Source organism: Pan troglodytes, chromosome 7, assembly GCF_028858775.2.
Source record: "Pan troglodytes isolate AG18354 chromosome 7, NHGRI_mPanTro3-v2.0_pri, whole genome shotgun sequence".
Lineage (NCBI taxonomy): Eukaryota > Metazoa > Chordata > Mammalia > Primates > Hominidae > Pan > Pan troglodytes.
In genome coordinates, this window is record NC_072405.2 from 103,829,972 (window position 1) to 103,962,097 (window position 132,126).

General features: G+C 39.7%; 2 protein-coding genes and 3 long non-coding RNA genes across 24 annotated transcripts; 3 read left to right on the forward strand and 2 right to left on the reverse strand.

Moving 5' to 3' along the window:
• Window positions 1–34,693: 34,693 nt before the first annotated feature.
• Window positions 34,694–37,809, forward strand: LOC104007701 (uncharacterized). Its single transcript, XR_001720309.4, has 2 exons — window positions 34,694–35,777; window positions 37,438–37,809. It is a non-coding gene; the product is annotated as an uncharacterized LOC104007701 (long non-coding RNA).
• Window positions 37,810–48,396: 10,587 nt separating this feature from the next.
• On the reverse strand, window positions 48,397–78,041 carry LOC134810894 (uncharacterized). The gene is made up of 4 exons (XR_010159632.1): window positions 77,958–78,041; window positions 52,854–52,956; window positions 48,936–49,088; window positions 48,397–48,684 (listed from the first exon to the last, which is right to left on the reverse strand). It is a non-coding gene; the product is annotated as an uncharacterized LOC134810894 (long non-coding RNA).
• On the forward strand, window positions 77,732–106,459 carry CIBAR1 (CBY1 interacting BAR domain containing 1). 10 transcript variants are annotated; one of them, XM_054656887.2, is made up of 9 exons: window positions 78,542–78,695; window positions 79,243–79,477; window positions 81,703–81,771; window positions 82,989–83,090; window positions 85,592–85,597; window positions 87,860–87,964; window positions 96,782–96,895; window positions 104,528–104,647; window positions 106,323–106,459. In XM_054656887.2, the coding sequence occupies exons 1-9, from the start codon at window positions 78,670–78,672 to the stop codon at window positions 106,413–106,415; spliced, it is 870 nt and encodes a 289-aa protein (XP_054512862.1). In that variant the 5' UTR covers window positions 78,542–78,669; the 3' UTR covers window positions 106,416–106,459. The 10 variants fall into 10 exon arrangements, 7 of the variants coding, with proteins under 7 accessions (XP_054512862.1, XP_054512857.1, XP_054512863.1 ...); XR_010159628.1 differs by lacking the exons at window positions 78,542–78,695; window positions 82,989–83,090; window positions 85,592–85,597 and adding exons at window positions 79,036–79,125; window positions 80,603–80,626; window positions 105,258–105,374; XR_010159629.1 differs by lacking the exons at window positions 78,542–78,695; window positions 82,989–83,090; window positions 85,592–85,597 and adding exons at window positions 79,036–79,125; window positions 80,603–80,626; window positions 105,261–105,374.
• Window positions 106,460–109,598: 3,139 nt separating this feature from the next.
• On the reverse strand, window positions 109,599–119,200 carry RBM12B (RNA binding motif protein 12B). Of its 11 annotated transcripts, XM_054656879.2 has the most exons (5): window positions 118,979–119,160; window positions 118,727–118,794; window positions 116,923–116,984; window positions 115,408–115,456; window positions 109,599–114,533 (listed from the first exon to the last, which is right to left on the reverse strand). In XM_054656879.2, the coding sequence occupies exon 5, from the start codon at window positions 114,503–114,505 to the stop codon at window positions 111,500–111,502; it is 3,006 nt and encodes a 1,001-aa protein (XP_054512854.2). In that variant the 5' UTR covers window positions 114,506–114,533; window positions 115,408–115,456; window positions 116,923–116,984; window positions 118,727–118,794; window positions 118,979–119,160; the 3' UTR covers window positions 109,599–111,499. The 11 variants fall into 11 exon arrangements, with proteins under 11 accessions (XP_054512854.2, XP_009453925.2, XP_003339206.2 ...); XM_009455650.5 differs by lacking the exon at window positions 118,727–118,794 and having other exon boundaries at window positions 118,979–119,186; XM_003339158.6 differs by lacking the exon at window positions 116,923–116,984 and having other exon boundaries at window positions 118,979–119,124.
• On the forward strand, window positions 119,181–122,626 carry LOC134810893 (uncharacterized). The gene is made up of 2 exons (XR_010159631.1): window positions 119,181–119,821; window positions 122,364–122,626. It is a non-coding gene; the product is annotated as an uncharacterized LOC134810893 (long non-coding RNA).
• Window positions 122,627–132,126: the final 9,500 nt, after the last annotated feature.

The window sequence follows — 132,126 nt, forward strand, 5'->3', positions numbered from 1 at the left end:
AGGAGAAATACCTAATGTAGATGATGGATTGATGGGTGCAGCAAACCACCATGGCACGCATATACCTATGTAACAAACCTGCACATTCTGCACATGTACTCCAGAACTTAAAGTATAATAAAAAATAAAAATAAAGAAATAGGTATTTTACCCATTATGTCCTCTAATCTGATTCTGTCTTTTTATAGCTTGCAGGACACAGAGCAATGATTTAGCTAAAAGCAAGGGTTATGTGAATTTGCAGCTTCAGCAACTAGCAGTTCTGGAAGATGCTTCCAGCAGGTGCACCCTCGTCCTGAGAAGATTTAGTCAAGGCATGGTTGCCTAGATTGTTGACACCTGGTGTTTATTACAGCAAATTTTCAACTAAGATTAATGCCAAAAGAGAAGACTGGGTTTAGGCAGATGCATTACACTGTGGGCATGCGTAGACCCCACATTTTCCAGCTGCACTGCACATATTCAAGTACTACCCACACTACTGCAACTCCGTCCAGTCCTCAGGGGGCATATAAGTTCAAGATGCTCTGAACTTATATGCCCCCCAAGAGACCTGTTGTGTTGAGAAACTAAAAGGAAGTAAAAAGGGAGATTTAAAATATCAAATGCCTTACTACTTGTTGTGTTACTGTTTATCGGATGTAATTTAAAATGAAAATCCAAGGACTTTTCTCTTCACTATGACAGGCTCTGGGGAAATTCTTAAATAGAAAACATGAAGCAAACCCAAGTAAAGAGCCTAAGAGAAAAAAGATATAAAGAAAACACCAAACAGAAGTTCAGTGAAAGAAGAGAAACTATAAGGAAACAACAGTGAGATTTTATAGAATGGCTGTAATTGAGAGAAGAAAGGCAATTTGAAAAACCTTGGTTATTTCTTCATAAAACAAACATTTATTAAACATGTACTATGTGTCAAGCACTATGCTAGGAATCCTGAAAGAGCTCACCTAGTGGAGGAGACAGAAAACAGGCAATTATAAAACAGAAAGGGAAATTTTGTAACATGGATAAGTAAAAACAGGATGATGTGGAAAGGGTCAGGGGTGGAGGAACACTGTCAAACCCATTTTGTATTGCTATAATAGAATGACACAGACTGGGTAATTGATAATGAACAGAAATGTATTGACTCACAGTTCTGGAGGCTGTGAAGTCCAAGATCAAGGGGCCGGCATCTGGTGGGGGCCTTCTGTTGCATCATCCCATGGCAGAAGGCAAAAGGGGAAGAGAGAGCAAGAGATCAAACTGCCAGCCTCAAGCCCTTTTATAATCAGCATTAATTCATTCCTGAAGGCAGGGCCCTCATGGCCTAAACACCTCCCATTAGACCCCACATCCCAACAGTGTTGCATTCGGGATTCAGTTTTCAGCACATGCTTTTGGGAGCACACATTCAAACAATGGCAGGCACCTAGCTCTGTGGACTTATGGAAGCAAGAAGATTAACTCAAAAAAGCAAATGATGGTAAATGGAAAAGGGAGATAGATAGAGCTGTGCCTTCTAGACCAGGTGCAGCCATTCCTTGCTGCTGGGACCTGGAATAAGTCACTCCTCTTACTTCTCCCATACTTCAAAGAAGGTTCTTCGGCTATGTGATTAGCCTGGGAACTCTATGAACCCTATGAGCAGACAGTCATCCTTGACTCCTCTCATTCTTCATACTTCACATTTAATCTGTCAGAAATACCTATTGGTGCTACGTTCAAAATATATATCCAGGATCTGTCCTCTATCCCTTTCTCCATCCATCACTATCACCATGGTGCGGCCTGAGCCAACATCACATCTCATGTGGATCCATGCAATGGCCTCCTAACAAGTCTGCTTCTGCACTCCACTATCAAGAGCAGCTAGAACAAGCCTATTCTCTTGAGCATGGTGTTGATCTGTTCAGAATACTACAATGGCTCCCCATTGCACTTGAGCTAAACGACCCATGCATGATCTCTCTCCCATCCTCACCTCATCTTCTTTTCTTCTTCTTTTTTTTGAGACAGAGTCTTGCTCTGTCACCCAGGCTGGAGTGCAGTGGTGTGATCTTAGCTCACTGCAACCTCTGCCTCCCTGGTTCAAGCAACTCTCCCTCCTCAGCCTCCTGAGTAGCTGGGATTACAGGCACATGTCACCATGCCTGGCTAATTTTTGTATTTTTTTAGTAGAGATGGAGTTTCACCATGTTGGCCAAGCTTGATCTTGAACTCCTGACCTTGTGATTCACCCGCCTCGGCCTTCCAAAGTGCTGCGATTATAGGCATGAGCCACCAGGCCCAGCCCCTCACCTCATCTTCTGCTCCACATGTACACACTCCTCTCTGCTCTCTAGCACACTGGGGAATTAGAATAAGAAAGCAACCAGATCATGGGATCTGCTGAAAGGACTCCTCAACACTCCCTCTTCCACCCAGCTCACTCACTGTACAACTTGAAAAACAAGAGGGGAAAAGGCCAAGGCCCTAGCAAAGCCAGCACATCAGACAGCATGGTAGAATGGAGACAGTACTCCATAGGACGTCTGAAGCAGGATTCCCGTGTTGATTTTGCCACTATTATGTGACCTAAGCCTCAGTTGTCTTATTTATAAGAGGAATGGTTAGGTTAGACCAAGAGGCAAACCTCTGCACTCAGATCAAATCCCTACCACTTCCTGGTTTTGCAAATAAAGTTTTGTTAGAACACAATCATGCCCACTCATTTCCATATTGTTTACAGCTGCTTAAGTGCCACAACAGCAGAGTTGGGTAGTGATGATAGAGCCCCCTATGGTTCACAAAGCCTAAAATATTTACCATCTGGCCCTTTACAGAAAAAATTTGCCAACCTCTGGGCTAGACCACAGAACTATAAGAGCCAAAAAAATAGAGACTGTGTTTTGTTCACCACCATGTCCCCCGCACTTTGAACTGTGCCTGTCACATAGTAGGTATTCAATAAATATTTGAATAATTCAGAGGTTTTCAAGCTGCTTCACTGAGTCCTTAAGTAGGTCAAATAATAATAGCAGTAGCTGATAGAAAGTACCAAATGCAAAACATTATTCTAAGCTTAACTTACATTAAGTCCTTCCTTTAATGCTTAGCAAAACCCTATGAGGTAGCTTCTATTATATCATCCCCACCATAAGATGGATAAACTGAGGCACAAAGAGGTTAAATGACTTGCCTACTTCCATAAGGAGGAAAAACTTGGGACCCAAACCCAAGCAGTCTGACACCACAATTTATTCTTTTAACCACCGCATCACACTGCCTCTCAACTGCCCAGAGAGACTAAAGTGGCTACTATTTTATCTGTTTCATCTGTTGGCTTCTACATACACGTTTCTGTAAAGAAGGGATATGTGGATTTTTTAAAATATGAAAACTACTGAACTCAATCTAATTAAGTCACTTTCCACCTTTACATTCTAAAATCTCCTTCTAACAAGAGCTACTCTAAAGAAAAAATTTAATGAAATTACAACCCACATCCCTGATCTTCCCTCTTCTCTTCACATCCCAAAAGACAACCTTGCAAGGGTCCACTACAGGAGACTCACCCCCAACTGCAGAAAAGGAGAAGGCTAATTGCTTCTGAAAGAAAGAGTAGCTCAAAAAAATCAATTGCAACTTTTATGTCCATTGTGCTTTCCAAAAAAATATAGAAAGAAACAGAATCAAAGGGATTCAAAATCTAATCTAACTTTTAATTGCTTCACTTTTTGCAAAAGCTTAGAGGATGAGCTGGAAAGGTGACGACACATGCAGAATCCCAAAGATCAGCTCTGCAATTCCAAGGCTGCTGCTCTCAGCCCTGAACTGCTCTTACCCTTCAGCATGTGAGCACATGTTTTCCAACACAGAGACATCAATAAGTCAAGCCAAGGATAATCCCTAGGTCATTAATTAAACCCTGTGTACAGGCATGCACACGATATCATCATACATAGCATACGGAGCCATAAACACTATGTGGAACCAGCAACTATAAATTATGAGTGTATAATTCCCTTGAGCTTCATAAACCACAAAAATGAAGCTCAAGTGGTTTGTGTAGTCATTTGAATCCCAGAAGGAAATACAGCACCGTGATTCAAAAGTTGCTTATTGTTTATTTTTTTATAATGGATGGATCCTACTTCTCAATTCACGTGTGCCCTCCTCCCACTGGAGCCATCCATCCGCACACTGACTTGCCCTGTCAGCCATCCCCTCCCAGCCTGACTCCCTGCAAAGCTCTCCCCTCTGAACAGAAAAGGTCCCTCCATGGCAGGACAGAAACAGCAGCCTGGTGGGAGTTTTGGTCTGCTTGTCATCTCATTAGCAAATTTTAATAATTCACAAGAGCAATGTAATTCTTGTGAATAATCAATAGCTTTTTGCACAGAATGCAGCATATTTAACATGCCATGTATTATGACACACAGACTTGGGAAAACAATGAGAATTCAGCACTGATTTCTTTGTTAAAGTATTATTTTAAATAATTTCTTTCCATTCCCCTGTCCTCAAAGTCCTCAAGTCTCCATTCGGAACTATTCTATCCTTTCCCTGAACTCTATACATTTATCCACTTATTAACCTAACTATGAGAAATCAAATATTTAATGATCATTGGCTATGTGCTGAGAAATGTGCAGAATCAGAAGGAAGTTTTCTTCTCTCAAGAGTGTGTGATCCAGTAGAAGAAATAAAATGAAATAAAGATACTCGGCAGGGGAAAGAGCATGGGAACTGGAGTCAGGTGAAGCAAGGGTGCATTTGATTTCTGCTGTTTCTGAACTGTGTGGTATCAGATATGCCACTTGGTTTCTCTGATAGTGATTTTCTCATCTGAATACATGAAAACGGTAACATTTGTCTTTCTGGGTTGCCGTGAGAGTTGATGAAACGTGCCCCTTCCTAGCTATGTGTCCTTGGGAACATTGCGCAACTGCCCAGTGTCTCCATTTTCTCCTCTGGGGATAATAAGTGTTCATCTCATGACGTTAGTCTCAGGATTAGATGTGTTACTACATGTAAAGCCTTGAGAACAGTGCCTAGGTTCATGGTAAGTGCTCAGTCAGTGTTAGTGGCTATGGCTGCTGCTGTACATGAAGTGCCTATTCCATAACACTTAGTAGGTGTTCAATAGCATTATAAAATAATATCAGCAATAAATGAAACAATTAATGATTTCATACCAAATTCTTAGCAGAGACGAGGTCTCGCTTTGTTGCCCAGGCTGGTCTCAAACTCCTGGGCTCAAGCGATCCTTCTGCCTTGCCCTCCCAAAGTCCTGGGATTACAGATGTAAGCCATCACTTCTGGCCTGAAAAATCTTTCAAAAGTTTAAAAACACCCCCAAAAAAGTGAAGGCAGAGACCCAAACAGGTGTGTGTACACCCATGTTCACAGATGAATGGATAAATAAAAGGTGGTACGTACAATGGAAAATTATTCAGTCTTGAAAAGGAAGGGAATTCTGCAACATAGATGAAACTTGCTAAGCTATTAACACAGGTGAACCTTGAAGACATTATGCTAAGTGAAAGAAGCCAGTCACAAAATGGCAAATATTATATGTTTCCACTCATATGAGGTACCTAGAGCAGTCATAGAGACAGAAAGTAGAACAGTGGTTGCCAAGGGCTGGGAGAAGGGGGAAACAGAAAGTTCTCATTTAATGGGTACAGAGCTTCAATTGCGGAAGATAAAAAAGTGTTTGATATGGACAATGGTCAAGGTTGTACAACATTGTGGCTGTACTTGATGCCACTGAACTGTACACCTGAAAATGATTACAATAATACCTTTTATCTTATGTAAATTTTATTATCCAAAACAAATTTTAGAAACAGAAGTACTGTAAAGAGGACCATAGACATCTAGGCAAGCTGTTTCAAGCAGGTGGCTTAAGAATCACACCTTAAAAGATAGGAAGATCTGGGAAAATGGCACATTCCTACTGAGGGAAACCTGAGTGAGGGCCCAGGCGCCAGAAGGAGCAAAATGGCAGGAGGTGGGCCTGGTGGGAGCTGAGGTCCTCTGCTGGGAAGATAAGAACCATGGTTGGCCCAACCAGGCTCCAGCCACCCCTCTTTCCCACCCTTCTCACTTGCAGCCCCTCCTATTCATCCTGAGCTAACCTGTAAAATCATGGCAGCTCTGTATTTGGTGGCCTTTTATCTCTCTTCACACACTTCCTTCTTCTTGGAAAAATCCCCTTTATCTGATAAATTCCACTCCCTCAAGACCAGATTCTAAGGGCACCTCCTTTGCAAAGCCTTCCCTGACACTGGAACTTCCTCCCTTATTAATATCTCTTTTCTCAACAAGAATCGATGCTCATCAAAAGTGAGGCTTGTAGCCGGGCACGGTGGCGCATGCCTGTTATCCCAGCACTTTGGAAGGCTAAGGCGGGGGGGATCACCTGAGGCCAGGAGTTAGAAACCAACCTGGGCAACTTGGTGAAACCCTGTCTCTACCAAAATTACAAAAATTAGCCGGGCATGGTGGTATGTGCCTGTAGTCCCAGCTACTTTGGCAGCTGAGGCAGGAGGATCACTTGAGCCTGTGAGGTCAAGGCTGCAAATGAGCTGTGATCACGCTACTGCACTCCAGCCTGCACAACATAGCAAGACCCCCTTTCAAAAAAAAATTAAAAAGAAAGAAAGAAAGTAAAAAAAGTGAGGTTTTTTTGTTTGTTTGTTTGTTTGTTTTTTTAATACAGAGTCTCGCTCTGTCACCCAGGTTGGAGTGCAGTGTCATGACCTCGGCTCACTGCAACCTCCACCTCCTGGGTTCAAGCAATTCTCCTGCCTCAGCCTCCTGAGTAGCTGGGATTACAGGTGCCCACCACCACACCCAGCCAGTTTTTGTCTTTTACTAGAGATGGAGTTTCATCATGTTGGCCAGGCTGGTCTCAAACTCCTGAGGTCAGATGATCCACCCGCCTCAGCCTCCCAAAGTACTGGGATTACAGGTGTGAGCCACCGCACCCAGCCGAAACTTGTATCCTATATCCAGGTCCTAGCACCATGCCCGATGCATTGTTGATTCTCAGTAAGTGCATGTGGAGGACACGCATCATGGAGAAGCCAAGTATTAGAGTTGAGACTTGACGCACTGGATACCAGTTAATTTAGGGAAGATGATGATATGATGGGGGTGGAGAAAAGATAAATCCAAAAACAAATACATTGAGTGAACTGGAAGGGAAAGAGACTGAGGTTGGGGAAGCAAACTAGGAGGATCATGCCTGAGTCCAGTCAAGAAGTTATGAGGACCTAGATTACGTAATTATGATGAGAATGGAGATAAATATTTGGAAAGAAGGCTCCTACACTTAGTAAATGATTGTGAAAAGTTGATAGCAGGGATAGATTTTTTAATGGATTAAAATGTGTGCTGTGGGCAGCTTAAATTAGATGGTCTCATCATTTAAGGCCTAGGGATTTGCAGGATAAAAATTGTTAAGAGTTCTAGTTTGAGTGAAACTGGGCTTTTGTTTCTAGGAGAAGGAAGTATACAACACAAGAGGAGAGGTTGGAGGTCTTGGCTGAACAAACACACATCATTTTCTAGGCTGCCACTCTCTCAATCTATTACATGCCCCTTTTCTTTGTTTTCCCATCTTTGAAGGGTCCTGTCTTCACCAAACAAAGAGGCTATTTTTCAAAGCTAATCCATTACCAAGACAAAACTTTAAAAAAAAAAAAAGACAATATGCTTAATTATATACAACATTCAATTGGAGGAAAGTAGAATGAAATTTCCACTTAATGAACTTAACATCCTTCTTTGAGGGAAAGAGTAACCTAGTATAAACATCAGAAGGATGACTTTTAAGCCCCCTGTGTGACTTTAAACAAAGGGAGACATGTCTCTTACCTAACTTCTCCCCACTGCACCGTGCCTATGGGTCAAAACTAACTTTGGCCTTTTGCCTACCAAAACGGACTGACCAGAAGAAGTCCAGGGCCCAAAGGACTAACGTATGCTAACAGCAATATTCCAAGGTGATTTCTAGTTTCTCTTAAGGAACATGTATTATTATACCACTATACAACTATGACTTTGCAGAAGAAATTCTGGCTTCAGCTAATGGGAAACTCCTACAGTAAATATACATTGGTAGGGAACTCAGTAACGTCAGAGAATCCTGATGGGGCAGAAGAAGGCTCTTATCCATGCCGCCAGGAGAAAACTGCCTGGTTGTTATCATCCTTCCAGATACAAGGGAGAAAACTGAGCCCCATCCAGCAGGCTTTCACACTCAAGTGTAGCCTGATTCACACAGACGTACTACTAGTTCAATGTTATTGAGTGCCCTCAGAACACAGAAAGGCTACCTACCCATGGTCACAAAGCTATGGGAAAATAAGCAGAATGGTTTAACAATTAAATCAGTGCTGTGTCAATGTTAGTCTTCCTTGGGGAAAAATTATTTCTCAGACAATCAACATATAATTTTAGATGGGTGGGCTACCCGCCGACCGATAATAGAGATTTTCACAAAATTCAAGTCATAAAACTCCAGGAAATGAAATAAAAAGGCAAGGTAAATCACTATCAGTTTATTTATGTTATTCATACCATTCTAATTGTAAAACTCGATCTAAAGATGATAATCCCAGCAGGGTTACAAAGGTTCCATCTCAGTGCTCCCCACTGTGTCCAAAGACACATGTGCTCATACACGCATTCCCTCCGCAAACAATGAGAAGCTCAGCTAGTCTCCCTAGAAGACAACAAACACAGAGTGCTTCTTCCCCTCCCCACCCTGGATTAACAACAGCCTAGACATTAGCCTCAGGATTTTACACAAGCCTAGGAGAGCATTGCCCAATTGCTCTCTCCCAGAAAATACAAACAAGACTCATAGAATGTAATTCTGGAAAAGACTCATTGGTTTCCAAATGCCAGTCCTAGGACCCATGACCATATAAAATAACTCTTTTTATCAGCCCAAGAAAAAGCAAGAAAAATAAGGACAATGTGATGAGTTTTCCAGAAGGTAAACTTTGAATTCAAAGGACTGTCTTTTTTCTGATAATATATGCTTCTCATATTTTATGTATTTGAATGTCATTTTATGTATAAAATGAAGGTAATACACTAGATTGTTTATGTCCTTACTAAATACAATTTGTCAATTCTCAAACATCACTCTTGCGTGTGACTAGTTGGTGAGATTTAAAAGATTGGGAACCACTTGTTTTGTCCAGCTCTCTTTTTTTGTTTCTTCATTTTTTAAAAAATTTTGGGCCCAGCCAGGGCAACACAGTGAGACTCCACCTCTACAAATAAATAAATAAATAAATTAGCTGGCATGGTGGTGCACGTCTGCAGTGCTGAGGTGGGAGGATCACTTGAGCCCAGAAGGTTGAGGCTGCAGTGACCCATGATCACACCACTGCACTCCAGCCCGGGTCAAAGATGGAGACCCTTTCTCAAAAAAAGGGGGGGCGGGGCCTGAGTAAAGAGAGTTGAGCTAGTAACACTCCTGGGCCCACAGCACTCTGTTGTCATAAGTGAACACAGTGCTCCCTCTCCTATATTATATTTCCCCTTCATCTCTGATCCACACTCATAAGTAACCACTTCATAGTGATGAATGGAAATGATATGCAACAGTCTATGTACATTGAAAGCATATTTACATGCAAAAAGCATAATGTATTTTTATGTATTCATACAAATCTAAGCACCTATGTCAGCATTCTCATTTTAAGAATGAAGCAACTGAGGATCAGGGAAGTCAACTGACTTGCCCATGGCCACAAGGTCAGGTCAAAGCTGAGCTAAAACCTAAGCCATCTTGTACTCTCTGTTTTTCAATAAGATCTTTGGCTATTTCTCTAAATAAAAACACAAACATACACTCTTTTTAAAAAGATGGAAAAAAAATGAAATTAATCACAAACATTCATGAAAATATCCGTAAAATCCCAAAGCAAAAACTATGAGTCTAGCTATTTCTAAAAGGTTCTGACAGTCACTTGAAAGGTCTTATGGACTTCATCAATCTAGGATATTGTGAGTTAGAAGACAATTTATTAGGCATATTTTTAAGAACCCTCCCCATGTTATTTACATAAATCCCTTATAGGTAGGTCTTTAGAGGTGTTTTTGAAAAAAAAAAGTGAGGGGCATATTAATCACAACAATCTAGAAACTTGTCTAGGATGATGTTCTGAGCTCACCTTGGCACTTCCAAGCCTGGCATCTCCTTTCCAGATCCCAAAAGGAAAGCAATTTTCTCAAGTCCCTGGTGGGGGGATTGGCATGCAAAATTGCCTCCTTCATTTACATCAGTGTCTGTCAGAATCTATTGAGACTCTGCCATGGGTATATCCTGCAGAAGCTATAGGCTGAGGCATTGAATAATCTTTTTGCACACTCATATTAGAATTAATGAAGTGACTGATTCTATTATATGCTCCTAAAACATTTTCTTTGTCACTTCCAAGTATACATTGTAGGGTAATTTTATTGAACTGTTCAAAAAATTACTATAAAATAGCATCCAGTTTCCACAAGCCCTTCATCCACAAGAAACAATGCATTCATTGATGGGCTCCCTGCCTCTGTAGGCTCTGGCAAAGGAAATCACTGGAGACTTATTTATTTTATAGTGAACAGTGAGGAGGGGACACCACTTTTAATTTGGAGATTCCAAATTTAAATGGAATGCCCTCCAAAAACTAGTAACCAATTCTATTACCTAACAGAGTCCCACAATATATCACCGTAAGTCTGTAAAGCCAACAGCATCCTTAAACAGCCACATTATCTCAAGAGCTTTAGTACTCTTTGGTTGAGAAGTGTCCCAAGAATTAGGTTCTCCAGTCACCAACCTGAGACTAACACTGTACAGTTTATTTCAGCATAAGTGATGATAGTTACGCAGCAAAGCTGGCTTTCAGTACCATATGAAATAACTTCCTTGTTTATACTATTTACATCTAGCATTAATTGTAGCATCTGATATGGTTAGGCTCCCTGTGTTCCCACCCAAATATCTTGAATTGTAATCCCCATAATCCCTATAATGTCCACGTGTCAAGGGAGAGACCAGGTGGAGGTAATTGAATCATGGGGATCATTTCCCACATGCTGTTCTCATGACAGTGAGTAAGTTCTCATGAGATCTGATGGTTTTATAAGGGGCTCTTCCCACTTCACTCTGCTCTTCTCCTTCCTTCCGCCTTATGAAGAAGGTGCCTTGCTTCCCCTTCACCTTCCACCATGATTATGAGTTTCCTGAGGCCTTCCCAGCCATGGGGAACTGTGGGTCAATTAAACCTCTTTCCTTTATAAATTACCCAGTCTCAGTCAGTTCTTTATAGCAATATGAAAGCAGACTAATAAACTATCCTACTCCTTTCTGTGAACCACTCTGATCTTGGTGGGACTATACATCTATTAAAATGCTTTTTGCTTTGATTCACCCTTCTTACCCTAATGAAGTGTGCTTTAGTCTCTTATACATTGCTTCCACTGTATTTGTATAAGACAAAACTTCAGATACAGTATTCTACCTTTTAAAAGACAAAATGTCTACAAAAATTTTTTAAAAATACAAATAGTCTTCAAAGTGAACATATTTCAAAACTTTCTCATACAACTTGATTAGTTTACTATAACCACATAATCACTAATCTGGCCTCTATACCATTTAAGAAAGAATGTCTCAGTGCCTGTCTACTTTTACCCTTTATTGGAAGGAAGGAAAGAAGGGAGGGAGGGAAGGAGGAACCTGCTGGAATAAATTTATTTTCCCAAGACAAAAATATGTCACAAAACAGAAAAGGCAAACTTAGACAATAGAAAAAAAAAACTACTGCATTGAGTTAAAAGTTATTCTGTAGATAGAATTAAATATATCAATCAGAATTAATGAGGAGTTTCTTTCCATCTAGTTTATCACAAATAACAGTACACAAAATATGTATATATGTATATGTATGTATGTGTGCAGATGTGCATGTATACACACATTCCAGTTTTCTCTATACTATAGGCACAGTCCAAACCAAAGCACTGGAGTTATCCTTCATATTTCATATCTACTAAGATCTACCAGTTCTGTGACCTTGAGTAAGTTACTTGTGACCTTGACAGTAACTTAGGATCTCTGAACTTCAGTTTCCTTATCTATTAAAAAAAATTATCCTGGCATAGTAGTACATGTCTGTAGTCCCAGCTATTCAGAAGGCCAAGGTGGGAGGATTGCTTGAGCCCAGGATTTCAAGATTACAGTGAGCTGTGATCATGCCACTATACTCCAGCCTGGGTGACAGAGCAAGATTCTGCCTCTTTAAAACAACAAAAACAAAAACAACAACAACAAAAAAAAAATTACAGTTATTCCTAGCTCATGAGTCACTGTGAGGATCATATGAGATAATGCTGGCCCAGTGCTGGCATGTAGTTAAGATTGTAAGTGCTAGCCATCATCATCATCATCGCTATTACTGTTATCACCATCATTGTCATCATCATCAGACTACAGTTAGAACCTAGACTACCAAAGAGACTGGTGTGTTTGAGAAAAATGCTCCAGGGAAATTCTTCTCCATGCCTTCCTGCTCTCAGCTACCCTGTCTTGAGACAGATAAATTCTCCAAGTATATAAGTTGGTTCCTGTCTCAAAGAGAAGTGCCAAATCCTTTGGAGAATGCCTGTAGACATGACACAGTGATTTATATAGTGCTCCCTAAGAATATCACTAGTGATGCTACTGAATTTAGAAAGTCAGCAAGTCACTCCAGTTATCAGTGGACAAATCTCTGTTAAGGGTGGCTCATATATAACTCACCATACTAGAGTCAATAGCCTACACCAAAAAAAATACAAGGCATGGGCTGTGTTCTCAAAGACATTAGAAACCACCTGCACAAGTTAGGAACATAAGATACATACTTAACTAGTAGTACATAGCAACATAAAGTAAATATGTGCCACACTGTGGATGTGATTAGTCAGGAAGTGCTCTCCAACGTAGACAGAACTCAATATTAACCTTGAAGGAGTCAAAATAAGGCACTGGTAGGAGCTAACGACCCTTATCTCATTTAATCCTCATACCAACACTTCAAAGATGATACATTTAGCCACATTTTATGCATGAAGAAAGTGAGGAGCAGACATGTAAAGTCATCTGCCTACAGAGACACTAATGAGAACTAGAATAGTGACTTAAAGCTAGGGTTTTCACCCCAGCCTCCAACTATGTCATCCTGGGGACACTCCAGTCATCACCTTGAGTGAATTACACCAGCGTCTAATAATGGCAACTGCAGTTTGCACATGGTCTCTTCTTCCTCAAGTTTGTTCTTGTCTTTTGAAAAGTTAGACTAGCGTTGACCTAATGTCTAAGTATATCAAAAGAATAAATGCAGCAAATGTTGTAGAAGATCATTAAGAAAGATTGGTTATAACCAAGAAATGGTTAGTTATGACCAGAGCCACTTAGATAGTTTTTCTAGGATCAGCTCACCTCTCTCTCCTGGGGTACTAGAGGCAGGTGGAATACTCTATTTGAGCTGCTTTGCCACCTTTTTGAGCCTCTTCCTTTTCCCTCATGCCCCTAACATCAGAGAAGAGAACATCAGAGTAGGGAATCAGACATCCAATGCCTGCTTTGAAGGCAGGATGTATGTCCCCTACCTGTATGCGTTGTCATGCATTTCCCCATGGGATAGAAACCCAGACTGGTGCACACAAATTGCTGATCTTTCTTCAAATCCAATTCCATTCTGAACAATCTTAAACTAGGATGCTCATGGGAAAATAAACAGAAACTACCGATGGCCCAGGGGGCCTGCAGGGTCATGATTCCTGACTTCTCTGTTTCTGCATCCACAGCTTTTTTAGCATTCACTAACCATGTGAGTCAAAAGCCACATTACCAACTCCAAGCAAAGCTGCAACATCAGGAGTGGCTGCCCCTCTCCTGCAGGCCACTGCCAGACTTAAAAATTGGTGAGCAGAAGAATGAAATAGAATGGAATGAAGAAAGGAACAGAATAGAATAGAATAGAATAGAATAGAATAGAATAGAATAGAATAGAATAGAATAGAATAGAATAGAATAGGTTTTCATCCTTCCAGACATATAAGCCTCTTTTATTAAGTAGAAATAAAATATATTAAAACTATATGAAAACAATGCCTCATAATCTTGTCATATATTCTTTTTTTTTTTCTTGTCATTCATGTTACAAACAGCATAGATATCTTTAGCCTAAAATGACATGATTTGGGAGTAGGTAAAATGTCACACAATTCTTCCTAAGAAAAGACAAATGATTGTGGAAATAGAAAGGCGTGGATACAGAGGAAATGTAATTTTCCTCTTTTTTTTTTAAGGGACATAAAGAGAGAGAGAGGAAAAGAAACAAAGAAACGTTGCCGGAGTCCTCAGTGACCCACACATATCAAATTATACAGGATGGGGTAATGTGATTGCCCATTCTCAAATCAGCCAGCAGATGTGCCGCTGCATTCTGCATGAGCAGCAAGTGACAGAAAAGCCCTGCTGGAGGTCCTACTAAAAGAGAATTACAATAATCAAGCCTGCGCGCCATCAGGGCGTGCGTTACTGCAGCAAAATTAAATACAGGAGCACACCCTGCCTAAGGCCTAAAAAACACAAAGCCGTTGTTTTAACCTTCTAAATACCGTTTATCGAAAGAAGGAGCAGCGTTAAAAAAAAAAAAATTGAGATCAAGCACAGCAACATGATTGGGTTTTATTTTTCTTTGTGCCATTAAATCATTGGCTCCAACAATCTCTGCTCTTTTTTTCCTCCTGATGCCCTTTTCCCTTGTTTATGCTGCTCCCGCGATCTTGACTTTCAATCACAAGATGTCAATCATGAGGCTGAAAGTTAGGATTTAGAAATTATTTCCTCCACACAACACTTTAAATAAAACATGTGGTAAACAGTTTTTTTGTACCTCAGAAAATACACTTCCATCATCAAAAACTGTCTTGTAACTTTTGAATATGACAAACTAGAATTTTTGCTTTAGAACTGCAGGTCTAACCACTAGGTAATGTGATCAGTTCAGTCAAATTATTGTTATGTGTCTGAAGTTTGCAGTCAACCTCTTTTTGCACGCTATGAATTAATGATTTTCAAACTGTATTCCCAGAGCAAAGGGCTCTGCAGTGGTGAACCATAAGGACAAGCAAAGAACCACCCCCACACTCAGCCTTGCTGATTCTATGGGCACAGTCAGCCGTGTTCCCACTCCGTCCTGTCACCCCCCAACACAAGCCACTGTCCTTTCATGCAGACCAGTACAGGAGCCTCCTTACTGCTCTCCTTGCCTCTTCTTTTGCTGCCTCCATCTGTTCGTCACACAGTAGCCCCTTATTCTTTTTAAAATATAAATTAGCTTATATTTCTCATCCTGCCTAAGCTCCTTGAACCACCTCCAAATTCATTTCAAAGAAACTCCAAACTCCTTGCCTCACCTTGAAAGACCCTACAGTCCTGGGTGCAGTGGCTTACACCTGTAATCCCAGCACTTTGGCGGGCTGTCGTGGGAGGACTGTTAAAGCAAGTAGTTCAAGACCAGCCTGGGCAACATACCAAGACCCCATCTCTCCAAAAAAAAAAAATTGTTTAAATTAGCCAGGGGCGAACACCTGTAGTTCCAGTTCCTAGGGAGGCTGAGGTCAGCAGATCACTTGAGGTCAGGAATTGGAGACCAGCCTGGCCAACATGGTGAAACCCCGTTTCTACTAAAAATACAAAAAATAGCCAGGCATCATGGCGGGCACCCGTAATCCCAGCTACTTGAGGGGCAGGAGAATCGCTTGAACCCGGGAGGCACAGGTTGCAGTGAGCCAAGATGGCGCCACTGCACTCCAGTCTGGGCGCAGAGTTACACTCTGTCTCAAAAAAAAAAAAGACCCTGTATGGTCTGCATGCACCTACCCATCCTCCCAGTTTGTGTCACTCTCCCTTACTCACAAAAAAGCTCCAACTGTGAAAGTCATTTTCTGTACCTTGAAAGTATCAAGTTCCTTTGTACCCCAAAGATATCAGAGCTCAAGGCTTTTGCCTCTAGTACTCCCTCTGCCTGGAATGTTTTCTTCCTCCTTCTCTGCATGGCTGGCTTCTTCCAATCTTCAGGTTAAGCCTCCATGTCCCTTCCTCAAAGAGGCTGTCCCTGACCACCATGGACATTTGAAACCACGGATATTAACTCCTGTTTACAAGCCCCCCATGGGTTGGACAGCTGCCCTTTTTAATCTTTAGCTCCTAGCAAAATGATAATGCAATCAACATTTGACAGCTGAGTGAAGGAAGAAAGGAAGAAATGAAGAAATGAATGAAACAATCAGCCCATTTGTAATGAATGCTAAAAAGGAGGACATAGGCTGGGTGTGGTAGCTCACACCTGTAATCCCAGCGCTTTAAGAGGTGGAGGTGGAAGAAGCGCTTGAGGCCAAGAGTTGGAGACTAGCCTGGGCAACATATTGAGGTCCTGTCACTACAAAAAACAAAACAACAACAACAACAAAAAAACACCTGTTTTGAATTAGCTGGGCATGAATGATGGTGCATGCATATAGTCCTAGCTACTCAGGAGGCTGAGGCAGGGGCACTGCTTGAGCCCAGGAGTTTGATGCTGCAGTGAGCTATGATAGCACCACTGCACTTTAGCCTGGGCAACAGAGTGAGACCCTGTCTCTAAAAAAATAATAAATAAATAAAATAAAAAGGATGACATATATAACAGGCAGGCCTAACTATTTCAGTGATGTCATTAGGGCCTGAAATTTAAAATTGAACTGAATTCTGCATAATCTGAACGATTTATTTGCATGTTCTTTCCTCCCACATCCTCAGGGAAGAGGACATCAAAAGGAATTGGGAGTAAACTTTGGATCTGGTTCCGCACACCCTGAGTAGCCTTGCCTCCTATTTGATGGGGCAAACTAACACAAACATCTGGGGGGGTCCTGAGCTTCCTCCTACAGCAGCTTTCGGCAGGCTTGATTTATGCAGCAATCTTTCCTTATTGGCCCGTGGTCCCTCCTTGTGTGGCTCAGGCAGCATATTCTTACCCAATTCTGTGAGGTCTCCTGGAACACATATAACATCTGGCAGCATCCTGAAATCACACGTCTGGATGCTGCAAAGGTATCTCCATATATTACCTTCCTGCTCTGCAGGGAGAAATGTTATTTTTGGTTGAAATCACTTTTTCATTTATCCCAGGTCAAAGGAAGTTCATTTTCCCCATTGTTCAATTTTCCTCCGAGTCAAATTTTTTAGTTTTGTCTCATTTTAAAATAAACCATTTTTAAATGTGCTATTTTACATATATATGTAGTTAGAAACAAGGGCATGTAATTAGACAACTGATAATGATTGTTATTATTATAGCTATCATTTCATCATGTATCAGGCACTTACTCTAGGCCACCCTCTGTACAAGGCACTTCACATTTATTATACTTAAACATTCTATCAACAAATGTAACTTATGAGAATATACATACATATTATGAAAATTAAGTCATTTTAAATTGTAATTCACCATGCAATGTCAAGGTTTTTCCTCACACACAATTTATCAATACACTTACCATTTTTTCAGTTTCAAAAAGATTGTTAATTCAAGTCTGCCATCATTCATATTGGGCAGAAACTCACCTACCAGAAAGTTTCAGCTCAGTAGAAAAAAGAAAGAAGAAAACAATTTATTGTAAAAATTCAAGTACCAAGTGATATAACAACTTTCACAAAAGATGTTGGTTTTAAAATTGAAAGTCCACACCCAGATTTTATGACAAAACTATAGAGCCTTCCTTCACCTCCACAAACTGACCAAATTATAAAGTAATGCTCAGGCCATTTGGAAGAAATCCATGTTTTTCCATTTCTGTTTCAATAATTTAATTTGATCAAATGTTGAGAAGATGGAATCTGAAAAAATCATAAAGTATAAAATAGAATGATGATTTAGTTCTTTTAAATACTGAAGCTAAGATGAAGCCAAATGGATTTTCTTGAAAAATAATGTGTGGCATATATAATTTAGCCCCCAAAATATTTTGGAGAGGAACAATTTATTCAAGAGGACCTGATATGTTTGCATAGAAAAGTATCTGGTGGTCAGTCCCAACTCTGTTATAATTATTTCTTAACCCTTTATCCTTATGTCCTTGCCAATCTGTACGTACTTTTCCTTCTTGTGCTTTAAATTCTTTCTTTTCCATGTTTTTCATTGCTTCCTGGGGGAATGCGAGGGGAATTAGGGGCAGGGGAAGGATTCATCAATTCGTAGTTTTTCCTAGCTCATGTGATGAGTAGTAAGCACCAGGATATTTCCTATCAGAGCCAGTCACCTGCAACCTCAGGGCCCGAGAGCATTGTCTTTAGCAGTCCTGCAGCTCCCTTCCTAGGGTCCTCTTCACAGCTGAAGATAGGCCCCTTCCTCTCCCCCAGAGACACTAGCTCCACCCCAACCTTGCTCATGACCTATTACTTCAAGGCTTGTTCTCTAAAAGGTGCCTGACTGTGGCTTGCTCACTCTCCATCTCTTTACTTAGAATTATTTTGTGGCTCATTCTTCCAAATATTGCCTTTCCAGGAGTCACTGAGCCTAAGTGGAAAAGACATGGGCTTTCGAGCTCAATGTCACTAGATTTGAATCCTGGCTATGCAGCCCATAGCTGTGTAATTTTGGGCAACTTACTTCATCTTTCTGAGACCTAGGATGTAAAATGTCTCCTGGATGTAAAATTCAGTCTCCCTGGATGTAAAATGAGACTAACAATTTTTTCTACGTTTGTTGATAGAATGTTTAAATATCATAAATGTGAAGTGCCTTGTACATAGGCTGGCCTAGGGTGCCTGATATATGATGAAATGATAGCTATAATAATAACAATCATTATCAGTTGTCTAACTTTCAGGTTGGAAAATGTCTAATCAACAAATAAATGTAAGCATATGAAAAGTTATTATCACGTTGGCACTAAACCTATCTGGGAGCATTTTTGACCCAGGGCCATTACTGTTCTTTGAAGAAATACTACACAAACCTTCATCTACCATTTTTCATCCTAAGATCAGGCTTAATTTACTCCCATGAATATCATTTAAAAAGGTTTTGTACCCAGCAGATTCTAGAAAACATTGGTTGCAAATTAGGGTGACAAAACTGAGATGAACAAACATCTAGAAAAAGGGCACCAAAAAATAAAACCCAGAAATGATCCATGAACCAAGAAATTTAGTCATTTATTCAATAAAGTTCACGTCAGGGCAGCAAACCCTTATAAAGTACCTACTGCCTACCGGACACTGGGAATACAGAAATGATTAAAACATGCTCCCTGCCACCAAGGAATTTGCATACCAGTGAGGGGACACACACCCAAATTAATTCAAAATGATGAGTGATGTGATAGAAGTCAGCAAGAGGTCTCATGGGAGTACAGAAGAGGGGTCTTCACCTAATCTGTGGTCAAGGAAAGCCTTTCTGAAAAAGATGACACCTGGACTGTCTTGAAAGAAAAGTCAAAATTACCTATGCAAAGAAAGATGGAAAGACAACCACTGCAGGAATATGAACTGCGTGAAGAGAAGCATGAAAAATTATGGTGTGTGCAGAGAAGCATACAGCAGTAAAGTGTTCATAGAACATCAAATGTGTGGGGAGATTGGCAGGAAATTGGGCCAAGGTATGAGCAGAGGGCAAGACATGGAGGGCTTTGTCTGCTCTGTTGAGAAGCTTGGCCTTTGTTCTCGTGGTGGAGGCACATTGAAGGAAACTGACGTGGGTGGATTTAGTTTCAAGGGATCACTCTGGCTACCGAGTGAGGATAGGCTCAGGGTTGGAGTCAGGGGAATGGGCACAATAGTGGAAGCTGGAATATAAGTGAGGATTGTACTAAAAAAAAATCCAAGAGAAAGATAATGAGGACTTGAGAGCTGGGCAATGATAAGAGGACAGATTCAAAAAAGATTTAGAAGGGCTGGGTGCAGTGGCTCACACCTGTAATCTCTACACTTTGGGAGGCCAAGGCAGGCAGATCACTTGAGCCCAAGAGTTCGAGACAAGCCTGTGCGACATGGCGAAACCCCATCTCTACTAAAAATACAAAAATTAGCTGAGCGTGGTGGTGCATGCCTGTAATCCCAGCTACTCAGGAGGCTGAGGCAGGAGAACTGCTTGAAACCAGGAGGTGGAGGTTGCAGTGAGCTGAAATTGTGCCACTGCACTCCAGCCCAGGCAACAGAGTGAGATTCAACAAATAACAACAACGAAAAAAGATTTAGAAGGTAAAATCCACAGGCTATACAGAAAACCCTGAAGAAGTAATAAAGAAATAAACAAATCAATATGTCAGCCTCTGACGAATGGTTTCCAAATACTAGAAGTAGTCACAAGTGCATAAGGTACCTAGATTGACTGCAAGTCCCGATTTGCCATCTACAAATCAGTGTCTTTACTTGCTACCATGCCCATCTGTCAAATAAAATGTTTTAAATTACTATTGTCAATTTTCGATAAACACATTGAGCTTTGGAGTGAGACACATAGCTAGGTTCCTAAGTAATACTCCTTTCAAATTATTTGTTATATTATGTCCTATGTCTCTGCCACCAACTTTTTAATTAATTAATGCAGATGTAAGACTATATGCACACAAATTATTTGATAATCTTGAATAAAACAGCAATTGTTTTTGATCAAATAATCACTTTTTTCAGTGTTGTAAAAATCAAATGGACTTATCTGTTCAATAAAGGTGATTGAATTAGTTGTCCTATTGACAAAAGTTTCTCGTTAAAAAAAAAAATCTACAATTGCATAAGAAGTGAATGTTCTTACCTATTGGAGTTTGAGGTATCAAAAAACGAACAAAATTTCTAAAACTGGAATACCCAAACAATAGCTTGAAGCATTCATAAGTGGTGGGAAAATTTATAATAGAGTAAAAGATCCATCAAAAATTGGTTAATAGTTGTGAGGTCTAGATTTCTGGATGTAAATTTAAAAAAAAGAAAAAGAAAGAAAAGAGAAAGGAAATTGGTTAATAGTGTTCCCTCTCCTCAGTAGCCATACTATTGAATGGAGACTTTGCGAATCACTCACTGTTTTAAAATATTGGTGTGTTAAATGCCAGTCGATAGGGGAGTGACTAAACATGGGAATGACATTTCTTTTGGAGGTGATGGAAATATTCTTAAATTAGGTTGTGGTGGAGGTTACACAACTCTGTAGATATGCTAAATTTCATTGACTTGTACACTTAAAACAGGTGCATTTTATGATATGTGAATTACATTCTCAACAAAGCTGTTGAGAAAAGTCAATCAGTAGAAGCTATGTTTCCAATCACACACCAGTCCTCTTTCTTTCTTCAAAAGAAAGGAACCTGCAAACAAATAGCCACCACCTTCTCCTGTGTGAAGAGTGCTCCAGGGAGCAGTCCTTGGAATCCTGAGGGAGAAAACAAATGCCATCAACAACCACAACAAAAACATGGTGGGCGACTTGAAAGATTATCAATAGTCTCAGCCTGCACAAGTTTGAAATATTCTTGGAGATGTAGCAGCAGTCATGGGAAGCCATAGGAAGAATGCAAGGAAAGCCACGGAATGTCCATTAGAGATGCTAGCAAGAACTTCCAATAGGAAAAGGGTCGGTTGGGCACTCTCAGGGGAACAATGAAGCACTGGGACTTGCAATGTGACTGGAATGAAAAAATACTGAATTTGAATACACAAAAAGAAAACTTGGGCAGAGATGGCATGAACTATGGCCAAGAAGTGGAACAATCACAGAAAGAGGTACAAGGCAGGGAGGAGGTGTGGTGTAAGAGCAGCCTTACCATTGTTGGGGGAAGAGTGAGGACCATGACAGTCATGTCAGGGTCTTCAAACTATACCAGCAATGGCTGGGCTCAGTGGCTCACTCACACCTGTCATCGCACTTTGGGAGGCTGAGGCAGGCAGATCACTAGAGCCCAGAAGTTCGATACCAGTTTGAACAACGTAGCAAAACCCCATCCTTACAAAAAACACAAGAAATTAGCCAGGCATGGTGGTGCAGGCCTGTGGTCGCAGCTACGCAGGAGGCCAAGGTAGGAAGATCACTTGAGCCTGGGAAGTCAAGGCTGCAGCAAGCTATGATCATGCCACTGCACTGAGCCTGTGCAACAGAGTGAGACCCTGTCTCAAAAAAAATAAAAATAAAAATCTAAGAGAAAAGTCAGTATTTGCTCTTACCAGCAATAGGGTCTAAACTCTAAGTTCCAGAAAAGATGAGGAAAAAGATAAAAAGCAATGTTGTAGATAAACTAATTTGAATCTGACCTGTCAAATCCAGTGTGAGAAGGAGAGAATGACAATTATTTTAATGATCCCAAAGAGGAAACATTTTAGAGAAAGAATGTAGTGAAGGTTTATAGGAGGACCAAAGGAGAGGAAAGATTTCAAATGGCCACTGATTTTTGAACCTGATGGAAGAAACAGAAATAAATCTTATTAAAAATACTATTGTTTGGAAGAGAGAAAGGTTAGTTTATGTCTCCAATATTGAAATTGAAAACAGAACTTCTGAGCAAAACTATTCTATCCAATAGTGACTGGTTCTGAGAAGGGGAAGGGAGGAAGAGGAAATAACATAATACCTGCATCCTTACCCTTCCTTGTCTCATTCTTAGGTATGAGGCACTGAGTCCAGCTCCAGAAAATATTCTGAGTCCTCAGAACTTCAGCTTTTAAAGATATTTGGTTTCTTCAAGTAAATTGAGTTATGAAAGAGTTAAAGTATAAATTAACAACAATTCCAATGTCTTGAACATATAATTCAATAACTGTGTGTTATTACCAGTTAAAGCACTTTTCAAGGCATGCAACTGTATTGGTTCTACAAGTAGATTTGCTTCATGTGATTTTCCTCTAGAAAATTAATAATTTTGGCACTGTGTTTTTGATGTTCTTTCTAACCTGTGTTGTAGAAGGATATTGTTGCAACTGCTGCTTTGTGTATTCTGTCTCTTGAAGATGATTTCTCACTTACTAAGTTTGAAATCTAAATCATGGGTTTGGCTGAGGCTGTTGCCAGACAGCAATATCGCCGAGTTAGGATGAAGTTAAAAAATTTGTGTTGTCATTTTGGATTTTTAACTTTATTCAGAAAAAAAAATCCTGCATAATCTTAGAATTGCAGGCATGTGAGGTGTAGACTAATATTTTGTCTCAGATGAACAGTTTTTGCTCATTCTGAAGGATCTGCAGGGCATGCGCTACTGAAACGGCTCATTCCCAAACTAAGCAATAAATCTAGAATTGACAGCTACACAATTCCATCATAAGTCAAGGAGGCATTGTGTTCGGTGCTCAGGCCGTCAGGTAACTAGAAACTAAGAGGGGAACAGGAATAGCCTCTCCACTGTTAGGAGAGATGTCAGAGATCATTTTTAGATTATAATCTATTCAAAATCACTAGATTTGGGAATATATGGGACACTTTTAAGTGTTTTTAATGCTAATAGCAGAACTCATCAAAAATTCAGCTTAGCTCCTAAAATTTAGTTAGGTTACCCTCTTAAACAACAGCATCAAGAACTGATTGATTGGTTTTTTATTTAGACATTTTTAAGAAAAACCAATATGATTCAAGGTTTTGTGAAAAACAATGAATTTTTTTAAACCTTTTAATGGAAGTTAAACCTGCCTTATTCTAATTTATGCATTTAGGTTTGGGGCTATGAATATCATTTGGTCAAATACCACCCCCCCTAAAAAAAGAACTTATATTTTAAATACACAGATTCACATTTATGTAAATATAATACATTTATAACTTAACTAAGAAAAAATTGCTGAAGTAGATTTAATTTATACTTAAACCAACATTTAGTAAAATAAATAAAATTACATATTGGAATCATCAGTCACTAGAGTTACAAAAATCACAAGTTTATTAATGATAAATTTTCTTCACGATTTTGCTTTTCATGAAAATGCTTAAGACATTTTTCATGAAGTCATCTTTGGAATTTTTACAAAAGGTAGGCAGATATTTCTAATGGTGGTATATCATTTTATTTATCTATTGTGCAGATGTATACATCTGCTCTATAACACTCTGTTTAGCTGATTGCCACAGCATTAGAAAGAAAATGGCAAACTGTTTCCAGAAAACTGATTCTCATCTGCATCCTTTAAGACTAAAGGATGTCTTCTGGCTTAAAAAGAAAGGGAAATATACAAAGACAAAAAAATCAAATGGGTGATACAATTTGAAGTTTCTTTAAAAACTATTGTTGGAACCAGAATTGCAGAATTTTAGCTGGAAGATATTGTCAATTATACAGATTTTAAAACAACAACAACAACTCCAAAAGGCAACTCATGGGGAACGGCACGATTTAATGAAGATCTCTAAGGCAGAGAGCTAGTTTTCCCTACCACTTGCCATCAGAATCAGAAAATAACTCTTCTACAGAAATATCCAAAATGTGGAGGGACTATTTGCAAATTTTACATAAATTTGTGAAGTTACTGCCTAGAAGATGTGATTACAAACAAGTAAAAATCTAGCACATCTAACTCTCAGGTAGTTCAACATCGAATTTGTTATATGAGACATCAGAACATTTATAAATGGACAATCAGGAAGGCTTTTTTGACAGTAAACCAGCAACATCTACTGTCTGGAAATGGAAATAGCAAGGGAAGGCATTTCCTACACTGTATGCATGGGGCCCTGGGAAAAGGCGATGCGTTGTCACAGGTGCAGCTAAGACGTGAAGCAAAGTGAGCCTGGCTAGTGAGAGGTTGAGTACTCTGCAGACTGAAGAGAAGGAAGAGAAGAAAAACAGGAAGAGGGGGAGTTACTTAGCACAAGCACTGAACCTGCAAAGATACCAAGTAAGGAGGGAGGAAGGCAGGGTGCTAGGGACAGTGTCACCAGCAAGAACTATTTTTTTCTCTGAGCACTTACCTCTTTTCAGAGAAAATCTCCCTCCTGTGCCATCTACTTTATATCTTTCTGTTCTCTCCTTTCCCACTCTCCTCCCTAACTGCATCTCCTGCAAATCTTTTTGAACTGAAAACTACTGATGATCTGAGGTTTTTTAAATTGCTTCATAAATCAAGGAATTTCTAGCTTTAGGATAATACAGTGAACATTTACAGCTAGGCCTACCCTTGCAGGCCATCTACTCTGTATTTAACAGATGAAGAAACAAGCTAAGAAAATTTGGGTGATGTTGGGGTCACCCCACTGGTGAGAGACAAAACCCAATCTGGATACCAGATTTCCTCACGGATTGGGCCCAGTAAGAATAAATTTCCCTGTAAGGTGGCCATACCTACAAAAGAGTCCTCAAAAGTTTCCACACCCCTACTCTGTTTCTATTTCTTTTGCATATGCTTGGAATTTCAGAAGCTCAATAGAATTATACATTTTCCTCGTACACACTTTCCTCATTTTCTTTGAACTATTTTGAGGAAAATCAGAATTTAATATGAACACATAGCTTAGAAAGAAAACAAAATGGGCAGTTATCATTAAGTCAATGTATCTAATACGATATATTTCTGAAAAGAAGAAATCTAAATTTTAAGTTTTTATGGTCTTTTTTTAACACACACAACAAAAGGAAACACCTAGCTTTTTATCTTTAATTCCTTCTATCTTTATGCAATTTTCTGCCATAACACTGTCACTCATTGTGGAATGAAATTCCCTAGACAATCAGGAAATAGACTTTTTTTTTTTTAAAGCAAGTAGCTTAAGATGGGCTGGGTGCTTGGCTTTATGGTAAAGTTTCTAAATGATAATTTTAATTAATCAGTGTTCTAAAGATGATGTATCTCCTAATATGCACTTTATCTGCAAGTATAAAGCTCTAAACAAACCTTTCCTTTTTAACACCCTTTTACTGTAAATTAGTACAACCATTGTGGAAGACAGTGTGGCGATTCCTCAAGGATCTAGAACCAGAATACCATTTGACCCAGCAATCCCATTACTGGATATATACCCAAAGGATTATAAATCATGCTACTATAAAGACACATGCACACGTATGTTTATTGCGGCACTATTCACAATAGCGAAGACTTGGAACCAACCCGAATGCCCATCAATGATAGACTGGATTAAGAAAATGTGGCACATATACACCATGAAATACTATGCAGCCATAAAAAAAGGATGAGTTCATGTCCTTTGCAGGGACATAGATGAAGCTGGAAACCATCTCAGCAAACTAACACAGGAACAGAAAACCAAACACCGCATGTTCTCACTCATGAGTGGGTGTTGAACAATGAGAACGCATGGACACAGAGCGGGGAACATCATACACTGGGGCCTGTCAGCGGGTGGGGGGCTAGGGAAGGGATAGCATTAGGAGAAATGTAGATGACAAGTTGATGGATGCAGCAAACCACCATGGCACGTGTATACCTATGTAACAAACCTGCACATTCTGCACATGTGAAAAAAGAAAGGAAGACTTTGTTCCCCTTTTTTTCCAGAAACACCCTGGAGAGGAAATTTTTAATGTCAAAATGTAAAGCTATCCAGTTGTTTTCATTGTGGTCCTTCTATAAACAAGAGATAACAAGGCCAGGGTATTATTCGAATCCATTCTAGGTTTAGAAGCTAACAGTGTTGAATTTTACCAGACCCCTGTCCTCCCAGAAGACATCAAAGGTTAAATGATTAATGCCTCCACCTTTTTGTGTTCCATAAAATTGTTTCCTGCAAAGAACCACCCTTTCTACAGGGCATAGGTAAGACTTATGGACACCTCTTTTTCACCCATGACAAGATCAGACACAGACCCTCCAAAGTGTCTTTTTTTGGCTTATAAATGATTAGCTTACAATAAATGAACTTCTTGTCCCTATTGATCTATAGAAACAAAATGATTGTTGGCCAAACTAATCCTTCCTCCAGGTCCCTGAACTTTAGCCCACCCTCTGCCTAAGCCAGGGTCTCACCCCTATTTATGGCTATTTACTGGAAAATAGGCTGGATCAGGATAAAACGCTCCCTGTTCCATGGTCCTATACACTGCTTTCATTCCGTTTCCTCACACCAGCTCTTTCTTGCCTCATTCACTCCTCTTATTAAAAGCACCCTTTCTAGGACTGGGCATGGTGGCTCATGCCTGTAATCCCAGCACTTTGGGAGGCTGAGGCAGACAGATCACCTGAGGTCAGGAGTTCGAGACCAGCCTGGCCAACGTGGTGAAACCTCGTCTCTAAAAATACAAAAAATTAGCCAGGCATGGTGCCAGGTGCCTGTAATCCCAGCTACTTGGGAGGCTGAGATGGAAGAATCTATTGAATCTATTGAGGCAGAGATTGCAGTGAGCAGCAAAAACATCCTTTTAACCTAATTCTTGAAATACCAGAAGATTTTATGGTCTCAGCATTCTCCTTATTGCAACAGTTCCCCTCTCCCTACTGCAATAATCTCTTCCCCTCCTTGCAATAATCCTTTTGAATAAACTGTCTCCTTAGTAAGCCCGGATTTGTTTTTTATTTGACAAAACCAAGAATTCTAATTTAAGCTGAGATTAATCGACTAAATAAATGAGAGTTTAATAAGATAAAGCCTTCTTGCTCTAGAAGCAAAACTCTACAATGTTCCTATGAGTATTCCTATTTCTCTTATTTTTTTCTTTACTCCAAAATAAAATTGCAAAACTTTTCAAGGGCAAGGCTTTATGGGAAATATTTGCATTCAGATGAATGAAAGGTGAAATTAATTTTTATTTTACAAATCCTACTAAAACTCTCAGTATTTTCCAAGTCTCGTCGTGGCATATCAAGTTACCCAAATTTGCCCAGATCCAAGTTTACCTTCAATGAATGAGAGAACTGCTTCTTTAGTATAGGCTCACTAGATCTTCAGGCAACTCACTATTTTGCAATAGAGTGAGAAATCTAAATGTTTCCATTCAAAATTCCTGTAACAGGCTTAGTTCTCAGTTGTTTACCAGCACAGAAATCTAAATTTTCAATGACAAAAACCACATTGTGAGGCCTAGTGCTACTGCAAATCTTCAGGACACTTCTATGGCCAGAACTGACCAATACCATATGCCACATTATGTAAACAAATATGTACCAATGGGCTCAATTGTATAAACCACAGGAGGAAACAAAAATGATGAGCTGAACAGATGTCTTTGAAACATAATCATTTCTCTGGCAATCCAGGAGACAAAGACCCTTTGGTCTGTGGAAATAAGTTGGAAATCTTTATACACTCACTCTTTATTTAAAAAAAAAAAAAAAGACAATTAGTTGGCTTTTCATAAACTTAACTGATCTAGGTAAATGTGAATTAATTTAGCTAGTGCCTTTCTACACATGTTGGAAGGAATCATTCATTTCCCTTGACATTAGTTCTAGGCTCAGATCCAATGCCTATATACTCTGATTCATTTCTACTGTATTCATTTAATGCTGTGATCTATTTATTCCTTTATTTACTAAATATTTGTAGGCCTCCTACTGTGTGCTAAGCACTAGGGATACAGTTGTGAACACAATAGACAAAAATCTCTATCCTCATGGAACTTGCAATCTAGACAGGAAATAAACCAGATGAGTTTTTAAAATATAGAATGCTAGATGTATGATGTGCTAAGGAAAAAATAGTAATGAAGCAGAAAAAGGAGCTACAAAATGTTGTGGCACAGGATGATTTTAGTCACTGAAATGGTCACCATTTTTTTTTTTTTTTTTTTTTTTGAGACAGGGTCTCACTTTGTCACCCAGGCTGGAGTACAGTGGAGCAATCATGGCTCACTGCAGCCTCAACCTCCTGGGCTCAAGCGATCCCCTGGCCTCAGCTTCTCGAGTAGCTGGGACTACAGAACTACAGGCTCCTGCCACCATGCCTAGCTAATTTTTGTATTTTTTATAGAGATGGGGTTTCACCACCTTGTCCAGGCTGGTCTCAAGGGATACACACATCTCAGCCTCCCAAAGTGCTGGGATTACAACTGTCAGCCACTGAACCCAGCCAAAAAGGTGATTTTTGAGTCAAGATCTCAATGAAGGGAAAAAACTAGCCATGCCAGTATGTGGGGGCAACACTCCTGGCCAAGGGAGCAGCAAGTGCGAAGGCCTAGACATAGAAACTCTGCTACCCGCAGTGCTGAGCACCACAGAGGATAGAAAGAGAAATCAACTCCAAGAGCTTAACATCTAGTCAAGAAGGTTAGCACACAAAAGTCTTGAAACTAACATCATGTAGACTTTTTAAGAGTTAAAAGAAAGATGCAAACCTGACTCCATAGCAGTTCAGGAAAGGAAGCAATCATATTGTTGAGAAGGCTCAGCTGGTAGGGTGAGGTGGGGTTGGGAGTTAAAAACACTCCACAGAGGGGTCAGGCACAGTGGTTCACACCTGTAATCCCACACTTTGGGAGACTGAGGCAAGAAGATCGCTTGAGCCCAGGAGGTCAATACCAGCCTGGGCAACATAGTGAGATGTGAGACCCCATCTCTACAAAAAAATTAAAAATTAGCCAGGCTTGGTGACCCACAACTGTAGTCCCAGCGACTTGGGAGTCTGAGGTGGGAGGATCACTTGAGCCCAGGAGGTTGAGGCTGCAGTGAAATATAATCACACCCTGCAACAGAGGGAGACTCTGTCTCAAAAAAAAGTTAAAAAATAAAATTAATATTTTTTTCAACGCTCCATAGGAACTTAAGTTTGAGAGGAGTCTTTACAAAGCATGTGAGTCAATGAAGTGGGACCCAGGGGTCAACTACAGTCAGGACCAAAAAAGGGAAAAACATATAAATATTAAATATTATGCAGATATATAAATGTACAAATATTATATGTAATATAAATATTATGTAATATGTATTGTACATATAAAATGTTATAATATAAATATATAATTATTATACACATAAAATGTTATATTACATATAAAATGTACAAATATTATATGTAATACAAATATTATGTATTTATATTATATTATATTATGTAATATTTGTATTACATATAAAATGTTTGGCCATATATTAAATATATACTATTTCCCCATGCATAGAACTTTCCTTGGTACCTCAAATGTGTTATGAGTAGGGCTTCTTTTTACATTCGTTAATTGAGAAAAAGAGGTGGAAAGTTATTTGTCAAATATAAAGTCCTCACTGAGTGCAGTGGCTCACACCTGTAATCCCAGCACATTGAGAGGCCAAGGCAGGCGGATCACTTCAGGCCAGGAGTTTGAGACCAGCCTGGCCAACATGGCAAGACTAAAAAAAAGTGATGCTGACATTTATATCAAGATTCAGGTCAAGATGATATTACATATTCTTTTTGTAAATTTAATATTTTAAAGCAATACTTTTAAGTTTTACTTTTAGCTTGAAAGTAATTTTATTCTAAAAGAATAAAGAAAAGACCAAGGAAGATTTCCATTGTCTTATTTGGGGGCTTATTAATTACAATTAAACAGAAAAGCTACCTCTACAATTTTCATTTGCCCTATACATAGTTCAAAAGCAATCGTTTGCTGCCCCCTGCTGTAAAGAGATTCCTTATCTTTCAATAAAACTGGCTTTAAAAGAAAAAAATTACTTTTGCAAAGAATTGCAGTATCATACTTTACTGTATTTTAAGTCTAAATATCAAATATCATGGCTTCTTTGGCATGCGGATTTAGACTTTTTTCTTTTAATTTTCATTTCTATGACTTTTTTTCTGGTTATCTTTTGGTCATTGTTTGCTAACTTCATTGCTCTGTGGTCAAGCATTTTCTAGGACAAACATGGCCCCATGTGTGGTTGGATTTTATAGTTAGGAAATGCTGTTTCATCATGTTCAATCTGCATGTAGTTATTGAATTGTCTGCTTGAACTGTATTTGTGGGAGCTCTGGTGGTGGCTTCATCATTTCTCCTTAGAGTTCTGTCCCTTTATTTTTATTTTTTTTTCATTTTTTTGAGGCTATGTTTTATACATACACACACCTCTTTCTTGATCTTTTTATTATGTAATACTTTATTTTTCTCTATGAGCCTTTTTGCCTTAATCTATTGTTTGATACTAACATTCGAAGCAGCTTTCTTTTCTTTCTACTTACCTTATATATCCTTTTATTTCCATTCTTACTGTATTCTATTTTAGATGTCTCCTGTACATAACACAAAATTGGATTGATCTATTCTGTGAATATTTATATTTTAGTTAAAGCATTTATTCCATTAACATCTTCTGTATTAATATATTTGAATGTTACATTTGTCTTCTATTTTTTCTTTTCTCTAGCTTCGTTTGCATATTTTTGTCATTTTCCTTTTTTATTTTCTGTACATTTTGAATTTATTTACTCTATTATTTCGGTGGTTGTTCTAAACAATTCTTACAGATGCTTGTTCATTAAATCTAGATTTGGATATATGTTAGTCTCCTGATTTACATGATCTTCTCATCATGCATTTTTGGGTTTTTTTTATTGATATATCATAGTTGCACATATTTAGTTCCGTCTTTTTTTAAATATCAGAAGAAATTTTTATTATTGTTGCATACCGTCATTTCTTGTTTCATTATACTTTCACATTTGCCATTTTGAGTGCTTTACTTGATGCTTACACTCTGATGTAATTCTTACACTCTTTGCTTTGGTTAAGTAATCAAAGGATTACTTCTTTCTCCCTGAAGTACATCTTTGATAATGTCTCTTTTCTGTGGGTTGCAAGCCCAAAGATACAGTTTTTCCCTCTTTCTCATGGACATTTTTGGTGGTTATAAGATTTTATATTTTATTTCAGAACTATGAAGATGTTCCACTATCTTCTGGCTTCCACCGTTGCTAATGAGAAGTCAGATGTTGGTCTAACGTTTGTTTCTTTAAAGCAGTGGTTCTTGGGGTGTGGTCTCCTGACCAGCAGCATCAGCATCACCTGAGAACTTGTTAGAAATACATACTCTTTGACCCCACACCCCAGATCTTCTGAATCAGAAACCTGGGGATGGGGCCTAGAAATGTGAGATTTTTGTTTTGTTTTGTTTGTTTTGAAACAGGGTCTTGCTATGTTGCCCAGTCTGGTCTCGGACTCCTGCGTGCAAGTGATCCACCCACCTTGGCCCCCCAACATGCTGGGATTACAGGTGTGAGCCACTGTGCCCGGGATTGGTTTGTTTCTTAATAGAGAGATATTTACAGTGTGGTTTAACAAGACCTCCAGGTGACTTTGATGTAACTTAAAGTTTGAGAACTATTGCTTAAAAGGTAACCTGTCTTTTTTCCTCTGGTTGCTGCTAAGATACTCTTTTTACCATTGGTATTCTCTGGTTCTTTGTGCCTAAGATTTCTTTTTATCTCTTCAATCTGTTTATATTTTCCTCCTGAAATGAAAAATCTACAGCCACTATATTTTGCAGTAATTGCCTGTGTTCCTTCTCTGTCTCTCATAGGTAACTCCAGTTAGAAATGGTTCAGTTCTTTATCTTCTGCTCCCCCCCCCCCCATGGTTCTTAGCTGTATTTATCTTTCTCAACTTTTTCTGCTTGCCTTGCATTTATTGCTACAAGTAGCTTTTAAACTTCAGCCTTCATAAAAATTTCATGTAGGGTTTGTTAAAGTACTAATTCATCAGCCCACCCCAAAGAGTCTTACTTAATTGAATTCCGATATGATCTGGGTATCAGAATTACTTAAAGTGCTCCAGGGGACATTTATGCAGCAGACTGTATTTAAGAAACAAATTCTTTTCTTTTCTTTTTTTTTTGGCTGTGTGTAATCTAAAAGCTAGTTACTTAGGGCTTTTGTTGTGGGTTTCCATTTTGCTTTTATTTTAGCAATTGTAATTGTCCTTTAGAAATCGTAAATTTTAAATTTATATATTTATTTATATATTTTATATATATAATTTAATTTATATATTTTATATATATATATAATTTAATTTATATATTTTATATATATAATTTAATTTATATATTTTATATATAATTTAATTTATATATTTTATATATATAATTTAATTTATATATTTTATATATAAATTAATTTATATATTTTATATATAATTTAATTTATATATTTTATATATAATTTAATTTATATATTTTATATATATAGTTTAATTTATATATTTTATATATATAGTTTAATTTATATATTTTATATATATAATTTAATTTATATATTTTATAAATATAATTTAATTTATATATTTATATATAATTTAATTTATATATTTTATATATATAATTTAATTTATATTTTATATATATAATTTAATTTATATATTTTATATATATAATTTAATTTATATTTTATATATAATTTAATTTATATATTTTATATATATAATTTAATTTATATTTTATATATATAATTTAATTTATATATTTTATATATAATTTAATTTATATATTTTATATATATAATTTAATTTATATATTTTATATATATAATTTAATTTATATATTTCATATATAATTTAATTTATATATTTTATATATAATTTAATATATTTCATATATAAATTAATTTATATATTTTATATATAATTTAATTTGTATATTTTATATATAATTTAATTTATATATTTATATATAATTTAATTTATATATTTTATATATATAATTTAATTTATATATTTTATATATATAATTTAATTTATATATTTTATATATATAATTTAATTTATATATTTTATATATATAATTTAATATATATATTTGGGGGTGTCTGAGACAGGGTCTCATTCTGTCACCCAGGCTGGAAGTGCAGTGGCATGATCTCGGCTCACTGCAACCTCCACCTCTCAGGTTCAAGTGATCCTCCCACCTCAGCCTCCCAAATAGGTGGGACTACAGGCATGCACCACCACGCTTGGCTAATTGTTTTGTATTTTTAGTAGAGACAAGGTTTTACCATGTTGTCCAGGCTGGTCTTGAACTCCTGACCTCAAATGATCTTCCCGCCTCAGCCCCGGAAGTGCTGGGATTACAGGCATGAGCCACCGTGCCCGGCCTATATTTACGTGAATAAAAGTGGTAGAAATAGTCCTAGTAAGGACAGAAATACCAGTCAGTAAAAGTAACAAAAGAATTATTCTCTCTGTAATATTTACATCTGCAAATTCTGAATATCCTGGGACACTGTGATTAAGTTGAATATGGGGATAAAATCAAATATTGGGAGAATTATGGTCACAAGAGAGCTCATAATGGAACAGTTTGGAGCAAAATTTGTTTTGCACCACAAACTTGATGGAGGAGGAAGATCTAAAACTGAGGAACAGGGCTGGGTCGAGGGTGAGGTTTGTGAGTGCAGTGTCAGATGCCACACACTCTGAGCCAGCCCTGTGCTTGTCCGACTGGCACTGGAAGTGCCTCCTTAAATACTGCACACTTATTTAGCAGCCTGGGTTGCCTCATCCCAGTCCTGGCCCTGGTGAGAAGAAAAACAGATCCCAATAAGAATAGAGTAAGATTTGTAGGAATAGAAAAATAGAACTGCTTTTGCCATGCTGTAAAGAAAATTAAAAGAGAAATTAAGCAGCCTTAACAGCTCTGAAAAAATTAACCTATCTGTTCTAACTTATCCATGGTGACAGCATTCTGATCATCCTGGTTTTGTTTCATGTATCACATAGAAACGGGGCAGAACGTCTCTGAGTTCATAGATCCTATAGCTGTTCTGGACTCCCTGTTCCACATCCTGCCAGAGTCACTTAGATGCCGAAATCTTTTGCATTTGTATTCAGGGCCACCAGCTCTTTCAGAACCTCTGATATAGTTTGGATGTGTATCCCCACGCAAATCTCATATGGAAACGTAATTCCCAATGTTGGAGGTGGGGCCTGGTAGGAGGTGATTGGATTGTGGGGGCGGATTTCTCATGAATGGTTAGGAGAATACACACCAGGGTGAAGGGTTATGAGTGCAGCGACCGCGGAAAAGCCTTCAACGACCCTTCAACCCTTAGGAGCCATGCAAGAACTCACCTCAAAGAGAAGCCCTTTGACTGCAGTCAGTGTGGAAATGCATTCTGGACCCTCTCAGCCCTGAAAATCCACGAGACTTCACACTGGTGAGAGCCCTTACAAGTGTGATCAGTGCAGGAAGGCATACGGCCGGAGCTGCCACCTCATTGCACACAAAAGAACGCACACTGGAGAGAGGCCCTGTAAGTGTCACGACTGTGGGAAAGTTTTCCGGCACCCCTCCACCTCAACAAGCAGGTGAGGAATCACACGGCGGAGAAGCCCTACGCATGCACGCAGTGCGGCAAAACCTTCCGCTGGACGTCGAACTTTAATTTGCGCAAGAAGAACCGCATGGCGGAGAAGAGCTATCGTGTCCCCGGAGGAAACACGTGAGACTTCACATAGTCAAGAAACCCGTGGAATGTCGGCAGTGTAGGAAAACCTTCCGAAACCAGTCCATCCTTAAGACTCACATGAACTCTCACGCAGGACAGAAACTGTACGGGTGCGGTCTCTGCGGGAAAGCCTCCAGCGGGAGCTCAAGCCTCACTGCACACAGGAAGATACACACACAAGAGTTAACGACTGCGCCATCTGCAGGAAAGTCTTCAGTGATTATTTATCCCGGCGGAGGCACACGAGCATTCACCTTGTAAAGAAACGCGTTGAGAGTAGGCAGTGTGACAAAGCCTTCAGGAACCAGTCAACGCTGGAGAAGCACATGCAAAGCCACATGAGGGAGAAACCGTAGGAATGCGATCACTGTGGGAAAGCCTTCAGCATCAGCTCCAACCTGAACGTGCACAGAAGGATCCACACTGGTGAGTAGCCCTATGAATGCCTTGTCTACGGGAAAGCCTTCAGCGAACATTATTCCTTCAGGAGCCACGTGAAAACTAACCGGGCAGAGAAGCTCTTTGAGTCGTCCGTGTGGAAAAGGCTCCAGTGAGCACGCCTGCTTTAAAGAAACAGGATTACTCAGACCAGAAACAGATCTCATGGGTGTAGGAGAAAGCCTCTGTGAGCCCGCACCTTACTGGATGCAAAAGAATCCAAGTAACTTGGGAAAAGTCCAATTCCTGTAAAAACTGTGGGAAGACGAGGTGTTCTCATCCCATAGGAGATTTGTGAGAACTCACGCTGGGTGAGAGAAGGTGAAAATGTACATCTGTAGCATGCAGAAGCCTTCAGGGTACATTCAGCTCTTAACAAACACAGAAGGACTTAAGGCGAGAAACCCCAGCTTGGCATTTAATGTCAAAATGACTTCAGCACTACTTCTAGCCCCTGGGCCCATGAGTAATAATAAGCACACTAGGGAGAATCTCTGTAAATGCAGTGGCTGGGGAAACCCTTCCTGGTCTCACTCGATTCCTCATGACAGAAATCACACTAAAGAGAGAAATCAGTGAAATAGGGAATGTGGGAAGGTCATGAAGAGGTCCGCAAACCATGGCTGGCTGGCTGTGGCATGGTTTGCAAGCTAACAATAGTTGGTTCATCTTTAAAGAGGAAGAAAGTATGATAGAGAACATATATGGCCAACGAAGTCTGAAATACTTCCTGTCATCTGTCCCTTTCCAGAGAAACTTGGCTGACCCTTTGTCTACAGCAGGGGTCCTCAGCCAGGCCGTGATTTTTCTGTCCAGGTGTCATTTGGCAATGTCTGGAGACATTTTTGGTGTTAGAACTGGGAGAAGATGCTCCTGACTTGTAGTAGGAAGACATCAGGGATGCTGCTGAGTACCCTCCAGTGCACAGGAGCCCCCCACAACAAAGAGTTATGTGCCCCCAAACGTCACTGTTGCTGAGGTTGAAAATAATCATGCAGTCATTCCTCAATTATTTCCTGCAACAATTCCTCAGTTTTCTGAATCTTCTGAGCAGTTACACTAGGAGAAATTTCTTTTACAAAACCTTTAAAATACAATCAGTGCTGATAATTCCTATGTGGAAATGATTCCAGCCATGGTCCCCTCACTTGTGCATGTGAATATTCTCCCTGGGGGAGAACCCCAACAGGATATTCGTGTGAATACGGGATTGCACTTATTCTCTCATCATGAAAACAGACCCCCGCTCATAAATTTTTCATCTTTATTTTTAAGGTTACACTCCTCTAAATAACCCTAAAGCCTCATCACAAAAGGTTTATATATAGTATTTTTACTATAGCTTCATCCTTGATAACGTCCTAATTGCCTTTTGGACAACCTACTTGACCAATCACGTATTTAGATCCATGTGACATGTGGGTATTTCTCAGTACTGGTTTGTTACTGGCACCTAATTTACACGCATTGTGACCAGAGCATGATGTCTCCATCAAGTGGTGGTATGTTTGCAGCCTGCTATCCAGCCAAGAGTGGCAGATACTTCTAGTGGCTTCCCCGGTGTCCACTCTCATCTTCTTCCCATATCAAGAAAATCCAGGTTCTGTCAGATTAGTAAAGTGTGCTATTTTTTAAAAATCTCTTACAGGTTTTCTTGCAACTAGGACCATCCATGTCCCACAACCCTGGCCAGTGACAAATCAGCAGATTCGCTGCATGGGCTTCTGAGAAAGTTCTTGAACAGGGGTCATTCTTAAACCTGAATTCTTCCCTGTATGTTTTGCTCTTTGCTTTACCCCCTACTTCTCACCTTGCAAGGAGATTCGGTACCTAGTATTGGAAGATCCACCTTATGACCATGCGGATGAAAGCCACAGTCTAAGGAAGTGACTGCAGAAAGCCCACAGCTACCCTGGCCTACCCTGTGGTTTCTTTGAGTGTCTGCACCAGCCCTGGACTTGTTACTTCCAGACGTCCTATCACATGAGAAAAAATAAAACTGATTATGGGTTTAAGCTGCTATGGCTATTTCATAGTTTTTCTTTTAAATTTGTGTATTTTGAGATGGGGATCTCACTATGTTGCCTAGGCCAGACTCAAACTCCTGGGCTCAAACAGTCTTCCTGCCTCAGCCTCCTAAATAGCTGAGAATACAGGCATGTGCCACCACACCCGGCTTTTCTATTTAATTTATTTATTGGTGGGAGGGGGGCTCTACACCCAGCTGGATGCTGCCTGGAGCCCATACACCTGGTCATTGATGAGTTTTATAACTAGTACCTAAATGTGTGGGCACAACACGTATACTTTTAATTGTAGGATATAGGTTTTTTCATTTGTTTAAACCAATCTTTGACATTGTATTTCAGGTCTTTGATATATCTTTATATTTTCTTGACTTATTGATCATGGTATATTGGTTTTCACAAAAGCGCAGGGAGACAGGTACGGTCAGCATCTCTGTTTTGCATATGGGGAATCTGAGGCATGAAAGCTGAGATTTACTTGTCTGAGGTTAGCCTGTTAGCTGGTAGCAGTGTTTGCCTTTGAACCCTGGTGTCTGGCTCCGGAGCTTATACCTCCTTTATGCCCAGCACAGACACTGCTCTGTGGTGTCCAGGGTCTATGCAGAGATTCCATATTTTTGCCCTGGTGGTGCTTGGGGCTGGGGCACCTGATAAACAAACCAGTAAACATATTGTGTATCATGTGGTGGTAAATGCAATGGAAACAACTATGGAGGGAGCATGTAGGTTGAAGGAAGCTATAGGGTGGGTAGGGAAAGCCTTGCATTTAAACAGAGATGTCAGGGAACTGCAAGCATGTGCCCTTAATCTCAGGAAGAGCACCCTTGGCAGATCAAAGGCCATGAAGAAGAATTGTGCTTGGGGAAGCCGTGCAACAGCAGAGGTGTTGGTGTGGTGGAGTGAGGCAAGCTTGGGCATCGTAAGAGGATGATGATGTCAAAGCTGTATCACAGACTGTTCAGAAGGGCATCTAGCTGGTTAACTAGATCTTGAACAGAAGAATGACAACTATCCAATTTCAGTTTTCAAAAGGATCACAGTGGCTTCTGGGTTGATAAGCTAAAGAGGGATGAGATATGAACAGAAACCAGTTAGAAGGTCATTGGAGAATTCAAGTGAAATGTAATGGCAGCCAGATTAAGTAGTAGGAGGAGTGGTTTGAGAGTCACATTGATGAATATAGTCGGAGTTTCATTTTAACTTCCAGACAGTGATAATTTTATCGTTATCCCACTATTATGCTTTGTACTGCTAATGAACAGTCGGTTTTTCCCATTTTTCCCAATTACGAACAGTGGTGCTGTAAGGTGTACATGCCTTCCGGAGCACTAGTACGTTTTTCCAGGAGTGCGAGGTTGCTGGGTTGTAAGGTCTCTGCATGTTCATCTTATCAGTATAATGCCAAAGTCATTTCTACAGTGGTCGTGTAATAATACCGTGTGTGTCTGTGTTTTTGAAAACAGGTTTTATTGAAATGTAACATACATATAGAAATGTGCTTAATTCGTAAGTGAACAAACCAGTTATCACACGAACACTTCCACCTAACCACCGGGTCAAGAAAGAATATTACCAGTATTCCAGATAACTCCTCTTTTTTCCTCCAAATTACACACTCTTCTCTACTCTGTAGGTAACCAGTATTCCAACTCTGACAGTATGGTTTGACTTTTTGTTTTGAGCCCTGTGCAAATGCAGCCAGACAGTATGCATTCTTTCTTTTGTTCTTTTGTCCATCTTAATTTTTCCAATATTTTTGTGAAATGATTAGTATTGTTTCCTGTATCTCTAACTAGTACATTTTATTCTATTCCTTTGTTTGAATATTCCACAATTCATTTAAGCATCTTATATTCATGACCATTGAACTTTGCAGTTTGGGGTTATTGTGATTAATACTGCTATGAGCACATTTTAATATTTCTGGTTGTGCATGGTGTGTGTACTTATCTTGGTGCATACCTTGGACAGAAATTGCTGGGTCATATGATACGCATTTGTTCATTTTCAGTGGATACTGCCAGTTTTCTACAGTTTATATTCTGACAAACTATTTTGTGCAGTTAGACAAGAAGATACTCACGTTGCCTTCCTTGTCTTATTGATTTATGTACGTGTGAGCCCACTGGGTGGATATATGTTTTGTAGATATTTTCTCCTACTCTGTGGCATGTCTCTTCACGTTCACTGATTCTTTGGCCATGTTCAGATGATTAGCCTATCAAAGGCATTCTTCCATTTCTCTTATGGTGGCTTTGATTTCTAATATTTCCTTCTGATTCTTTGAGTTTCCATTTTTCTGCTGATAATGCAGGGCAGATAAGCCCCCAAACTGGGGATTAGCCCAGGTGGTTCTCGGCTTTGCTCAGGAAAGAATTCAAGAGCCAGCAGTAGTAAAAGAAATTGGGTTTATTGAAACAGCAGGGCACAGCGGAATAGCTGCCCCTTGTGAGCAGGGGTTACTCATAGGCAGTGTGCCCAGAGTAGCAGCATTTGGGCTATTGGATAACAGTATTTATACCCACTTTTAATTACATGCAAATTAAGGGATGGGCTATTCAGATAGCTCTAGAAAAGGAGTGGTAACTTCTGGGTTTGCCATGGCAGTCGTAAATTGTCATGGCGCTGGTGTAAGTGTCTTACGCTGATAAGCAGTGAGCGCACCTGGAGTATCCTTCAGCACCATTTGCTGGTTCTGCCACTTTCTTTATTTCATTCTGTCTAGACTAGGAAATAAGCCCTGCCTGTCTCCTACCACACTTAGATTACCCATCTGTTCTTGCGAGTTGTCCACTTTTTCCGTTAGAACCCTTAGTATATTAACCATAGTTATTTTAAACTCCCAATCTGATGATTGCACAATCTCTGCCATATCTGAGGCTAGTTCTAATGCTTTCTCTGTTGGCTTAGACTTATGTGTTTCCTTGCCTTTTAATGTGCCTCGTAGCTTGTTATTGAAAGCCGGGCATGGTGCATTCGGTGGTAGGAACAGCAGTAAAAAAGGCCTTCACTGTGGTTGTTCTGGCTAGAAGTTAGCCTCTGTTTACTGCTTGCTGTAGTGATGGTGTCAGAGGCTAAAATTTCCTCTAGTGTCTTTACTCTTATTCCTTCTGTTGTCTTTCAGTTTTCCTAGAGACTTGAAATAGGAGCTAAGGCTTGCAATGCTTCTAACTGTAGTCCTATTACTATACGGGAGCCCTGCTGATGTGGTGGTTACAGTGCAGAGAGTGAAGTGTCTATAATACCAGGAGTAAGTCTCAGTCTTTAGTGAGCCTGAATTGGATATTTCTCTTCCCCTAGGTCAGTTAGGTTTTGTTAAAACCCCAGTAGTTTAGTCTCTGGCAACATCGTTTCCCTTGAGGGCAGACCTTATCAAGAACAGAATGTTCTGGGTATAAATCAGAAATACTCTTTCCTCCCCCAGGTCAATCTTCACAGTAAGAACCTAGTTGGGTTCCTGGAGGGAAAACTCAAGAAAGGTAGGAGAGTGGTTATGAGTCTTTCAATTTGGTGTTTGTCTTGGAAGACTGTAAAATTTTATTTTTCCTTCACCACCCAATTGCCAAAGGATCCCTCTCCCTTCGTTTCTGTCTTCCAGAAGCCTTGTGTTTAGAAGACTCTTTGATACGGTTTGGCTGTGTCCCCACCCAAGTCTCATCTTGAATTGAGCTCTCACAACTCCCATGTGTTGTGGGAGAGACCCAGTGGGAGGTAATTGAATCATGGGGGCGGGTCTTTCCTGTGCTGTTCTTGTGATAAGTAAGTCAGTCTAACGAAATCTGATGGTTTGAAAAGGGGAGTTCCCTTGCACAAACTCTCCTGCCTGCCACCATGTAAGACGTAACTTTGCTCCTCATTCACCTGCTGCCATGTAAAACATAACTTTACTCCTCATTCACCTTCCACCGTGATTGTGAGGCCTCCCAAGCCATACGGAACTGTAAGTCCATTAAGCCTCTTTATAAAGTCTTGGGCATGTCTTTATTAGCAGTGTGAGACACACAGTTGCTCCGGCCTATAAATGACACATAGTTTTAAGTCCGTTTCCTCAGTTCTCCTATGATTGGCGAGGGTTTTTTTGTTTTGTTTTTTTGCATTTTCAAATTAAGGGTAGATCAGTTAGAGGGTCTTGCTCCAGCTCTGTCTCAGGCCCCCCACCAGCTCTCCCTCTTTCTTGCAGTTTACCTCACAGAGCCTTGGGATGGGCATGTGTGGAACCGTGGTGCTGAGATTTCATGCTTTATCTCATTTTACTCATAGTTATTTTGCAATTTTGGCATTCTCTCTGTCTTAAAGGCAGTGTTGAAGGTATAGTTTTTTGTAGAAGATTCATTGTGGAGTTACTTCATAGCATTTAAGAGGAGATTTGGGGAGGTTGCTTACCACTCAGTGGCCATTGTTTTTAGTTACCTGGAAGTCTCCTCACCTTAGTTTTTGAAAATACTTTGGCTGGATATGCTTTTTTATTTATTTTATTTTATTTTATTTTATTTTATTTTATTTTATTTTATTTTATTTTATTTTTTGAGACAGAGTCTCTGTCACACAGGCTGGAGTGCCGTGGCATGATCTTGGTTCACTGCAACCTCCACCTCCCAGGTTCAAATGATTCTTGTGCCTCAGCCACCTGAGTAGCTAGGATTACAGGCATGCACCACCACACCCAGCTAATGTTTGTATTTTTAGTAGAGACGAGATTTCACCAGGTTAGCCAGGCTGGTCTCAAACTCCTGACCCCAGATGATCTGCCTGCCTCGGACTCCCAAAGTGCTGGGGTTACAGCGATGAGCCACCGCAACCAGCCTGGATATGCTTTAAAGAGGTCATATCTTTGTCTTCTGGCCCCCATTGTTTCTGACTAAAAGTTAGCATTATTCTTAACAATACCCCCTGTATGTAATGTGTTGTTTGTCAAACTGTTGAAAACTCAAGATAATTATCTAAAGGGCAGCCAGTGACAAACAACACATAAATGTATATGCTTTTATCTTGTTAACCTAATCATATGTCAGTTTAATTCTTGGGCCCAGCTAGGATCCTAAGATGATGTAGGTGAAATTTTGTTGCCCCTACAATATGGACATTAGTTTGCAAGTGTCTGTTTGAGTTCCTGCTTTCAATTCTCATGAATTTTCATAAATTGTTTTCTTCCTCATTTTCTCTTTTTGGGACTCCAGTTGTGCCACAGGACTCTTGAGATTCCTGTTTCATTCTTCTGATGTGTTTGTTTTCCAGTTTGTATGACTTCTACTGACATATCTTAAAGTTCACTAGCTCTTCTGTCCTTTTCATCTGTCGAATCCATTTAGTGACTCCTTAAAATTTAGATGTCTGAGGTCCTTAGGAAAACAGGTGCTTCCCCCCAGTGTAGCTTGGATTTGCTCTGAATGTGGCAGTCCCCTAAGCCAATAACACACTGCCTCCTGGCCTGCCCTGGCCACCCAGGGAGGAGTGAAGGGAGAGATAGGTATAGTGGTAATAAGCTTTGCTGTGCACAGCCTTGTGTAACGACTACAAAAGGCAATATGTTTTTCTGCTCCCATCCCCAAGCCTGATTTCTTCAAGATGCAGTAACTGACACCCTCACACATGCCCTCCCCTCTACCTCCCGTTATTCTGCCAAGAACCCTGTCTAAGGAACAAGGAAATCTCACAAAAGAAGATGTCTCAGGTACCCATTGGCAGCCATGACGTCATGACAAGTGGGTCTGGTGTCATTAAAAAGGTTGTCTTCAGCTGGGCAGGTGGCTCACGCTTATAATCCCAGCACTTTGAGAGGCCAAGGCAGGCGGATCACAAGGTCAGCAGATCAAGACCATCCTGGCTAACATGGTGAAATCCCGTCTCTACTAAAAATACAAAAAATTCGCCGGGCGTGGTGGCAGGCGCCTGTAGTCCCAGCTACTTGGGAGGCTGAGGCAGGAGAATGGCATGAACCCAGGAGGCGGAGCTTGCAGTGAGCGGAGATAGCGCCACTGCACTCCAGTCTGGGCAACAGAGCAAGACTCCGTCTCAAAAAAAAAGGTTGCCTTCAAACCACCTTCTGCTGCAAGCAGAACCCAATTGCATAGGAATCCAAGCTCCATGACAGAGAGACTGAGATTGAGCCTGGATGGCCGTTGGGGACCTCATGGCTTTGAAGACCCTGGACCCCTGTGTTGCTGGAGATGGTGTCCATGTCCTCACATGGTCTGTTCAGCCCTCTTTCTGACATGTGGAGAGACAGCTGCTGCGGTTCAGCACAAACAAGATGTAGTGTGTCTCCAGGGTGGGAGCCTGCAAGTGGTGGACTCTGACTTTGACTTTAAGGACAGATTTATTCCTTAATGTTCTTCCTTATATGATTGGTTCTTCTGAGGGCCTCAGACTCCCTCTCCAATAGCCTTCTGCCCTCTCCCATTTTCACATTTTCATTTTCGAGCTTCCTTAGCTAAGTGGTTTTACGTTTGTTTGTTTGTTTGTTTGTTTGTTTGTTTTTTGGAGACAGGGTCTGGCTCTGTTGCCTAGGCTGGAGTGCAATGGCATGATCTCAGCTCACTGCAACTTCCACTTCCTGGGTTCAAGAGATTCTCCTGCCTCAGCCTCCAAAGTAGTTGGGATTACAAGTGTGCACCACCATACCAAGCTAATTTTTGTATTTTTAGTAGAGACAGTGTTTCACCATGTTGGCCAGGCTGGTCTCTAACTCCTGACCTCAAGTGATCCTACCACTTTGGCCTCAAGTGCTGGGATTACAGGTGTGAACCACCGCACCTGGCCTTACGTTCTTATTCTGTGCATATTGGCCATTGTGGGCATCATTCCTCACCTGAGTGAACACATCCATGAGTGAACATCCTGAGTGAACACATTCTTAATATTTGTGTCCTGGGACCTAGGTTTGGAGTTTGGAGTAGAGAGGCCAAGGGTTTGTAGTTAGGCAGTTTACTTCCAAAATATTTATGTATTGTGCTTTCTTCTTTATAAAAACCCTTGGGGGACTGTTAAGTGTGTGTCTAAGCATGGATTTGGGTTTTCTAGACCAGAGATCCCTAGTCCCTTTGAAACTGTGAGTGTGAGGGTATTGTGTTTCTTGAGAAGGTCTAAGAGTTGTTCTCAGTGTGGTTGCAGAGTATGTTGTACTTAGAGACCTCGTCAGAATGGATAACCCATTTGCTTCCATCACTTACGAAACAACGACTTTTAACAGCTACATTAAAATGCCACCGGTGTCATACTACATTCCCATAAATACTGGGAATTAACTGATGACTTTCTCGTCCAGGTATTCATAGGCTTTGGCAATGCAGCAGTACACAAAACAGATCACATTCATAGGATTCTTGACGTTAAACTTTGGAGCCAGAGTACAAGCAAATATATAAACACTAGGAAGAAAAGTAAATACTGGCAAGAATAAATGCTGTGAGGAAGAGTAAAGTTGAATAGGAGTATAGACAGATGGGATTGACCCATTAAATTTGTACAGTGTACAGCATATACTCATTTTTGGTCACTTTAGCTTTTTAGGAGACAAAATCATCACAGAAATTTTCAAGAGGCAGCTTTCCTGTATATTTCAGTTTCTCCTAAAACAGACGAGGGCTGGGAATCCTTACTGAGGAATCACCCAAGCATTTCTTTCTGTCATGACAAGAGCAATTTCTGTTTGCTCCATGAGACCCTGTTTCTCTCACTATATCTGGTTTTCAGGTTGCAAGATTTGAAAAATGCTTGTCAAAACTTGATGGTTATTTTTGTTTTTAAAGGCAGTTGGATCTGCATTTTCTTCCAGTCCACTCACTTCTATCTGGTTTGGCCTCCAAGATCTTAATCTTTTGCCCAAGAAAATCCTTCCATTTAAGCAACATGAGTTCCTTGATTTGTCTTTAACTAGCCCACTGCTACTTTTCTGAGTTCAGAATAAAAGCTGATTATTATTATTATTAATTATTATTATTTTGAGACAGAGTCCTGCTCTGTCACCCAGGCTGGAGTGCAGTAGCATTATCCCAGCTCACTGCAACCTCTGCCTCCTGGGCTCAAGCAATTCTCCTGCCTCAGCCTCCGGAGTAGCTGAGATTACAGGCACGCGCCATCACGCCCAGCTAATTTTTTTGTATGTTTAGTAGAGACAGGGTTTTGCCATGTTGGCCAGGCTGGTCTCGAACTCCTGGCCTTAAGTGATCCGCCCACCTTGGCCTCCCAAAGTGCTGGGATTACCGGCGTGAGCCACCATGCCAAGCCTAAAAACTGATTGTTAACCTGATCTAGCTACTCCTCAAGAATCTAAATCAATCAATTTGCTTCCTAGAGACACAAGTTCCAGCCTTGGACCTTGACAGTTATTTTGACCTAACATTGGTGATAATTTTTCTCCACCTCATCCAAGAAGATGGTGGATTGGAGCTCTTTTCACATAGCTTCACCAGTCTTCCCAGCAACACTGGGGGATAGTCATTTATTTTCTGCATAGAAAGAGATAGATGCAAACAGTCAACTTACCAGCTGGAAACTGGGACCACTATCAATTTCTTACTGTGACATTCAGCCCTCGTTTCACCTCTTGACCCCTTTCATGCCTGCATCAACCAGTAGTTCTGTTGGGCTCAGAGCTCATGACAGAGGGGCTCACAGTCTTCCATTTGGCTTCCTGAAATCCCTTCCTTTCCCCCTTGCAGTGCTTCCATGCAGGACTTTGGGTGTGTAGTAAGGGCAATTTACATCCCTGAGTGAAAATGCTGAATGTTCAGCGAGACTTGGTCACTAGGCTCATTAGTGAAGAAATAGCAATTATTCACTGGGTGTTGTGGTTTTGAAAAAAAAGAATGTGTACCCTAGAGGCCAGGCCCAAAGGGAAGAGCGTACTTTCTCTCAGCATTGAGTAAAATGCATTGAGTAAAATTTCTCTCAGCATTGAGTAAAATCGGCCATTTTTTAAATGAGCCTTGGGAATCCAGCATAACTATTCCCTCTATGCCCAATTTCTCCATCACAATAATGAATTCCATGTACAACCTAAGTGACCCATGACTGTTGGATCTCACTGCACTTCCCTGCCAATTCTCAGAATAGACAGAGTATCACACAGTTTCTGGAGGGAACTTCTAATTACAGGAACACAGTCTTCTTGTCTGAGTCTTGTTTTCAGTTCTTGGAGCCTCTCCAGCAGGGACCATCTCTGTCTTGTGTAACATTTGGGTAACATCCAATCCACTCAGGAATTCTTCCCTGCTAGGGAACCTACTATATACACCCAATGAATATCAGCTAACTGCCCTCCACTTTTAATTAGGTTTTGGGAAGAAAGATCAATAAGACATAGTCCTGCCTTTAAGGGAGTAAAGGTCTAGGAGAAGAGGGATATCAACAGTAAATAGGATACCTATTATGGCAGGTGAATCCATTTGGGAGGCCCCAAATGGGGAGGATGTTGAACTTGGACCATAAAGAAAATCTAAGTAGAAGAAATGATACAAGCTAAGTGTAGAAGGCTTAGTAAGAGTTCAGGAGTAGAATCAAATAAGCATGCTAATCCTGAGTGCAAAGGCGCAGGAAAAAATGACAGTATGTTACATTCTGTAGATAAAAGACAATCTTTGGAGTAGGAGGCAGGCTTGAAGGGTAATATGGGACAGATTGTAGAACACACACATATCCTTTTTCTTTTCTTTCTTTTTTTTTTTAAGACAGTCTCATTCTGTCGCCCAGATTGGAGTGCAGTGGCATGATCATAGCTCTCTGCAACCTCAACCTCCTGGGCTTAAGCAATCCTCCAACCTCAGCCTCTCAAGTACTTGGACTATATGCACACGCCACCATGCCTGACTAATTCTGTTTTTTATTTTTGTAGAGACAGGGTCTTATTATGTGGCCCAGGCTAGTCTCAAACTCCTGGGCTCAAGCAATCCTCCCACCTCAGCCTCCCAAAGTGCTGGGATTAGTCATGAGCCACTGTGCCTAGCCCACACACATACATCAATATGTTATATCAGTTTCAATTTAAGTGTTAGTTGGAAATTGATGAAAATCAATTGACATTTGATGAAATTTGCAGTTGAGCAAAGTAACTGGTTCCCAATTGGGGAACAGAATGAAGGGTCCTGTTTCTATGAGGTTTTGTTTCATAGCCACCCTAAACATAGTAGTTTAAAACAACCACCAGACTGGGCTCAGTGGCTCATGCCTATAATCCCACCATTTTTGGAGGCCAGGCGTGAGGATCACTTGAGTCCAGGAGTTCAAGACCAGCCTGGGCAACATGGCAAAACCCTGCCTCTCAAACAACAACAACACCCCACCACCATTTATTTAGGGTTTGTTGCTTGACATTTTAGGCTGTGCTTGGCCTGAGAGTTCTCTTGACTGGCTTCTGCAGTCAGTTTCTAGGTAGGATGGGGTTTATTGTTCTTCACTCAATGTCTCATTCCCCAGCCATCCAGGTTAGGCCTGTTCACACATTGCTGGAGGGTACCATTGTATTGGGTTTGCCTACACCCCATTAGCCAGTGCAATCATGGGTGAGCCCAAGGTGAAAGGGCCCTCAGCTACATGGAAGGGGCTTGGATATAGGAAAGAAAAGACACAGTGGCCATTCTTTTCTGCAGTTGGCCACAAGGCCAGTGTATTATTGCAAGAATCTAAGTAAGGGGAACAGCTTTATTGAGATATGATTAACATGTGGGAAATTCGCATTTTTAAAGTATACAACCTGATAAATTTCAGCCTATGTATACACCTATGAAGCTATTATGAAAATCAAGATTGTGAACCATTGGCCAGGCACGATGGTGTGTGTTCATAATCCCAGCTACTCAGGAGGCTGAGGTGGGAGGGTCACTTGAGCTCATGAATTCAAGACCAGCCTGGGCAACATAGCAAGACTCCATCTAAAAAAAAAGTGAAACCCCCAAAATTTCCTAATGCTCCTTTATGTTAACAATTAATATAAACAATAATAATAATTTTCCCCATTCCTTCTCCAGGCAACCAATGGGAGAGGATCACACTTCTCCCAGTGGCTCATTCCATTATTGACAGCCATAACCATGTTTTCCTGTAAATAATCGAAGCCTGACTTCCAACCACTGCTTTCCTTTCCCTGTTCTTCTCCTCCCCTCTCCCCCAATCCTTTTCTCACCACCAACGTAGTACACTGTGGAGCCTCTCACAGTGGAGGTCTTATTGTGCCCTTAGTGGAAGGTGTGGAGCTGTAGAGATGTGGGCAGGCATTCAATTAGAGTCCTTCCTGTTTCATTGGAAACTACACATGGAAAGAGCCACATAGAGCATCCTAGAGATGGAAACAGAACATTGCACACAGGTGGAAGAAAATTTGGTTTATGATTCTGGGAGGCTGAACATGAAATCATGCCAGCAGACCAAAGCAGCTTATTTTATGAGACTGAAATTCTTTATAGAGATACTCAGATCCTAGGAATAAACAGCTCAAGTTTAAAAGGTCTTGAAACCATAAATCTCACTAATTATCTTGGTTTTGTCTTTATGGCTGGTACACAGCAAATCCTGCCAGAGCTACTCAGCAGCCCTAGGCTTCTGCCCCTTTAGATATCAAGGTGTGCAGGTGAAAGCACAGCATTTTCAAGACACCTGAGGGCCACCACTCATTTGTTTTTAGAGACATTAGACCTTCTACTTTACATATATATATATATATATATCTTTTGGCAGATGCTACTGTGTGGAAGATCCTGAGTAGATATTTGCTTGATAGGAGTTGTCCACAGATGGTATCCTATCTGGTTAATTGATAGAAGTCTCCTCCTTTCTGCAGAACAGTATGACCCAGAATTGGAGGACAGTAGCCTTTGCTCCTGTGTTTCTCTTCCTGGGCTGGTCTTCCATATTTGGAGTGGGATTTATAGTTTACAGTGAAGTTAGGAGATGGTCCTGTCTGATACAGTTTGGCTGTGTCCCCATTCAAATCTCATCTTGAATTGTAGTTCCCATAATCCCCATGTGTAGTGGGAGGGACCTGGTTGGAGGTAATTGAATCTTGGGGGCGGGTTTTTGCCATGCTGTTCTTGTGATAGTAAATAAGCCTCAAGAGATCTGATGGTTTTATAAAGGGCAGTTCCTCTGCACACGCTCTCTTGCCTGCAGCCATGTAAGACGTGCCTTTGCTCCTCCTTCACCTTCCACCATGATTGTGGAGCCTCCCCTGCCACGTGGAACTGTGAGTCCATTAAACCTCTCTTTCTTTATAAATTACCCAGTCGTGGATATATCTTTATTAGCAGTGTGAGAATGGACTAATACACTGTCCTGGATAGAGTTGAGTTTGGCCAGTTGATGGAACTATGTAGTGGGAGACTCCACATCCCTAAATAAAGGCCATGGAGACTCAGCCAACTTCATGCAGACATACTCCTCAGTCCTTCAGCTGGTAGAAGGAATTGCAACCTATAGGCTGCTGGAACCTACTTCCTGCACCAGACCTAAGGAGTACGGAACTCCTCCAAGAAGACGGGAGGTTAGCAGGAGGAAAGACACGTATCTTTCCCTCAAACAGTCCCCAAAGCAGAATTTATGGGAAAGTCTTGCCTTAAAGATCAGCCAGTGGACATTTTTTAGATAATATAGTGACAAGTCAGTGATTTCCATGAATCACTTTGTGTTGCTATTTCTCTTTTTGCAAAATGGAGATAACAGTGGGACCCACCCCATCCAGTTTGGATTTGTGTCCCTTCTAAATCTCATGTTGAAATGTAATCCCCAATGTTGGAGGTATGGCCTGGTGAGAGGTGTTTGGGTCATGGGGGCAGATGGTCCCTTATGGTTTGGTGCTGTCCTTGCAATAGTGAGTTGCAAGATCTGGTTGTTTGAAAATGTGTGGCACCTCCCCTGACCCTCTTTTGTTCCTGCTTTCACCATGAGCCGTGCCTGCTCCCCCTTCACCTTCTGCCATGAATAAAAGCTCCCTGGGGCCTCCCCAGAATCTGAGCAAATGCCAGCACCAGGCTTCCCATCAAGTCTGCAGAACCATGAGCCAATTAAACCTCTTTTCTTAGAAATTACCTAGTTTCAGATATTTATTTATAGCAATAATGGCCTAATACAATGCCACATAGGTAGCTGTGAAGATTAACTGAGTTAACATGTGTAAAACACTTAGAGTAATGGCCTAACATACTGAGCACAGAATGAATATTCAATTTAGCAAATATTTACTTAAAATCTCCCACACAGTAGCATCAGGGTTAAAAGCAGATATCAAGAACAAACAAGGGGCCGGGCATGGTGGCTCACACCTGTAATCCCAGCACTTTGGGAGGCTGAAGGGAGTGGATCATGAGATCAGGATAACAAGACCATCATGATGGGGTCATGAAACCCTGTCTCTACTAAAAATACAAAAAGTTATCTGGGCATGGTGGCAGGTGCCTGTAGTCCCAGCTATTTGGGAGGCTGAGGCAGGAGAATGGCTTGAACCCAGGAGGTGGAGCTTGCAGTGAGCCAAGATCGCGCCACTGCACTCTAGCCTGGGCGACAGAGCGAGACTCCATCTCAAAAACAACAACAACAACAACAACAAAAAAAAACAAACGAACAAAAAAAAATAACAAACAAGGTTTCAGCCAGGCATGGTGGCTCATGCCTGTAATCCCAGCACTTTGGGAGACTGAGACGGGTGGATCACTTGAGCTCAGCAGCTTAAGACCAGCCTGGCCAACATGGTGAAACCCCGTCTCTACTAAAAATGCAAAAATGAGTTGGGTGTGGTGGTGTGCACCTGTAATCCCAGCCACCTGGGACGCTGAGGCAGGAGAATCGCTTGGACCCAGGAGGTGGAGGCTGCAGTGAGCTGAGATCATGCCACTGCACTCCAGCCTGGGCAACAGAGCGAGACTCCATCTTAGAAAAGAATAAAGAACAGACAAGGAGGCCAGGCACGGTGGCTCTCGCCTGTGGTCCCAGCACTTTGGGAGGCTGAGACAGGTGGATCACGAGGTTACGAGATCGAGACCATACTGGCTAACACGGTGAAACCCCATCTCTACTAGAAATACAAAAAAATTAGCCGGGCGTGGTGGCGGGCACCTGTAGTCCCAGCTACTCGGGAGGCTGAGGCAGGAGAATGACATGAACCCGGGAGGCGGAGCTTGCAGTGAGCTGAGATAGCGCCACTGCACTCCAGCCTGGGCGACAGAGCAAGACTCTGTCTCAAAAAAAAAAAAAAAAAAAAAAAAAAGAACACACAAGGTTTCTTGTCTTCTGGAGTTTTGAGATCAACCTAAAAATGTTTATCTGTTTATTCAGCAAATGTGCTTTGGTGTTTCTTCTACTCTGGACCTAAGGCCTCATTCTTCATGAAAAGACTCTCTTAACTAGAGGCCAGTATCTTAGGTCCACTCTGTTCTGGGCTGTAAGACATCCAGGGTCTTCCCCTCACTTTTTCCTGCATTTTCCTTTCCTTGACTGTTCTGGGTCATGGTAGATCAGTGACTCTCATCCATGGGCAACTTTGCCCCAAGGGGGACACTGACAATGTCTGGAGACTTCTTTGGTATCCATGACTTGACACTGGGGAGGTAAAAGGGGATTGCTAATGGGTTGAGGCCACATATGCTGCTAAATGTCCTACAGTGTACAGTTTTATAATTTTATAATGTATCATTTTACTATTTAACCGAGACAGGGTCTTCCTATGGTGCCCAGGCTGGTCTCAAACTCCTGGGCTCAAGTGATACTCCTGCTTTAGCCTTCCAAAGTGCTGGGATTAAAGGTGCACCTGGCCAATGTCTTACAATATACAGAACAGCATGCCCCATGGAGAATTATCTGTCAACAGTTCCCAGGTTGAGGAACTCTGTGATAGAATAACAGTTTCTGGACCAGTAATTAAGGGAAAGATAGAGGGTAGTTAGCTACTCCTTAAGGCTCATAGGATGATACTCTTCTGGTCCCATCTAGTTATACCCAGGCCACCAGGCCCAGGGGTTCCATAGAGTGGTTGGAAGCTAAGACCTTATTGCACTAAATAGAACCTTTTTTTTCTCTCCCAATAGCAATCAATTTGTACCTCACCTTTACTCACCTGCCAGAGAAGAATGTATCCAGACAGAGCTTCCAAGGGTTCAGGATCCAGCCAATAGATTTTCACATTTTTCTTTTAATGAGCTTTCCCAGTTTGAAAGAACCTGCCAATAGATGTGCCTCTTGGAACAAATTGAATAGTCAAGAAACACACTAGCCAATGTAAACAAAAAATAAAACTCTAAGCACCCCATCCATCCAAATGAACCCCTCCTTTTGGCCAAGGACATTCCAAAGTTAACTTGAAAAACTAGTCCAGGCCATGATGAAAAGTGGGGGTCAAACATGACTCATTATCCCTCCTCCCTTTGGAATTCATTATACCCTTCTCTCATTGGAAAATATCTTCAATATTCCTGCTAACATCACAGTGGGTGTGCACCCTGTGATATTATGCAGAATACATCTCTGATATTCCTGCTAATATCACAGTGTGTGTACCCCCTGTGATATTATGCAAGATATATCTTCAATATTCCTGCTAATATCACAATGGGTGTACATCCTGTGATATTTTGCAGAATATATTTTCGATATTTCTGCTAATATCACAGTGGGTGTACACCCTGTGATATTATGCAAACTGTATCTTCGATTTTCCTGCTAATATCACAGTGGGTTTACACCCTGTGACATTACACAGAATATATCTTCGATATTCCTGCTAATATCACAGTGGGTGTATACAGTGTGTGTGCACCCTATGATATTATGCAGAATATATCTTTGATATTCATGCTAACGTCAGCTTGGGTGTACACCCCGTGACATTATCCAGAATATATCTTCAATATTCCTGCCAGTATTACAGTGGATGTACACCCTGCGATGTTATGCAGAATGTATCTTTGATATTCCTGCTAATATGACAATGGGTATACACCCTGTGTGTGAACTCGGTGATATTATACAGAATGTATCTTCGATATTCCTGCTAATATCACAGTTTGTGTAAACCCTGTGATGTTAGGTAGAATATATCTTCGATATTCCTGCTAATATCACAGTGGATGTACACCCTCTGTGTACACCTTGTGATATTATGCAGAATATATCTTCGATACTCCTACTAATATTATAGGGGGTGCACACCCTGTGATATAATGCAGAATACACCTTTGATATTCCTGCTAACATCACAGTGGGTGCACAGCCTGTGATATTATGCAGAATACATCTCCAATATTCCTGCTAATATTACAGTGGATGTATACCCTGTGATATTATGCAGAATATGTCTTTGATATTTCTGCTAACATCACAGTGGATGTACACCCTGTGACATTATGCAGAATACATCTCTGATATTCCTGCTAACATCACAGCGGGTGTACACCCTCTGATATTATGCAGAATATATTTCTGATATTCCTGCTAATATTACAGTGGATGTACACCCTTTGATATTATGCAGAATATATCTTTGATATTCCTCCTAATGGAACTGTGGATGTACACCCTGTGTGTATACTGAGTGATATTATGCAGAATATATTTTTGATATTCTTGCTAATATCATCCATATTCCTGCTAATATGGATGTATCATATCTGTAATATGCAGAATGTATCATCCATATTCCTGCTAATATCACAGTGGGTGTACACCCTGTGATACTATGCAGAATACGTCTCTCACATTCCTGCTAATATTGCAGTGGGTGTACAGCCTGTGGTATTATTCAGAATATATCTTCAGTATTCCTGCTGATGTCACAGTGGATGTACACTCCATGATTTTATGCAGAATATATCTTTGATATTTCTGCTAATGTCACAGTGGGTGTACACCAGGTGGTATTATGCCGAATATACCTTCAATATTCCTGCTAATATCACTGTGGGTGTACACTCTGTGATATTATGCAGAATATATGTTTGATACTCCTGTTAATATCACATTGGTTGTACACACCCGGTGTGTAAAGAATGTATCTTCAATATTCCTGCTAATATCACAGTGGATGTACACCCTCTGTGTACACCTTGTGATATTATGCAGAATATAGATTCGATATTACTGCTAATATCACAGTGTTTGTACACCCACTGTGATATTATGCAGAAAATTGATATTCCTGCTAATATCATAGTGGTTGCACACCCTATGATATTATGCAGAATATATCTTTGACATTCCTGCTCATATCACAGTGGGTGTACATACTGCAATATTATTCAGAATATCTTTGATATTCCTTCTAATACCACAGTTGGTGTAAACCCTGTGTGTACACCCTGTGATATTATTCACAATATTTTGGAGAGATATTTTTGCTAACATCACACAATCTGTACACACAAGGTGTACACCCACTGATATTAGTCAAAATATCTTGGATAGATACTCCTGCTAATATCACAGTGGGTGTTCACCCTGTGTGTAAACTCGGTGATATTATTCAGAATATCTTGCATTGATACTCCTGCTAATAACACAGTGACTGTCCACCCTGTGTGTACACCCTGTGATATCAGTCAGAATATCTTGGATAGATACTCCTGCTAATATCACAGTGGGTGTCCATGTGTGTACACCTGGTGATATTAGTCAGAATATCTTGGATAGATACTCCTGCTAATATCACAGTGGGTGTACACACAGAGTGTGTGATATTTGTCAGAATATACTGAATAGATACTTTTGCTAATATCACAGTGGGTGTACACCCTGTGTGTACACCCACAGTGATATTATTCAGAGTATCTTGGATAGATACTTCTGCTAATATCACCGTGGGTGTACACCTTGTGTGTACCCTCAATGATATTAGCCAAAATATCTTGGATAGATACTCCTGCTAATATCACAGTGATTGTACACCCTGTGTGTACACCTGTGATATTATTCAGCATATCTTTGATATTCCTAATATCACCGTGAGATAATTGATAAACACCCGAGCAATATTTCTTTCATTCATATCACAGTGAGTAAACACTGTTTAAATACTGTGAGATGACGGATGAACATCCAAGTGATATTTCTTTCATTCATATCACAGTGAGTAAACACTCTGTGTAAATACTGTGAGATGATTGATAAACATCCAAGCGATACTTCTTTCATTCATATCACAGTGAGTAAACATTCTGTGTAAACACCATGAGATGACTGATAAACATCCAAGCGAATTCCTTTCATTCATCTCACAGTTCGTAAACAGTCCGTGTTAACACTGTGAGATGATATGACTATTGGAGCAATATTTCATTAGTATCACAGTGTGTAAACACTGTGATATGATATGAATATCAGAAGGATATTTTATTAATATCACAGTATATAAACACTGTGATATGATGAATATCCGAGTGATGTTTCATTAATATCACAGTGTGTACCCACTCTCTGTACACACTATGATATGATGAATATCAGAGCGATATTTCTTTAATATCACAGTGTTGTAAACACTGTGATATGATGAATATTGGAGCGATATTTCATTCACACTGTGTGTACACACTATGATACTTCACTAATATCAGTGTGTACACACTGTGATATGATGATTATCAGACCGATATTTTGAGTCTGTGTACACTCTGTGTACATGCTGTGATATGAATGAAATATCGCTATGATATTCATCATATCACAGCGTGTACACAGAGGATGAATATCAGAGCTACAGTTCATTAATTACTATCACAGTGTGTACACACTCTGTGTAACCAGTGTGAAATGACGAATATCAGAGTGATACTTCATTACTATCACAATGTGTACATACTGTGATATGACGAATATCAGAGCAATATTTCATTAATGTCACAGTGTATACACACTGTGATATGTACACACAAATACACAGGGTACACACTGTGATATGATAAATATCAGAGCAATATTTTATTAATATCACCGTGTGTAAACTCTCTGTATAAACACTGTGATATGATAAATATCAGAGCGATATTTCATTAATATCAAAGTTTGTAAACTCTCTGTGTAAGCACTGTGATGATTACTATCATCAGACAGATATTTCATTAATGTCACAGTGTGTAAACACTGTGATATGATAACTATCATCAGAGCGATATTTCATTAATATCACAGTGTAAACACTGGATATTATAAATATCTGAGTGATATCTCATTAATATCACATTATGTAAATACTGTGTGTAAACTCTGGCTATTATAATTATCAGAGCGATATTTCATTAATATCACAGTGTGTCAACACTGTGTGTAAACCCTGGATATTATAAATATCAGAGTGATATTCCATTAATATCATGGGACACATCTCAGAATAATAAGAGCTATCTATGACAAACCCACAGCCAATATCATACTGAATGGGCAAAAACTGGAAGCATTCCCTTTGAAAACTGGCACAAGACAGGGATGCCCTCTCTCACCACTCCTATTCAACATAGTGTTGGAAGTTCTGGCCAGGGCAATTAGGCAGGAGAAGGAAATAAACGGTATTCAATTAGGAAAAGAGGAAGTCAAATTGTCCCTCTTTGAAGATGACATGATTGTATATCTAGAAAATCCTATTGTCTCAGCCCAAAATCTCCTTAAGCTGATAAGCAACTTCAGCAAAGTCTCAGGATACAAAATCAATGTACAAAAATCACAAGCATTCTTATACACCAATAGCAGACAAACAGACAGCCAAATCATGAGTGAACTCCCATTCACAACTGCTTCAAAGAGAATAAAATACCTAGGAATCCAACTTACAAGGGACATGAAGGACCTCTTCAAGGAGAACTACAAACCACTGCTCAATGAAATAAAAGAAGATACAAACAAATGGAAGAACATTCCATTATCATGGGTAGGAAGAATCAATATCATGAAAATGGCCATACTGCCCAAGGTAATTTATAGATTCAGTGCCATCCCCATCAAGCTACCAATAACTTTCTTCACAGAATTGGAAAAAACTACTTTAAAGTTCATATGGAGCCAAAAAAGAGCCCGCATCGCCAAGTCAATCCTAAGCCAAAAGAACAAAGCTGGATGCATCACGCTACCTGACTTCAAACTATACTACAAGGCTACAGTAACCAAAACAGCATGGTACTGGTACCAAAACAGAGATATAGATCAATGGAACAGAACAGAGCCCTCAGAAATAACGCCGCGTATCTACAACTATCTGATCTTTCACAAACCTGAGAAAAACAAGCAATGGGGAAAGGATTCCCTATTTAATAAATGGTGCTGGGAAAACTGGCTAGCCATATGTAGAAAGCTGAAACTGGATCCCTTCCTTACACCTTACACAAAAATTAATTCAAGATGGATTAAAGACTTAAACGTTAGACCTAAAACCATAAAAGCCCTAGAAGAAAACCTAGGCATTACCATTCAGGACATAGGCATGGGCAAGGACTTCATGTCTAAAACACCAAAAGCAATGGCAACAAAAGACAAAATTGACAAATGGGATCTAATTAAACTAAAGAGCTTCTGCACAGCAAAAGAAACTACCATCAGAGTGAACAGGCAACCTACACAATGGGAGAAAATTTTCGCAACCTACTCATCTGACAAAGGGCTAATATCCGGAATCTACAATGAACTCAAACAAATTTACAAGAGAAAAACAAACAACCCCATCAAAAAGTGGGCAAAGGACATGAACAGACACTTCTCAAAAGAAGACATTTATGCGGCCAAAAAACACATGAAAAAATGCTCATCATCACTGGCCATCAGAGAAATGCAAATCAAAACCACAATGAGATACCATCTCACACCAGTTAGAATGGCAATCATTAAAACGTCAGGAAACAACAGGTGCTGGAGAGGATGTGGAGAAATAGGAACACTTTTACACTGTTGGTGGGGCTGTAAACTAGTTCAACCCTTGTGGAAGTCAGTGTGGCAATTCCTCAGGGATCTAGAACTAGAAATACCATTTGACCCAGCCATCCCATTACTGGGTATATACCCAAAGGACTATAAATCATGCTGCTATAAAGACACATGCACATGTATGTTTATTGTGGCACTATTCACAACAGCAAAGACTTGGAACCAACCCAAATGTCCAACAATGATAGACTGGATTAAGAAAATGTGGCACATATACACCATGGAATACTATGCAGCCATAAAAAATGATGAGTTCATGTCCTTTGTAGGGACATGGATGAAATTGGAAATCATCATTCTCAGTAAACTATCGCAAGAACAAAAAACCAAACACTGCATATTCTCACTCACAGGTGGGAATTGAACAATGAGAACGCATGGACACATGAAGGGGAACATCACACTCTGGGGACTGTTGTGGGGTGGGAGGAGGGGGGAGGGATAGCTTTAGGAGATATACCTAATGCTAAATGACGAGTTAATGGGTGCAGCACACCAGCATGGCACATGTATACATATGTAACTAACCTGCACATTGTGCACATGTACCCTAAAACTTAAAGTATAATAATAATAAAATAAATAAATAAATAAATAAAAACTTCAGAGAAAATAAATAAATAAAAATAAATCATTCTACCATGAAGACACATGAGTGTGTATGCTCATCACAACACTATTCACAATAGCAAAACATGGAATCTACCTAGATGCCCTTCAATGGTGGACTGGATAAAGAATATGTGACACACACACACACACACATACACACACACACACACACACACACACACAATGGAATACTATGCAGCCATAAAAAAGAATGAAATCATGTTCTTTGCAGCAACATGGATGAAGCTGGAGACCATTATCCTGAGGGAAATAATGGAGGAACAGAAAACCAAATACTGCATGTTCTCACTTACAAGTGGCAGCTAAACTCTGAATACAAATGAATGCAAAGAAGTTAACACCAGAGACTACTAGAGGGTGGAGGGTGGGATGAGAGTGAGTATTGAAAAACTACCTGTTGGGTATTATGCTCATTACCTGGGTGACAAAATAATGACAAGCCCCTGTGACACACTATTCACCCATGTAACAAATCTGCATGTGTACTCTATGAATACAAAATAAAAATTGGAAAGAAAAGAGCAAATTAGGAATAGAAGAGAACTTCCTAAACTGAAAAACAGTATTTAATAATATCCTACATAAAATTATCTTAATGGCAAAACATTAAGTGCTTTTTTCCTGAGATTCACAATGAGACAAGAATTTCTGCTATTTCCACTTGTTTGTTTTTTTTGCAACATCATACTAGTCATAAAATTTTGCAATCAGGAAAAAATGAGAACAAAATTCATGAGGTTTGGATAGGAAGAAGTAAAACTCTCAGGGTTTGCCAAAAAGATAATTGTGTGCATTTAAAATTCAAAATAATCTGTAGACAATTTAAAATTAATAAATGATTTAGCAATATCACTGGACATAAGGTCATTATAGAAAAATTATTTAAATTTATATCTCAACTGATATGGTTTGGATCTCTGTCCCCACTGAGGTTGGAGGTGGGCCTGGTGGGAGGTGATTGGATCATGGGGGTAGAGTTCTCATGAATGGTTTAGTGCCAGCCTCTCGGTGCTAGTCTTATGGAAGTGAGTGAATTATCATGAGATCTGGTTGTTTTAAAAGTGTGTAGCATCTCTCCCACCTCCTATCTTGGTCCTGCTCCTGTCATGTAAGACGTCTGCTCCCACTTTACCTTGTGTTATGAGTGAAAGCTCCCTAAGGCCACCCCAGAAGCAGATGCTGCCATGTGCTCTGTACAGCCTGCAGAACCATGAGCCAATTAAACCTCTTTTCTTCATTAAAAAAAAAGAAAACTTTTTAAACCAATACATTAAAAAAAAAAATCTTTGTGTAAACCCTGCATATTATAAATATTAGAGCCATATTCCATTAATATCAGTGTGTAAACACTGTGCATAAGTACTGGATATTATAAATATCAGAGCAATATTTCATTAATATTGCAGTGTGTAAACAGTGCGTGTAATTACAAATATCAGAGCAATATGTCATCAATATCACAGTGTGTAAACACTGGATATTATAAATGTCAGAACGATATATCACCAATATCATAGTGTGAAAACACTGTGCATAATTAAAAATATCAGAGTGATATGTCATCAATATCACAGTGTGTAAACACTGCATGTAATTACAAATATCAGAGCGATACGTCACAAATATCACAGTGTGTAAACACTGCACGTAATGACAAATATCAGCGATATGTCGTCAATATCACAGCGCGTAAACACTGCATAATTACAAATATCACAGTGATATATTGTCAATATCACAGTGTGTAAACACTGCATGTAATTACAAATATCAGAGCAATATGTCATCAATATCACAGTGTGTAAACATTGTGCGTAATTACAAATATCAGAGCGATATGTCGTGAATATCAGTGTGTTAACAATGCACGCAATTACAAATATAGCGACATGTCAACAATATCACAGCCTGTAAACACTGCGTGTAATTACAAATATCAGAGCAATATGTCATCAATATCACAGTGTGTAAACACTGCACATAATGACAAATATCATAGCGATATGTCGCCAATATCACAGTGTGTAAACACTGGATATTATAAATATCAGAACGATATCTCACCAATATCACAGTGTGTAAACACTGTGCTTAATTACAAATATCAGAGCGATATATCACAGTGTGAAAACACTGTGCATAATTAAAAATATCAGAGCGATATGTCATCAGTATCACAGTGTGTAAACACTGCGCGTAATTACAAATATCAGAACTATATGTCACCAATATCACAGTGTGTAAACACTGCGCGTAATTACAAATATCAGAGCAATATGTCATCAGTATCACAGTGTGTAAACACTGCACATAATTACAAATATCAGCGATATGTTGTCAATATCACAGCGCGTAAACACTGTGCGTAATTACAAATATCAGAGTGATATATTGTCAATATCACAGTGTGTAAACACTGCGTGTAATTACAAATATCAGAGTGATATGTCATCAGTATCACAGTGTGTAAACACTGCACATAATAATTAACAAATATCAGAGCAATATGTCATCAATATCACAGTGTGTAAACATTGTGCGTAATTACAAATATGAGAGCGATATGTCATCAGTATCACAGTGTGTAAACACTGCGCGTAATTACAAACATCAGAGCGATATGTCATCAATATCACAGTGTGTAAACACTGCACATAATTACAAATATCAGCGATATGTTGTCAATATCACAGCGCGTAAACACTGTGCGTAATTACAAATATCAGAGTGATATATTGTCAATATCACAGTGTGTAAACACTGCGTGTAATTACAAATATCAGAGTGATATGTCATCAGTATCACAGTGTGTAAACACTGCACATAATTACAAATATCAGAGCAATATGTCATCAATATCACAGTGTGTAAACACTGCACATAATTACAAATATCAGAGCGATATGTCGTCAATATCACAGTGTGTAAACATTGTGTATAATTACAAATATCAGAGTGATATGTCGTCAGTATCACAGTGTGTAAACACTGCATGTAATTACAAATATCAGAGCGATATGTCATCAATATCACAGTGTGTAAACACTGCACATAATTACAAATATCAGAGCGATATGTCGTCAATATCACAGTGTGTAAACATTGTGTATAATTACAAATATCAGAGCGATATGTCGTCAGTATCACAGTGTGTAAACACTGCATGTAATTACAAATATCAGAGCAATATGTCATCAGTATCACAGTGTGTAAACATTGTGTGTAATTACAAATATCAGAGCGACATGTCATCAGTACCAGTGTGTAAACACTGCACGTAATTACAAATATCACAGTGATATGTCACCAATATCACAGTGTGTAAATACTGCACGTAATTACAATTATCAGAGCGATATGTTGTCAGTATCACAGTGTGTAAACACTGCACATAATTACAAATATCAGAGCGATATGTCACCAATATCACAGTGTGTAAACACTGCGTGTAATTACAAATATCAGAGATATATTGTCAATATCACAGTGTGTAAACACTGCATGTAATTACAAATAACAGAGCGATATATTGCGAGTATCACAGTGTGTAAACACTGCGTGTGATTACAAATATCAGAGTGATATATTGACAGTATCACAGTGTGTAAACACTGCAAGTAATTACAAATATCAGAGCGATGTACCGTCAATATCACAGTGTGTAAACACTGCGCATAATTACAAATTTCAGAGCGAGGGAGCGATGTATCACCAATATCACCGTGTGTAAACACTACGTGTAATTACAAATATCAGAGCGATATGTCATCAATATCACAACGTGTAAACACTGAGTATTATAAATATCAGAGTGATATTTCATTAATATCACAGTGTGTTTTCACTGGATATTAGAATATCAGGGTGATATTTTATTAATTTTTTTCATTAAATTTTTTAAGTGATGTAAAGAATTTAGGGAATTTATCACCTCCCATAGATATTCGGGTGCTAATTAATAGTAAGAACCTGAACTTTTAGATCAGACTGCCTGGGTTCAAATTCCAGTTGTACTATGTGTGACCTGGGTCAAGTTGCTGAACCTCTCTTCTCTTCATTTCCTAATCTGTGTAATGAGAATGATATGATTAATATCTACCCCATGTGGCTATTATGACCAGTATGAGAATTAAATGAGCTCAGAAACTGCCTAGACTATTTGGCTCAACTGTTGGATTTTACTGGATACGTACTTAGAAAGCAACAATGGGGGTACTCCAAGTTGCCCACCATGACACAGCGCTCCTCATTATTTTTCTATTGTTGTAGCACCTCTTTCCTTCTAATATACTGTAGAATTGAATTATTTATTACATCTATAATTCTTTGCCTGCATTCATCACTCCAAGAGTACGGGGATCTTTGTTTTGTTCACGGACATATGCCAAGCAGTTTATCAGAGTCTGGCACATAGTAGGTACTAAACAAATATTTGGTACTGAATAAATTTGCTGTCATAATTTCCTTGACATTCGTAGAAACTTCAACTCTTAAGACTGCCAGAAATTTTAAAGGACAGCACATTCATTCAATAACCTCGTGTCAAAGACGTATTCTGTGACTGGTGTACAAGGCAACTGGTATACAAAATGACTAATGCACTATTTGTGATCAAGAAGCAAACCAAGCTCAAAAATGAAGCATTTCAATACAATAAACAGTAATAGATTTAAGAACAAAATGAGGATTGAAAAGGAAAGAGTGTAAATCTCTCCAGGAGAGTCAGAGAGGACTGAGTTGGGATAAGAGGTGTTCCCCAGGCAGAGAGTGCAGGGTACAGACAAACAGCAACAGCATGAAGCAGAACCAGGAAAGAACACAGTGTGTCTGGGAGACATAAAGCAGCGTAGGGTGCTCGTGATAGGGAAGATTTATTACCGTGATTATTGGCTGAGATGTCCTCAGTTCTGCAAGGACCATGTTTGTGATTATAGGCGTTAACAAAGATTGGTTTGGTTTGGTTTCAATCAGGCATGACTAAATACTGAGAAATGGGATATCAGTGAGGCGCTGGGACCATGCAAACAGAGGCCAGACTGTCAGCAGCAGGTACGCCAAGATCAGAACTCAAAAAATACAAAGAAATAAGAGTCAGAGGAAATCCTGGGCAAGATATCAAGGCGATGACAATGGCTCTCTTCTGTGTGGGGGTCCAAAAAAATATATAAGTGTTTTATGAAAGAAAAAAGAAAATGCTTATGGGTCTGTCAGAACAACCAGACTGGCCAAAGCTGGGATAACTTCAGAAGAAAAGCAGAGGAGCCTTGGGCCAGAGGAGAGCCTAGCTAAGTAGCCCCACAAGAGCAACCGCATTGAGGAGGATTTCCTGTTAATCCAGCACCACCCCCACTGTTATGGCTGGATATTATCATAACCTTGTTTTATATTTTTTAATACTTACATCACCTAGTTATCTAAGTATAACTCATTTCCACAATGTGAATACAATTTTTCTCAATAAATCATTTTGACATCTCTGAATCTCAGGTTAAACAGTCTCTCCTATTATTAAAAAGAGGAGCCTGAACCAAGTGAACTTATCATTGCAGTCACCATCTTAGTGTCCAGAGAGAGCAAACCAGCAAACTTCAACTATCCCTGACTAAGCGTAGTACCAACCCCTTCAAAGGCCCGGCAATGCACTGAAAGCCAGGTGAGCCTGCTGACGACACAGTAACAAGAAGGCCAGAGTTTATTGAATCACAGAATAATTCAATGGTAGGCTAGCACTGGGCTTTAATGAGCATCGCGTCCAGCCTTCTCACTCTGGGACCTTATGATGTTCGTTACCCGGCTAACTAGTAACTCTTACTACGCTGCCACCTTGTCTCGAGCAAGACAAGGCAGTTGTTTTAGTGAGTTCAGGAAAATAAAAAAAATTTCAAAAACTTCAAACTTCAAACCAGTTACTTTGTATACAAAATAATGAGCTGGTTGATTAATTTTTCCATCTTTATAATTGCTCTTCTTGGCACAGAATGAATCTATAATATGATCATTTTCATAGGAAAATGGAATGGATCATATTAAAAATCATGTTTATATATATTCTTGATGATCTTTATGCCAAGTTTCTTAAAGGCAGAGCATTTCAACAAACACACCAATGAGAATATTTTCAGGTTTACAACTGCAAAATGGTGTATGTAGTTTGCAATTATTTCCTATTCTTCTAAAACTAGTAAAAGTTGTATAACGCAGATAGTAGCATACAGGGCCAAGCACAATATCTTGTAAAGGGCCGAATAGTAACTATTTTCTGGTTTTCAGCCCATATGGTCTCTACAGCAACTGCTCAACTCAGCCATCACAGCACAAAACCAACCGTGGGCAGTATGTCAGCGAAGAGGCTGTGTTCCAATAAAACTTTATTTACAAAAACAGGCAGCAATTGGATTGTTTGCCAACTCCTAATCTAGATCATGTGTCATGTTTTTCTGTCTTAACAGTATATCTTTTTTTTTTTTTTTTTTTTTTTTTTTCTTTTGAGTCAGAATCTCCCTCTGTCTCCCAGGCTGGAGTGCAGTGGCGCGATCTCAGCTCACTGCAAGCTCCGCCTTCTGAGTTCACGCCATTCTCCTACAGGCACCCGCCATCAAGCCCGGCTAATTTTTTTGTCTTTTTAGTAGAGACGGGGTTTCACCGTGTTAGCCAGGATGGTCGCAATCTCCTGACCTTGTGATCCGCCCGCCTCAGCCTCCCAAAGTGCTGGGATTACAGACGTGAGCCACCTCGCCCGGCCTGTCTTAATAATATTGTCTTAAAGTGAATTTTATATCAGGACATTAGAGAGGTCTCATTTTTAAAGGAATATATAGTAAGATACTATATGGATGTATCATGATTTATTTAGCCAATCCTATAATGATGGATGTTTTGGTTGTTTTCCAGATTTTGCTATTATAAATATTTGCTACAGTGAATTACATTTTACATATTTCTGTGTTCACGTGTATGAATATATATGTTTTATTTTTTTTCAGAGATGGGGTCTTGGCAGGGCACGGTGGCTTGTACGTGTAATCCCAACACTTTGGGAGGCCAAAGTGTGTGGATTGCTTGAGTCCAGGAGTTCCAGACCAGCCTGGCCAACATGGTGAAACACTGTCTCTACTAAAAATACAAAAATAAGTTGGGCATGGTGGCTCGCACCTGTAGTCCCAGCTACTCAGGAGGCTGAGGCAGGAGAATTGCTTGAACCCGGGAGGTGCAGGTTGCAGTGAACTGAGATCACGCCACAGCACTCCAGCCTGGGCAACAGAGCGAGACTCTGTCTCAAAAAAATAGATAGATAGATAGATAGATAGATAGATAGATAGATAGATAGATAGATAGATAGATGGTCTAGGCTAGGTGTGGTGGCTAATGTTTGTAATGCCAACACTTTGGGAGGCTGAGGCAGGAGGATCAGGAGTTTTGAGACCAGCCTGAGCAACATAACAAGACCCTGTCTCAAAAAACAAACAAACAAACAAAAAGGTAAATGGCCTAAACACACCAATTAAAGGCAAAGATTATCAAACTGGATACAGAAACAATACATAACTATATTTTCTATATAAAACAATACATAACTATATAGTTTCTACATAAAAACATAGATAAAAGTAACAGGAAAAAAGGAAATTGGAACTGTGATATATTGCTGCTATTAGAGCACTGTAATGTAAAATGGTGCAGCCATTTTGAAAAGTGAAGTGGCAGCCGGGCGCCGTGGCTCATGCCTGTAATACCAGCACTTTGGGAGGCTGAGGCGGGCGGACAACCTGAGGTCAGGAGTTCGAGAACAGCCTGACCAACATGGCGAAACCCCGTCTCTAATAAAAATACAAAATTAGCCAGGTATGGTGGTGGGTGCCTATAATCCCAACTACTTAGGAGGCTGAGGCAGGAGAATCGTTTGAATCTGGGAGGCGGAGGTTGCAGTGAGCCGAGGTCATGCCACTGCACTCCAGCCTGGGAGACAGAGGGAGACTCCGTCTCAAAAAAAAGGAAAAAGAAAAGTGAAATGGCTGCACCACTTCACAGTCTAGAAGTTCCTCAAAAGATTACACATAGTATTACCATATGATACAGCAATTTTACTTTTTTATTTTTTTCTCCCCAAAAGTAAATAACCAACCAAAGTAATTGCACTCTTAAGTGTATATCCGAGAGAAATGCAAACATATGTCCACACAAAAACTTGTGATACACAAATACTCATAGCAGCATTATTCGTAATAGCTAAAAAATATAAACAAGCCAAATATCTATCAACCGATGAATGGATAAATCAAATCTGGAATATTCATACAATAGAATATTAGTCAGTGATAAGAATGAAGTATTAAAACACATTACAACATGAATGAACCTTGAAAACATTATGCTCAGTAAAAGATGTCAATCACAAGTGACCACATATTTTATGATTCCATTTGTGTGACATGCAGAAGAGGCAAATCTACAAAGACAGAAAGGAGATTACTGATTTCCTAGAACTGGGAGGTCTGGAGGGAAATAGGAAGTGAGTGTTAATGTGCACAGTTTCTTTTTGGGGTGTTGAAAACGTTCTAAAATTGATTGTGGTGATGGTTGCACAACTCTGTGAATATACAAAAAACGGTTAAATTGTACATTTTAAATATGAAATATATAGTAGGTAAATTATGCCGCAATAAAGCTATACAAAAAAGTAGACTAGGAAAATAAATTATGTTTGCATCCATTAAAAGATTTATTCAAGTTAAAGCTAATGTGATTTATCTTACAAATCTATAAACAAGTTTCTCATGGTTTTGAGTAACTTGATCTATTCAGAATATCCCTAATTAAAATGGGTCGTTACTGGCACAGCAATAGACAAATAGGCCAGTAAAAGAGAATGCTTAGAAAAAGGCCAACCTAAGTCTAGATATTTGGTATATCACAATAGTAGTAATAAAAATCAGTTGGTATGGGAATAAATAATTCAATAAACAAATTTGGCACAAATGGCTACCCATATGGAAAAAGATAAAGTTAGATCCTTACCTCACAGGATATACAAAAATAAATTTCCAGCTAGATTGAAAATCCAAAATTGAAAACTCCTAGGCCGGGTGCGGTGGCTTACACCTGTAATCCCAGCACTTTGGGAGGCCGAGGCAGGTGGATCACCTGAGGTCAGGAGTTCGAGACCAGCCTGGCCAACATGGCGAAACCCTTCGCTACTGAAAAAAAAAAATTAGCCGGGTGTGGTGGTGTGCACCTGTAATCCCAGCTACTCAGGAGGCTGAGGCAGGAGAATCACTTGAAATTGGGAGGCAGAAGTTGCAGTGAGCTGAGATGGTACCATTGCACTCCAGCCTGGGCAAAAAGAGTGAAACTGCATCTCAAAAAAAAAAGAAAAAGAAAAGAAAACTCCTGTTCTGCAAAACTTATTGCAAACAACAGACAAGCCATTTCTATGTAGATCCTGTAGAGAAAATCAATTACATATGCATTGCAGCATATTTGGCAATAGAAAAAATTGGAAAGAACTGATATCCATCAGAAGAAAGCAACCATTGTGAATTATTCATAGGATAGAAATCTATACAATACTAAATGTAACAACATGGATCAATCTCTAAGATCTAATGTTGTGTTAAGAAAGTAAATTTCAAAAAGGTATATTAAATATTATACCAATTATATAAAGTTTAAAAACAAATATATATGTATATATCATGAATACATACACACATATAAAGGAAAGTATAAAAGTAGACATGGAAAGAATACACACCATCTTGAAGATAGTGATCATCATGAGAAAAAATCTACTGGTCCGAAGAGTACTTTTTATCATGAGAATTTTTGATTACTAAAATTCTGAAACAAATTTAGTAAAATCTTCCCAGTGAATGTATAGGTGTCTATTATTTTCTGTATGTTGGATATATTTCATAATGTGAAAACATTTTAAAACCCCAAAGTAAATTTAGAAATCAAACACAAAAATTATATTTTTATAATCCTATTTTTATAAGATCTTCCTGTCTACTCTACATATAACTATATAACCTGTATAACCTATATATAACTGTAACTATATAACTTATATATACATATATAACTATATAACTTATATAGATATGTTATATAGATATGTTATATATATGTAGACAGGAAGAGACGTGTGTAACATATATATTATATATAACATATCTATATGTGTTATATCTATATGTGTTATATATGTATACATATGTATATGTAACTTATATATATCTTACTGCACAATCATGGCTCATTGCAGCCTTGACCTCTTGGGCCCAAGTGATCCTCCCACCTCAGCCCTCCAAGTAGCTAGGAAAACACGCAAGTGCCACCACACCTGGCCAAGTTTTTTTTATTTTTGTAGAGCTGAGATTTCCCTATGCTGCCTAGGTTGGTCTCAAACTCCTGGGCTCAAGTCATCTTCATGGGAGGATATATCTTATGAGAATTTTATCTGAATTGTATTCAGATTTCCATATATATGCAAATTTGAATAAAATATGGAGAAATAAAAAAGCAAAGCTTTTTGTCTTTTATTTTATGTATTTATATGTTCTTCTCATTATAAATACACATATATAACATATATATAACTTACGCATATATAAGTTCTACCTTTACCTTCCAGATAAATAGATAGATCTAGAAAAATGTTCACCTAATAGTAACATTTTATAATGAAAACATTGGTGTTTTTTCCTATATTATGCTTCTCAGTATTAATGAAATTTCTAATAATGATCATGTATCAATATTTTTTCTAAAAGACAAAAAGGCTAGGTGCTGTAGCTCACACCTATAATCCCAACAATCTGGGAGGCTGACACAGGAGGATCACTTGAGCTGCGGAGTTTGAGATCAGCCTGGGCAACATAGGGAGATATCATCTCTACGAAATTTTTTTTTAATTGCCAGACATGGTGGCTCACATCTGTAATCCCAGCGCTTTGGGAGGCCGAGGTGGGCAGATCACCTGAGGTCAGGAGTTCGAGACCAGCCTGGCCAACATGGTGAAATCCTGTCTCTACTAAAAATACAAAAATTAGCCAGGCATGGTGGGGTGCACCTGTAGTCTCAGCTACTCAGGAAGCTGAGGCACAAGAATCGCTTGAACCCAGGAGGCAGAGGTCGCAGTGAGCTGAGATTGTGCCGCTGCACTCTGACCTGGGCAACAGAGTAAGACTCTGTCTCAAAAAAATTAAAAAATTAAAAAAAAATTAGCCAGGCGTTGTGGCACTTGCCTGTGGTCCTAGGTACTTGGAGGGTTGAGGTGGGAGGATCACTTGGGGCCAGGAGGTCGAGGCTGCAATGAGCCATGACCATGCCACTACACTCCAGCCTGGGTGATAGAATGAGACCCTGTCTCGAAAATAATTAATTAAAAGAAAAAAGGCTTTGCTTTATTTTTCCCCATATTTTATTCAGATTTCTTTAGTTTTACCTGATGCCCATTTTCTGTTCCGGGTTGCCACATTACACTTAGTAGAAGTTTATGTCTCCTTAGGTTCCTCTTAACTATAATGGTCTCTCAAATTATCCTTGTTTTTGATGGCCTTGACAGTTTTGAGGTGTACTAGTCAAGTATTTTGTAAAATCTCCCCCTATTGGAATTTATCTGTCGTTTTCTCAAAATTACACTGGGGTCATGGATTCGGAGATGGAAAACCACAGGTGTAAGATACCATTTTCATCATGTCATGAAAAGGGTACATACTAGGAACATAACCCACAGCTGTTGATACTGACCTTGATCACCTGGCTGAGGTAGTGTTTGTCATGTTTCTCCATGGGAAAATTACTTTTTTTTCTTCCTTCCATACTGTGCTCTTTGGAAAGAGGTCACTACGTGCAGCCCACACTTAAGGAGACAGGACTTTTACTCCACCTCCTTGAAGATGGAGTAGCTACATAAATTATTTGGAATTATTCTGTGGGAGATTTGTCTCTTCTTCTCCATTCATTCATTAATTTAATCTCAGCATGGACTCAAGAATATTTAATTTTTTACTTTGGGTTATAATCCATTACTACTTTATTTTCTTGCTCAAATTGTAGGAGCTTTGGCCATCCAGAGCTCTTTTAATTGACTCCTATGTCTCCTTAACATACCCTCCCATGTGTGTTTTTTCTTTTGTGTTGTATCAATTTTTCAAATCAATTCACAAAAAGATGAATGTATTAATAATTAGACTGATGCTAACAGGTATATTAACGGTGCTTATGTAGTGTTAGGCACATAGACCTTAATGATAAGACGCTGATACATACAAATCAAACTTTATTTTTCCAGCAAAAGATTGAGTGTGTGTTTATTTACTTAGCTAACAATATTAGCTCAACAATATTATTACAAAGTTCTCCCTTTTTGAATTCTCCAAGTTAGAGAAACACTGACAAATCTATGGTATTAGCAGGTGCTAACCTTTGTGGACCACTTACTATTTCAGGTACCATACTAAGCACTTAACATCTAGTACTCTGCTTAATCTTCACAACCTCAGAGCTAACCCCTGAGGAATGTGAGGCACTCCAGGAGTCTAGGCCACTGGTTCCCAAAGTGTGGTAGAGACCAGCAGGTTCAGTATCACCTGAGAATTTGTTATAAAGGCATATTCTTGATCCTCACCTCAGACCTCCTAAATGAGAAACTCCGGGGCTGGGGCCTAGAAAACTGTGTTTTAACATATCCTGCAAGTAATTCTTGCTAATGCTTGAGAAAGCAGCGGAACCAGACTTTAAATCCAGATATTAGACATCAGAGCCCATCAAAGCCCATGTACTTAATTACTTAATTGTACTCTCTCCCTACTATACTAAGAAGAAGACCAGTAATAGGTGATTTCTAGTTAAAAACTGGTCATAAAAGAGATAGCAGTCCAGGGCAGTTTCATTCTATTCCCTTTGTCTTCCAGTGCTTGACCAAGCAACTTTAAGTATTAAATTTACCGCTAGAGGGAGTCCCGACATTCCTCAAATGCTTAACCTTTTAAAAGCATGTAAATAAACACACACTCAATCTTTTGCTGGAAAAAAAAAAAAGTTTGATTTGTATGTATCATCATGAAAACAATTTGTTTAAGCTACTTAACATAGAACAGCTGCATTTGGAGTGATATTGTTAGGCACAAATCTACTTTTAACAAATAAATACAATATACCATGATTGGTCACTTAACATCTTCATTTCTAAAACAGAACTGAAGAAGGGAAGGAGGAAACTCCAATTAGCAAAATAATACTATACTTTAAATTAAAATAATCTAGTTTAAACTACATTATCATCTCTAAATTCCTGATGAAATGAGACTGGAAAAGAATTCAACAAAATTAGCCAGTTGCCTCTACAGTGTCTCTTTCCGCATTGCTCTGAGCACTTGAGTTCAGGAATGTTAAATTCAGCACCTAGTACGTGGCAAGTTCTCAGCAAGTAATGCTGAATACTTAAATAAAGCTAATGCAACTCTCCGCCTCCACTAGGCCCCCCTTAAAACATGCTAAATAAATAGGAGTTCATTCAATGTTACACGAAATAATATTGCGCTGTTTTCACAATAAATATACAAATATCACATAGTAGTTCAGAGAAGTCAGACCCTATAATGCTTATAACCTGAAACAATAATTTCCAGAGATTTTGAAATGCTATATACTCAGCGATAGATGGATCCTATGACACACACCCTCCTTCTTCCAAATATGGAATGACATTAAAATGTTTCAACTTGTTTACGATCTTTGCAAAAAATCACTTTTTTGTATTTTATTTAATTTTCTATTTCAATAGGTGTTTGGAGAGCAGGTGGTGTTTGGTTACATAAGTTCTTTAGTGGTGATTTCTAAGATTTTGGTGCACCCATCACCTGAGCAGTGTACACTGTGCCCAATGTGTAGTCTTTTATTCTTCGTCTCCCCCTCCCAATTTACCCCCGAGTCCCCAAAGTCCATTGTATCATTATTATGCCTTTGTGACCTCATAGCTTAGCTCCTACTTGTGAGAACATCTGATGTTTGGATTTCTATTGCTGAGTTACTTCACTTAGAATAATGGTCTCCAATTCCATCCAGGTTGCTGCAAATGCCATTATTATGTTCCTTTCTATGGCTGAGTATAATCCACTCATATTCCACTCATATTCCATGGTATATATACACATTTTCTTTATCCACTCATTGATTGATGTACATTTGGGCTGGTTCCATATTTTTGCAATTGTGAATTGTGCTGCTATAAACATGCACGTACAAATATCTTTTTTGTATAATGACTTCTTTTCCTCTGGGTAGATACCCAGGAGTGGGATTGCTGGATCAAGTGGTAGAGCTACCTCTAGTTCTTTAAGGAATCTCCACACTGTTTTCCACAGTGGTTGTACTAGTTTACATTCCCACCAAGAATGTAAAAGTGTTCCCTTTTCACCACATCCACGCCAACATCTATTATTTTTTGATTTTTTGATTATGGCCATTCTTGCAGGAGTAAGGTGGTATTGCATTGCGGCTTTGATTTGCAAAAAAAAAAAAAAAATCACTTTTAAGAGAGAAAGAGATCCTGGTACTCTGGAAAGAACATTGAAGAAAGAAGACAAAGATTCAGTTCCACCTCTTCTGCTATCTAATCATGCAATTCTGGCCAAGGCACTTGTCCTCCCAGGCCCCCAGCTCCTCTTTGATGAGATAATGTGTCCTTGGAAAAAGTATAGCCTATAAGAAAGAACATGCCTCCAAGTAGTAAAAAGATTTGAGAACAATTGTGTTAATGCATGTTTTTTAGATATCTGTTGACAGAAGAGTAAAATCAAGAGCCCGTATCTTAGGAGGAAGTTTCCTTGAGCACTTTCATTTCCATATATTGAGTACAGATTGAAGAGGGATAATTCAATATGCTTCTGTTCAACAATTATGATACCATTTACCAAGCATTTGCTAACAGCTTTAAGAGTTACACAATAGATCCCAGCACTTTGGGAGGCCGAGGCGGGCAGATCACCTGAGGTCGGGAGTTTCTGATCAGCCTGACCAACATGGAGAAACCCCGTCTATACACCCGGGAGGCGGAGGTTGTAGTGAGCTGAGATCACGTCATTGCACTCTAGCCTGGGAAACAAGAGCGAAACTCCACCTCAAAAAAAAAAAAAAAAAAAGAGCTACACAATAAATAACTTGCTTTAACACATCAATAGCTTCACATTGATACAAAGACAATGATTGTAATGGTTAATTTTATGTGTCATTAGGCATTCCACCAAACATAATTCCGCATGTCTGTGAGGGTGTTTACGGATGAGACTAAAATTTGCATAAAGGAGAGTGCCCTCCCTAATGTGGGCAGGCCTCATCCAGTCAATCGAAGGCCTGAATAGGAAAAAAGTCTCAGTAGGAGGAAACTGCTCCCACCAGACTGATTGACTTGGGACGTCATCTTTTCTAGCCTTCCCAGTAGGACTCAGTCATTTGTTTTCCTTGGGTGTCCACCCTGTTTGCTTTCAGACGGGAAATAAACCATCAGCTCTTCTGGTTCTCCAGCCTTTGGACTTGAACTGAAATGACATATTGGCTCTCCTGGGTCTCCAGCTTGTGAACTGCAGATTCTGGGACTTCTCAGCCTACATAATTACTTCAGCCAATTCCTTATAATAAAATTACACAATATATTATATATTATATTATATTATATTATATTATATTATATTATATTTACAAACACAGACTATTAGTTCTGTTTCTCTAAAGAACCTTGACTAATACGAGAACCAATCTCTAAACTCCTTAGCATGGCCAAAATGCCCTATATGACCTGGTTTCCATCTACCCCTCCAACTAAATCTCAGACAGAACATGATGCCACCTCCTCCACTCCACCTTCATCAGCTTTCTTCCATGTCCTCACACATACTGTGTTCCCTCTGTCATGGGGTTTTCACTCATTTATTTATTTATTCATTGATAAACTCAACTAATTATTGAATTTCTACTATGAGTCAAGCACTGAGGTTGTACTGGGAATATAAAGTGAACAGGTAACAACGTGGCTAGTTTCATGGAGAATATGTTCTAGTCACAGAAGACAGAAATAGATCTACAGCCATACCTGAACATGCCTGATCTTGGAAGCTAAGTGGGGTCCAGCCTGGTTAGTACGTGGATGGGAGAAGACAGAAATAGCATGTAAATAAACAGGTTAATTTCAGGACGTGACATGTGCTTCAAAGGAAACAAAACAGGGTGAAAGAATCATTTGGTGATCAGAGAAAGCCCCACTCATAGGTGTTTTTTAAGCACAATTTTATATGAATGGGCCATCCATGTGAGGACTTGAAGAAGGAGCATTCCAGGCAGAGAGAATTACAAACACAGAACTAACTGTGAGATAAGTTTATCTATAGATAAACACAGAGAGAGAGAGAGAAGCTTATATACATATGTGTGTGTGTATATATACATATGTGTATACACACACACACACACACACATACATATGGTATGTGTCTATAGCACAGTGGGGCAGCAAGAGAAGGTAGATGGGTAAGCGGAAATGAGATAAAGCCTTAATAGCCAGAATAGGATTTAAATTTTTATTTGAAGCACACTGAGAGGCTTTGGAGGGTTGACATCATCTGATTTAATGTTTGATTTCACACTGCGATGTTTAACAGTGGACATGGGGAGACTAGTAAGGGAGGTTTGCAGTAAGGATGATTGGTGGTAGTAGTTTGGATTACGGGGATGTAGAAAAAAATGAAGAATGATTCAGGATATATTTTGGAGATGGAACAGATAGGAATTGCCCATGTGACTGGAGAAAAGAAAGGGTAACTCCTAAGTTTTTGACTTGAACAATCAACTGGGCAATAGCATCATTTTCTGAGATATGAAATTCTGGGTAGAGATGGGAATGAGGCTGGGGGAGGCAAGGGGGCAAACTGCTAATACTGTCCTTCTCTCGGGACTGTTTTTCACTCCCTCTTCACCTAGTTGACTCCTTCCTATTCTTTGGATCTCAGCTCAAATGTCACTTTCTCAATGAAGTCCTTCCCTGACGAGTTCAAACCAAACCTCTATATTAATTATACACTCAATTGCTGCCATGTAGTTTCCCCTAATAGTAGACTGGAAAAGTAGCCACCAATTCCTCTACCAACCACACCGTCCGTAACATTTCCACTGCCCTCTCACTCTGATCCCTCTAGTCTAGGCCACATGGCTTGCATCCGCCAATAGTGTATCAGCAAACATAACGTAGGCAGAGACTTGAAAGGCACTTGTGCAGTTGACTTGTCCTGCTCTACTGTTTTGGAACTCTGAAACCATGGAAAGAAGCCTGGCTGAGGTGCTAGACAATAAGAAACACGTGGCCACTGCTGACGACCTGCCAATGCCATGACACAGAAGTGAGGCCCCTTAGATCATCCAGCCGCCAGCTGACCAGAAAGGTGAGTAAGAGCCCAACTGAGCAGAAGCAAGGTAAAAGAACCACCCAGCTCACTCAGAATCCCAAGCTAGCCAAACGATTGTAAAACGTCACTAAGTTTTGTGGTGATTTGTTACACTGCAAAAGTGGATACAGTAGCACATACCTCAGTGGCAATTTTACACATCTTTGTTTGATTAGCTTCTATCACTGCCACATGACTGTGAGCTCTCTAAAAGCACAGACTATTCTGACCTTAGGTTACTGTGCCAACCTCAAAGCCAAGCATAATACCTGGAACACACCAGGCATCCAACCAATAACATGCTGAGCGAATGCAAGGAGCAAAGAGAGGTACACATTGTAACACAAGCGAATAGGGGAAGTTCAAAACAAAGGACTGAGGACATCTATTTGTACAAAATAAAAACTTTTAATCAGCAGCACACGGCAGCGAGGAATACAAGACCAAAATCACATTTCCTCTGTCTCAAAGGGTTCAAAGTCTAGGGTACAGGAGGCAGTACAAAATCAACAAAGTGTACTGTTTGAGCATTCCAACACTTCGCTCCTTCAGACAGTATTAGGACCCCGTCCCAAAGCGTTAGGGCAAGGCCCTAACGCTGCCTGAAAAAGTGAAGTGCGGGAGGATCCCAGAGAGATTTCTTGAAGCAGATAAAGTCTGAATTGAGGCCGGGCCCGGTGGCTCACGCCTGTAATCCCAGCACTTTGGGAGGCTGAAGGGGGACGGATCACTTGAGGCCAAGAGTTCAAGACCAGCCTGGCCAACATGGCGAAACCCCGTCTCTACTAAAAATACAAAAAATCAGGCCAGCATAGTGGTGCACGCCTGTAATCCCAGCTATTTGAGAGGCTGAGGCAGGAGAATCGCTTGAACCCAGGAGGCGGAGGTTGCAGTGAGCCGAGATTGTGCCACTACACTCCAGCCTGGGCAACAGAGCGAGACTCCATCTAAAATATATATATAAATAAACAAAGTCTGAATGGAGTCCTTGCAGTATTTACTGGGAAAAGCAGCACACGCTAAGGCCAGGAGGGTCAAAGGGACAGAGGCATTCAAAGGACAAAGGAGAGCCTCCTGTTTGTTTGGGGTTTTATTCTTTTTGAATTTTTGTTCCCCCAGGCCAACTCTAAGAGCCAGAACTATTCGTTATTTATCTCAGCACAGGTTCGGTGTAAGCGTTGCCTCCTTACCCGACGCTCAGGCCCTTCAGGTCCGGGACCCCTGCTTCTTAATTATGTTTCTATTATTCCCAGTGTCTAACACAATCTCTTCCACGAAGTCGGAACTTGATACATATTTGCTGAATAAACGAAAAGTTAAAGATGAGGCAGAAAGCACAGCTCCTTCCAAGGGCAGCTCTCAAGAGCCCACGTTTTCAGATTCAGCAGCGAAGCGGACGCGTCTGGTACGAGACTACAAGTCGCACAGGCGGAGAGGGGGCCCCCGGGCCTCTGGTTTCACGTCTCCCTCCTGGTCCCCGGCGGACCGGCGTCTTTTCTCCCCTGCTCGGAGTAGCCTAGCAGCGCTGGAGGCTGGCTGTCTGGTAAGCGCGGCTGTTAGAGAGGATGGAGGCGCCGTAGCCCCGCGGTGCTTCTCACAGCCTTCGCCGGCAGGGACGCGCGGGACAACCGCGCAGGCGGCTCTGCAGGGGTGGGCGCGCCATCACCCCTCTCCGTCCCTGCCTGCTTGGCGCTTTCCGAGCCCCAGCCGCGCTCAGGCAGCCTCGGGCATTGACCGCGGGGGCGCGCGCCCCGTTTCCATAGAAACGCCCGGCCTGGCGCGGCGGCGCGAGGGGCGGGCTTTCAGGCTGCCGGCGGCTGCTTGCGCCCCAGCGCGCGCCCAGGCGCCTTGGAATCCCCGTCCTTGGGCCCCCGCAAGGTCCCCGGCCGTGCGCGAGGCAGCATGATGAGGCGCACCCTGGAAAACCGGTAACAGCCCGAGCCCAGCTGCCCAGGGCCGCCCACACTGGAGGGCTGGGGTGAGGGAAGTGGAAGCCTCTGTCCGTGGGGCCTCTGCGCCGAATTCCGACCCTGAGTGGGAGGCTGCACGGTCCCCGCTGTGACCTGGGGCCTAATTCCCTGGGCTGCAGCCACCGCCGGCGGCGAAGAGGAGCCCGGGGCCCGGCCGGCTGCCACCCACCTACGCCACCGGGTCTCGGGTCCCCACACTGCCGCGGGCAGTGCGGAAGCCTAGGAGGCAGCCGGGCGCCCAAGCCGCGCTGCGCGGAGCAGCCGGAGCAGCCACCTCCCCAGTTAAGGCCAGGCCCACCCGGCCTGGGCCTTTTCCTGTGCCTACACTGTCCGGATAGTGAGGTCAGGACCCCATGGAGAGCAGTCCGCGCCGGGAGACGCTGGGTCGGTGGGTTTACGCCTTCAAAGCTGCAGAATGCCCGGGGAATGTTTGCATGTTAAATTAACGTGAAGCCTTCTCATCTCTAACGAGAATGTTTTGCCTTTTGTGTCACCTTTTCCCTAGGAACGCTCAAACGAAACAACTGCAAACAGCTGTCTCAAATGTGGAGAAGCATTTTGGAGAACTGTGCCAAATCTTCGCTGCCTATGTGCGGAAAACTGCCAGGCTGAGAGACAAAGCAGACCTCCTGGTGAATGAAATTAACGCGTATGCTGCTACAGAGACCCCGCATTTAAAGCTGGGCCTGATGAACTTTGCAGATGAGTTTGCCAAACTTCAGGATTATCGACAAGCAGAGGTATGGAGTGAGATCACAGTGTCATTGTTATGAATGAGCCATGAAGTAGTGGATGAAGGAACCGTGGAAACTTTCACTTGTAATCTACCTAACTGCAGAGGTGGATGCAAACTTGATAAAACGTACATTTTCATGTCTATAAGACTGTGTGAGTCTATTAAAGACTCACACAGTCTGTGAGTCTTTAATAAATAAAACACGTTCTGTGTTTTATTTTACCCTTTTCAAGCTAACCTTTAGGGCATCTTGAGGTCTTGAATTTCCCCACTTTATTTGCCAACTTGAATTTCCCCACTTTATTTGCCAACTTTTGGCCAAGGGGTGGCTGTTTACTGGGGGTAGTGGGAATAGTACCCAGGGGGAAGAAAATAAGCATAACTTAATGTCTTGTGTGGCACGTAAGTACGTTTTAAAGAATGACTGGAGATGGAAATGTTGGGAATGGTAATGTGGATGGATAAATTATTAATAAATGGGTAAGACATCATTGCTGCATCCATGCTCTGGAAAATTGACCAATGGTTTACTAACAACAACAAAATGCTATGAATTGTATCATGGAAGCAAACCAATACTGAGACACCGTGTGGACTTTTTGCTCTGGGTAGCAGGAGAAGTGTCCTTGTGATTGTTTTCTTTCTAAAAGCCCATATTTTTCCTTTAAATACTTAATAAGCACTTTTACTTGTATTTATTTTCAGTTTCACGGCATAGGTTAACTTATCAGAAGTTGCCCAGTTAGAACTGCGTTGCTTTTTTGTACTTTTCAGAACCTAAAACGGGAATTTCAATTTTCAAAAAACAGAATGAGTATTAAAAAAATTGAACTCGTCATTGCTATCCATACAAATTTGAAGAGTAATCATATTTGGAGGTACTTTTGGAAAAATGTGGAGTTCTTGTCATGAAACTTCTGTAATAAACAAGTAACTCTCAATTATATATGATAACTGGGGACTTAATGTTTCAAAGATAATTTATATTCACAGGTAATCCTAAAATCTTATTTTAGCCAATAATTTCAATGCCCCTTTGTAGAAAACCTTTGTGCTATTTATCAAATAGCAAAGTGAATTGATTTGCATTTGTTCTCCTTTTATTTCCCTTGCTTACCAAATGGTGGAGGTCCTAATGAACAATGACAAAAAGGTAGGCAACAAAAAGGAGAACAGAAAACAGACTTAGATAATCCTTAAACTGAATAATCAGTATGGATTATAAGAAATGGTGTAAAGCAAACTGTCCTGAATATCCATGATTTTAGGATTCCTAATATTTGAATACTTGATGAGAAGTCGATTTTTATTTTCCTAACATGTTTTAAAATGAAACATTCATATACATTTCATTTACAGAAACTAAAGAAAAATCAATATGAAATTAAGTGTATTTGTCAATTATATAAATATGTATCATTAAAAAGCCCTTTTCCTGCTATTAAAAAATGTCCATTTTAAGCAATTGAATACGTCACCTATCTTGAGAAAAAAAATTTTAATGTCCAAGAGTTATTTTTCTTATGCTATATTTAAATACTTGGTTAAAAAAATATGTCTCTTCAGTGCCTTCCACTAGTACTACTTGTAAAAGAAGTAATTACTCAAAATGTGATTTTAAAACCTGTAACGTTTAAGAAAAACTATTTAATTCTAAATGAAACAGAGATGAGACATACAGTTTGACAGCTCAGCAACTCAGACCATTTATCTTGTTCTGTAGGCTTCGATAATTCACAAATGGCTTCTCAGAAAAAAAAATGCAGCAAATACAGTGATCTCTAAGCTTTTTTGCTTTTCAAGGTTATGTTGCTTTAAATGTTTCCAGGATGCTCTGTCTTTCAGCTTTCATTTTCTTTTCTGAAAAGTTGAGCTATTACAGTTCAGAGATAATATACGCAAAGTATCCATTACTGTGCTGAACACACTGAAAATGTTAGCTGTAGTAAAATTTGAACTGTCTTAATACCCTTGAACTACTACTTTAAGGTAAAAAAGTAATCCTAAGATGATGATATGGCCAGGATGAGCTCCCGGGAAACCTGAGACATTTTCTTGTCATTTTGCTCACCAGGTGCTTTTCTACTTTTACTAGTACTGTGCAGCTTAACAGTTTTTAATGTGTTTTGAGTTTAGATTCTGAGTCTTATCAATTTCTAGTGATTAGCCTTTTATTTATAGGTTAAAATGTTAAACGTTCTAATTTAAAATTTTAATAATTTTCAATAGGTTGAAAGACTTGAAGCCAAAGTAGTTGAACCCTTGAAAACTTATGGGACCATTGTGAAAATGAAACGGGTAAGTAAATCCATTTTCTCACTTAACTGTGAGTTACTCTGGCAAAGAGTATGAGGTTTCCAATTGTTTTTTTAAATAAGAAATACAAAGTAGTGGCCAAGAGTGGTGGCTCACGCCTGTAATCCCAACACTTTGGGAGGTCGAGGCGGGCGGATCACGAGGTCAGGAGTTTGAGACCAGCCTGGCCAAGATAGTGAAACCCCGTCTCTACTAAAAATAAAAAAAATTAGCTGGGCATGGTGGCATGCACCTGTAATCCCAGCTACTCAGGAGGCCGAGGCAAGAAAATCGCTTGAACCCAGGAGGCAGAGGTTGCAGTGAGCTGAGATAGCGCCACTGCACTCCAGCACGGGCGACAGTGTGAGACTCTGTCTCAAAAAAAAAAAAAAAGAAATACAAAGTAGTATATAGTCATTCTTTTTACTCTGAAAGATCACTTAGATCTTTAAGAATAATGAAATAGTTTTAATGAGCTTAAGTATACTGTAGCAATATAGACATTATTATGGAAACTTTAAAATAATTATGAAAAATATATGGACAGAAATTGCTTTACTATATGAATATAAGTTTTTCTTTAAAGCAGGTGATAGCATTTAGACTTTTAAAATGTGTGAGAGAGTTCTATTTTTAAAACTAACTTTATTGATAATTTACATCAGCAGTCCCCAACCATTTTGGCACCAGGGACCGGTTTTGTGGAAGACAATTTTTCTTTAGTTCACAATAGGGTTTGCACTCCTATGAGAATCTGATGCTGCCTCTGATCTAACAAGAGGCAGAGCTCAGGCCTTAATGCTAGCTCGCCCACCACTCACCTGCTGTGCTGGCCCAGTTCCTAATAGGCCTGGGGGGTGGGAGCCCTTGATTTATGTGCGATAAAATTCTTCCATTTTAAGTGATCATTGAGTTTTGACAAATGTTTATACCCATGTAACCACTACCGCAATCAAAATTACACATTTATATGCATATATCTATTATGGTTAATAGTTTTGCACTGAAATTGTGTCATTATTTTGAGAGAATATTAAACACATTCTCACATACATAGACACTAATTATGTAATACTTGTAATTCCTGTGGTAATGGTACCAGGATCACACAAGAAGTATTCTTCCATTCTTAAAACAATTCTTAAAAGAATTCTTCCATTCTTAAAACTGAATTTTCTTAAGTCAGACATTTTTACTAACAAAAAAATGCCAATTTGCAGGATGACCTCAAAGCAACACTCACAGCAAGGAATCGAGAAGCTAAGCAATTAACTCAGTTAGAAAGAACACGTCAGCGAAACCCATCTGATCGACATGTTATTGTATCCTTTGAATTTGGGTCTTTAAAAAAATTTTTAAGGTATGGAGTACAAAAGTAAATGTATATAGAAATTGTGCATTTTTACTATTAAACGAGTAGAGAATTTGAATATAAAGATTGAAAAGAAATGCGTTTAGGAATTCTCACTATAGAAATTGGCTAATTTTAAAGAGGTTACGCCACCTAATTCAAATCCCCTTACATTGTTTTACACAGTAGACTTTGCAAACGAACAAACAAAAAATTCAGATGTTTTTATAAACAGTAAATTCAAATTTCTGAATTTTATTTTCACATGGTGATGACTAAATATTAATTCTACAATTAACTTAAAGATCTATTGTTAATCCTAATATATCAGTGTCCTCTATGCCCTGCTTTGAGAAAAGGAAAGAAAATTTTCCCATTTAATTTCCTTCATCTTTTAGAAATAAAACAACTATGTGACATCATGACTTCCAGCCAGTTAACCTCAGGAGACTTAAGAGTATAATTAAGATCCAAGTTGGACACAGAGAAACCTAGAAAGGACTGTCTACTATAACAAGGTTCTTCTGTTAAACATGACTGTTTCTTAAACTACAATGTGCCTTGTTCGTGAGTAAACAAAAGCATACAAAATAGTGCCTAATTGCCAGCAACTGAGATGGGTAGGACTGTGTAGAAAGCACTAACATCTGGCTGGGTATGTTGGCTCACGCCTGTAATTCCAGCACTTTGGGAGGCCGAGGCAGGCAGATCATGAGGTCAGGAGTTCGAGACCAGCCTGGCCAACAGTGAAACCCTGTCTTTACTAAAAATACAAAAATTAGCCAGGCATGGTAGCACACACCTGTAGTCCCAGCTACTTGGGAGGCTGAGGCAAGAGAATTGCTTGAACCTGGGAGATGGAGGTTGTGGTGAGCTGAGATCACACCACTGCACTCCAGCCTGGAAAACAAAGTGAGACTGTCTCAAAAAAAAAAAAAAAAGAAAAAGAGAAAGAAAGCACTAACATCCCTACTGCCTCTTTTTCCCATTCCTTCTTCTATATGTCTCCTTCCTGCTTCCTTAAGGTTGTTACTGCCCAGCTCAGCCAGAAACCACATGAGGAGTGGCTCTTTGAGAGCATTTGAGGTTCCAGAACACCTCCATTCCTGAGGGGAGTCTCTTGAGCAGCGATTTGGGGCTGCGCCAGTTGCTTGGTCCTTCTTCCTTTGGACCAAAGGTACAGAAGCCCAACTTTGTACTAAACAAAAATGGGCAGCCATAGGGCTGGGAGTGCCCACTGGAGACTGGGACAGAAATATCTAGATAGTCATAGTGGCATAAGATCCGCAAATGGAGATTATAGAATCTGTGTTTTAAGCAAGTCAGACAAACCAGAGAATGCTGGAAAATTTATGACTGATAACTAGAGATCAAGGCAGAGGCTATGGGGCAGGGTGGGTGGGGGGGTTCACCAGTGTTTAAGAATTAAGCTAGGGATGAAAATTTTTTGTTTTGTTTTGTTCTTTGTGGCCTGGAGTGGGGGAGGTGGTGATACATGAAGACATCTGGAATCCTGAGTAGTTGGCAAGATTGAATCAGGAGTACTGGTGTCTACAGTAAACACAGAAATGAATCTATTCCTAAGACAAACATTTTTCTGACTTGGATGCTGTGCTGTAAACACTGCTGTGGAAGGGAGATAATCTTAGAGCACAGATGAAGCAGGTCTGTGGGTTCACATGGTGGGGAAATAAATATAACCTAAGAGATTACTGCCACAGGTGAGTCAGTGTGCTCACTGGGTAAGATCTGCAACTTGTGTATTTTGACAACCTGAGACCAAAACATGAAGGACAATCTACATACAAATGTAGTCAATATAAATATACAAATATTCGATCATAGTATTATGGCATATTTCCCAGGATAAACTCTTAAAATTCATCTATGTAGAAGTATGTTTAAGTTTGATATGTAAGATAAAATGGAGTCCCTCTGATAGAGAGGACAGGGAAAAGAAGAATCCCACGGCTCTGCCTGCTCACCCCCCAAGTAGGGCTCCAGGTGACTCCTGAACAAGCTTCCTGTAATGCAGTGTGAGAAATACCAATCTGGCTTACCCTTTTAAAAATCATTTTGAACTCTTAATTAATTCCATTTAATATACTGATATCTGTATTCATGGAGTTGTATCTTAGTATTTTAATCCAAAGCATTTCCTACTCAAGTTGGTATATTATAGAATTTTGAAGAATTTTCAATGAAAAGAAATATTAGAAATCTATATTCTCTTTGCTAAAAATGGATGTGTTACTTTAGGTGAGTTGCTATGCTCAAGTGAAGGGATTTGAGACTTTCAGAAATAAATAGTAGTTGCTGGAGGGTGATAGAAGATGAAGCTACACATATCCCAGTTATGGCTTCTGTTTCCCCATGCTTCCCTGATTTAGCCAACTCTACTTACTCTTCTAAATTTTAAAATGAAAATATCAATAAATGAGGAGGGTAAAGACATGAGTCAAAAGGAAGTAGTCACAAGTAAAAAGCTGCATCAGTCGTGTAATAAACAGTATTAGGAATTAGTCTGCTTGAATATTCTCATTAGCACAAGGTTAACATGTATCAAATAACTGTTAGAGATTTTTTCATAGTAGTAAGTCTTCAAAGGAGCTCTATTTTATCTTTGAATTTCCTGTGATGAAGTTGTGGTTTAAAGAATCTCAAACACAGAAATACAGAGAAATGTTTTTGATTCCTGGTTATGATTAAGTTGAAAGTTTGTATGATTTTTAAAAATTCTACACCCCATATTGTAAATGTATATACAAACACAGAGAGGTATAAATGAATATAATTTTAAGTACTTCGTATCTTGAAAATGTTTAGTTGAATGAACTGAATTACATAAGTAACCATAATTGATATATGGTTACAATTAATATATAACCTAATTGTAAGTGTATATAATTCTATGAGTATATAAATTTATTGAAAAAGCTGTTATACTCTCTTTGAAATGTATTTTTTCCTTTATGAAAAATTTCAGTCACAGGTGGGTAATAAAGTGGTGTGTCAAGAAATGGATCCTTATAGTAAACCCTTTTACTTGTTTCAATTTATACATTTTCTTGAAAAAGAAAGCAAAAGCTAAATGTCACAGTATTACTTATCACAGAACTTTGACAACAAATGCAAACTTTTTCTATGATTAATTATTAAATGATGATATATGTGACTTTTGAGTAAATATAATATTAGCACAAGAAACAAAACTTTATTAGGAAGAATTTAATCTGAAAACTGGGCTGTGTCTTTTTAAATTTCTGTGTTACCTTTTAAGAAAAACTCTTAAATGTTTTTGGGCAACTTTTGTTCTAGCAGACGAGATGCTTAAAGAGAGATACACAGTTAGATTAGAAATATTACTATAGCCACTGACTATATATGGCTGTTGAATTCTTGAAATACAACTAGAGTAACTTTGGAGCTAGTTTTTAATTTTTTATTTAATTTTAATTAGTTTTAATGAAAATAGCCCCATATGGCTAGTGGCCACCTATTGATTGGACAGAACAGATCCAGATAATATGAGTACATCTCCAAGCGTGTTAGACTTGCCATCTAATTTTAGTTACTAGTGTATTTATTTTTTGTAATAAGCATTAATAGAAGCAGTGTAACATGGTTGTCTTGTAAAGAAGAATCTACAAGTAGAAATCCCATGCTGAAATATTTGTAGTGTATATGGTATTCCACCTGATGAGGATATTATAGAATTAGGAATATTTAATGCATTTGGAGAACAAGTAGAAGTAAGCAAGGTAGAAAGAAAGAGTCTTTGGTTATATACCTGCTAACCCAAAATACCTCAATGTTGTAATGATTTCAAAAATCAAACTCTCAGTGGTAGAAATTCTCATAGCTGTCTCTCTACTGTGTGCCACTCTCCTTAGTCATTTCCAAAGATGATTTCATGTAATCCATACAATAGTCCTATGAGATAAGCATAAAGAGTAAGAGATAATAGGCCAGGTGCGGTGGCTTACACCTGTAATCCCTGCACTTTGGGAGGCTGAGGCTGGTGGATCACTTGAGGTCAGGAATTCAAGACCAGCCTGGCCAATGTGATGAAACCCCATCTCTTCTAAAAATACAAAAAATTAGCTGGGCGTGGTGGCATGCACCTGTAATCCTAGCTACTCAGGAGGCTGAGGCAGAAGAATCGCTTCAACCCAGGAGGCGGAGGTTGCAGTGAGCCGAGAGCGTGCCACTGCACTCTAGCCTGGGCAACAAGAGCAAAACTCTATCTCAAAAAAAAATAAATAAAAAAGAGATAATCTGTAATTGAGAGAATTGAAATAATTTTTACTAAGTCATAAGTCCTTTTCAGGGGAGAAATGGCTAATGGAGAGAGAGACAAAAGAAAAATAATTTTTGATAAATGGCACAGGTAGTGAAATAGAGGGAAGCAGTAGAAAATATGGGAGATGGTTTTACAGTAGGTTATCCAAGGGTGTCTGGAAAAAAAATTATTTTATAGACAGAAAGGGAAGGATTTGGGGGTAATTTTTGTTCTTAGGGTTTTTTTTCTAGATCGTGAATCATATCACTAAATAAAGTTCTTTATTCTGCATGTGCTTACATAGATCATTTTATTATATATGGTAAACTATAATATTAACAATTTACACTGTTATGCCAAAAAGCCGGTACTGCAATGGTAGAATTTACCAGTAGGCTCAACTGAATGAATTCTCATTTGATTTTTTTTATATCCTTGGTTGGGGAATACTTTTGTAGGCAGAAACGGAATTACAGAGAGCTGCAATGGATGCTAGCCGAACAAGTCGTCATCTGGAGGAAACTATTAACAACTTTGAAAGGCAGAAAATGAAGGATATAAAGGTAATAAAGTAACTGTTAGGGTTCAAAACATGTTTTTAACCTTATTTTTTTACTTTAAATTAATGAAAAATTTAAATTACTCTAAATTTTTTAGCCCATAATACCCCTTATAAAGAAAATATGATAAATAAGGGGGCGGGCACAGTGGCTTATGCCTGTAATCCTAGCACTTTGGGAGGCCAAGGCAGGTGGATCAGTTGAGGCCAGGAGTTTGGGATGAGCCTGGGCAACATGGAAAAACCCCATCTCTACAAAAAACTAGCCAGGTGTGGTGGCACATGCTTGTAGACCCAGCTTCTTAGGGGGCTGAGGCAGGAGGATCACCTGAGCCTGGGGAGGTCGAGGCAGCAGTGAGCCATGACTGCGCCACTGCACTCCCTGCAGTCCAGCCTGGGCAACAGAGCCAGACCCTGCCCACCCCACCCCACAACAACAACAAAAAGAAAACAGAAAAAGCAAAAAATATTACAAATAAAATGTATTTTGGTTTTTTTTTTAGTAGAAACAGTGATATATAAAAGACCAACATTTCCAACCAGAAGCCAGATATTCAGCTTTTTATCACAAATACTATTTAATCAAGGGGAACTAACATTTATTGTGTTTTTATATGCCAGGCACTTTACATAAATTCTTGCAGTCTTCACAGCAATTCCATGAGGATGAGGTGGTGTTATGAAGTTAAGCAGCCAGGCACAGTGGCTCACACCTGTAATCCCAGCACTTTGGGAAGCTAAGGCGGGCAGATCACTTGAGGTCAGGAGTTTGAGACCAGCCTGGCCAATGTGGGGAAACTCCATCTCTACTAAAAATACAAAAATTAGCCAGGCGTGATGGCACGCACCTGTAATCCCAGCTACCTGGGAGGCTGAGGCAGGAGAATCACTTGAACCCAGGAGGTGGAGGTTGCAGTGAGCCAAGAAGATCATGCCACTGCACTCCAGCCTGGGTGACAGAGCGAGACTCTGACTCAAAAAAAAAAAAAGAAAGAAATTAAGCAGAGACATAAAATATTTTACCCAAAGTACAATAGCCAGAAATAGGAGCTATAAACCAATTTTTTAATCTGTGGTTTCTGTTATAATACAGTCATTAATTTTTATCGCTTAATATTTTGTAGTAACTACATATCATCAAATAAGTAAACAGGGTAATAGTAGCCAACCACGTAAATTTGCATCTACTATGATATGGTATCTTAGTCAACAAAATCACAAGAATTGCCTTATTCTAACACATATGTAGATTTGAAACTTTCTTGGGGATCATGAAATTCAGCAGGTCTTTTTGATAACCATCTTGGAAACACTTGAAGGACCTCTTATGACCATCTTACAGACTAAAACTCATCTAAGGCTCTTTTTGGCTCACTGAAGATTTTCCTGTAACAGGCTTTAAATGTGTTTGTTTTTATTTTACTACTATTGACAAATCTTCCTTCATAAGCTATATTCTTTCAATAAAATAAGCATTATCTGCCACTTAATTATATATCTCTGAAATCCATGAAACAGTATTCATTTACATCTTTTATTTTCTTTAATTTCCTGTCATAGTTTCAAAGGATTTCTGAGCTCAATTTAGTCACAGGCTCTGTACTCTTCTATGTAATAGTAGATTGCTACCCGCAGAAGAACATCTCAGGAGGCTGTCCCGAGACAAATTCCTTTACCAAGCTAGGAGAGTATGGTCAGGGTATAAAGTTTTATAATTGCTGACATTCCCTCTTAAACTGAGGGAGGAAGGAGAATTATTAAGATAATTAATTAGCCTTAACCTGAAAAATGGGAATGGAGACTTGTGAGCTATGCCTGATTCCACTGTTGGATAAAGGCTTCTTTAGTGATGGGAAACTGATTCCTTGCTCCATCATTGTTCCTCAGACCTGCAAATTTTTCATTTACACATGGAAATTTGTCTCTATTCTGATCTTTGGGCTCACTTCTATGTTCTGCCTGGATGCTGGTTTTAATTCCCTGAGCATTACACAGTACCAAACCCCACAGAGAAAGTGAGTGCAGCATTCCCAGCTACAATTCCTGCTACCTTGGATTTCCTGAAGCAACAGGAGATGGAGTAAGGTGCTGTATGGTGGAGGGTGCACAGAGAAGAAAAGAGCTTCTGAGCTTTTCTCTATTGTGCCCCCTAAAGAGGGAAGTCTCTTGATTTCAGGAAGTCTCTTGGTCACAGAAGAAAAATTTTTTAAAAGACAGGAAGAAACTTACACTTTAAAAACATTGGACTATAATTCACTGTGCAACTCTGGTCTTGAGTGTATACACAGATATATATCACCACTCAATGTTAGAACATTGTCATCACTTCAACCTTGTACAGTTTAGCTTTTGCCCCCCTGCCTGCCTCCCAACCCTAAGCAGCCACCACTAATTTATGGATTGAGCTATTCTGCACATTTCATAGAATGGAATCATCAAATATGTTGACTTCTGTGACTGGCTTCTTTCACTTAGCCTGCTTTCAAGGCATATCCATGTTGTAGGATGTATCAGTACTTCATTCCTTTTTTTGACCAAATAGTATTCCATTGTATGGATATACCACATTTTGTTTACTCATTTCATGGACATTTCGGTGGTTTCCACCTTTTGGCTATTGTGAATGCTAATATAAACATTTATGTACAAGTCTTTTTGTAGACATATATTTTCATTTCTTTTGGATATATACCCAGGAGTGGAATTGCTGGATTATTGGTAACTTTATGCTTAAGCATTTGAGGAAGTGCCAGACCATTTTCTAAAGTGAATGCACCATTGTGTTTGCCCACCAGCAGTATATGAGAGTTACAACTTCTCTGCATCCTCAGTACTTGCTATTCATCAGACTTCTTGATTGTAGTTCTCCTAGTGGGTTTGAAGTAGTAGTTTTATTGTAGTAGTTGTCTCATTATAGTTTTGACTTACATTCCATGATGATGCTTTTTTTTTTTTTTTTTTAAGATAGAGACGAGGTCTCATTATGTTGCCCCTTGGTTTTGAACTCCTGGTCTCAGGTGATCCTCCCACTTCAGCCTCCCAAAGTGCTGGCATTACAGGCGTGAGTCACTGTGCCTGGCCTGATGATGCTTTTTGGCCATTTGTGTATATCTGCCTTGAACAAATGGCTATTGAGATCCTTTACCCTTTTTTTCTCCTTTTCTTTTTTTCTTTTTTTTTTTTTTTCGAGACAGATTCTCGCTCTGTCGCCCAGGCTAGAGTGCAGTGGCGCGATCTCGGCTCACTGCAACCTCCACCTCCCAGGTTCAAGTGATTCTTCTGCCTCAGCCTCCCAAGTAGCTGGGATTACAGGCATGCACCACCACACCCGGCTAATTTTTGTATTTTTAGTAGAGATGGGGTTTCACCATGTTGGCCAGGCTGGTCGTGAACTCCTGACCTCAGGTGATCTGCCCACCTCCGCCTCCCAAAGCTCTGGGATTACAGGCGTGAGCCACCATGCCCGGCTCCTTTACCCTTATTTTAACTGGATTGTCTTATTTCTGAGTTGTGAGAGATTTTTATATATTCTAGATAGAAGTCCCTTATCAGATAATCTGCAGTTTTTCCCATTCTGTGGGTTGCCTTGTCACTTTCTTGATGGTGTCTTTGAAGCACAGGTTTTTAATTTTCATGAAATCCAATTTATCTCTCTTTTCTTACTTGTGCTTTGATGTTATAGCTAAGAATCCACTGCCAAATCCAAGGTCATGAATATTTATTCGTATGTTCTCTTAACAATTTTATAGTTTCAGCCCTTATATGTCTTTGATCCATTTGAATTAATTTTTATATATGGTTAAATTTTGTAAAGGTTAAATTTCATTCTTTTGCATATGACTGTCTGGTTGCAGCACCATTTGTTGAAGGGACTATTCTTTCCTCAAATGAATGGTCTTGGCATCTTTGTTGAAAATCAGTTGATGTGGTTTTACTTCTGGGCTCCCTTTCCTTTTCATTGATCTATGTGTCTATCCTTATGCCAATACCACACTGTCCTAACATTGCTTTATGGTATGTTTTTAAATCAGGTAATGTGAGTCTTTGTACTTTCTTCTTTTTTTAAAATTGATGTGGCTATTCTGGATCTATGGCAATCCTGTATGAATCTTAGAATCAATTTGTCAATTTCTACAAAGAAGTCAGTTCGGGTTCTTACAAGGATTGTATCAAATATGTAGATCAATTTGAGGAGTATTGACATCTTAAGAGTAATTCTTCCAGTCCATGAACTTGGGATATTTTTCCATTTATTTTAATATTCTTTAATTTCTTTAAACACTATTTGTAGTTTTCAGAATATAAATTGTGCACATCTTTTGTTAAACTTCTTCCTAAGTATTTTATACTTCCTGTTGCTATCGTAAATGGATTTGTTTTCCTAATTTCATTTTCAGATTGCTTGTCACAAATGTATAGAAATACAGTTGATTTTTGTATACTGACTTATGTCTTACAACCTTGCCAAACTTGATTATTAGTTCTAATAGTTTTTTGGTGGATTCGTTACAATTTTCCACATATAAATTCTGTTTTCTGCAACAACCTACAATTTAAATGCAAACTCCCATAACCCTAGCAGACTCCCAGAAATATGAGCACGAGATATCAATACCAGAGTCTGTTAGGGTTCTGACTCTCCATTCTGCACATCATTCCTCATCACTGTCAAATTGCTTCCTTTCCAAGTAAAGCCGCATTTGGGATCTTTTATAATAAAGAGGGATGTAGAAATCTCACAACAGTAGCCTCAAAGATCAGTCAATAAGGGTTACATTATAGCCCCCTTACTTTTTTTTTTTTTAATAGAGCTGGTGTCTCCCTGTGTTGCCCAGGCTTGTCTCAAACTCCTGGGCTCAAGCAATCCCCCCACCTCAACCTCCCCAGGTGCTGAGATTACAGGTGTAAGCTACTGTGCCTGGCTGGCCCCCTTATTTCTAATAAAAACAATAGTCAGATATTACCATGTTGATCTTAGCATGTCTCATAAACATTTCTGTGAGATAAATGCTTGGAAAAGTCAGATTATTGATACCACTCTTAATTTGGGGAGAAACGGAACATTCCTATTCTTACCTGTTATCAGGCTACTGCTTCTGATAAGGGCAGAGTTTGTGGCTCCTTTAACCATTCTGGAAGCAGAAATGATTGGCAGTAGTGAGCACTGCTCATAACTGTGAGTGCATTACTGTGTTTGAGGTGAGTTTAATTGATAAGTCCATTTGAATTTTGGTATTGGTATTAAACAGCAAGGTAATACATTTTTGACAGACTTTTCATAGGAACTTTGCAGAGTGTCTCTCTGAAATCGGCTGGCATAGAACTTAGTGTACAAAATGAGAGAAAAATCACAATCCTGTTCGTTTCCATGTATTAGGAAAAGTCATCAGTATATGATGAATGTCAAGGGAATTTCACAGTTACAAAAAAGGTACTTAACCAGGAGTTGCTCCTGTAACAAATGGGGATGGGAACTCAGTATGTAGTGAAGTAGCTGACATGAGCAAGAAACATCATAATTAATTTTTTATAGCTTTATTTTTATTATAAATATAAATCATAAAACTTATCCATAAGATTAGACAAAAATTTAGTCTCACCACCCAAAAATATTCATCATTTTTTATTTTATCCTTCCAGATTTTTCCTATGCATATATACAGAGACATAGTAATAACAATAACAAACATTTCTTAAACATTGACTGTGTGCCAGGTACCATTCTAAGCATTTTGCATGAATAAACTCATTAATTCCTCAAAACATCATTATGAGGAAGGTACTATTTTTAGTCCTAACAGTTATACATTAATGGGACCACTGTATATATAGCATCTCTTCTTAAAACTTATGGATATATTTATGCCAAGAAACAGATCCATATCATTTTTGTTATCTTTATGATATTCTGCAGTATGGTTATACTAGTTCATTTAACCAGTCCTCATTGGTGAATGTCTAGGTTATTTTTGCAATTGCAGCTGTCACTGCATCATTACACATTGTTAAACAGCAGCCTTTGTGCTGGCCCAGTTATTCTCTTGAGATAAATTACTAGGAGTGGAGTTCCTCCTTCAGAGCATACTTTTAATTTTAATATATATAAAACTTCTGTCCACAAAGGTTAAACCAATTTACATTCCTGCTAAACCTTGCATAAGCACAGGTACAATGGTGAGTTTGTTTTTTTGTTGTTGTTTTGAGACGGAGTCTCGCTCTGTCACACAGTCTGTAGTATGGTGGCATGATCTTGGGTTACTGCAACCTCTGCCTCCCGGATTCAAGTGATTCTCCTGCCTCAGCCACCCAAGTAGCTGGCATTACAGGCGTGCACCACCATGCCCAGCTAATTTTTGTATTTTTAGTAGAAACAGGGTTTCACCATGTTGGCCAGGGTAGTCTAGAACTCCTGACCTCAGGTGATCCACCTGCCTCGGCCTCCCAAAGTGCCAGGATTACAGGCATGAGCCACTGCACCTGGCCTGTGTTTTTTTGTTTTTGTTTTTTTTAATATGACAATGTTGACACCATAAGTTGCAGTATTTTTAATAAGACAATAGGTAAAAAATCAGTATCATTTGTGTTATTACTGCTGAGCTTTTTAAATGTATTTAGCGATACATTCCTTTAGTAAATTATATTTTTCCTTAACCTATATTTCTGTTGGATGTTGGAATTTCTTACTAATTTCTAAAAATTCTTTATATTGAGAAAATTAGCCCTTCAAATTAAAGAGAAAGTACGTTGCAAATGTATTTTCTCATTTTACTGCTTAGTGTTTTTGCCACCTCTAAGTTTTCTTTTTATTGCCAAATCCATCTTCTTATCTTTGGTTTCTTCCTTGGTGTCATGCTTAGAAAGGTTTTCATCCCCTAGGTTATATAAATACTTGCTTATATTTTCTTGATTTTTAAAATATTTTAAACATTAAATATTTAGCCGGCAGCTGTGTTTTGCATGTGGTATGACATGGATATATAACTTTAATTTTCAAATGGATAAACAGTTCTCTTATATCCTTTATTGAATATCCTATACGCTGGAGAGCTGTCATTTCCTCTTTGCGAAAATGTTCTTAAAACCTTTTCGTTAAAGATCTCTTTTGTTAATCAAACAAGATGGACGCTTTACTGTTAGTCATTACATCCAATTTAGCTAGTTGACTTTGTTGTTCTTGTTGAGACAGAAGTCTCCAAATGTTGCCCAAGCTGGTCTGGGACACCTGGACCCAAGGGAACCTCCTCCCTCAGCCTGCCAAGTAGCTGGGATTATAGGCACATGCCATTGTGCCTGGCTAGTTTACTTCTTGAGCATTAAAAATGGGTGTATTGGCTTGTCATCGACTCTTAGTTCAGTTTTCCCTCTGGGAGTTTCCACACTCAAGAAAACCTGACTCCTTTCTGGTTTGCAACTATCATAAGGACACTAACAACTAAGAGTAGGTCCCAGCCCTGGTCAGAAGCCATTCCTCCTCTAAGGTACTCCTGGGTATCTAGAGATACTTTAATATGAAATCCAAAATTGTATTTTAGCATAATGCCGTTTATCAGTCAGTTGCCAGCCTGGTATACCTGAGCCCTCTATAACTTACATGAAGTGACAGTAAGGGTCATTGTGAATCATCGTTACAAGTCTTTTTTACCTAGGCCCTGTCCTCTCAGACTGACGTATATCACTGAGTAGCAGTCAGAGCCTCTTAACGCTCCCTTAAGTGTTTTTCCAATCATCTAGGAAGAATGGGGCTGGAGGAAAGAATCACAGGCCACTGATAATTATCTATATGGCTATCCTCCAAAGTATACGACCACTCCTTTCTGGGTTATCTTAGGAGAGCAGGGATGAAGGGAAATGTGTATTTGACTACTGCCTACTAATATAATCCATGCTTGAGTATTTTCTGCCTTGTTCTTATTCAGCCCAGTTCTCTCTACATTGCTTATTTTGTTATAATTAACAAAATGATAAGATCATATTTATTAAAAACTTGCCTGGTTTCCATCTTTTCCATACCTACTGATTACCTCACCCCCTGCTTAGATCAACATGCACATCTTCACTCATACTCTTTGTTCATGACTTCCTTGTCATAGGTTTCCATCATGCTTATAGAGGTTACCTGCACGGTTTATCTGTGAAGGAAATGATTGATTCCGGCAAGAACAGCACAGTTCAGTGGGCAACAGCAAAAAAACCTTAAATGAGCTATAACCTTGTAGCCTTAGAATCAGATCTGTGTCTAAAGAGTCTGACCTGTGAGCAACACTGGGCAAGTCAATATTTGTAAACTGGAACGCTCTATGCAAATATATGGTGTTATCATCAGTGGCAGGAGTGTCATTACTACCAAGTAACTCCTTTATGTTTAGAGAATACGAGTAGCATACAGTGTGGAACATAATTCCTGTTTAAAAAACGTTCTCCTGTTTAAACATCAGTTGGAATTGCTAAAACACCAGCTTCATAACTGAACTGCTCTAATACTTAATAAGCATATGATATTAAAAGTATATAGTAGCATACATTTTAGTCAGATCTTATGTTATTATAAATGTCAATTACTAGGTATAAAGAGAACTAACTAAAATAAAAAATAAGAGGGAAGTGAATGGTGATAAAGGAAATACTTTGTATAATTTGAAGGTTTGGCAGCAAAAGGTCTTCACAACTGTTTTTCAGTTATCTTTTGTACTTTATTTACCCTATAGAAAAACAGATACTTCTGTATTTTATAAAATACCAAGACTATAGTGAGGAATAAAGTTACTATATTCATAAAGAAATTTAAATCATTGTTTAAATTCAATTCTTTGGTTTTTTTTAGACTATATTTTCTGAATTTATCACAATCGAAATGTTATTTCACGGCAAAGCTTTAGAGGTCTACACTGCTGCCTACCAGAATATACAAAACATTGACGAAGATGAAGATTTAGAGGTAGGACTATGTCTATCTAAGCTCAGTTCTTCTGTTAATGTGGAAATATTTAAAAGAGAACATTAGTATGTGATTAATATCTTTTTTTTTTTGAGACAGAGTCTCACTCTGTTGCCCAGGTTGGAGTGCAGTAGTGTGATCTCAGCTCACTGCAACTTCTGTCTCGTGGGTTTAAGCAATTCTTCTGCCTCAGCCTCCCAACTAGCTTGGATTACAGGTGCCCGCCACCATGCCCAGCTAATTTTTGTATTTTTAGTAGAGATGCAGTTTTACCATGTTAGCCAGGCTGGTCTTGAACTCCTGATCTCAAGTGATGCGCCCACCTCGGCCTCCCAAAGTGCTGGGATTACAGGCATGAACCACCGTGCCCAGCCATGATTAGTATCTTAACTTTGAACACTATAGTGGTTATTATGTGTAATCCAAAATAGATGAACTTTTATGATTTTCCATTTATTTTCAATTTTTCAAATTAACCATGGCAAAAGTTCCAAGAGTTAATTTATTAATAGCTAGTAAAATATAATTTACATAAAGCCATTAAATAAAATACTGTGTATCATTTTGACTGGTGATATAAGCCCACTGAAGTGTGCTAAAAAATAGTTAACATTTATTGACTTCAGTAACATTTGAGTGTTTACATCATGCACAATGCCCAAAGCTTTACATGCATTTTCTCATTCAAACCTCAAAATCTTAGGTGGTAGGTGCTGCTATAACTCTCATTTTACAACTACAGAAGCAGGCTTAGAGGATTTAAATAACTTATTTGTGGCCACTTAGCTAGTAAATAGCACAATCAGGATTCTGACTGACTGTGTAATGTAATCACTAAGCTATGAAATAAATGTAGGTTATGTAAGCTTGCTTTATGCTGATGGTTTTAGTTAAATGCAAATAATTCTGATTGGCCAACTAACATTAGAGCAAGTAAATATCAAAGACTGGTCCTCAATGAGCAATTCTGTAAATATCCAACCCTCTTACCTTCCAAACGGAAAAAATAAAGGTACGAAAGTATTTATGCTGAAGTAAACTGTTCAAGACATACTTTCCCCATCTCATCTCTAATATAGAAGTGAAAAAAGCCATGTAATCCCACATATAACAAGAGTTCTGTGTTAATAAAATATGGAAGTGTCTACCACTTAACAAATTTGAAGATTCCCCCGAATTTTTTTTTTTTTTTGTATCTTCCCCCGCCTTCCAAGACAGAGTCTTGCTCTGTCACCCAGTCTGGAGTGCAGTGGTGCAATCTCGGCTCACTGCAACCTCCGCCTCCTGGGTTCAAGTGATTCTCCTGCCTCAGCCTACCTAGTAGCTGGGATTACAGGTGCCTGCCACCATGCCCGGCTAATTTTTCTATTTTTAGTAGAGATGGGGTTTCACCATGTTGGCCAGGCTGCTCTCAAACTCCCAACCTCATAATCCGCCCGCCTTGGCCTCCCAAAGTGCTGGGATCACAGGCGTGAGCCACTGCGCCTGGCCTAGTTTTTTTTTGTATCTTAACTATCAGTAAAGAGACCCTCTGAGCCTTCCTGTCCCATTACTCCACGGGCTCCAGGAAACTTAAAACCAGAATATAGGTTAAAGAGAATGAAGAAAGTACATATTACAGTATGTGTATATATGTTTCTAATGTCAAAATCTAATTTGTTTTATATCAGTTATATATACATATTTATATTTCTCTATTTGTCAATCATGACTTCCCAAGTGTTAATTCCAAACACTACAGCTAAGGTTTCTTAACTTTCACTCCTTTTCATGTCCTGCTTTTAAAAATTGATTATAAAGGCCAGGCGCAGTGGCCCACACCTGCAATCCCAGCACTTTGGGAGCCCAAGGCGGGTGGATCACCTGAGGTCAGGAGTTCGAGACCAGCCTGGCCAACATGGTGAAACCCCATCTCTACTAAAAATACAAAAATTAGCCAGGCTTGGTGGCACGCGCCTGTAATCCCAGCTACTCGGGAGGCTGAGGCAGAAGAATCGCTTGACTCCGGGCGTCAGAGTTTGCAGTGAGCCAAGATTGTGCCACTGCACTCTAGCCTGGCAACAGAGTGAGACTCCATCCAAAAAAAAAAAATTGATTATCAAGCTTTCATCTGTCATTTATAAAATAATAAAATAGCAAACGTTTATATAATTACTTTGAGTCAGCTACTGATCTTTGCATTTTAACTATATCATTTTAATCCTCTCAACAACTTTGATAAAAGTACTTATTTCTGATTTCTGTGGATGAGAAAACTGAAGCACAGTGAGGTTAAGAAACTTCCCAGAGATCTCATATAGTAAGTAACAGAGCTGGAAGTCTGATCCGGAAGTCTGACTACAAGGCCCATTATGCTTTAATCCTCTCTACATTAGACTTCCAGAAGTATGGTTCTTGATGAGTGGCATTAACCATTTCCTGCAAGAAATAACACTGCATTTAGTGGCAGCTTCAAAAGTGATCCCCCAATTCTCCTTCAAGACTGTAGTCCACTTTATAAGTATTTTCATTCTTCTTTGTATAATACCTCTGACATACCATTTGTTAACTGACCTTAAAGTTCCTTCAAGCCCTTCAGTCCCCAGGGTTTTCCTCCTCATTCCAGAGGTCCTAGATATTTTTTTGTCGCACCACTTCCTTTATAACTTTTTACCAGTACTCTTAATCAGCCATCTAAGTAGTTTGTGGGAGAAGAGCTCTATGTAAAACTAAAGGTCTCAGGAATATGTGGTAGATTTTTTTTTTTAATATCAACTCCCCTACTTTCTAGTGAAGTAATACTGAGCAAGTTAACTTCTTCGCTCTTCAGCTTCCTCCTTTCTAAAATGGAGATACTGTAGTACTTACCTCATATAGTGTTAGTTCAACAACTGTTTATTGAGCACCTCATATGCACCAAGCACCATTCTAAGTGTGAAGGATGTAGCATTCTAAGAAACAGTCCAAGTTGTCAAAGCAGTAACTTTAAATCTACCAGGGAATTCAGACATTAAAAACTGTGTAATGATTTTTTTATATGACCAGTCCTATAAAGAAAAAAAAAAGTGTTGTGTGTGATGGAGGGTTACAAATAGTCTGGAGAATCAGAGTGATTTCTTAGAATCTTGAGGGATGCATGGGAGGATGCCTGGCAAAAACTTTCAGGTAGAGGGCATAGATAGATATACCAAGGTCCTGAGGCAGGACTGTTGTGAAGAAAGAACAGTGTATTTAAAACAACACAGTTGAGAATCATGGCATGTCATGGAAAAAAACAAAAACAAAACAGCACAGTATAGGGCACGAGCATGTGTTCAATGAACCACGGGCATAAACTATTATTATGCCATTATTGTGGAGAGAACAGTCTGGAGAGAACTGTGGGACCAGGGGAAGTAACTAACTGATGTAACTGATATAATATCAAACAGGTACCTACCAAGAGGAAAGATCCTATAAATACAGGTTTCTTGGAAAGAAGTAAAGAAAACATGCAGAAAAAGACAGAAATAACTTGCTATTCTTCCAGATAGTCCATGCTTTGTAAGAACCGCTGAGATTTATTCCAGCTGCAGCCAGTGTTTTGTAGTTAGGCACCTCCAGTTATATCACAAACCATCTTAATTGTTCTTCACATAAAAAGTACTGTCAGCTGGGCGCGGTGGCTCATGCCTGTAATCCCAGCACTTTGGGAGGCCGAGGCAGGCCTCCCAAACTCCTGAACTCATGAGGTCAGGAGTTCGAGACCATCCTGGCCAACATGATGAAACTCTGTCTCTACTAAAGATATAAAAAATTAGCCAGGCATGGTGGCACGTGCCTGTAATCCCAGCTACTCGAGAGGCTGAGATGGAAGGAATTGCTTGAACCTGGGAGGCAGAGGTTGCAGTGAGCTGAGAGCGTGCCAATTGCACTCCAGCCTGGGTGACAGGGTGAGACTCTATCTCACACACACAAAAAAATATTGTCAGGTCACCTCTGTATTAACTTCAGAGCACATTCAGATCTTGAGAACTGCTCTTAGAAGAGATCTTGGACCATGTTGGAAAATGCATTATTGCCAATAAATTGGAGTAAAATGTTAATTGTAATAAATATTTAACTGGTATAGACTTGTATCCCAAGGGTTACATACTGTTTTCCATTTCCCACTTTAAATTCCATCTTTGCTAGAAAAGTTAATGTTTTAAGAAAAATGTTTCTCCTCCAAATACCAGTTAATGAGTCATTGCATTTATTTTTTATTTATTTATTTATTTTTTTGAGACGGAGTCTCGCTCTGTCACCCAGGCTGGAGTGCAGTGGCGCTATCTCCGCTCACTGCAAGCTCCACCTCCCGGATTCACACCATTCTCCTGCTTCAGCCTCCTGACTAGCTGGGACTACAGGCACCCGCCACCTCGCCTGGCTAATTTTTTGTATTTTTAGTAGAGATGGGGTTTCACCATGTTAGCCAGGATGGTCTCGATCTCCTGACCTCATGATCCGCCCGCCTTGGCCTCCCAAAGTGCTGGGACTGCAGGCGTGAGCCACGGTGCCCGGCCCAAGTCATTGCATTTTTATGTCATACCAGGATGTCAGTGGTCCATGTCTGGCACCAAAATTGAATTTGGTCCTTGGTAACCTGTTAACCTAATTAGCACCCCTGAATTACTTTAAAACACAAGTCTCACCTCCTGTCTTTTATCCTTGATTCCTTCCGTGTCCTGAAGTTCTCTTAAAGGAATGTGTAGCCATCCCCTAATTTAGGTCTCCTTCCCCCCTCCCCATAGATGTTAATTAAATTCACTTTTGCCAAATGAATGATGTTAACTATGTTTGCAACTTAACTGTTAACATCATTCATTTGGCAAAAATGAATTTAATTAACATCTTCTATTTGCCAGGGAGGAGATGCATAGATAAAACAGGGCTCCGTTGGTCTAGAGAACTTAAGACTCATTGAGACAGATATGTAATCAATTACAAAACACTGAGTTAAAAAGCAGTACTTGAGGGTATGAACAGTAGGTGCTACTCAGACAACAGGGGAATGCAGAAGAAAGATGGCGTTTTACATTGTTCTTGAAGGACAAGTAATTCTTGAAGGACAGTTTGTTGTAATTCTAGGCTAAGGAACCAGCATTGCAAAGGCATAGTATAACTTAGGTTCTGCATTTACAGTCAAGAGCCACAAAAAGTTTTAGAATAGAGAAAGAGGCCAAGCGTGGTGGCTCACACTTGTAATCTCAGCATTACGGGAGGCTGAAGCAGGAGGATTGCTTGCGGCCAGGAGTTTGAGACCAGCCTGGGCAACATAGCGAGACACTGTCTGCACAAAAAGTGAAAAAATTAGCCAGAGTACCCCTGTGGTCCCAGCTACTCAGGAGGCTGAAGCAGGAGAATCACTTGAGCCCAGGAGTTTGAGGCTACAGTGAGCTATGACTGCACTACTGCAATTCAGCCTAAGTGACAGTGGGTCCCTGTCTAAAGAGAGCAATAACATATTTTGGCCTTAAATAAAAAGTAAGCTGTGAAGGGTATGTAGAGTCAATAAAAGAGAAGTGCCTCAGGTGAGAAATGTATAAGTTTTATATATATAAATTTTTTTTTAAGACAGGGTCTCATCCTGTTGCCCATGCTGGCGTGCAGTGGCACACTCACAGCTCACTGCAGCCTTGACCTCTGAGCTTAGGTGATCCTCCCACCTCAGCCTCCCAAGTAGCTGGAATTATAGGCACATCCCACTATGCCTGGCTAATTTTCATATTTTTTGTAGAGATGGAGTTTCGCCATGTTGCCCAGGCTGGTCTTGAACTCCTGGGGCTCAAGCGATCCGCCTGTGTTGGCCTCCCAAAGTGTCAGGTGAGAAATTTAGGGAGAATGCCCAGGCTTATAGTTTGGTCTTCTAGGTAAAAGATAATGTCTTTCATTGTAATAGCTAATCTAGAGCTACACTGTTCAGTAAAGTAGCCATTAGGCATATATAACTATTTAAAGTTCAATTTAAAAATTCAGCTCCTCAGCCACGTGAACCACATTTCAAGTGTTTAGTAGCCACACATGGCCAGTGGCTACGTTTCTGTACAGTACAGAACAGCAAGCATTTCCATCATCTCAGAAAGTTCTTCTGGACAGTGCTGGTCTAGAGCAGGAGATAGTTGGGAGCATGAATACAGCTATCACAGGGTATGCTTGTCAGGGGATTAGTTGAAGGGTAGTCATTAACAGTGTAGATAAGATCTTTCAGAGAAACTTTTTTTTTGAGACAGGGTCTCACTCTATTGCCCAGGATGGAGTGCAGTGGCGTGTCGTGATCTTGGCTCACTGCAACCTCTGCCTCCCAGGCTCAAGTGATTCTCCTGCGTCAGCCTCCCAAGTAGCTGGGACTACCAGCATGCACCACCACCCCTGGCTGATTTTTTGTTTGGAGAGATAGGGTTTCGCCATGTTGCCCAGGCTGATCTCAAACTCCTAGGCTCAAGTGATCCTCCTGCCTTGGCCTCCCAAAGTGCTAGGATTATAGGCATGAGCCACTGTGTGCAGCAGCATTGTTTTTATATATAATAAGTGGCCTAAAGGAAACCCTTTAAAAATATTTTAGGTATAAGTAGTAGAAAAGGAGATGTAAAGAAATAGAGAAGCCAGGACAATGAAAGAGTTTAGTAGCATTTAAGTTTCAGGAAGGGGGTCAGTGAGGATGAAGAGGAAAAAAAGACCTTGGTGATGTGAGGAAGAGCAATTTTAGTGGGAGGTGAAAAAGCTCAACTGTAGTTTGTTGATAAATAAATGGAAAAGAAATTTTTTTAAAAAGAAAATGGAGATGAAGTCGAATATTCAAGAAAGTTTTTTAAGTAGTTATACCTTGAGATAACTTAAAAAAAAAAAAAAAAGAGACTGATCTTGAGCTTGTTTTTTAGGAGAGGGAACCTGTGACAACAAAAGCTTTTGTTGGTTGGGTTTGAAGTTTTGGTTAAAGGAAAAATGCACATTGGAAATAAATCAGAATGGTATTTTTGAAGAGAAAGAAGGAAAAGGAGGGGCGAAAAGCTTGAGGGAAAGGGGTAAAGTTCAAGAGATTCATATCTGATAACCTTACCTATTAGTCTATATAGAGAAATGGCCGGGGTAGGGTAGAAAAGATGGAGCTAGAAAGGCTTAAGAGTGGTAAACATTTGGAAATAGTGCCTTAAGGAAAGAGAACTGACAAGTCATGGCATTCCAGATCCTAGTAAGGTTGGAATCCATAAATTATAGTGGTTCCAGTTTACTCTTATGTAATTTTCATAGCAGTACTGCAGAGTTAAATTGGTAAGAGTTGAGAATATGCAGAACAGAAAGATTCAAAGGTATGAGTCGCAGCCTCCCTACTAGCTTGCATGCTTTGAGGGTCTCAACTTCTGCAGTTCTCCTGGCAAAAGCATTTAGATGATTGTTTCATGACTAATTACTGTTTAATATCTGTCATCATCTTACATAGTTCAAATAGAATTTTTAGCTTTCATCTTTCTAGCTTATTTTTGTTGTTTTTTCTTTTACATTTACAATAATTGGAATTTTGTCCATTTGGGGGGAGTTGTTTTTTAAAAAAAAAATCTTAACTAAGGAACTTAATTTGACTGTCTTGATTTTGTTTAGCATCTACTTTATAATGCTATTTTATCATTACAATAGGTTTTCCGAAATTCTCTGTATGCACCAGATTATTCATCTCGTTTAGATATTGTAAGAGCAAATTCAAAGTCACCTCTTCAGAGATCACTGTCAGCTAAGTGTGTATCTGGAACAGGACAGGTGAGCAAGAAACCGTACTCTAAAGGAATTTGAGCTGCTGTCTTTGGAATTGTTGAGTTCTAAAAATGTTTCCCCTCAGTCATATCACCTCGGTAACTTATCCTCCCCTGGACCTATTTCTTCTCTTCTATAAAATGACAGAAGATTGCATTAAGTGCAGCTCTATTATTTCTCAATTATCTTTTATACTGTAATTACATATTACTCTCTAAAGCGTAACACTTGAGAGCAGAAGTGGAAAAGACAAAAGAATGCTAATGCAGATGTGTTATCTGCTATAATATGAAGAGCAGATTCTGAAGTCCAACTTAGGTTTAAATCTCACTATCAAAACTTAGTGGATCTCATTAAATTATAAAGTTAAATACCAAATTATACTAAAAAAGGGCTTTTACTGAACACAAATCATTTCATTTTTTTCTATATCCAGAAAGCTTGAGTTTCCCAGTATCTAGAGCAGGGGCTGACAAACTTTTTCTTTAAGATGTGGAGACTAACATTCTTAGGCTTTGTGGGCCATATGGTTTCTACCCCAACAACTATAAATAACAACTGTAAGTAACACATAAAGCAGTATGACTGTGTTCTAATAAAATTCTATTTACAAAAGCAGGAGGCTGGCTGGGCCGCAACTTGCCAAACCCTGATCTAGAGAGCTATGCCCTTTTCATATCTAGCCTTCAGAATATAAAATTCAACAAACTTATTTTCAAGATACAACTTTTAGGTAAATTTGATACCATACTTTCTATTTTCATTTGATTCTTCTGTAAGCATTTATTTTGTTTTATATGTATGTATCTCTCCCCCAACCCAATTATATTTTTATTATTCCGGCATTAAGTGCCTTGAACATAAATTCCATAAATTTACTTTTATAGTCCATATAAAGTTTTGACTACAACTAATAATGTTACCTTAGCTAACACTTGTATAGCACTTCAGAATGCATTATCCCAGGGTTTCTCAACCTCAGCACTGCTGACTTTGGGACAAATAATTGGGCCCACCAGGGAGGAAGAAGGGGACGGAATACTGTCCTGTATATTGTGACGACATCAAGCAGATATTAGCATCCCCCGCCTCTACCTACAACATGCCAGTAGCACACATAAACACACAGCCCCAATACTGACAAACAACAGTGTCTCTAGACATTCCCAAATGTCCCCTGGGTTAGATATAATCACCCTCAAGAGAAGTTTTAAGCAATATGCCCCACGTGGTGGCAGTCAGGCAACTTAAAACTGGTGAATTCAGATTCTCAACTCATTCCATTTAAATCACACTACTTTTACATCAGTATTTCTGTCCCACTGCCTAGCTGAAATATCCTTCTATTTTTGCCATCCATTTTATGATTCTCAAATGCTGTTTTTGTGACCCAAAATTTATTTTTAATATTCATAATATAGAATCTATACTTTTAATGTTTTTGAAGTATTGATGGCTATCAAATGGCTAATTACACATTTTTATTCAAAAAAATGTGATGAATGAAAAAACTGGCTTCTGAGCTTAAAATTCATAGGGAATTTTCACTACTAAAAATTATGACATGGACTTTTTTTGAAATATTTGTTGTGTGCCCTTTAATAGCATAAAAATATACCAAGAATGTAAAATTTTTTTAAGTTAGTATTTTTATTTTAAAAAGTGTGTTAACTTTTAACAGGTATCCACTTGTCGACTAAGAAAGGATCAACAAGCAGAAGATGATGAGGATGAAGAGTTAGATGTTACAGAAGAAGAAAATTTTCTTAAGTAAACTACACATTTCCATTTTCATCATAAATGACTTGAAATCCACAATGACTAAATTGTAGAACTTTATACTCACTTTGGTATGTTAAGCCTCAAAGTGAAGTCCAACTGGAAACAGAAAAATAATTAAACTTATGCTGACCAAAAATGAAGGCTTTAAAAAATATTGCATACCAGTCATTTCAACATCCTACCTAGTGTTACATGATTTTTGTGTAAGTGCCTTTTTTTTTAAAGATGGTGTATTTCAAAGTATTTCATATTAATGTACTATATCTACTTGAAGTTCCAATAGTACATTATGACAGAAACCAAAAGATCTAACAATTCTGCTTAGCTTTTTGGTTAAGACTCCATGCTTTCATTACCAGAAAAGGGTCTTACGTAGTCATTATGATTCATGGAATTCTATTCCATGAAGCCTTAAGAAAAAAAACTTTTTTTAACTTTCCCTAAAACTTTATCATTTGATAAGTAAATTTACTTTTCAAGAAGAGTATAATCAAAGAGTAAAGATAATGTGACACTAAGTTATCAATGTTTTATGAATACACATAAGGCATAAATTTCAGCTGTAAAAAAGCTACATTCAATCTGACTCTGGTTTTAAAACAAAACTGCTGTCATAATTATACATGATACTGCAACTTTTGGAAGGCTAATTTGGTGGAATGTTGCCTCATCATAGAACACCACAGATCATTAAAAATTCTATAAAAATTTTACCAAGCTACCATATAGTTAATAAAAGGGTATACAGTCACTTTTATTTCTGAAAATATAAAACATTGAGCCTTTCAGTGTATCTGATGCTTCTCTTTTGGTAAGGAATACTTTTATTTCATGGATCCCAGGCAGGCATATAAAAGTTACGGAATTTATAAAATCATTTGGGATAATTAGAAAATGCAATTATTCATAACAGAAAAATAAAGACTTTCTAGAAAGCTGCTGACTTTGTCAATCATGGCTCTGTTCTTAACAAAGCACTCCTTCCTGAGAATAGTCCTAAGTGACAAAGTTGTTTCAGTACTTTTTTGTAAAATATTTAAAACATTTTAAAACCCTAAATTGATATTCTTAAGAAACTCAAGATATCATTGGATATTTACTGCTTCCTCACTCAGTATTTAAATTTGGTTGTACTTCGGGGGAAAACAACAGAGTTATTATTTTGCTGCTTACTAAATAGCAACTTCTCTTGAGCATTATTTGCCTTGTTTGTAAAGTTAAAACTGCGTAAAACAGTAATTCTGGAATAAAACATACATTCTGCCTACCTCAAAGAAATATTCTAAGAACAAAAGGAATACTATCCATGAAAATACTTTCATTAATGTAAAATTTTCATTATTTAGAGCAGCCTAGGTTGGCAAACTTCTTAAAGGGCCAGATAGCAAATACTGTTATTCTTCGTGGGTTTAGGCAAATTCAAGACTATTATACAGGTAACTATGTAACCATGTAAGACTTAAGTACACTTAAAAAATGTGAAAAACCATTCCTAGTTTCCACTACAACAACAACAAAAAACAGGCAACCAATCCAACCAACTCCATCTCTTATCTCCAAAATAGGAATACAAATTGAGTATCCTTTATCTGAAGTGCTTGGGACCAGAAGTATTTAAGACTTTGGATTTCTTCAGATTTTGGAGTATTTGCATTATACCAGTTCAACATTCCTAACCCAAAAATCTGAAATCTTAAATGCTGCAATGAGCATTTTCTTTGAGCATCATGTTGGCACTCAAAAAGTTTGTGATTTTCGGAGCATTTGAAATTTCAGATTACCAGATTAGGAATACTCGACCTGTAGTACATTTACTAGGATTATCAGAATTAAATGATAGTTAATTCATACATAATTATACATCATATAGTATCTAATACAGCTCAATAAACAACAGCTAATATTTACTGCAAAAACAGAGGCAGCAAGGTCACTACTTAACAGGTGATATATGGATCAAGAATCACTGCTCTTAACAGTGATCTCAGTAAATTAATAGAAATGCACTCCTAACATGATTTTTACCTATCTCTTGGTTGTGGGATTGACTTTCTAGACATGATCTACATTTTTTTAGATAATTTCTAGACAAAAATGTTTGGCTTTAAGACAAATGCCACTGGGTATCAGGCTAGAGAATACACCTCCAGTGTACCTGGTATACCTTGAGGATAGGAGAGGAAAAACTGGCTATGAGACGACAATTACTGAAGCTGAGTGATGTGTACATGAAAATTTACTATTCTATTTTTATATTTGAAATTGATGAGGTGCTGGGAAGCTGGCTTTCTGAGGGGACAACAGGAGGGGAATTCCTTGATTTGCTGCATTTATCAGTTTCCATGGTGTAAAATACTCCTGCCATGGCCAATTTGTTATTGACATATCACTAAAGGCAGAGTTGGAGAGAGATGTGCAAAGATGGCTCCCAACTAGAAGATACCACTTTCTGTAATCAACTTTTTATAATGAAGTTTAAAAATATTAAGCCCTGATATATTATAGGGTAAAAGGAAATATTCATATAAATTAATTTAAAAATCAAAATACAAGGCTGGGCACAGTGGCTCACACCTGTAATCCCAACACATTCTGGGAGACCAAGGAGTGAGGATTGCTTGAGGCCAGAAATTTGAGAACAGCCTGGGCAACACAGTGAGACTCTGTCTCTACAAATAATAATAAATTTAGCCAGACAAGGTGGCACACACCTGTAGTCCCAGCTCTCAGGAGGCTGAGGCAGGAAGACAGCTTGAGCCCAGGAGTTAGAAGCTGCAGTGAACCATTATCAGACCACTGCACTCCAGCCTGGCCAGCAGAACAAGACTCTGACTCTTAAAATAATAAAACTACAAAGCTTATGTTTACTCTAGCTGGCCTCTTATCTACCACCACCATCCCACCTCAGCCCAGTTTGAAATGCAATTCCACAGTAAGTAATCCCTCACGTTAAGCTTCATCTTAGCTTTATTCCTTTGTATCTGAGAAGCATTTTTTAACTTTCCGTATATTATTCAAAATGGGTGACCAAATGAACCATCTATACAATCTTTGCTCAATTAAAAATATCATTTCTACTTTCTTCATTGTGCTTGGTTTGGATATTCCAAACAATCAATTTAACATTATCCTGGCTACTTACAAGCTTATACTTTAAAGAATCATACTGAGGTGCTTTTTCATATCAAATTTACCTGTTTATTCATTCCATAGCGAGCAGGATATTCACTATTTAAAACAAATTTAAGCAGATTTCTGTTAGATTTCTTTAAATCACTGAAAAGTAACACAAAAATACATATAGGTAGTAACTAAGTACTGACAAAGTATTCTACCTATGCAATATCCTATTAAATGTCTAAATTACCATATGTAAATTTAATTGTATTATTTACTCAATGGGGAAAATCTGGATTACAGAACTGAGGAAAATTATGTTTTATGTAAATTATAAAAGGCCAAAGTCAATCATGTTGAATAAAATGAATAATTTTGAAATATAAGCCAGTAATATACCATATGAGTATCCCAAGAGAAACCCTGGATAGAAAGAAACTTTTAAAGTCACTCATTTTTTTTTTTATTAGTAATGTTAATGTTTGAGCTCAGTGTTTGAGCATGCTGGTTTTACCTATTTATGCTAATTTTAAACCAACAATTGAAGTGAGAAAATAATCACTTATCCTTGAAAGTATCTTTAGCATGGTCTTCCTAATTAAAAATACCACTTAAAAAAGTGAGGCAGCAAAAGCATGAACTGGAGTCAGTGGTCTGTCTGGGTTAAAATTGGCCCCATGATTTACTACCTATGACTTCAAGCAAGTTGCTTAACCTCGCACTTCATCCCACTTCATTATCTCATTTGTGAAATAGAGGTAAATAATTAACCCTGTACTCACAGGGAATACCGAGATTATGCATGTAAAGTGCTTACAGTGCCTAGCACATAGTAAGTGCCTAATAAATGTTAGCCATAAATATTATTGTGGGTATAGAAAATCAAATTCCCTAGTTGCAAAATGTATGCACTAAATGCTGAATATCAAGTCAAAATTCAACCACACAAGTCTTAACAGTTATAGAGTCTTTGCATGGACACAAAGTTTCGAAGCTAAAAAATGAGAACCTAATATTACATGCAAGTTATGTGACTCATCAGTAAATTCTTCCTAGAAAAACAAACTATACCACTTGTCAGATTCTTCCAGCATAAGCCTGAGTCCCCTTGCACCTATAATTAGATTCTTATTTTACTATCTTTTGCGTATCTTGTATTAATTTTACTTGGTTGATAAGATGTTGAAGAAACCATGGAATTATACACAGCACTATACATTATTACTATAGAATGTCTGGTCCCTCCCATCATAAATACGGTTTAATGAGGTTATTGAAAAACTTCACAATATCGAGCTGCAATTCTTTTTTCTTTTTATACAAGTTAATTAGCTCTATTAAGTTGCAATTTTATTTTTATAAAGCTTTGTAAAGTTATGAACATGGAAACCCTAAGAATCACCTAAGCTTTTTACATAAGTAAATTTCAAGTTGACAGTCTGTCCATTTTGAACTATTTATAATTAACAGGACACTTAACACAGTAATATCTTAGACAAGGAAGAGGGCATTAATTCTGCAGGCAGGTAGCAATGCAAATGCCAAACCTGAACAATCAGTCACTATTTCCTTATACAGTTTGAGTAAAAGATGTAGACTACAGAAAGAAAAAAAAAGTGAATATAAAATATATCTTCCCCAAATACAACTCTACTTCAATAAGTCTTGAAGCTTACCGATGACATCAACAAAAATGAATGAACTCAGGGAATTAGTTCTTTCTCCCCATCAAAGAAAAAAACAGCATGTGTAATTTTAAATTAGAAAAAAAAAAAAGAATGGCAATTTGCAAGCAAAAGAAAACCAGATTCACATTCTACTATTTACATTTGTTCTATTCACAGGTCAAAAATAAAATATTTCATTAGATAATTTAAAAAAAAACACTTTTTTAAAACAAATGTATTTTACTCCATCAATACTGCAAGGAAGATAACTGAACTTAGAAATGCTCTCTCTCTACAGCAAAGTTAACTTAACTTTTCGGGGCCCAACTGGCCTATCATTTAGATCTTTAATAGCAGCCATAGCTTCATTATAGTTTATCATAGCAACAATGGCTTCCCCTGTAGGTAAGCCTTGCTCATTATACTGTATCGAAACTGAATCAGGTATGATTCTGTACCCATGGAAAAAGTCTAAAATTTCATTCACATTAGCTTTAAATGGAAGATTCATTATCTTAATAGGAGTTACTCTACCTGAACCACAATTTATTTTTGGATCAGGCATAAATCTCCCCTCAGCAAAACTTCCCACATTATGCTTTCCAAAATCAAACTTGCCACCTTCTGGGCGACCAAAATTCACAAAAGGGCGGTGACTTCTAAAATCATCAGGCGGGCTCCTAAAATCCTCACCAGGAGGTCTAAAATTGTCAGGAAGTCTAGGGTCCTCCTCCGGAGCTTCCCTAAGGTCTTCCTCTGGGAGCTGCCTGAAGTCCTCATCAGAAGGGCATCTAAAATCTTCCTCCTGGGGGCTCCTGAAGTCCTCATCAGGAGGGTGCCTAAAGTCTTCATCAGGAGGGCCCCTGAAGTCTTCATCTGTTGGGTGCCTGAAATCTTCCTCTCGGGAGCGCCTGAAATGCTCCTGAGGCAGCCGCCTGAAATGCTCCTGGGGCGGTCTCCGGAAGTGCTCCGGGGGCGGGCGCCTGAAATGCTCCGGGGGCGGGCGCCTGAAGTGCTCTGGGGGTGGCCGCCGGAAGTGCTCTGGGGGAGGCCGCCTAAAATGCTCTGGAGGTGGTCTCCGGAAATGCTCTGGGGGTGGCCGACGGAAATGCTCCTGAGGTGGCCTCCGGAAATGCTCCTGGGGTGACTGCCTGAAGTCCTCCTCAGGGGAATGCCTGAAATCCTCCTCTGGGGGCCGCCTGAAGTCATCCTCGGGTGGTCGCCTCCATTCTCCCTGAAGAGGCCGCCTAAAGTCCTCCTCTGGGGGCCGTCTCCAGTCCTCCTCAGGTGGCCGCCTGAAATCTTCCTCTGGGAGCCACCTTAAGTCCTCCTCAGGGGGTTGCCTGAAGTCCTCCTCGGGGAGCTGCCTGAAGTCCTCCGTGGGAGACCGCCTGAAATCCTCCTCCAGTGGCCGCCTCCAGTCCTCCTCAAGGGGCCTCCTCCAGTCCTCCTCCCTAGGGTGCCTGAAGTCATCCTCCGGAGGGCGCCTGAAATCTTCCTCCCAAGGGCGCCTGAAGTCCTCCTCAGAAGGCCGCCTGAAGTCTTCCTCCCTAGGTCGCCTGAAGTCCTCTGGGGAGTGCCTGAAGTCCTCCGGGGGGAACCTAAAGTCCTCTGAGGAGTGTCGGAAGTCTTCTGGAGGGTGCCTGTCAGGCTGCCGGAAATCCCTCTGGGGATGCTTGAAGTTATCCAGTTGCCTCAAGTCCTCTAGCTGATGTCTAAAGTTTTCAAAAGCACCAACTGAGTATATTGGTGGGTCTTTTGAGTCAAATAAATGGGAATGGTCACCTCGCTCACGTGACTGTGAGCGAGCTTGCATTTTTTCACTGGACATCACAGAAAAATTTACACCAAACTCCTGCATTTGTGCCTCAGATATAAGTCTTAATAACACCTCTGTCCCTAAGAATCTTCGTCGGTTTAAACGTTCAGCTTTCATGGCCTGTTCTTCTGATTTAAATTTCACTAATGCTTCTCCCAGACCAACACCTTTGTCATCATAAAGCAAGTAAATGTCATCCTCAGCAAGAAGAAAGTCTGCAAAGAACTTCTGCACTTCAACTTTTGTAACATCAAATGGAAAATTTCTTATATAGATGCACAGTTTCTGGCCAGAGTTACCTTCTTGAGAGTATTTTTGTGAAACATGTCCCGGCCTATCTCTCTCTAGTGACCCTGATCTCTTCTTTTCATAACGTGCAATGAACTTCAGCATTTGTTTTCTAGAAATTGGATCAATATGAACTGGACGATATTGTAAAACAGTCTTATGTAAACTCAAAGCGGTATTATAGTCTTTCAGAGTCTTGAACATCACAAAGGCATATCTTGTTCTATTTTCATCTTTATATAAAAACCTAATCTGTTCATCAGTCAGATCAGTACCTCTAAAGAAATTTCTTAAATCTCTTTCGTCAATACTGAGGGACAGATTTTTTAAGTGAACATAAAATCCAAGAGGGGAACGAGAACGTGTTCTTCTGGGAGATTTTGAATGAGACCGTTTTCGAAAATGTCTATCATTAATTCCTCTTGGTGGAGAATGTTCTTCAGATCTCCTAAGAACGTCACCCTCCTTAACTGCATTACCACCAAACTCAATCCACTGTTGTTCTGATCCTTGCATTACTTCTATAAATCTTGAACCCATAAAACTTCTATGACATTTAAGACCTCCTGAAGCATCAACACATGAAGCAAATTTTACTATGGCATCACCATTATTTCGGCCATCGTGATGTTTTAAGAAAATTACTCCATCCACGCACAAACCAGAGAAAAAGACACGTACATCATCTTCATTTACTAGGTAAGGCAAACCTCGTAGAAACAAGTAAGGATTCTCGGCCTTCAATGGCCTTGTCTTTCTTGGCCTTAAATTACCATGTCCTGTACCATTAGTATGAAACCCAGCATCTTGATTAATTGAAGAGCCATATCCAGAATTACTTGCTTCTTCCTTAACAGACTCAATAAAATTAGACAGGCTGTCAACCCCTGATGTCCCAGATCCTGGACGCCCTCTTCCTACACGATCAGTTCTTTTCATTTCTATAGTCTTCTGCATTTCTGCCTTGCTACTAAGAAAGAGCTCTACAGATGAATCCTTGATAAACCCTCCTGAACGACTTATGGCACGTCTTGCATCTTCATCTGTTGCAAAAATAATAAAAGCCTCCCCAATTTCCCCTCCAATTATATGCACTCCTCCATCAGGAATAGTCAATCCCGTGAAGAAGTGACGAATATCCACAGGCCCCGCAATAAAAGGAAGCCCCAGTAAACGGATGACTACAGCCATGCTGAGCTCAAACCACAGCAATAATGACCTGCAGACAAAAAGGTACACATAATAGCAAGTCTTATTTTTGAAGTACCTTAGCCCAAACTAAGCTTAATAATTACCTGGTTCCTGCTTTCTTCAACATTTATAAATGAAAACAAGATACAAGTTCACAAAAATACTGATCATATCTAATTATTAAAGAAAACAAGGGATAAACTTTCTCCCATCTAAAAATACAAATAAACCAACTACCTTGAAGAAACATTTCGTATCACCTATTCTATACAATAGGAACATCAAAAATATCAAATCTTCCTTTGTAAGTCTGCCAAATGCTGCTTCACAAGAAGACCAAACTACTTTCAGACTCATTTAGAATCTTATCTTCTACTGAAACATGAGAGCTTTGTAGATTATTTTATCAACTGCAATGAATTTTACATATTTAGAAAAGTCATCTATGGTTAGTGTATAATTTCTGCTCATGATAATAAATTGCCTACCACTGGCCAGACACAGAGAACAAAAGCCAGGGCCAGCATGATAGCTCATGCCTGTAATTCCAGGCTTTGGAAGGCCAAGGCAAGAGGATCGCTTGAGGCCAGGAGTTCAAGACCAGCCTTGGCAACAGAGCGAGAGCCCGTCTCTAAAAAGAAAAAATTAGCCGGGCATGGTGGCATGCACCGGTAGTCCCAGCTACTCAGGAGGCTGAGGCAGGAAGACTGCCTGAGCCCAATTTGAAATTTTCAGGATACAATGGGCTGCAACTGTGCCATTGCACTCCAGCCTGGAGGACAGAGTGAGGCCCTGTCTTTTAAAAAAAAAAAAAAGAACAGAAGCCATGGATACCTAGATGTACTATTCTACTTCACATGTTTTTTGTTGAGCCTCAAAGCCTTAAACTCTGGATATCTTACCTTTTTTAAAATTTCTTGGAGACCTGTTAATTCTGTAAAAGCAACTTAACTGTGGAAAGAAAATGAAATATAATTAATCCTTGAACCCTGTAATTTATCTTAAACAACGCCAGATTAGGATATCCATTTCAGAATTACCTATCAAAAGTGAAGCAGAATAAGGAACCACAATTACGGGTGTTACAAAATGGTCTTTTGTTCCAAGGGGAAATTAATCATCCTTCTGCAAAAAGGAGATACAATATCCAAATAGACATATAAAAATTATTTAAAAATTTGAAACTTGCCGAAAATTTAACAACTGCTCTTGATTGGAAGTAGCATGAAGAAAGGAGTGATGGAAATGTTACATATTTTGAATGCAGCAGTAGTTACATGGGTGTATAAATTTATCAAGGTTTACTGAATTCAATCCTTAGGGTCTATACATTTTGCTGTACACAAGTTTTACATCTACTTCAAAAAACTGTTCTACAAGTAAAATCTCAATACCCAAAGTTCAAAAAAAAAAAAAAAAAAAAGACCTTCAATCATTTTGCCACATAAAAATCCAAAAATCTAGTACATATTTATATCCAACTCTCGTGCTGTTCTCCTCCCTTTCAAAACATAAGACCAAATCAAATTAAGGCAACCATTCAAAATTACACAATAAATGAATAAAACAGCAAAGCCTGAAATTCAAAAATCAATTTTTAAAACAATAAATCCAAACCTATGGGCTATTGTTTGGATACAATTTAAAGGTCTACATAAACAGCTCATACATCCAAGCACAGAAACAAATTTCATGAAGCCAGTATAATTAAGGCAAATACTACAATATCCCTAAAGTTAAAAATCTCAATACCACTCCTATTGCAAAAATAGTAACTGTTACAGTTCATCTCAAGCCAAACAGAAAATGCTATTTATCTTATTAATAATGCCAATAGCAGATTTCCATTTCAAACAACTATTCTGCACTCTACTAAGGAAACCCAAATGATGATGTAGAAAAGTAAAATTAAAAATTAACTTGGAATACTGGGATTACCCGTTTACTGAAAAATCTCAATGTATTTTTTTAAAGAAGTTTGCGTTTAATACTTTCAGGGATACCCAAACTATTTCATGAAGACTTGCCAAATAAATAATTGTAATTTACACTCACTTTCTTTGGTGGGGGAGACAGGGTCTCTCTTGCTCTGCTACCCAGGCTGGAGTGCACTGGTGCGATCTTGGCTCACTACAGCCTCGACTTACCCAGGCTCAGGCAATGCTCCCACCTCAGCCTCCCCAGTAGCTGGGACTACAGGTGTGCACCACCACACCCGGCTAATTTTTGTATTTTTTGTAGAGCCAGGGTTTCACCATGTTGCCCAGGCTGGTAGGGAACTCATGGGCTCAAGCAATCAGCTCACCTCAGCCTCCCACAGTGCTAGGATTTACAGGTATGAGCCACTGCGCCTGGAGTAATTTACATGTCTTTAATGTACAAATAAATGTTGCGTTAATCCAGAATCCAGTACTTACACTTAAGTACCACTGTTCCCCAAAGTGGGGGTCTGAAGATATATTCACTGAGGTCTGTTTTCCTTTAAAAAAAGGGTACGTAGATTAACCAGAAGCTAAACTAGCAAAGACATCAAATTACTTCACACATTCTACATCTGAAAAATATTAATCAGGTTTGCTATTAAAGTATTTGCACAGTAACAAAAAAAGAAAAAAAGCCTATTTTCTTCAACAAACCAATATCCATACTAACACTTCAACAAAAACTACAAATGGCTTCTGGAATACTTACTTTATCCATATTAAAGTCCCAAGACTCCCTCCTATGCAAATTGGCTTAGCTACTCTTTTTAAGATATTTTAGAAAGCACCATAAGCTATACATATTCTTCTCTCTCCTAAGCTTTTAAAAAAATTTTAAAGGGATTTACCCTGGGAACATAAATTCATCTACAAGAGAAATTAGAGACGTTTCAAGGAATAATTATATCTCAAATTCAAAAAAACTCTAGTAATTTATCCTACCTCACTTAAAAACTATCTTTTAACCAAGTAGTTTCATGAGCACAAATCTCATGAATTCCAATTCAAGCAGACTATTTAAAAAGTTTATTCTCATTTGCCACAGTTAAACAAAACTAATGCTTAAACTTCTCTGCCCTTGAGACAGTAGGGTAATGTACCATTTATGCCTCTACAATAACACACCTTGGAGACCAACTGTAAGAGACCAGCTCTCAAAATGGGCACTTCTGTGGTTCCAACATGCTATATTTCCTTAAGCAAATTCTCCAGAAATTCAACTCTTAACACACTAAATTACACAAAAGCAAAACACGAAAATTACCCTCAAGTAGTCTGCAATTAAAATTTTGCGTTTTTCTAGTTATGAATGCAAATAGTATTTTTGTGCCTTTGTGTTCATTTGAAGACAATAATCTGTTAAAATTTCTGTGAAAAGAAGAGTGGGTCCCTAAAAGATCACTTAAGAGTAAGTCAGTGAAATTTAAAGCGCATTTTAAATAACTGCTATTTTTATCCAACGATTCATCCCACTTAATCACCATTATAACTAAACAATACGTAACGTGCCTCTTCTAATCAAGACTTAAGGGGATACGGAGAGGGAAACGGGAGACAGAATTTAAGTAATATCTCATCAGATCCATTTGATTTTTAACTAGCGAAGAAAAAGTCATTTTCCAGATATGGTGAGGGAGAGAATTTTTTTTAACTCTGCGACTACTTCGTAAAGCCCAAGGTCATGATGTAGCATATTCACACTCTGAACGTGAGTTTCCCCTGCAGAAAATAATCTACACCAACCCATAATTATTCTTTACGATGATCCACCTTTTATAATGTAGATGTTTAAAATAAAAACCAAAGGAATGACCAATGAGAGCCACAGTCCCTAGGAAGAACTGTAAATGAAGACGAATCCACATGGCACAGGATTTCTCCCAACATCCTCAAACGGGAATCATCCGAAGGCATCGATTCTACAGCCCAAAGCCTTTGTCCACAACTCCCAGGGGTCAGAGCTTCCTTCTTTCGCGCCAGGCCAAAGTTGCTACGTGGGATCCGATGTTGTCGCCAGACTTTCAGCCAAAATCAGCCTTCAAATTAACCTGGACCGCCCAACCTCCGTGCCTTTCCGTTACGCCGTCTCAAGGGCAAACATTCCACCCTAACTCGCCAGAGGGTGAACTGCCCCCAAATCTAACTGAAAACACTTGCCCTTCTCAAGCCTAACGAGCTGGGCCTGCAGCGCTTTTCTGCCACCACTGACTACGATGACATAGCAAAGAAAAAAATATACCTATGAAAGCCTTCGAGATCTTCACTCTCAAGATCCCTGGGAAGCGCACATACACCACCACATGGAAGCTGACGGGAAAGGGAGACTCGGTGTTTTAGCAAGAAAAGAGGGTGCCCTAACGGCAGGAGCTACGCTAGATACTGGCGCGGCCGCCGGTCCCGCCTTTCCCCGTTCTTCCGGCTTGGTCGCCCAGCCCTCCCCACCCCCGGCGCCCCGAGGGGAACTGCTTCGCACTTGGCAATAAACACACACCACTGCTGCCGAGTCGGACACACAAGGCCGGAGGCTGAGGGAACTCTTCGTCGCAGCAGCCTCCCCAAAACAGGTAGACCCTCAGTGAGCCCAGAAGAAGATGGCGCCCACTGCCCCTCCGGTCCGGACAAACGGACGTACGGTTTATCTGCCCATGCGCTCTCCAGGCGTAACCCACCACCACGCTTGCGCACGCGCGCTGCCGCTCACCCGTTTCCCCTCGCTAGAGGAGGGGAGGCGGAGCCCCGTGGTTGGCTGAGCTTCTGCGCATGCCCAGATTCTGCCCAGCCCAGGGACCTCTACCTTCAACGGGAGAAATTCGTAGACGCATTCGGGGCTCAACCGGTAGATGTGCTGAGAATCTTCGGTAGACAACTGTCGAAGTACGGCGGACAAACTTTAAAGATTTCCAGAAGTTAAGGAAAGAGATGCAAAAGCAGAGAAAAGGCGACTTGTCTTTTCAGTGTTGCATTACTGTGTGGCGTAAAGCATCTTCTAAAAAGCTCCTGTGGCCGGGCACGGTGGCTCACGTCTGTAATCCCAGCACTTTGGGAGGCCGAAGCGGGCGAATCACTTGAGGTCAGTAGTTCGAGACCAGCCCGCCCAAAGGGCGAAACCCCCGTCTCTACTAAAAATACAAAAAAATCAACCTGGCATGGTGGCGGGCGCCTGTAATCCCAGCTACTCGGGAGGCTGAGGCAGGAGAATCGCTTGAACCCGAAAGATGGAGGCTGTAGTGAGCCAAGATCGCACCGCTGCACTCCAGCCAGGTCAAAAGAGTGAAACTCCATCTCAAAACAAAGATTAAAAAGCTCCTGTAGACCCTAGAATACCACAGAAAAGGTAATTTTACTGCCTTAGATGTTCGCCAAGTACAATCCCAACACCTGGGGGCTTAATAAATGCATGCTTAGTCGGTTTTATAGATATAAATAACCTTGTGAAGTGTCTTTATAAATTTATTCCCATCTTCTGGATTTTTGAAACAGGAGAACAGATGAGCCAGTACTGAAATTTCAGTAATGGAAAAGCACTATTACAGGTGTACTCTGTGATGCCTGCTACATAGTAGCTGGTGAACAACCTTGTGTTTGGTTTTATCATTTGCAAATAACAAAGTTTCCCACCACGTTGTATAGCTACTTGATGTATTTGTGGATGGATTCAAAGCTCATTAAGCAGAAAGTACATTTTAAAAACATTGTTACAGATGACAGAAAAAGTGAGTTGTGGATCCCTTTCTCACTGCAAAATACCCATTCTTTAATGATATGATTATAAGAAAGAAGAGGTAGTTTAATAAGTAAATAAAAAGATAGTTAACACAAAATCAGAGCCATCTTTTACTCACTGGACAAATTATTTAGCCCCTCTGTGCCTCAGTTTCTTCATCTGTAAAATGGGGATACTCCTAGTACCTACCTCTTAGGGTTGTGGGAAACATTCAGTAAATATGTATGTCTCAGATATATGTAAATAAGTGAGACTATTATAAGTATTTGTGACTTGTTTGAAATGTCAAGGTGATCTATACAGAAGCAGAGGATGTCACTCTGAGGAGGTAGGCTCATTGACTAGATATCATTTACCTTGATAATCCATAGTTTGGTCCTGGCCTTGCAGTCTCAGGAACAGGACCTTAAAAGTTAACGTTTATTGGCCGGGCATGGTGACTCACGCGTGTAATCCTAGCATTTTGGGAGGCCGAGGTGATCGAATCACCTGAGTGCAGGAGTTCGAGACCAGCCTGGCCAACATGGTGAAACCCTGTCTCTACTAAAATTACAAAAATTAGCTGGGTGTGGTGGCGGGCACCTATAATCCCAGCTACTCAGGAGGCTGAGGCAGAGGAATCGCTTGAACCTGGGAGGAGGAGGTTGCAGTGAGCCGAGACCGTGCCACAGCGCGCCAGCCTGGGCGACAAGAGCAAAGCTCCGTCTCAAAAAAAAAAAAAGTTAACATTTATTGAGAATTTATTATGTGCCAGGACGTATACATTATCTCAATTTATTCTTACAACTACTTTTGGAGGTAGGTACTATTATTATTCGTATTTTACAGATAAGGGAAACTGAGGCATAGAGGATTACAAAAGCCAGGCAAAATTGAACGCTGCTTGTTTGCCTGCAGAAGCCATTACTCTGTATTGCACAGAAAGAGGACTCTGTCCTCGGAAGCGGACTCCTTTAAACAAGAATACAGAAGCAATACTCTAAGAAATAGAACATGAGTTACCTAATCTCAAAAGGTGATTCTCAGTTAAGGCTCCCTGGAGACATCCTCACTCATCTTAACAAAAATAACAGTCATCATTTAATGACCACTTACTGTAGGACTCACCTGGCCAAGTGTGCTCAGGTCAGACTCTGTCCCCTGAGCAAGCTCTGACAGGCGTTTCCAGCCTCCCATGGCCTCCTTCATTGTTCTGGGCTGACCATCCTCCTTCTATTCACACAGTCTTTCTCCAGCGAGGACACTATATTGAATGTCTCTCCATTTTGGGTTTTTTTGAGACAGAGTCTCACTCTGTCACCCAGGCTGGAGTACAATGGTACAATCCTGGCTCACTGCAACCTCTGCCTCCTGGGTTCCAAGGATTCTCATGCCTCAGCCTCCTGAGTAGATGGGATTACGGGCATATGCCACCATGCCTGGCTAATTTTTTCTGTATTTTCAGTAGAGACAAGGTTTCGCCATGTTACCCAGGCTGGTCTTGAACTTCTGGCCTCAAGTGATCCACCCGCCTCTGTCTCCCAAAATGCTGGGATTATAGGCGTGAGCCACCGCACCCGGCCTGAATGTCTTTTCTAGTCTGCCCCTTGCCTTTCTTAGATGGTCATACCATTATAATCAGAACAAGAAAATTCTGATCAAGGTAATTTGAGCATAATCACATGATATTCTGGTTATTGAACAGTTTCTTGTGCCTTTGGTGTGTCAGCATGAAAACCTAATCATTTTGGGGAATCAAGAGAAAATGAAGTTTCTCCAATGGAAAAACAGAAGACTAGCCCCTAAACATGGTGGCCGCACTGAGCTGTGGCCATTCTGTGACTCTGCTTGGATAATTAGCCTTCCGGGTGTTTTGCCACACTGCACCGCCACCCACCCTTCTTGGACAACTTTGGTGTCAGAGAGTTTTCAGTTGCCCTTCCTAGGTCTTCAGCATCCACACGAAGAGCCTTTTATCACTTGGTCTCGGAATTCCTTAATCTTCTCAACTCCTGGGACCTTTATCTTCTCAACTCATGCCTTGATTTCTACTCTGAGAGCCTCCATACCTTGACTTCCAGTCAATTTGTAACCCAAGGTCCTGGGTTTTGGGTATGCACTGTGAAAAAGTACCCACTTGTAACTGTTGCACCTTGCATTCTTGTTGTTTCAGAAAAGTTCTAGGAAGAAGCCCAGCCCCAGAAAAACAAAAACCAAAACATTTAGATCCAGAAATGCCTGAGTGAAGATGAACTTTGGTGAACTCCCCTTACAATCCTGCTAAAATCCCCACCCAGGGAAGAGCTTATTCACCATTTTCTATACATGCAACATGTGTAGAAGCATGATCGGCAATTGTGTCTTCGCTGCCTTTACTCCACCTGTACATACAATGACTGAGCTAACCAGCCCAATAAAAGCACTGTTTTCACTGTTGCTCGGAGAAGCACTGCTTTAGGAACTATCCCCAGTGTCCTCCTTACTTGTTGCAAGTAATGAAATCCCCTTGTTAAATCCGCTTTGGTTGTGATCATTGGACTGTCACCTTCCAAGCTAACAAATCCACCTGTTGTGTAGGTTAACAAATCTAGCATTTATTAAGCATCATTGACTATGAGTCAAGAACCTTGCTAAGTCCTCTGTATCACAGTTCCATTTAAAAAAAAAAAGAAGAAGAAGAAGAACCTTGCTAAGGCTCCTGAAAGACAAAGATAAAAAAGATATTGTCCTCTTTCCTCAAAAAGCTTACATTCTAGCAGAGGAGAAAGCACACACAATCCACTAGTCATTACACACAGGAAGATGTGTGTATAATGAGATTAAGACAGTGGGCTGTCAGGGCAGGCAGACCCAAGTGTGAATACAGCTCTGCCACTTCATGACTGTGAACAAATTCCTTATATTTCTTCATTGAAAAAGTAAAGATAAGGCCGGGTGCGGTGGTTCATGCCTGTAATCCCAGCACTTTGGGAGGCCAAGGCGGGCAGATCACCACGTCAGGAGATGAAGACCATCCTGGCTAATATGGTAAAACCCAGTCTCTACTAAAAATACAAAAAATTAGCCAGGCGTGGTGGCACGTGCCTGTAGTCCCAGCTACTCAGGAGGCTGAGACAGGAGAATCACTTCAACCCGGGAAGTGGAGGTTGCAGTGAGCCGAGATCACGCCACTGCACTCCAGCTTGGGCGACAGAGTGAGACTCTGTCTCAAAAATAAAAAAATTTTAAAAAAAGCAAAAGAGTAAAGATAATAGTACCCGCGGTACAGGGCAGTCATGAAAAATGAATGAAATCATTAACACTCAGCACAATCCCCAGCACATAGTAAACTCCAGTATAACTTAGAAATCAAGAAGGTTGGCTCAGAAATCAGAATATCATAGTTCCAAGCCTAACTCTGCCACTTGCCAGCTATATCACTTTAGTTGCTGAATCTCTCTGTGCCTCAATTTCATCATGTATCAAATGAAGATGACAATAGTAGGGATGTTGTGTAGAAAAAATTAGCACACATATACATATACATATAAACATTAAGCAAGACATGTAGTAAAACACCAAGAAAGCCAGATAGCATGTTTCCCTGATGTCCCTCATGCTCTTTGCCAACTTGTCCCCTGCAGTGGTCTTCAGAGATGCAACTACAAAACTCCTAGGAATTATTGGAGCACAGTTTGGACACTGCTGATCAAATAAGGGAGCTTGGTCTGGTCAGTTGTGTGTGACAGAAGTTAGATTCAAGAGACTCAACAGAATTAAATGATTTATGGTAAATAGAACTGAACAGGACCTCCAAATTCCAACTTGGATAGTTTTTTGCCTGAGTTAAATGGGAGTCTTGTCTCTGGGGTCTTGACTGACAATCTGTCAAAGTTATAGGTTCAGAAAGGAGTTATGTAGGAAGAATACTGGATAAAATCTCTTGGTTTACTGCTGGAGCTTTGGATCACAAATCTCAGGAGAATCCATTTAGTAAATGGGGCAAGACCCCATGTAAAACAGATGTCCTTCTGCTTAGTGTTCCTTTCCCCCTGGGTACCATCCAATCCCAGGTATATAAAACAGAAGGAAGCAGCAAGAGGAAGACCTAAGGATCTAAAGACAAACTCTAAAGAGAGAGAGAATTTAAGGAGAAGACCAAAAAGTGTAAACTCAAATGTTAACAGCGATAGGTTCTTGGGCTCCCAATGCAATGCAATAGAAATTGACATGAGGCCAAAAAAGTTTTCCCAGGCAAGGCTTCATTGGAGCTTACACCAAGGCATAAGAGGGAGAGAATTCCCTGACTGACTCTCCAAAGAAAAGAGTCAGTTGGGCTTTTTTATTAGACAAAGCGTGGGAATTGTCATCAGGGATAGGGTATGCAGGTCAGCATTACTGGTTGCAACGCTTATCTTGAGTAATGGGCCACCTGGTGGATTGGCCTGAGGCAACAAGGCTATAAATAATTTGTTTAGTATTCCTTCCCAAGGTAGGGCACTCCACAACCTTGCTTATCTCCTAAGGCCAGTTCCTGGAATTCTTTAAGTAAAAGGACTATTAGCATTGTGACAGTGGTATGGATTTTGTGATCAGTGGGAATGCATGAAAGAATACTCTAAGTGAGGGTGAGCTGAAACCGTGTCCTGTTCCTACTCTGTCTGACAAAGACCATGTCATATGGACACAAAAAAACTTCTGTCCTTTAGGACAGTGGCCAGAGATGTGGTCGCCTGAAAAGTTTTTACTGCCCACTGCACAGACAAAACCAATTCACTGAGACCATGGTATTGCAGTAAAGAAAGAGTTTATTATGCAAGACTGGCCATGTGGGAGATGGAGTTATTATTCAAATCAGTCACCCCAAAGGCTTGGAGGTTAGAGTTTTTCAAGGATAGTTTGGTGGACAGGTGATTAGGGAATGGGTGCAGCTGAATGGTTGGGGATGAAATCATAGAGGTATGGAAAACAGTCCTCTTGCACTGAGTCCACCTCTAGGTGGGGGAGGGGTTGGGGGGGTGGGCATAGGACCAATTGAGTCATGAGTCATGAATCCAGATGGAGTCAGTCTGAAAAATATCTCGAAAGACCAATCTTAGGTTTTACAATAGTGATGTTTTCTATGGGCGCAATTGAGGAAGTCACAAATCTTGTGACCTCTGGCCACATGACTCCTGGGCAATTAGGGATTATAGAAAACTACATTTACAGTTTAGCAAAATTCAGGTCCCTCTCATAATCTTAATCTTGTGGCCTTTCATTAGTTTCACAAGAGCAATTTTTGGGCCCTGAGCAAGGGGGGTTAGTTTTAGGAAAGGGCTATTATCATCCTTGCTTTCAAGTTAAACTAGAAACTAAATTCCTCCCATAGTTAGCTTGGCCTTCACCCAGGAATGAGCACCCCCAGCCTGTGAGGCTAGAAGCAAGATGGGGTGAAGCCATGTTAGATTTCTCTCACTGTCATAATCTTTGCAAAGGCAGTTTCAGAGGCTCTGTTGTCCTGGACCCAAACCCACATTGGCCCTCTGTCCTCTTCCTTGTGATGAAATGAGAGGAGAAGACATCAAGTTCCCCTCAGGGTTTGGAAGTCAACAATAAACTAAAGAAGGAAAGGAATGAGACACATTTTATTTTCCACTGCAACAAATGTGTATTAAATGCTTACAATGTAAAACAGTTGTGATGGTGCGCACCAATAATCGCAACTACTTAGGAGGCTAAGGCAGGAGGTTTGTTTGAGTCCAAGAGTTTGAGGTGAGCCCTGGGCAACATAGTGAGACACCCCCAACCCTGCTTCCCAAAAAATTTAAAAAACAAAATAGCCAGGTGTGGTGATGCACACCTGTAGTCTCAGCTACTTGGGAGGCTGGGGCAGGAAGATTGCTTGAGCCCAGATGTTCAAGGCTTCAGTAAGCTATGACGGCATCACTGTACTCCATCCAAGGTGACAGGCTGAGACCCAATCTCTAAGAAAAAATAAGAAAACAAAATAAAATTGGCCAGGGGAGGTGGCTCACATTTGTAATACCAGCTCTTTGGGAGCCTGAGGCAGGAGGATCACTTGAGCCCAGGAGTTTGAGACCAGCCTGGGCAATGTGCCAAAACCTCGTCTCTACAAACAATACAAAAATTAGGTGGGCATGCTAGTGCCTGTCGGTGGTCCCAGCTACCCAGGAGACTGAGGTGGGAGGATTGCTTGAGCCCAGGGGGCCGAGGCTACAGTGAACTGTGTCCGTGCCACTGCACTCCAGTCTGGGTGACAGACTGAGACCCTTTCTCAAAGTAAATATAAAAATAAATAAAAATAAAATAATGATAGAAATAAATGCTTACAATGTGCCAAGCACAGTGCTATGCTGAGGAGGCAGTGGTGACCAAAACACACACACACACACACACACACACACACACACACACACACACACACACGGTCCTTGCTTTTACAAAGCCTGCAGTTCAGAAAAGTAAAACCAATGAAAGAATTACCCAACTAAATGTGAATTTACTACAGGGATAAGTGCTATGGATGAGAAGTCCATGGTACTGTGAAAGTATTTCACAGGAGACCCTGGCCTGGTCAGGAAGGGTGGGAGATGTTCCCTGAAGAAGTAATGAATGAGCTGCTTGGAAAGGAGGAGTTAAAAAGATAAAAGGAAATTGCTGGGAAGGGGAGGGAGTGGTCCAGGCAGAGAAATGAAAAGGCTTGGCAGCATCCAGGGAAGGAAAATAAGGCCAGTGCAGGTACAGAGCACAGGAGCACACAGGACAATGCAGGGCTGCAGGAAGAAGTCAGACCATGCTGAGGGTTAGGGTTCATGTTAAGGACTTTGATCTTTCCATCGGAAAACCAGCAGGCAGATGACATATTAGGACTTGCATTTCAAAAGAGTACTCCAGCTGAGGTATGGAGAATGGATTAGAGAGTGGCAAGAGTATGTTTGTGAAGACAGGTTAACAGGTTATTTTGGCTTCTAGTTTAATGTGACAGTTTAAACACAGGTATTTATCTCCACTCCTTCCAGAAATTCTAATAAAATAACAGGGAAGCAACTTTTAAAAAGACAAAAACTAACAAGAATAAAGAGAATAGGGTAAGAGGAACAGCAATAGAACTTTGCAAGCGGGAAGCAAGTGGATAGGTGTCCATTTCTTCTATGGATCCAAGAGAGCTGAATCCTACATTAACAGTGGGAAGAGCTAAGAAGCAATCTTACATGCACCAAAGAAGTCCTCAAAGGCTTAGGAGACAGTATCTTCTGTTTGTGGAGGGGAGTGAAAACAGGAGAAGTGGTTGAACATCAATTTTCAAAGCACTTTCCTTCCAATACCTGGAAACCTGTCTCTCCCCAACTCCAACAGAAGATTGAAGGTTTATTCTCAGTGCATTTGCAAACAAGGATTCTATTTAATATATGTAAAAGAACAAGGATTCTATTTAATATATGTAAAAGAAGGGCATTATGTGAACGATGAAACTCACACCCTCTAAATATTACACCCAGGCTTAAAATCTCCAAGGAGAAGAATCTTTCTGAGAAATTTGATCAGCACAGTAGGATAGGGAAAGGGGACAGGAAGAATGAGGGATTGCCCTAAGAAACAACCCAGGCAAATCACTCCACACATTGTAGCCCAGTCAACAAGCCTTTCCTATCTTTGTAGAGCTTCTAATTAGCTTGTCAGTGTGCCGACTTTTTTTTTTTTTTGAGACAAAGTTCTGCTCTTGTTGCCCATTCTGGAGTGCAATGTCGTAGTCTGGGATCACTGCAACCTCCACCTCCTGGGTTCCAGCAATTCTCCTGCCTCAGCCTCCTGAGAAGCTGGGATTACAGGCATGGCCACCACGCCCAGCTAATTTTTGTATTTTTAGTAGAGACGGGGTTTCACCGTTTAGGTCAGGCTGGTCTCGAACTCCTGACCTCAGGTGATCCACCTGCTTTGGCCTCCCAAAGTGCTGGATTACAGGCGTGAGCCACCGCGCCTGGCCGCCCACTTTTGTATGTGTGTAAATGGCAAAAGGTCCCAAGATTTAGGAGGAAAGCCTTTTATACAAAACATAACTTTGAAGAAACAGATTATGCAACAGAGGGAAACTTTAAAACACCACTAGTAATGTATTCTAGGAAATAAGATATTGCAGCATGGAAGAATTCAAGAATGCCATAATTAAGCTATAGCCAGAAAACAAAAGAGAGCTCTTAGAAATTAAATTTATAATAGAAGAAATGAAAAGTTCAATTCAATGTTTGACAGATACGCGCAGGAAAATCTTCCAGAAAGTAGAACCAAACAAAATAAAATGAAAAATGAAGCCTGGGCGCGGTGGCTCACGCCTGTAATCCTTGCACTTTGGTAGGCCGAGATGGGTGGATCACCAGAGGTCGGGAGTTTGAGACCAGCCTGACCAACATGGAGAAACTCCGACTCCACTAAAAATAACAAAATTAGCCCTGCGTGGTGGCACAAGCCTGTAATCCCAGCTACTCGGGAGGCTGAGGCAGGAGAATCACTTGAACCCAGGAGGTGGAGGTTGCAGTGAGCAGAGATCGTGCCATTGCACTCCAGCCTGGGCAACAAGAGCAAAAAAACTCCGACACACACACACACACACAGGCCGGGCGCGGTGGCTCACGCCTGTAATCCTAGCACTTTGGGAGGCTGAGGCGGGCAGATCACGAAGTCAGAAGATTGACACCATCCTGGCTAATACGGTGAAACCCCGTCTCTACTAAAAACACAAAAAATTAGCCGGGCGAGGTGGCGGGCTCCTGTAGTCCCAGCTACTCCGGAGGCTGAAGCAGGAGAATGGCGTGAACCCGGGAGGCGGAGCTTGCAGTGAGCGGAGATCCCGCCTCCCGCCACTGTACTCCAGCCTGGGCGACAGAGCGAGACTCCGTCTAAAAAAAAAAAAAAAAAAAAGAAAAGAAAAATGAAAACATAATCTGAGAAAATTAGAGTAACAGTCCAGGAAGTCTAGTATCTGAAAAATAGGGTGTCCAGAAGAAAAAAAAAAAACGGAGAGAAAGTCTTCAAAGGAATAATTAGTAGAAGAGATCATTTCCCAGTGTTAAAGGACATGAGTTTCTTTGCTGAATTGCAAAGTTACAACAGGTGTTCCACACAAAAGATGACAATGAAACATGCCCAGACACATCACTGTAAAATTAAGAAAAATGAGAAGGTGGGGCACAGAGAGGAACATCCTGAAGACTTCAAGAAAGTAAAAAACAAGTTACACACAAAAGATTAACAAATCAAAAGGGCACTAAGTGTCTGGAGATTGGGAATGAACACAGGGTTCACCATACAAAGTGCCCCAGATGTAAGATCTGAACCTCACTAATTCCCCTTTCTCACCACAACCTCCACTTCTGTTTTTCACCTTCTTTGTAATATTTTAATTCATTAATCTCATCTTGAACTTACTTGCCTTTAGCTTTTCTTTATTCCTGCCCAGAAAAGCACATCCAGAGATTCAAAGGCAACAATAAAAAGCAGGGCTTAAGAGTGTGGGCTCTGCATTATCCAAAGCAAACTTGTCACAGAGAAAACCTCAAAATTAGGGTTCAGCTTGAGTGGCTATGTGGGTTCTCAGCTTCATGCAGGAAGGAATTCAAGAGCAATCTGACAGAATAAAGTGAAAGCAAGTTTGTTAAGAAAGTAAAGGAATAAAGAGTGGCTACTTCATAGGCAGAGCAATGGCAAGGACTGCTAGACTGAGTATATTTATGGTTATTCCTTGATCATATACTAAACAAGGGGTGGATTATTCATGAGTTTTCCAGGAAAAAGGTGGGGAATTCCTGGAACGGAGCGTCCTCCCTTGTTAGACCATGTAGGGTAACTTCTCTAAGTGGGCATGGCAAGAGGCAAACTGTCAAGGTGCTGGTGGGAGTGTCTTTTAGCATGTTAATCCATTATAATTAGCATATAATGAGCAGTGAGGATGACCAGAGGTCACTTTGGTCACCATCTTGGTTTTAGCAGGTTTCAGTCCTCTTCTTTACCTATCCTGTTTTATCAGCCAGGTCTTTATGATCTTATCCTGTGAAATCAGTCCTGCCAACCTCCTATCTCAAACTAACACAGGAAAGAAATAAAATACTGTGTGTTCTCACTTATTAGTTGGAGCTAACATTGTGTACAGATGGACACAAAGAAGGGAACAATAGATACTGGGTACTACTTGAGGGTGGAGGGTGAAAGGAGAGTACGGATCAAAAAACTACCTATTGGGTACTATGCTTATCACATGGGTAAGGAAATAATCTGATCCCCAAACCCCTGAGACACTCAATTTACCTATATAACAAACCTGCACATGTACCTCTGAACCTAAATTAAAGTTTAAAACAACAACAACAACAACAACAACAAAAACCCGAAGAAAAGTATGGGCTCTGGTGTCAAATTACCAGGGTTAGAACCATGAATTAAGTGTGACCTTAGAAAGTCACTTATACTTTCTAAGCCTTGGTTATTTCATCTGTAAAGTAAAGGTGATGATAACAGTCCCAATTTAGGATCAAATGAGATATTGCAATGCCGGACACATTAAAAGTGTCTCCATGGGACTAGCCCAAACTGAGCCTACTCTGTTGATAACAAAATGTCGTGTTACCTTTTAGATGTAACAGAGCCAAAAACTGAAAGTCATGTAGCCCAGTCATGTGCAATAGAAAAAGCCTGGACCTCTAACAACACCCAAAACCAATGAATCCTTTCCTTGGAACCAAGACCGGGACATGACTGGAACCTGAACTTGGAACTCTTTCAAAAGTGATGGGTCCATTTGCCTGGAGGATCAGGCCTAAAATCGGCCTCTACGTACCTTTTTCTAAATGGTCAAATTTAAAGTCCTCCATTCTGCCTGCCAAGACACATTCCTAAATTCTTCCCTTGGCTTTCCAAGCCCATGAGTTTACCCAAGACTCTAAATCAGGGAAACAGATTTGAATGCACTCCTATATCCTTGCTGACCAGTTGTGCAAATAAAGACTTTTTTTCCTCAAAAGCTTGTGCCACATAGTATTGGCTTCTGTGCATGCATTGGATAGAGAGCTCATTTGCTTGATAACAAAAACAAGCTATTAATACCTATTATTTCTATTATTATCCATACCTCTAGCTCCCACCATGTTAAATATTCCTATAACTTTCATTTCTACCTTAAAATTTTCTTTATCCAATAAGTTTTCGCTTAGAAGCTATCTACCACAGGTATCTTCCTTTAATATCACAACCATCTACCCAGCCACCCAAATCAGAAACCTGGAAGTTATCCTTGATTCTGTTTGTTTACTTCCTATGTCCAAATAATAAAATTCTTATAATTCTTCTTCCTGAATAGCTCCTTTATTCATCCTCTCCTGCCTCTCCCTTCCTCCATGGCTCCAATTTAGACTCTAGATTTCTACCTTAGCCTCGCAAGTGGTCTCTAACTCTAAACGTTTCCATATTTTTGTCCAGGATTTTTTTTTTTTTTTTGATATAGGGTCTCTGACATCCAGGCTGGAGTGCAGTGGCACGATCACAGCTCATTGCAGCCTTTGGGCTCATTGACCTCCTGGGCTTAAGTGGTTCTCCCGCCTCAGCCTTCCAAGCAACTGGGACCATAGGCATGTGCCACCCACCCAGCTAATTAAAATAAATTTTATTTGTAGAAGTGGAGTCTCACTATGTTGCCCAGGCTGGTCTTGAATTCCTGGGCTCAGACAATCCTTCCACGGTGGCCTCCCAAAATGTTAGGATTAGAGGTGTGAGCCACAGCACCAGGCTTAGATTCCTTTATTCACAAAAGGTGTAAAGGTGATCTCATTTTATATACATGTCAACTAAAGAAAAAAATCAGGCTTTTCAAGACTCAAAGTTAGTTTTATTCGGAGTCTTACTGAGGAATGCAACCCTGGAGAGTCTTTCAAAGAGTTTATGTTATACTGGTCCAAAGCAGCTGTTCT

Bases quoted from the DNA above. Each gene is read 5' to 3' on its own strand.
- RBM12B (XM_003311838.6), bottom strand. From the start codon at position 114,505: ATGGCTGTAGTCATCCGTTTACTGGGGCTTCCTTTTATTGCGGGGCCT.
- CIBAR1 (XM_054656887.2), top strand. From the start codon at position 78,670: ATGATGAGGCGCACCCTGGAAAACCG. The intron at 78,696-79,242 runs GTAACAGCCCGA...CCTTTTCCCTAG, and splicing joins AGGCGCACCCTGGAAAACCG to GAACGCTCAAACGAAACAAC. The intron at 79,478-81,702 runs GTATGGAGTGAG...AATTTTCAATAG, and splicing joins AGGATTATCGACAAGCAGAG to GTTGAAAGACTTGAAGCCAA.